We start from the raw sequence: 143811 nt of genomic DNA, 5'->3' as shown, positions 1-143811 counted from the left end.
GTTGATTGATTTGCGAATGTTGAACCAGCCCTGCATCCCAGGAATGAATCCCACTTGATCATGGTGAATAATTCTTTTTATATGCTGTTGAATTCGATTTGCTAGTATCTTATTGAGAATTTTTGCATCCATATTCATCAGGGATATTGGCCTGTAGTTCTCTTTTTTTGCTGGGTCTCTGTCTGGTTTAGGAACCAAAGTAATACTGGCTTCATAGAATGAGTCTGGAAGTTTTCCTTCCCTTTCTATTTCTTGGAATAGCTTGAGAAGGATAGGTATTATCTCTGCTTTAAATGTCTGGTAGAACTCCCCTGGGAAGCCATCTGGTCCTGGACTCTTATTTGTTGGGAGATTTTTGATAACCAATTCAATTTCTTCGCTGGTTGTGGGTCTGTTCAAGCTTTCTATTTCCTCCTGATTGAGACATTCCCTGCTCATGGATTGGAAGAATAAATATTGTCAAAATGTCAATATTACCCAAAGCTATCTACACATTCAATGCAATCCCAATCAAAATTGCACCAGCATTCTTCTCGAAACTAGAACAAGCAATCCTAAAATTCATATGGAACCACAAGAGGCCCCGAATAGCCAAAGTAATTTTGAAGAAGAAGACCAAAGCAGGAGGCATCACAATCCCAGACTTTAGCCTCTACTACAAAGCTGTAATCATCAAGACAGCATGGTATTGGCACAAAAACAGACACATAGACCAATGGAATAGAATAGAAACCCCAGAACTAGACCCACAAACGTATGGCCAACTCATCTTTGACAAAGCAGGAAAGAACATCCAATGGAAAAAAGACAGTCTCTTTAACAAATGGTGCTGGGAGAACTGGACAGCAACATGCAGAAGGTTGAAACTAGACCACTTTCTCACACCATTCACAAAAATAAACTCAAAATGGATAAAGGACCTGAATGTGAGACAGGAAATCATCAAAACCCTAGAGGAGAAAGCAGGAAAAGACCTCTCTGACCTCAGCCGTAGCAATCTCTTACTCGAAACATCCCCAAAAGGCAAGGGAATTAAAAGCAAAAATGAATTACTGGGACCCTATGAAGATAAAAAGCTTCTGCACAGCAAAGGAAACAACCAACAAAACTAAAAGGCAACCAACGGAATGGGAAAAGATATTTGCAAATGACATATCGGACCAAGGGGTAGTATCCAAAATCTATAAAGAGCTCACCAGACTCCACACCCGAAAAACAAAGAACCCAGTGAAGAAATGGGCAGAAAACATGAATAGACACTTCTCTAAAGAAGACATCCGGATGGCCAACAGGCACATGAAAAGATGTTCAACGTCGCTCCTTATCAGGGAAATACAAATCAAAACCACACTCAGATACCACCTCATGCCAGTCAGAGTGGCCAAAATGAACAAATCAGGAGACTATAGATGCTGGCGAGGATGTGGAGAAACGGGAACCCTCTTGCACTGTTGGTGGGAATGCAAATTGGTGCAGCCGCTCTGGAAAGCAGTGTGGAGGTTCCTCAGAAAATTAAAAATAGACCTACCCTATGACCCAGCAATAGCACTGCTAGGAATTTATCCAAGGGATACAGGAGTACTGATGGATAGGAGCACTTGTACCCCAATGTTTATAGCAGCACTCTCAACAATAGCCAAATTATGGAAAGAGCCTAAACGTCCATCAACTGATGAATGGATAAAGAAATTGTGGTTTATATACACAATGGAATACTACGTGGCAATGAGAAATAATGAAATATGGCCTTTTGTAGCAACGTGGATGGAACTGGAGAGTGTGATGCTAAGTGAAATAAGCCATACAGAGAAAGACAGATACCATATGGTTTCACTCTTATGTGGATCCTGAGAAACGTAACAGAACCCATGGGGGAGGGGAAGGAAAAAAAAAAAAGAGGTTAGAGTGGGAGAGAGCCAAAGCATAAGAGACTGTTAAAAACTGAGAACAAACTGAGGGTTGATGGGGGGTGGGAGGGAGGGGGGGGTGGGGGATGGGTATTGAGGAGGGCACCTTTTGGGATGAGCACTGGGTGTTGTATGGAAACCAATTTGACAATAAATTTCATATATTGGAAAAAAAAAAAAAAGATCTTGTCAAATAACACAAGGATCCTGTGGGAGGCATTTGCATAAGCTTCCTGAAACCTAACTTGTAAACAGCAGCAACAGCTGATCACGGCAGAGGCAGGGGGACCCTTCTCTTTACAGCCACTCGAATGGGTTGTCTACGGGAAGTTCAGTTCTCCCTGCTTTCACTGAGATGTGTCCTGGTGGAGACTTGTACCCAGCCACTCTGCAAAACAGATGTGTCCTAAGCATGATTTAAATATGACCTTCTAGGGGCACCTGGGCGGCTCAGTCAGTTAAGCGTCCAACTTCGGCTCAGGTCATGATCTCGTGGTTCATAAGTTCAAGCCCCGCGTCGGGCTCTGTGCTGACAGCTCAGAGCCTGGAGCCTGCTTCAGATTCTGTGTCTCCCTCTCTCTCTGCCCCTCCCCTGCTCACGCTGTCTCTCTCTCTCTCTCTCTCTCTCAAAAATAAACTAACATTAAAAAATGTTTAAAAATAAAATAAATATAACCTTCTAAACACACTATAGTCATTATCTTCAATTTGTGAGAGAATTGAAGTTGTTCCCACTCTTCGGAAGTGAAAGCAACCTGAAAACATGGCAGCCATTAGAACAGCTGGACGCTGAGCTTCCTGGGCACGATGGCTCTCTCTCAACAGCTGAGGATTTCCCGCCCTTAGAGAAGCGGGGCCTTAAGTGTACGCAACCCAGCATCTCAGCTGCCTCACCTTAGCCCTCCCTCACACCCTTCCTTTCCAAGAATGACTCCTCTCACCCGACTCTAGCCTCCATCTCCTCCTTTGCGGCCCACACTGGTCCCGAAGCCCACCCCTCTGGGCTCATCACCTTTCCATTTCCATCAACACTTGGTGAAGGCTTTGTGTCGAGTTATGTGACATTCATCCAATGAACCTAGGAGCACCCAAATTTGTGTGCCACTTAGCCAACCTTTCCTTGTGGTGTCCTGAGAAATACAGGCAGCAGAAAATAAGTACTGGACACTTTTTCTTACTATTTCAGCATCGTCCGCAACTAGGGTGACCAATTGTCACCAGGTTTGTCCCGGACTCAGGACGCTTCTGGGACAAGGAACGTTCAGCTTTGAAACCAGGAGAGTCTCCGACAAATTGAGGCAAATTGGTGACTGTTATCGATTCAGTTGCACCCCACCCCCCAAAAAATGTTGGAGCCCTAACTCCTAGTAAAAGGCAAAAGATTTATTCGATCTGAAGAGAAACCAGAGTATGGAGCCCTAACTCCTAGTACCTGAGAAAGTGACTTTATTTGGAAACAGGACCATTGCAACTGTGCTTAGTTAATTAATAATCAGATGACGTCATTCTGGAGTATGTTGAGCCCCGAATCCAATGTGACTGATGTCCTTATAAAAGGGGGAAATTTGGAGACAGGAATGCACACCAGAAGAGTACCATGTAAAGATGAAAGCAGAGACCAGGGTGATTACAGCAGAAGCCAAGAACCTAAACATCACCAGCAATCCACCAGGAGCAAGAAGAAAGTTCTGGAAGATTCTCCCTCACAGACCTCAGAAGGAACCGACACTGCCAGCATGTTGCTCGTTTACAAAAGTCTGGGCTCACAGAGAAATCATGCTAGATGGTTGCAGACAAGGGAAGGGGTGGGTGAAATTTAAGCAGTTGGGGGATGGTGAAGCCACAGAGGGAATGAAGTCACTTAGAGCTTCACCGGGCTCTACGAGGAGCTGGGGGCTTTTGAGGATTGCATGGGTAAGAGCAACCCAAGTCCTGTTCCCAGCTGGAGCACTGGGATTGGGGCTGTGGGTGGGGCTTTGGCAGAACTTCCCATGGGATTGAGTCAGGAATGAGCCTCCCCACTCCAGCAAATGTCTACATGCGATGCCTGCCGAGGAAGCTACCAATTTCCAGGGCATCCCATTGCACTCTTTGAATAAGGAATATGAGCCAAAGACCAGAGGAGCGTTTGCTGAATGTTCTGGACTCTGCCGTATCTTCAAGGCCTGGGTACAACTCAGAGGAAGGGAAAAGGGGTTCCGATTCCATAACCAAGACTGAATTTCCTGCCACTTTGGCTGGGGGGAGCTCAGAGCCGATTAAAGTTGATTTAGAAAAATAAGAACACTGTGACATTTCTTATGTGCACAGATGTAGAGGAATATTCATATCCGACGCACATTCATGGTGCTTGTGATAGGATGTGCTTTCAATTTCTGCAAGCTGAGGCCCGACTGGCTGATGTCCCAGGGCCCCTTCCTCCTCTCAGCTTCCTTGCCTCAGCTGAGCAGCGGGTCCTGTGGAGACAGACACTTCTCCCCATAAACCCCAAACAGAAGTCAGTTTAGAGGGACTCCTACAGTGCTACAGCTGCTCTCTGAACTTGAAGGAGAGGGTAGCCTGCGATGGGGGAGAGGGGCTGCGGGTAAAAAGGAGACAAGAGTTGCCTGGAGAATGGGAGGCTAGAGGAAGAAGACTGATTTGCAAGCCCGCCCTCCAGAATCCTCCGGGGCCTCTCTAGCGCCCCTAGAGGCCACCTCAACTCCAAGGTTCGCATTTCCGCCCCAGCTATTTCTGGCCTCCACTCACAGACCAGGGTGCCCATCAGATTGGATTACAGCGCACAGCTCACTGCACTGCCACATCTGCCATCTGCAAACAGAAGGGAGTGTATTTCATTGGCGGGGGCGGGGGGGTGGAAGGAAGGACTTAGGGTCTGTGGCAAGGAAAAATGGAACGCGGTGAAGGAGAAAACTCTGTTACAAACTCTCCAATGAGCCAGGATCATCCACCTTCCTCTTCTGGTTGTCTTTAATCTTTTATTTTTGGGGGAGAGCTCACGTCTTTTCATAAGGCCTCACCCCTAAGTTGTAGCCTCTGTATGTTTCACTAGTATGTTCCGTCTGCCAGGCCACCCTTCCGTCGTTAGTCTCCGCACGGCCAGACGCCTTAGACCTCTCTACTGTCTGAGTATCTCCTAAAACCCATGAGCTTTAGCCAGGGATTTGATTTTGAGTTCGGAAGAGAAATCAAGAAAAACCATCCTAAGAACAAAACTAGTGATGGTGTTTTGGTGTCTCTGTTCATTTCCCCAGAGACGGGGCACTGTGGACGGGAGCCCCTCTCTCAGGCAGGGTGCCCAGCACACGGGTGAGTCGTGGTGGATTGTGAGATGGCTCACAGGCTACTACCGCTACTAACTAACGTCTCAGGATGCACGTCTTTTAAGAGAATAGGGCGTATCCAAGGTTATTCATATAATGAAATTACTTTCACTCACTCACACTCTGATAAAGTCTCGTGAGTGCAAGAAAGGGGGGTAAAGTGCAGACGGCACACCCAGAAGATTTTGACCACCTTGGATTCTTCCACGGCTCAGGATGCACCTTTATTGGTATCCCGTTAACAATTATGGTGGCTTGACAGGGGTGAAGTCTAGTTATACCCATGGGGGTATATTAAGAATGTGACATCACATGACTCCTGTCTTATAACAGAAACAGTCCCTGGGCTTGAATGCCTTAGAAACACAGACCCTAGATCTATCAACCTGCTTTGCTCCCCAGAGGCACCAGCTTCTCCATGTCTCAGTTGACACTTCTTAACAATGAGGGGCTACTGGGTGGCTCAGTTGGTTAAGTGTCCGATGTCTGCTCAGGCCATGATTTTACAGTTCTTGAGTTCGAGCCCCACTTCGGGCTCTGTGCTGACAGCTCAGAGCCTGGAGCCTGCTTCAGATTCTGTGTCTCCCTCTCTCTCTGCCCCTCCCCTGCTTGCACCCTGTGTGTGTCTCTCTCTCAAAAAAATAAATAAATAAATAAATAAACATTAAAAATTAAAAAAAAAAGTAAAGAGAAAAACTGACCATGATACATGACCTCCCTCACGGGTTGCTTGCCAAGGTAAAATGAACTACAGGAGATCCTCAACTTGCCAAAGTTCCAATGATGAGCTCTTAGAAATAGCATGAAAACTAGCTGTCGAGAAAGTCTTTTCAGCTCTGCCTGATACCAACAGATGGAGCTAGCTAGGTATCACTTGTGTGGAGGACAGAGGAACCCAGGAACAGCCTTTGGGAATCTGAGGTGTCCATATGGCTCTCGCAAGAAAAACGTGCCTTGAAGTTGGAAGGGTTTGAAGTCATTGCCAAGATTTACATGGCAGGCTTTCATCTTTACCACTGCACTAGCCTCTGCCATGAGCATGTGTTTGCCAGTGAACTCAACCTGGGTTGTTCATCCAGGTTTAGGCTTGTTCTCGTGGAATCATGTCTCCGTTTGCAGTCAGCGTCTGGTTTGTACGATAAAATATCTGGTCTCCCTACCCAGTGGGACCCTTGAGAAGCCATTCATTTCAGAGCTGGCACCCAGGGGCTGGTACGAAGACCGTAATTTGCATCCCTGGCAAATAACACACTGCATCAAGAGGGAGAAAATGGTATGATTTTTTCCCGTTTTGACTTAGAATCCAGTGGTAGCTTATGTAGCACGGGGGTTCTCAGCCTCGGCACTGTTGATATTTGGGGCTGGATAATTCTTTGTTGTGGGGCTGTCCTGTGTGCCGTGAGATGTTTAGCAGCATCCCTGGCCTCTACCTGATAGATGTGATAGATGCTGGTAGACCTCCTCTTCCCCGCCCCCGTTTGTGACAGCCAAACATATCTGTGGACATTGTTGGATATCTTCTGGAAGGTAAAACCGACCCTCTTTGAGGAGCACCAAGGTAGTACGTCTTACAGTAAAATTTGATGTACACATCTGAGTGGGTTCAGCCTCAGACAGTCATGGTACCTGAAATAGCACCCAAAGTCAGGAAATTTGAAGCCTTTCCCTTTGGGTCTGGAAGAATATACTGGTGGTCATGAGCTCCAGATTTAGAGTCAGACTGATTTGAATGTGGCTTTGCCACATACTAACTATGTTACCTTATAAGTTATTCAACCTTTCTGAGCTTGTGTTCTCATGTGTATGTGGGTAAAAAATATCCCTCTCTCCCAAGGCAGTTACAAAGACTAGAAGGGACATGACATGTAAAGCATTTAATGCATTTGAGACATGCAATAAACAGCAGTAATAGGGCATCAATGATGATGAGCGATGCTATTGTTACTAGGCCTTGGACAGAGGCATGTGATGGTTGAATAGGCGGCTGTATTTGGAAGGCACTGAAGGCAAGTCAGGTTTCTTGGGAATGGACCCTTTAAAAGAAAAATACATAGACTTTGCCTATAAATATTTGGAGGTGCCGTGTAGTTCTACTGGAAGCCTGCCTCTTTGGTACCTGATTTGATAATCAAAAAGGTACATGTTGATCATATTAAAAGATTCTTGAAACTCATGACATAGGGAGTTTCCAAAATAACACATAGCAAGCTATGTGTGACCTCTCTGACACAACCCCATCTTTCCCCAAATCTAACCTAAGCCGCAACCGGGGACATGGGTACTGCATAGCCCATGAGCCCAGGACTAGAATGTGTGAACCCTTGGTCAGACGTGATGGCCCATGCTCCAGCTGATGGTCCCTCTGTGTCAAAATCTTCTCCAGACAGTGATATGCTAAGAGAACATGAGCCATTCCTGGTCCTGGAATGTTCCCTGAAACCCAGTCCTGGGCTTTGCCTCTACCCCTGACTGTGCTTATAAATCTTTACTTCACTCTTTCTGAACGTCAACATCCTCACCTGTAAGATAGAAACAAAAATAATGCCTACTTCTTATTGACTACAAATATTGAATAAACTAATTAGTGTGCTCAGCATAGTTCCAGGACACCGTAAAAGGCCCTACACATATTTATGTCTGACCACCTTTCAGACACTCGTGCAAATTAAATGAAGCCATGCTTGGCAGCTTGCCCACCACGTCCCAATAAGCTCACACACCCCCTTCCGCGCCTTCCCACTTCTGCCGTAATTTGGTCCTTCTTCCTCTGATAACCTCAGCGAGGACTTTGCTGGGGAGTGCAGGGTGCCTGCACTGAGCTTTCTAATGGTTTCCTCCATCAGCACAGGGGAGCCAGACCCTGTACTGTCTCCTTGCTGGGAACAGAAGACGCACGGCAGACGGAGACTCACCATGGCCCCAGCCTGCGTGTATGCGGGCACTGAGCACCAAGAAGTCACTCTGTGAGGGAGGTCTCAGTATTGGGAGCCCCTCTTCACTGATGGGAGATCCGACCTCACTCGGACACGAAGCAGGATGAAAAGAACATATTGTTTTAACAGCAGGGTCAACTTAGGCAGCAGGAACCACAGGACTGGCACCCAGGGCCCAGGATACTTTTTGGGGACCCATGAACAAGTTTTATTTCTCTTCAGATCAGATTTTTTTTTAATAAATAGAACCCAGCTGGAATTATATTTTTCTTATACCAATGCGGTCATAAATATAACCTTTTATATATATATATATATATATATATATATGTATATATATATATATATAATATTTATATTTATATTTATAATTTATATATTTATATATTTATTTATTTATATATATTTATATATATATTTATTTTATATATATATTTTTATATATATATATTTTATAAATATATATAATATATATATATTTATATATTTATATATAATATTTATATTTATATTTATAATTTATATTTATATATATATATTTATGGAGGAAGTGGCCCAGGAAGATAAAGTGCATGGGGCCCACCAAAGTCATGATGTGACCCTGCCCGACAGCTATGCGGTGTGTGGGTCTTTGGAAGGGAACTGCTGTTGGGGCAAACAGGAAGATGCTCTTCGGGGAAGAACATGGGACCCTGAGGTCAGGTGCCTGAGGAACAAAATGGGAGGTAAGCTTTTCTTCAAGAGCAGCTGAATTAGTCTCTTTGGGCTCTGTGGGGAGGGGCAGGGGATGCCGAGGAACCGAAGGCGGAGAGAGAGACAGGGAGAGGAGTGTGCGTAGGGAGAGTAGTCAGTGGGTGGCATGGGGCTGCCCCAAGTGAAAGGAAAACCTGAGGAGTCTCGGAGAATGGTGGTGGCCGTGGTGAGAGCAGGGAAGGTTGTTGTTCATTTTGGAGCTGTGTGTATCTTCCCTCCCTTATCTCCCCCAACTCAGCTTCTCAGTCAAGTCGATTCTACTGGTCAGTTTTGTGCAAATGGAGTTTAAGCAGAAACAAAAGTCAAAGAGGAGGCAAGTTCTATGTCGATGCAAACGGTATGCAATCTGCACGCCCAGAAGCAGGAGCCTCGTCACAGGGGACCCTGAGCCCATCAGTGATTTCCCTTTTTGTGGGAAAGGCTTTGAATCGGGGGGATTCAATGACAATCTTGCATAGACCACAGGGGGTGGCAATGTCCCAGTCATCGTGGGAGCCCACAGGTCACAGCCGCTCCGTCGCCTTCCACCTCTTGGAAGGTGTCACTTCTGTTTTGAACCCGGGGCAGCCAGGGCCCCGATGCCGGCTGCAGAGTCTGGTGGGCACAGAGCACGGGGAGTGACGGCTAGTGAGTTTCTTTTCGGGACGACGGACACTTTCTGGAATGGGTGGCAATGGTTATGCAACCTTGCAATGATCTTTGAAAACAAAAGTGAAGTAAAAAACAAGAACAAGAGTGGGACGAATCCAGCACAGGCCTCGGGAGTGGCTGGATGCAGGGCCTCACAGATCATCTGGCCCATCTCTCTCCACCCGCAGTTCTGCCTGGCTTTGGGTGGCCCCAGCCTCCAGTTGCCTCCTGCGGCTCCCCGCTTACCTCCTCTCGGCTTTGGGGAGCGCAGAGGGAAGTTCTCCTTTCTTAACATTGCATGGAAGTTTCCAGTTTGACTGTCCGTGGTCATCCCTGAACCGGACATTGTGGTCAGGGGCGTGGAATGTGCTGATTGGCCTAGACCCGTGTCCCTTGGTGGGGGGATGGGGCACAGGGAGTTAGCAAACCTCGAGCAAATCGTGTGCTCGAGAGTGGGGGGATGGGGAGGCGGCTCCCCAAGGATAAATGGAGTCCTGTGGCCAGAAGCAGGTGTGGGTATTGACTGGACAAAAATAACAGAGGTTGAGTAACTGACTCTGTTTTTTTTTTTTTAAGTCTCTGTGCCTTAGTTTCCTCATCTGTAAAAATGAGAATAATGGTAATACCTGTCTACCCAGGTGGTTGTAAGGATTAAATGAGTTAATCATTTCTATCATTTCAACTTCTGTATCATCTAATCATTTCAGCTTCTACAATCAGGTTATGTACTTCCTCAATAGACTGGGTCTTTCTTTAGTTATCAGCGATTTTTGAATGTGCTTTAGCAATACTCAGTCTGCTCTTATTTTTCTGCATAAAATAGCTATAAACAGTTGGCAAATTTCTACCGAAGATTGCAGTAATAATAATAACAGCCCCAGGAATCGCAGTAAGATTAGTAGGGGAGAGCTCTAATCCTGGCCAGCCTTTCTCCTAAATCTCAATTGCAGACATTCTTCATTTTCAAGCGGCCCGACAATCAGAATCCAGAACCACACCAAAGAGAATGTTCTAGATCAGGAATCTAAGTGCCTTGACAAAGAGAATGCACAGCCTGGCCATTCCTGCAGTTCCCTGGAGAGTCACGCAGTCTGTCTGAGAAAAGTGGCCCTTCGTGATTCTCAGTGATACCAGAGCCTCTCTCCCCCACTGGGTGCTCATGCCAGAGGGACGAGGCAGAGCTCCAGGGCTGTACGTGTCACATCGCATTAGTGCTTATTTCTGGAGACAAAAGGCTCCCTTAAACACTAGGAAAGCCTTCTTATACTTGGACAACCAGCTGAAAACATATAAATTGAATTCCACACTCACAGCACAAATCCATCTTTATAATACAGTCCCCGAAAGTACTTCAAATGACTTTGTGCGAAGAGTTTCTGAGATATGATTATAAGATATGATTGCTTTGGGGGAGGGGGAAAGAGGGAGGATAATTTCATTAGCTTTGTCAGCTTTGGCACAAGGTGACGTTATGAAGGGAATTAGCAACCCTGGAGACTATTAAGGGAATAAATAAATACTTTAATATAATTTGTAAGCCACTGTAATAAGGCCCAGCATGGACAACCCACTACTGTCATTGTGATGTGCTTATGGTTGAAAGTCAAATACCTAAAAAAATAATAATAGTCCCAGGGCACCTGGGTGGCTCAGTCGGTTGAGCGTCCGACTTCGGCTCAGGTCATGATCTCGCAGTCTGTAAGTTCGAGCCCTGCGTGGGGCTCTGTGCTGCCAGCTCAGAGCCTGGAGCCTGCTTCAGATTCTGTGTCTCCCTCTCTGTCTCTGCCCCTCCCCCGGCCATGCTCTGTCTCTGTCTCTCTCTGTCTCTCTCTCTGAAAAAGTATGTCCTGGTTATTATCAAAGAGAAAAAAAATACATATAACTTTCCAAACTATGGTTTGTATAGGTGCTGCTGACCTCAAGGTCCAGGCAATGTGGTGGGCTTGGTTAGAGTCGTCTCAGGCCGATTCCATGGTCTAGGGCTGATGGTGGCTTCCAGATTCCTGGGCAAGGGATGAGGAAATCTGAGTTTTTATCTCCTGGACGAGCCTGCTGTCTTTCCTGGTGGGGCAGGTAGGAAAGACAGGGGGCAATTACTCCTAATCTGTAAATATCCCCCAGAGATAAAGTAGGAATCTATCCCAGGGGTGGCAGAAAGGAGTCTGTTTTCGCCACATCGGGGCCGAGAAGATTCTCAGTCACCTCCATCCATTCCCACACTTTACACACAGCGGGGTCCACAGAGAGGGTCTCTAACCTGGTGTCTGCCAGCAAGCACTACCCCTTCCCCACTGGGAGACCTTAGGCAAGTTACCTTGTTTTACCGATCCTCACTTTCCGCATCTGTAAAATGGGGAGGCCTAGGCATGGGTGCTCTGAAGATCCAATGACACGAGGTACCTGAAGCACGGAGAACAGTGCATGCCTCCTGACAGTTGTCCCGCCGCCCTCTCCTGCCTTCTAACATAGACGAAGGAGGGAATTCTCAATTCCTTTTTAAACAGCACCAACAATCTACCGCACACTGTTGCGGGTTTATGAGAAGCTGAGAAGTATGATTCTTTTGAAGAGAACCACACTCAATGCTTCTTGCCTCTGATTTTCTCTGTGACTTTTGAGAAGGCTCCTGGTTGGTCTGACCCCTGGTTACCCGGACGACTTCATCCTCACAGTGACTTCCAGCTCTGTTGTTGGAAGATTCCGATCCTCTTAGGTGGCTGGGGCCCTGTAGAGTGGCGGACCTTTCAGGGATTTTTGATGGAATGCCTTCTATTTCCAGAAATGCGTCCCAGGGGTGCCTGGACGGCTCAGTAGGTTGAATGTCCAACTCTCGGTTCTGGCTCAAGTCATGATCTCGTGGTCGTGGGATCGAGCCCCGTGTTGGGCTCGGCACTGAGCATGGAGCCCACTTGATTCTCGTTCTCCCTCTCCCTCTGCCCTTTCCCTGCTTGCTCTCTTTATTTCAAAATAAATAAACTTTTTTTAAAAAATGTGCCCTCCTCTACATAGCTATACAGCATTTTTTGTTACTACGCAGCCTAGCTTCCCTGGGCCCGAAGTGGCTCTAACAGGCACCTGACCAAAGTGGGTGAATCAGTGTTCTTCTCCATGAGTTGTTCTGGAATTGGGGAACAGCAATGAGAAGCAATGAAATACAGCTCAAAATCTGTTGACAACCATCTTGTCAGCCATTTGGTGGAAAACAGGCCACAATGAGAGAAAAAAGCCAACACACAGAGGGAAGCAGAGAACAAAGACCCAGGGAGAGTCCAGTCTAGTCAGTACCTGACTTTCTTATTCCAATGTCGTAGATGCCCCCTGCTCCCCTCTCCTTCCTACCATTTGGATATTTCCTTCCTTGGATTCTTTCAGCCAAAGAATTCTCTTTTTGTCACTTACAACTAAAAACCCTCACTTGGAGCGTTTTTTTTTTATTTGATCCAAATACTCTTCATGCTTATTTGGGATGGCATGGTCATCTTTATTTTGTTTGATTTAATTATTGTAAGAACATCTAACATGAGATCTACCTTGTTAGAAAATCTTCACGCATGCAGTACAGTATTGTTAACTACGGGCACAGTGTTGTACAGAAGAACTTTTGAACTATTCATCTTGTACAACTAAAATGTATGCCCATTGACCGGCAGCTCCCCGTTTCCCCATACGGAGGCCCCAGCAACCACCATTTTATTCTTTGACTCCCTTGGTTTGACTACTTTAGATACTTCGTATAAGTGGACTCACGAAGGATTTGTCCTCCTGTGGATTCTATAGTTGCAGGATATAAAAGCAGCACATAAAAATTACTTCTGTTTCTCTATAGTAACAATGAACCACCTGAAAAGGAAATTAGGAAAATATTTCTGTTTAAAATAGCACCAAAAAGAATACAATACTCAGGAATGAATTTAACTGAAGACATGAAAGGTGTGTATACTGCAGACTACAAAACATTGCTGAAAGAAGTTAAAGACACAAACAAATGGAAAGGCATCCTCTGTTCGTGGATGGGGAGAATTAATATCGTTGAAATGTCCATACCACTCAAAGTGATTTATAGACTCAGTGCAATCCCTTTTAAAACCCCTATGGCTTTTTTTTTTCAGAAATAGAAATTCTAAAATCCATATGAAACCACAAAAGACCCCGAAAAGCCAAATCTGTCTCGAGAAAGAAGAACAAAGTTGGAGGTATCACCTTTCCTGATTTCAAAGTATATTACAAATCTACAGTAAGTAAAAACAGTATGACGCTGGCATAAAGACAGACACATCTGCCAGTGGAACAGAACAAAGAGCCCAGAAATCAATCCATGCATAAATGACCAACCAATCTTTGACGAGGGTGCTAAGCGTGCACAACGGGGAAAAGAGTCTCTTCAATAAATAGTTTCGGGAAAACTGGATATTCCCTTTTGCAAAGAATGAAACTGGACACTTATCCTACACCATACATAAAACTCAATTCAAAATTGGTTAAAGACTTGAGACAACAGGAAGGGGCTAAGATGGCAGAACAGCATGGAAGTTTTTTTGCGTCTCTGGTCCCTAAAACGCAGCCAGATCAACACCAAACCATCTTGCACACCAACATTCATTAAAGACTTAAACATAAGGCCTGAAACTATAAAATTCCTGGAAGAAAACGGGGTATAATCCTCATGACACTGGTCTTGTCAACGATCTCATGGATATGACACCAAAGCAAAAATAGTCTCACTCGGGACTACATTGAACTAAAAAGCTTCTGCACAGCAAAGGAAACAACCAACAGAGTGCAAAGTCTACCAACAGGATGGCAGGAAATATTTGTAAACCAACTATCTGATAAGTGTTTAGTTCCCAAAATATGAGGAAGTCCTACAACTCAGTAACAACAACAACAAAAAAAACCCCTAATAACTCAATTTTTAAAATGGGCTAAGGACTTGAACAGACATTTCTCCAAACAGGACTTAGAAATGGCCAGCAAGTACATGAAAAGATGCTCAATGTCACTAATCATCAGGGAATTGCAAATCAAAACCACAATGAGTTATCATTCTCACACTTGTTACGATGGCTATTCTCAAAAGAAAAAAAAGACAGCAAATATTGGTGAAAGTGTAGAGAATTAGAATCCTTGTACACTGTTGGGTGGCATGGTTTTTAGTATTTTATTAAACCTACTGTTATGTTACCCTTGGAATTCACTTTTGTTGCAATATGCGGTTACCCTCAGAAAAACTGGGAGTCCCTCAGGGGTACATAATCCTAACATCTCTGGGTGAAAAGACACCCTCTCTGTGCAGGTCTGAAAAAGAAGAATATTAGAGAGAAGGTCACCAACAGCCCAGCAGGTGGAGAGTCCCAACTGTCTGGAATTTCTTAGAATTTGCTGCTTTCAGTTATTGTAAGTGCAGGATTTATTACAAAGTGGACCTAACTTTGTAAGAAAAGAGTATGAATTTCTCCTTCAGCTAGTTTGAAAACATTTGGGCAGAGTTCAAAGTCAACAATGACTCTTGGCTCTGGAGTTCTGCATTCTAGCATGGGTGGGCAGGGTTTCCCTGGTTGCTCAGCTCTTAGATTAGATTAAGTTGAGTGTTTTGTGAAGCATCAAAGACCCAACGTTTCTCAAAAAATGCCAAGAAGACTCTTGTTTCCCAGGCAACAGCTGTTGCTGTCCTTTAGCTGGTTCCCCACAAATTAATCATGAATATAAATGAAAGTGTTTCTCAACGAAAGTGACTGCCACCCCGCTCTGCCTGTTGAGATAGCACTGGAAAAAGAAAAAAATAGAACAAGGTCTTAAAAAATATCAATGGTGCAACTCAAACCTAAGTGTCCACAGTATAGCCGAGTGGCTATAACACTGGTCAGGAGAGGGTCTGCCAAACCCAAATACTATAGAAGCACACACTGCCTTCACAGGAGCCGGATGCTTCCAGGTAGGAGGCAGTGTGCTTTCTGCATTTCATGCCATTCTAGCAGAGTGTGGACTGCTCATTGGCTCTTTTCAAAGAATGCTTTCAGGAGCTGCTTGTACCAGTATTTTATGCTATAGTTTAACTTTTGAAGTGTGTCTTCTTTCCAAGGTCAAACACATGTCAATTTGAGTGCATTAGGCTGCAGTAACAGAAAATCAACTCAAACTGGATTAAACTAGAGATCTATTGTTTACGTGAGAGGAAATCCAAAGATGGGTGGGCTTTGGGTGGGTTGACGTAATCAGGCTCATAATATAATTGAGACCCAGGCTCTCTCTGTGATTCTGCTCTGCTGTTTATAGTCAACTGCGTCCTAAAGCTGGCTTTCCTCCTCATGATAAGGCGGCTTCTAGCAACAACCAGGCTATGTTCTCCCTGTTCATATCCACAGGACAAAGAGAGAGCAGCTTCTGGAAGCCTTGCAGAGGAGCTCCTTTCAGAGGAGCAAAGAAGAATGTTACCAGAAATTTCCAGCAAAAAAATTATCGTATTTCATTAACCAGAAGCATATCACATGCTCCTTCCTAACTACCTCCTGGTGAAGAGGAAGGAACCCCACTTGGACCAATCAGGCACATGCCTAGACCCAAAGGTGGTAAAGGCAGTTTATCCTGACTTATTAGGATTATTTGGGAAGGGGTAGATAGCTGAATCAAGTCTGAGTGCTATTAGAAAAGAACACAGGAAAAATACATAGCTAGGCAGTCATATATTTAGCTAATGATAACCAGCCAGAAGTTCAAATAACTAATTTTCCTTTCTAGGTTGACATTTCAGTGCAAATATCTTTCTTTTTCAATTCTTCAAGTCCCACCTCTCTGTCTGTTGTGGATGGAATGTTTGTGCTTCTCCAAAATTCTTATATTGAAATCTTAACCTCCAGTGTGATGGTATTAGGGGGCGGAACCTTTGGGAGGTGCTTAGGTCATGAGGGTGGAATGCCCTAGAAGACACATGGGAGAGTTTGCCCTTTCTCTCTCTTATTGCTTCTAAAGATTTTTTTTTTTAATACAGGTATCAGAAAGTATGCAGGATAATACAACAAGCACTCACATACCACCATTTAGAATTTTCTAAGTACTAGTTCAGATCTTTTCCTTTGATCAGAAAAATAAATGGTGATGGATAACATTGAGGCTTCCTTTCCCATTCCTTCTTCCCAGACCGAGTACGACTGTGAATTTGGTGAGTATAATTCCAGTCCATTGTTTGGGATCCATATACAGAGTTGGGTTTTTTTTTTTTTTAATCATTTTTTGAAGCCCACTTAAGTTTGTGTCTTGTTTCCTCAGCCAGGCTTTTAGGCCTTTGAGCAGTGGGAAAACAACATTATTGAAAGCTTACAACATGCCCGACACCGTCCTAAATACTTCACATACATCATCCCCTTTAATCTTCATGGTAGCCCTATTCTTTGGGCACTATCATTATTTCATTTCTATAGATGAGGAATCAGAGGCACAGATGGGCCCAAGGTCACGCACCTAATCAGTGACTGAGGAAGCCCATGAGCATGCTCACTGTGTGGACTGCCTCCCCTCCCTTTTACTTCCTTCCTGTTGACACAGCTGTAACAAAATACCAGAGACCAGGTGGCTTATAAACAACAGAATTTATTCCTCCAGTTCTGGGTGGGAACTCTGAGGTCAGGGTGCCAGCTTGGTGAGGTGAGTTGAAGGCCTTCTTCTGAGTTGTAGATTTCTTGCTGTGTGTTCAACATGGCAGAGGGGGGGAGCTAGCTCTCTGAGGTCTTTTTTATAAGGTACAATCCCACTGATGAAGCGTCCACCCTCATGACCAGATCACCTCCCAAGGGACCCACCTACTACTAATACCATCACATTGGGGGTTAAGTTTCCAACATATGGATGAGGGGGGCACATAAGCAAACAGACCATAGCACTGCCCCTCACCTTGAGCCCTTGCATCAGTATCCTGTCATGCTAACCTCAGGCTGTAATGTTATCCCGGCTCATCCTCTCGGCCTCAGAGGTCTTGACACACTAGGTTGATTCTTTTTTCCTCAGACAGAGTGAACTAGAAAAGAAAATCTGAAGGGGATGCTTGTTACTTAGAGCGTCCTTTGTGGAATCTTCCTCATCAACAAGGACCACACAGTGGGGATCCCATGCTAGGCTTTGAGGGTGAGGGGTCCTAGAGGCGCTATAGGTCCTCCTGACTCCTGGCTCCACACCAGGCTGGCCGTCATTGGGTGCTTCTATCTACGTGTCAAAATGCGTGAGGCAGAAAATGGATTAATTTTAGGTATATCCCATGAGAGTAACATCAACTAACATGTCATTTTGATAATGTTGAAACCGTATTATAATTAATATATACAGTATGTATAATAAGTAGAACATCTAACACTTTTATGGAGCTTTCCATATGCCACATGTTCTAAGCAGGTATGAACCCATTCAGTCTTCACAACAATCTTAAGAGGAAGCTGATCCCTATTTACAGATAAGAGAACTGAAGTGCAGGGCAATTAAGAAATATATGTTTATAAAGGTACTCACGTAATGAGTTCAACAAATCATCGGTGCCCACTGGAGGCTGAAGATCGAAAGATGCATAAGGCTGGTTTCTGTCCTTACAATTTTATTCATTCATCCACCCGCAAAGAGTTATGCATTATGTCTGTCACTGATCTAGTCCTTGAAGAAATTAAGAGATAGATTCCCTTACAACTGGGTGGGAAGGCACTCAATAAAGATAGGAACAATAAAAACGATGAACATGCGCTATGGTGTCAGTAGTGATGGGAGCTCTGGAGGGAACATGGCAGGTAGGGGAGTCAAACATGAAGGGCTCATCTTCTCGGTGCTGGGAGGGGTCTCTGAGGAGCAGAACTTTCTAGGTAGCTAGAGCAGACTGTCAAACCTAGGTCTTCCAGGCTCTAAAACCCACATCCTTACCGCTCCACCATACTCCTGTTTGCAGCAAAGTATAAAGCATATTGCATTAAATCTTATACATCTCATATTCTCTCTCGCCACCCCCCCCCCCTCCTCTCCCTCTCCTACACTACTGTGGAAGTGTTTAGTTATGCCCTATGCCCAGGCTTTGTTGGTCAGCATTATGAGGGGCCATAGTGATTTACTAGGCACAGCCTTTACGTAAAAGATGCTCAGAAGTTATCTCTAAGGGACTGAGAGTTGGTGTCAGTGCAGGTAGAGGGGGGGTTGAATTGTGTCGAATTTTCTGAAAGCTGACTTGAATTTTGTGGGCTGTGCTTACCATATGCTGCAAATGAGCACCATGAGGTCGGCAGTGTCCTCCAACCAGGCTGGTAGAAACAATTCTATTTTAGATTCAGAGTGTCTTAGATCATGCCGGGAAGACCTGGACCGAGAGCAAACTTGACAGGTGCCCTCCGCCTTATATTCCTAGTTGTTCTGAACTGTGCAAAGATTAGTCAAGAAATAACTGAGTGGTACACATTTGAACAACTTTGTGTGTCTGCCACTTGCCGGTTTGGGTTGAGGTTTTAGGGTAGAGATTATACACATCTCTTTGGGAAGGAAGGCTCTTTTCAAGAACTAGGGATCATGTTCATAAAACCCTAGTATAAGGGCCCCCGCCTGTGACTCCAGCTCAGCAGAAACCCCGTGTGCTTTCTCTTCTTCCTGAGCCCCAGGCTTTGCAACTTGCTACTCTGTTTTGCCCTGTGGAATCTCCGAAACCTGAGGACGGCCCACATCTCCTCCCTCTGGGAAAAAACTGTCTTTTCTTGGAGTCGGGCTACTTTTAAACGTCTGTTCAGCCCTGGAAGGGATCTGAGATGTTGGGCAACCTATGGGCCTCGGACTAGGTCACTGTTGGGTCTCCAGCACAGCTCAACATCGGCCTCATCCTGCTTCTGCTCACCCCTTTACACAGGTGTTGATCTCTGATAAATACCTCGTTGGCCAAACTCTGTCACGGCGTCTGCTTTAGGAAGACCCGATGTGCAACAGACATCAATGAAGGCTTCCAGGAGAAGTGTCTCTTCTGGTTAAGTGCGGAAGGACTGATAGAACTAGGCAGAAGAATGAGGGAAGGAGGCAACAGCATGTGAGAGTTCATACAAGTTCAGTTCTGGTATCTTCTAGGCCTCCTCTTGCTCTGTGTTGAAGGCTGTATTGCTAGCATATGGGAGAAAATGCAGTTGACTCAATCAGTTAATGAATATTGAGATGGCATCACAGGAGTATTGGAGAGAGATATATGGGTAGACATCTACGACTGGACCCGGAATATGAGAATATTTGTGCCTCATCAAAAGTTACCCTCTGTGACAGAGGCTCTTGGAGGTAGAGGGAGGTAGTGGGGAAAGGGCCCTAAGGATGTCAGCTGACTTCCTTCCTCAGCCAGCCCAGAGCCTGCTCGTGAAGCAGAGGCTCTGTTTGGGCTCAATAACATGAACTTCCTCTCTCTGGTGTTGACCGTGACACCGCTGGTGCCGCCGGCACAATCTGATATCAGCAGTAACCAAACCTAAAAAGCCACTAGGGGATAACAAGCCGGCAGTAGGTTAACTACGCCAGGTTCGTTCCATCATGGAAGAGCAGAGCTTTTCCCTCCCTGGAACAGGCCTCTTGCTGAACTTGGAGTTGCTCTCCTGGCCCAGCAGGCTTCTGCCAGTGCCAAACTCCATGTCTTACCAGATGCATTTTGGCAGCCCACGCGGCATAACTTGTGCTCAGGGAGCTTCCTTCTTGGTGAGAGAAGTGCCCTTGGGAGATACCAGTCTTAGGGGCCATTGTCCCATCTGCAACCCAGGGTTCTGCTAGTTTGGAGAAATGGGAGCTGAGTATAATGTCAGTGTGAACCACAAGAAAATAATCAGATGCGACCATTTGTTGATCAAGAAGAATGGCAGTTTCATATGATTCAGTCCAGAAACTGGTGGGATTTGGATGAACCCTCCCTGTGGGTGGGCGCTGTTCTACTTGGAGTTATGACAGGGAGTGGACCCACTTGCCAGGAGCCATTATTCGTAAGCGTAAGTAGAGGAGGAAGTGTGCATGGGCACCCAGCATCACCAAGCAGGGTGCGTCAGTCAGAGAATGTCCTTCGTGGTGGTTGCTGTGGACCAGAGTCCACCGTGCAGAGGGTGTGGCAGAGAGAGAGATGTCTAGAGCTGGTGGCACCAGCAGTGGCGTGGGGCCAGCTGGGGAGCAGTGCAGTCCTGGGCAGATTGCTGGCATGCTTTGGGGTAAGCTGCTCCTCCTCACATTCCTAGTCAAACCTGGTTTTCCTGTTTTCTAGCGAGTGTACTAGTTTTCCGATACTCTTGGAACAGTCTCTTTTCTGGTAAGCCACTCGGTCGGTTTTGTTCCTTGCAAGTCAACATGTTAACAAATCTACCTCTTGGGCCATATGTTTTGCAAATGGCTTCTAGATAATGGATTTTATCAATGTCTTGACTGTATAAGAACTCACCTGTCAAGTAGCCCAGGTCAGCAGTGGGCTCTAAAGAAGAGGCCTCACTTCTTTGATTCATTTCTTCTTATTTATCTTTTCTGATTTAGAAAAGAAATTTACTATGGTATCAATGCGTGTTTTTCAGAACTATCCATTTAATTTAGCCTTTCAAGTTATTTATATATATATATATGGTACTTAAATTTTTTTAAATATTTCCATACCTACAATTCAGTCCTGTTCTTCTATTATTTGTATTTTTTCTTCACTGTTTTGTCTTCAAGATTTGCCAAAGAGTAATCCATATACTTTTTTTTTTCAAAAGAAGATTGCTTTGATTTATTAATTATACTTTTTTTTCTACTCTATTTCTCTTTTGTCTTTATTATATCCTTCTGTTTGGTGGAAAGAATTTATGTTTCTTTCCTAATGCCCCAAATAGAATGCTTAATTTGCTCACTTCTCTCTCTCTCTCTCTCTCTCTCTCTCTCTCTCTCTCTCTCTCTTTTGTAGCAATAAGAGGTGAATGAATCTGGATCCACTCAATAAGCATGTATTGAGAGCTGCTATGTGACGGGCAGAGAGCTAGGTAGAAAAAGGCATAATATGAATAAGACATGAATATGTGTCCCCAAGAGGTCAGGGGAAGGGAACAGGCATATTAAAAGAAACTTTTAAAATGATATGAATATTATCATTAGATGCGATTAATAGAAACTTTTGTCTCTTGTATACGTGTTTGTATTTACCAATATTTCAATGATACATTTTAAAAATTTACCAATATTTCACTCATGAACACATGCTACTTATATAATGAGAAGAACATAGGAAATACCCTTCTTTAAAAGAAAAAATACGACAGTGTGAAAATGGTGAATCTGGAGATTCCAGAAAGACCTCCCCGAGAGGAAGATACCAGATCTGATTTTTCAAGAGAGGAGGAAGAGCCAGTCAAAGAAAGACGACTCGGTGTCTCAGACAGAAGGAACAGGGTAAGCGAAGACCCAGCAGTGGGAGACAAGAGACATGACCTTGGTTGACAGGGAGGTCCATGAGGCACCTCACTGCTGTAGCCCCAGCAATGATGGACAAGTAAGATGGCCACCAGCTGGCCCCGTAGCACCGACCCTGGCAAATGCTTTGTGAACACGTGTGACATTGAATGAGGATGGATGAGGGAGGGAAGGGGGAGAAGGGCAGTGGTCAAGGGAGAGCATTGCCCTGGAGGATAGACTTGATGGAGGTGAGCATCGGGATACAGTTTTCAGAGCATAAGGGAAATGTTTTACACTACCGGAAGCACTGTTTTAGAAGAAAAGGTACTATTCAGGGATGGAGAATTTCCCCTACGGTTTAAAATCTGATGTTGTGTTATCATCACTTCCTTGAATCATTAAATTTCATAGTAAAGCACCTACTACCTCCTGTTGTAGATTAATGAGCCCTAATGCAAATTCTGCAATGGCAGTATAACCCCGACACGAACATATTACCATGTAAAGACTGTTCTTATGGGCTAACTAAAGCAGGGAAGCGATGGAGTCCTCAATCATAGACACCATAAACGTCTTCGATAATGGTTGCTCTATTCACCTCTCTGTTCGGGCTCTCAGCAGTAACTCACATCCCCCACTTCCAGAGCCCCCAGAGAGCGCTCAGCTAGGAAAGGCAAGACTTAAAATGAGAACATTTTAATATCACTGCCATTTACCACATGGCAAGTTATGGTCGGAGCTAAAACATTTTATATATATTTTTTATATTTGTGATTTTATACATATACATATACATATATATATAACATATCTAATCAGAAGCACGAATTTCCATTTACCAAACTGCTTCTCAATAAACCGCATTATTTAGCTCATCAAGCTTTATAGAATGCTCCTTTCTACAATTATCCAAGAATCCTAGTGGTTCTCCCTTTTAAAAATGTTTTAAGTGAAATTTCAGCCCGATCCTGCAGAGAATTGACTTTTATAACTGCTACTACATTCTGCCATGAGAAGATTAATGACCGTCTTCCTTCTCTACTGTCTGTTGAAACCCTTCATGCAAATGAGACAGATGTGACACATAGCGAAGTCAGATGTGACTTTCCTTGGCTGGAAACCCCTGAGCATTAACTTGGCCCTCAAGAGAGCATCCTTCAGAGGAAGGCGCCACGTTGTCATTAATTGGCTTGTTTGGCAAGCACCCAGCTAGGTGCGTCTTGAGGCAGATATGTGGGTCTGGTGGCTGTCCCTTGCTACCTGAACCAGTCTCCCAGCTGTGGGGCTGAATGACTGACATCTAGGTGAGGCTGTGAAGCCCAGGCTCCCTGCAGGGTCCGTGTAGACAGTGAGTGCAGACTCTGGGATTCAGCTCCTACTATACCAAAGCCCTCTTGGGAACTTGAGCAGACCACTGAGAGAAGCAAGGTGAGAGGGGAGGAGGGCTGGCACCTCCCAGGGCTGGCACCTGGCTCATCACCTGAGGACTTCAAAAATGGCTCCTTTTCATTAGCTTCTGTGACTGACATCAGGCCTAGACACAGCGATGCCGCGACCGATCTAGAACACCGCGTTGTCAAATGGAAATGGGGCAGTCAAGCAATGAAAGACATGCTTTTATCATATGAGAAGGGCATACAGTGGGCAGCACATTCTATTCCATTAAAAACTGTTAAATTTCTGTATTATAAAAAAAATCACAAAATAAAGGGCAGATTAAATTAGGAAAACATTTGCAAATGATCGTATCTGGTTACTGAGGGGAAAATATTTACAAATGATTGTATCTTGTTATTGAGTGGGAAAGAGAAGAGTAAAAATATCACCTATAGTATGATCTCAATTTTCTGAAAAATAAAACGTATGCATTTTAAAAGGAAGACATAGTCACTTACAAGAAGCCAATCCTACCAGTGACCATATACTTAATTTTTTTTGTCTTTATGCTTTTCTGAAACTTCCATGCTTTCTACAATAAGCATTTATTTGTTGTATGATTTAGAAATTTTTAGTAAAACGAAGATAGTTATACTCACTCCTGCGAATAATAGAATTAAAACCAACTGTAAGCATAAAGATATTTACTGTAGTTTTTTATCTTCATTATTTAAAAAATTGGAAATAGGGGGCTCAGTCAGTTGAGCATCCGACTTCGGCTCAGGTCATGATCTCGCAGTTCGTGAGTTCGAGCCCCACGTTGGGCTCTGTGCTGTCCGTGCAGAGCCTGCTTCAGATTCTCTGTCCCCCTCTCTCTCTGCCCCTCCCTCCTCTCAAAAATAAACATTTTAACAAAATGGAAATAACTTACGTATCAGGCAAGGAAGGGTAGACTAGTTAAATAAATCCACTCTACCAAATATTGTGAAATCGTTCAAATGATAATGATGACTACATAAATATTATAAATATAATTTTGATAGAATGTTCAAAGGAAAAGATTGACAAGATGTATGTGTATTATACAACTATGTAAAATACATCTTCATTTGAACAACTGGGAGAAAATGTGTAAATAAAAATAAAAACATTAGCAAATGAAAGTTACAGATACATTTCTAAAAATTATATTGTTCTTCATATTTCAAAAGAGTAAAACAAGATAGTTCTGAACAAACACTTTTGGTACAGGTCTGAGTGCTGTGAGGCCCCTTGGTTTTCTGCTGTCATCTCAGCCTCTTGATTCAGCCTGTCCACACTCAAGCTTCATTACAGGGTAGATTTGAATTATAAGTCATTCATCTGCCCTGGGCAGAAACACAAGCATAACACTCAGAGATTCAAAGTTCACAGAAGAAAACTGGCATTTATTTTTAATTGCAACAATTAGTAGATTCTGTGAAAGACCAGACGACATCAAAAAGACCTTAAACCTGTCAGAGCATCTCACACTCCACTTCCACCAAAGTTCAAGCTCGTTAAGAGAAGAAATCAATAGAATCATTCCCCCCCCCCCCCCCCCCCCAGAAATCATGGTCATATACCAGATACAATCTTGTTAGGTTAATCTAGTTTATGAAATGCTGTTCTATGACCACATTGTTAAAGGCACTGTTTACTTGGACTGATAAAATTGATGAAGAAATCAAATAAGAAAGCCCTTTCTAGTTTATTCTTCCTTTCAAAAAACAGCCAATAACTGGATGAACACACACTGACAGAACCCAAGCGGCCTCAGAATGAGATATGCTGGCAGGTCAATTACGGAGACCAGCTGGAAAGAGATAAAGGGCCAGAATGGGCCACTGAGAGGCAAAGGGCGACAAGGGTCCTCATCCTTAATAGCCAGGACAGCCATTATTACATTGGAGAATCTTACATGCAGTATTTTTATGCCCTAAAATCACCCACAGTCACAGGGCTCAGGGTGGCAGGGCCAGACCAGAACTCTCGCCTGCCTGACTGTCTAACTGTAAAGCACTCCTGATCTGAGCATCCAACCACCCCTCCTGTGCTGACCGTGTAAGAGAAGCACATCCCTCACATGACCTACCTGGAAGAAATCCATTTCATCAGGACTGCGCTTCTCAGAAACATCCTTTAGTCAAGTAAACCTCAAATAAACTGTCAGGGTGGAGCCCGGCATGGGGCTTGAAGTCAGGAACCATGAGATCATGACCTGAGCTGAAACCAAGAGTCAGAAGCTTAACCAACTGAGCCACCCAAGCTCCCCGTACCTGTAGTATGTATACATGAAAGGAGATCAGTAAGGACAGTAGCCAAATAATCAGATTGATGATCCTTCTCAACAAAGTAAGGGGTGGGCAGAAGGTGTTTAAGGAAAAATCTGAGGAAAGTTGAATAGATACCAAGTCTAGGCTATCAGCCCGGAATTCCCTCCCATTTGGCCAGTCACCCACTCCCCTTCTGACTTTGCCCACATAACTGGGTGCCTTTCTTTTCAAATGTTTTGACTGTGCTAAGGCCTCATTCCATCCCCTGGAGAATTTCACAACCATCCCTACATTTGATGTGGAGCAGCTCTGTATCCTGGAAGATGCCAGGGTTTGGAGTGAGAAGACCTGGTGGAGGTTCCCCTATGCCATTGGCCGGAAGTGTGATCTTGGGTAAGTCACTGATCCTGTTTGAGGCCAAGTTCCTTCATCTAGAACATGGGGTTGGTGATACCCACCACTAACAAAACAGGTTTAGTTTGGAATTCAAGTGCTTTTGTTTAAATAATAAAGAAATGATCAAGTTAGAATATCAATGTTCTAGAGGCACCTGGGTGCCTCTGTTGGTTAAGCATCCAACTTTGGCTCAGGTAATGATCTCATGGTTCATGAGTTTGAGCCCCACATCGAGCTTCGTGTTGACAGTGTGGAACATGCTTGGAATTCTCTCTCTCTCTCTCTCTCTCTCTTGCTCTCTCTCGCTTTCTCTCTCGCTCTTGCTCTCTGCCCCTCCCCCAACTCTCTGTCTCTCAAAATAAATAAACTTTAAAATACCAATGTTATAAGGAAAATAACAAAACAAGTGCAGTAAAAGTCTTGGCACATATTGGTGCCATAGTTGGTGGGGGGCTGAGCAACCAATGTCCAGAGAAGGTTTTGAGTGAGGACACAGCCTGAGAACGGCACTCAAGGGATCTAGGCCTGGAAGAGACACTAGGTAACATCATTCTGAAAGGCATTCAGGCTGTAGACCCCCCTCATTTAGAAGCCAATCCCTGGTGGGGCGGGGGGCTGGGTGGTTCAGTGGGCTAAGTGTCTGACTCTTGATTTTGGCTCAGGTCATGATCTCACAGTTCATGGATCCAAGTCCTGCATCAGGCTCTGCACTGACAGCTCAGAGCCTGCTTGGGATTCTGTCTCCCTCTCTCTCTGCCCCTCCCCTGCTCGCTCTCTCTCGCTCTCTCTCTCTCAAAATAAGTAAATAGATGTTAAGAAAAAATAAATAATAAAGCCAATACCTGTGACCACCAGAGGTGAGACCCAAGCAGTATTTGGTGCAGTAGGCAGGATGTGGTTTACAGGACTGCTGTCCCTACCTATGGCTCCTGGTGGGGAGCACAGGTCAGGGCTTGCCTGACAGCTCAAACAGCCTGTGTCTTTGGCTGTGTCAGGACACCCTCACCTTTTAGAAAGTGTTGATTTGGCCCCTGTAGCCAACTTCAGCATGGTCTGTCCAGAGCTGTGATTTCCAAACACTGTCTGATGTGTTCACTGTGGGGACCCGGTAAGGCTTTGTTTAAAGCTGGCCACTGTGGTTTTGGTGTCCTGATGACTGACAGCAAATTCAACTCCACTTTCATCCAAATTCTTATCGCTACTTCTCTTGCCAGGTGCACCTTAAAGAGGGAAGAGCTTTCTTCAAATGCAAGGTGTTACAGCTTCGATGGGCCAGTGCCGTCAATGAAAACAGGAGGCCTAGATTTATTCCCCAAACTCTGTGAGGTGCTTAGGAATCTAAGTGTTATGTTGGGCTTTTAAAATATGTCGTCTAAGGTAATGCTTTTAATCATCTAAGAACAGTTACTCCTCTCCCTGTAAATAATAGAAGGAAAAAAAAGGAAGCTTAATGAGGTCAAGTAATCTGTCCAGGGTCACAGCAAAGGCCCTTCTATTACTGATGATAACTGTCCAGGACTCTCCCAGGAGAGGAGGGCCAGGAGAAGAAAATCCAGCATGAGAATTAAAGAACGGAAAAGGCTTAGCTAACATGGAAAGTCCTCAGCTCACTGTCTAACATGTGGTTCAAACCTCAACAAATGGGACCCGGTATTCGTACTGGAAAGGCATTAAAAAAGATCTGCAAAGGATTACATTCGGGGCATGGTTTCCACAGACTTGTAGACACAGAAGTGCTAGAAGGCATTTGGCCAAGTGTGAAGGTCAGGAATTGAGCAGGACCGCCAACAGTGTTCCTGAAGTTGTTCATTATCCTGCCATTTTGAGTGGGATGAGTGAAAACAAAAACGCAAGTTACAGCTGCACAAATGGTGAAATATAAAAGGAGAAAAAAAGGAAATAAAAAACGATCCACAAATTTTCCCTTCAGTTAATTTCATTATTCCTGGAAGTGTATCGTGTTCTTACACACATTGTTTTAGCAACCAGAATTATGTTCCTTTCCCTTTTTCCACAATTATGCCAGAACCAGGCCACCACTATCTTTCTTAGTTTTGGAAATAAGATCTTGGCGACAGTCCTTAAACTTATTGGCAATATTTGCTCAACCAAGTGGCTCAGAGTCTATGTTGTCACCTACAGGACATAGAACAGGAGAATTTTTTTTTCAAGTCTAATAAGAGACTGTGTCTAGTGTATATAAGAACTTTTATAACTCAGTAGTAAAAAGACAAATAACCAAATTTAAAACTGAGCAAAGGATGGGAAAAGACATTTCTCCAAAGACCATGCATAAACAGCCAATAAGCACATAAAAAGGTGCTCAACAGCGTTAACCATTAGGGAAATACCAATCAAAACCACCTCACATCTACTAGAATGACTATAATAATTTAAAAAAAAAGACAGAGATAACTAATGTTGGTAGAGATGATGAGAAATTGGAATTTTTATACTGCTGATGAGAATGTTTCCTCTTTGGGAAACAGTCATTCGGTTCCTCAAGAAGTTAAACATAGAGTTACGACATGAGTCAGCAACTCCACTCCTCAGTATACACACGAGAGAAATGAAGACACGTTCACACAAAAAAGCGTACAGGAATGTTCATAGCAGCTGGAAAGTGGAAACAACACAACTGGTCATCAACAGATGAATGGATAAATAAAAAGTGGTACATTGGAACTATGAAATGTTTTTCGAGAATGCAAAGGAATAAAGTACTGACACATGCTTCAACCTAAACAAATCCTGGAAACATGATGCCAAGAGGAAGAAGTCAGGTACAAATGGCCACGTGGTATATGATCCCATTTATATGAAATGTCCAGAAGAGACATGCTTATGGAGACATGTGGTGGCCTAGGGATGGGAAGGGGGGCAGGCAGGTTGGGGAAATATGGGGAGTGACTGTTAGCGGGTACAAGTTTCCTTTATGAGGCGATGAAAACATCCTGAAACTAATTGTGGTGATGGTTGCAAAGCTCTGGGAACATCGGCAAATTGTGCAAGTTAAAGAAATGAATTCTAGGGTATATGCATTCTATCTGTATAAATCTGTGTTGTTGTTGCTTAATCCGGTGCTTCCCAGGCAGCTAGAATTCGTTGCACCTGGGCTGTGGAGTGGGTTGTGGCATGGGGGGGTGGGGTGGGGGGGCAGCATGGTACCGCCAGTAGTCAGAAGCTTGAGTTTTGGAATCAGACTCACCTGGGCTCCAATGCTGGCTCTGCTTTCTGTTGGCCGTGTAACTTCAAATCACTCTGTGAGTCTTAATTTTGTCATCCATAGGATGCTGGTGATCATAATCTTGTGACTTTGAGATGATTAAGTGAGATTATACAGGTAAAAGGTAGATCATCGTATCTGACACGTTATGAGTGTCAGCAGTAAGGTATTGGCTTCATCGTCAACATCTCCATCCATGCTCAGATCTATTTACTCAGTGCTCTTTCTTTTTCTTTTTCTTTCTTTCAAAAAAGTTACTTTAAAAGTTTATTTATTTATTTTGAAAGGGGGGCAGAGGGAGGAGAGAGAGAGAGAGAGAGAGAGAGAGAGAGAGAGAGAGAGAGAATCCCAAGCAGGCCCCTCGCTGTTAGCGCGGAGCCCGATGCGGGGCTTGAACTCGCGAACTGTGAGATCATGACCTGAGCCGAAGTCACAAGTTGGATGCTTACCTGACTGAGGCACCCGGGTGCCACCGCAGTGCTCTTTCTGATGTGACTTTGGAAAGTTCATGAGGTAAGTGTTCAGTTATCTATGATTTCCATCTTCATCACTTTTCTCTGCTTCCCCTGACCGGAGGGGAATAGCTATCAGAGATATCAGCAATATACACTTGACCCTTGAACAATGAGGGGCTTGGGGGCCAACCCCCTGTGCAGTTGAAAAGCTGCATATAAGTTTTGGATCCCCCAAACTTCACTGCTAATTGCCCACTGTTGACCAGAAGCCTTACCAATAACATAAACAGTTGATTAATACAAATGTGTGTATTTGTATGAATTCTATACTGTATTCTTACAATAAAGTAAGCCAGAGAAAAGAAAATAATTTAAAAAATAATAATTAGTTTATTATTATTATTATTGTTGTTGTTATTATTATTTTGAGAGCAAGAGAGCACGAGCAGGGGAGAGGGGCAGAGGGAGAGAGAGACCATCTTTTTTTAAATTTTTTTTTGACATTTCATGTATTTTTGAGAGAGAGAGAGACACACACAGAGCACAGTGGAGGAGGGGCAGAAAAAGAGGGAGACACAGAATCCGAAGCAGGCTCCAGGCTCTGAGCGGTCAGCACAGAGCCCGATGCAGGGCTCGAACCCATGAACCATGAGATCATGACCTGAGCCGAAGTCAGACCCTTAACCGACTGAGCCACTTAGGTGCCCTGAGAAAGACAATCTTAAGCAGGCTCCATGCTCAGCCTGGAGCCTGACATGGGGCTCGATCCCAGGACCCTCGGATCATGACCTGAGCTGAAATCAAGAGTAGGACACTCAACCGACTGAACCACTCAGGTGCCCCAAGAAAAGAAAATATTAAGAAAATCATGAGGAAGAGAAAATACATTTATAGTACTATATCTGCTGGAAAAAAAAAAATCTGCATCAAACTTGTGTTGTTCAAGGGTCATCTGTACTCTTATCTCCACCAGCTTTAAAAGAAAGAGAGAAAAATTGTTCTAGTTCAGGGATGCAAATGATATAGCAGTGGAAGGGTGCTCTGGGCCCTATTACCACGCTTTGGAGCTGATGTCTTCTGGCATGGGCATGGGGTGAAATTAGTTTTTCAGGCATGGGAGAGGAGCACAGGTTCTGTCCTATTGAAGAGATCAATAGTCCAGTGTGTCCAATATTCTGTCGCCACACTGGCCAAGACAGATGCTTCAGAGAAGGCCATAGAAACCCATTAACATATTTAATTCACACTTTGTACCATGGGAGACGTATTGCTATCCCAGCCCCGGCTGGTCATCCATCCTTGCCCTGAATATTTAACATTCATGTCCTCAAGGTAGCTTACAGATTTAAACTAGTGAATCCCTCTTCCTCCAAGAGGGTCACTTGCTGCACCTCTCTGTCTGTGAGTGCCATCACTGACTCCTCATTGTCACCTGAAACCTGATTGGCCTTATGCTTATGGCCACTTAAAGCTCCTGCTCCCTTAGTCATTTATTGAGGACCAACTGCATGCCTGAGAAGTGTTTGGCATTGGAGAGAAAGAAAGATTGGAATTTGGTCCCTTTCTCAAAGGAGTTCTAAGTCTACGAGGACGAATTTATTCCCCTGTATTACAGTTGCCTAAAAACGTGTTACTTTCCCTGTTAGACAGAAGCGTACAGGGATGAAAATCACGTGGAGTATATATATTGAAATAACACAGAAGAGTGGTTTCTCAGAGGTCACTACACAATACGTTGACTTACATCACATTGGCCAGAATTTAGCCTCATGGCTGGATCTAGTTGTCAGGGAAGCTGGGATATATATTCATTGAATGGCGTGAAAATGTGCTCAGATGCAAATTGTGGTTCTGTTTCTATGAAAGAACAGGAGAATGAATTTTGGGAGCCAAGTAGCAATCTCTGTCATAGGAAACATCAAAGATGTGCAATAAGGGGGTGATAAATGTAGACCTATGGGTATTGGCACCTCTGGATGCCCCCCAAAGCATCAGTAGGGAAGGATGTGGGGCGGGAAGGGAAGCAGCAACACTTGCCAGAGAGCAACTAGAAGGAAAAAGGAGTTCATTGGCTTTAACAGCTGAGATGGTATTGGAGGTGATCTTTGAGAACATTGTTTTCTAAGAGCAATAAGATGGACACAAAAATTACCAATTGTTTTGTACCTTGTGTTGAATGCATTGGGGAAAAAAGAGACATCGACAAAAATTATTCCTGGAAAGAAATCATGTTGAATCTTACAGTAAAGGGCATGGCAAAGACTCAAAATAAAGTCAGGGCTGTTAAGAGAGTCGCTCTGAACAGAGTGGCAAAGGTCGTGGAATGGAAGTGGTAAGACCTGGGCACCTCTCCTGTTTGAATCCTCAGAATACCAGGAACTTTTGACTTTTGTCAGTTGCAACTTCATCACCTCCGGGAATACATCCTTCTATTTTGAGCCAAAATAAAAAGAATGCAACACTTGTTAGCTACATAGCCGATCGTGTATCAGATGATCAGTGTAAACTCTGCCAGCACCAATTTTAATTCTTTCAAAACAAGCTATGGAACCTTGCTGTTTTCCCCTTTATAAGAGTGCACTCCGGCTCCCTGGCAATTTAGAGCATATTTTTGATTTGAGTGGATCCTATGTCCCATGGATTACAATCCCTAAAACCCCAAATAAATGCTTTAGTTGCTTTACAAACCTCTTCTTACTGATCAACAGTGCAGATGATGTGCTGAGCACAGAGGAGAGAGAGAGAGAGAGAGAGAGAGAGAGAGAGAGAGAGAGATGGAGTTTGATTTAAAGGAGAGCCGCAGAGGAAAAACTGCACAATGAAAGCCACCCCAACAAGCCCGCAAATTGACAGGTGGCCTCAGGGGTAATGCATTGTTTCAAATATTTTCAAGACCAGACACGCAGTGTTCTCCATATTTAGAAATTGTGTATATCAGAGCCATTCATCTCATCCATTCTTTTTTTATTTTTATTAAAAAAAAAATTTTTTTAACGTTTATTCATTTTTGAGAGACAGAGAGAGACAGAGCATGACTAGGGAAGGGGCAGAGAGAGAAGGAGACACAGAAAATCCGAAGCAGGCCCCAGGTTCTGAGCTGTCAACACAGAGCCCCACGCGAGGCTTGAACTCACAAACCGCGAGATCATGACCTGAGCCGATTGAGCCACCCAGGCGCCCCTCATCTCATCCATTGTATCCATTTTGTATTCCTATATCCCAGTCCTATTCCTATGTTTGTCCTATAAACTTCTTGAGAGCGGGGACGGTTTCTTCTTGGCTACACTGCAGATGCCTAGGACAGGGCTTGGCATTTGGTAGCTGTCCTAAATCAACAGATCAAAGTCAGAAAGGCTAAGTGGGGCTTTCAGCCCTTGCTTTTCACGATTTCCAGCAGGGCACAGAGGCCAATGCTGCCCCCACGGCAAAGCAAACAGACGTCATGGAAAGCAGCCCCGCCCCCACAGGGACAGGCAGCCCGGACCTGGGCGGCCGGACCCTGAAGGAGGCTGAACCGCGGAATCCAAGGTGGTGGGACCTTGCATCCGACGGAACCAAACGGCGGCGCTCAAGGAGCCACCCGGACTCTGCTTGGAACGGAAGCGCAGCGGCCGCCGCTTCCGGGTTGCCGGTGGGCGCCGAGGGCCGGGGTTGCGCCGAGGCGATGTTGCCCTTCACGGTGAACTTCAAGGTGTCTGCGCGCACCCTCACCGGGGCCCTCAATGCTCACAACAAGGCGGCGGTGGACTGGTGAGGGCGCCGCGCTCCGAGGCGGCCGGGCTCGGCCAGGAGTGTGTAGGGGAAGGGGAAAGAACGAGAGATTTCACCCCCCTGGTTAATTTGGCCTCGCCAAGCCGGGGGGGCTGCCTTCACGCTAGAGACTTTCTTTTCATGCTGGGTTTTTGTTGTTCCTATAAAAGGAGTAAATGCCCCACGGGCGAGCCCTCCCTGTGCAAACAGAGTTGCCCCGTTTCTCCCAAATTCTTGCTTTTTGCTCTTTCGCCCCGCACCTTCGCCCCCATCCCCTTCTCGTTTCTTTCCCTCGCCGCCGACCTCCAGCTGGTCTCCCTCCGCCATCAATTCCCCTGCCCACTTTCTCTTCCCCAATTTGTGTCTTCCTTCTGTGTCTTATACCTGTTTCTTACCTGTAGCTATTCAACAGCTTTGCCAGACGAGGCGCCTGTTTCCTTACCTGTCATCTCACCTTTACCTTTCCACTGTAAACCAGCACCGCAACTCCGACCGTGAACCCTGAGGCATAAAGCAAAATTCTGTACGGCACGGCACGTTAGCCAGAGGACTGAAACCTCCTGTCTGTCCAGTGTTGCCTTATACATGCTTACGGCTGTATACGCATGTCTCTTAGAAACTTTTTTTTATCCAAGTGCAAAACAAATGTCAACATTTTCAAGCTAGCTAGACGTTTTATTTAAATGAGATAAGGTAAAATACTGACCTTTATGCTTAAATAATAATTTTGTTAATGGTAGTATATATTAGATTTGCGATTTATTTTAGCACGTCTCTTGGCAAGAGAGAACTTAAGTCTTTGTTTTGTACTTAAGTTTTCATGTCACTGTTTTGTTAGGGGCTGGCAAGGTTTAATTGCTTATGGATGTCACTCGCTTGTAGTAGTGATCGATTCCAATACTGCTCAAACTCTTCAAGTTTTAGAAAAACATAAAGCTGATGTGGTCAAGGTAAGTCAAATTCCACTTTCACCCTATAACGTATTGTCTATTCAGAAGTTTTAAATACCACTAGATTCTCATCAAGTCATATATAAATGTTGTATGTATAACAGTATAAATGTTGAATAGCTTTTAAATATGATAATTTATCGGGGTATAAATGGCAATCCTAGATGAGCTTTTAGATACTAGCTCTTAGGTGATTTTGAAGCTAACAGTCGACACCAATTCTACCATTTACCAGAATACTTAGTATATGCCAAGATTTGAGCACTTAGCATATGCTAAGCATTTACAGATGAAAGCCCTCAAGCAATTCATTGTCTAATGAGGAACAATGAAAACACAAATACAGTTTGATAAGTGAACTCTGTGGAAAGACAAAGGAGCTACCTATCACCTAGTTTTGGGATCTGGGGAGAGTCACAAGTCTTTCCAGTTTAGGGACTGGTCAGCCGTCATTAGCAAGTGAGGAATTGGGGAAGAGGCACCCCAGGAAAAAGGAAGGATAGGCACAAAGGTAAGTAGGTGTGTAAAGATGGCTAAAAGTGGGGATACGCTTAAAGGGGTGATCGAAGAGGAGGCAGCCAGAGAAATTCATCCGTCCCGCAAGTGTTTCAAGGTTCTCACGGAATTAGGATTTTTAAGTAGTCAGTTGATAAGGTCCTATTGGCATCTTGGGAAAACTTACTCTGGCAGCAGTGCAGGATTTCTTGGAGAAAAGGCAGGATGGGGCAGGGAGATCGTTTAGGAGAGTTTTGCCATAATTTTAGCAGGAAATTCGAAGGGCCTAAGATTAAGCCAAGGCATGAAGGAGTCCTATTCAGGAGCCGCTTAAGAAGTAAACTTGATAGGGGTGCCTGGGTGGCTCAGTCGGTTTGAGTCTGACTCTTTTTTTTTTTTTTTTTTTTATTTTTGGGACAGAGAGAGACAGAGCATGAACGGGGGAGGGGCAGAGAGAGAGGGAGACACAGAATCGGAAACAGGCTCCAGGCTCCGAGCCATCAGCCCAGAGCCTGACGCGGGGCTCGAACTCACGGACCGCGAGATCGTGACCTGGCTGAAGTCGGACGCTTAACCGACTGCGCCACCCAGGCGCCCCAAGAGTCTGACTCTTGATTTCAGCTCAGGTTATGATCTCAGGGTCGTGGGATTGAGCCCCGCGTGGGACTCTACATGAACGTGGAGCCTGCTTGGGATTTTCTTCCTCAAAAAAAAAAAACAACAAAAAACTTGATAGCCTTTATAGTAGTCAGTTTAAGGAGAGTCGAAGCTATAGAATGATTCCAAGTTCTCTCTGAATAAGGGAATGATGTTGCTATGACCAGGTGAGTAGGTATGAAATCAGTGAGTTAAATTTTCAGCATGCAAAGTCTCAGATGCCTGGTGCACTTGACTTTTGAATTCTAGTGACCTGAAATTTTGAGGGAGAGGATTAGAGCTAGAGGTTTGGGGGTTTGGGTTTGTTTGGTAATAGCTTTATTGAGATACTCCTACCATAAAATTCACCCATTTATGGTGTACAATATCCATGGTCTTTAATATGTTCATAGAATTGTGTAGCCATCGCTGCAGTTTCATCACTGAATAGAAACCCAGTACCTATTAGTGGCTGCCTCTGATCTTTCGTTTCCTCATCCCTAGGCATCCAGTAAAATAGTTTCTGTAGATTTGCCTATTCTAGACATTTCATATAAATGAAGGAATAACAATATGTGGACTTTTGTGCCTAGCTTCTTTCACCTCTCACTCAAGGTTCATCCATGTTTTAGCACGTTTCAGTGCTCCGTTCCTTTTTATTGCTGAAGAATATTCCACTCTGAGTATACCACATGTATTGATGGACATATGGGTATTTCCCACTTTTTAGGTATTAGGAATAATGCTGCTATGAACCTGTATGTACAAGTTTTCATGCAAACATGTGTTTTCATTTCTCTTGGGTGCATACTGGGGAGTGGAATTGCTGACTCATATGGTAGCTCTGTGTTTAACTTGTTGAGGAACTTCCAGACTATTTCTAAAGAGGCTGCACCATTTTACATTCCTATTAGCAGTATATGAGGATTCCAATTTCTCTACATCCTCAGCGATGTTGGTTTTTCTCTGTCCTTTTGATTGTAGCCATCCTCCTGGGTATGAAGTGGTTCTCATTGTGGTTTTGGTGTGCATTGCCCTAGTGACTAATGATGTTGGACATCTTTTCATCTTTTCGTGTGTTAATTGGCCATTTGTATATCTTCTTTGAGAAGTGTCTATTTTAGTCCTTTGCCCATTTTAAAACTGTATTATCTTCTTATGGAGTTATTAGAATTCTTTATATATTCTACATAGAAGTCTCTTAGGAGATATATGGTTAGTAAATATTTTCTCTCATTCTGTAAGTTGTCTTTCACTTTCTTGATAGTGTCCCATAAAACATGAAAGTTTTTTTTTATTATTATTTTTTTAACGTTTATTCATTTTTGAGAGACGGAGAATGAGCAGGGAAGGGGCAAAGAGAGGGAGACACAGAATCTGAAGCAGGCTCCAGGCTCTAAGCTGTCAGCACAGAGCCCAGTGCAGGGCTTGAACTCATGAACAAACTGGATCATGACCTGAACCGAAGTTGGACACTCAACCGATTGAGCCACCCAGATGCCCCAAACATGAAAGTTTTTAATTTTGATGTCCAATATGTCCATTTTTTCTTGTTTTTTCTGTTGTTAAAATTTACACCTTTGTTTTCCTCTAAGAAATTCTAAAGTTTTAGCTCTTAGATATAGATTCATAATCCATTTTGAATTAGTTTTTATATATAATGTGAAGTAGGGAAAAATTCAGATGCCTTGTATCCTGCGATCTTGTTATTAAACTCTTTAGACCTAGTAGCTCTGGGGACACTTTTTACATAGTCATGTTATCTGCAGATAACAGTTTAGTTTTTTCATTGATAATCTATTATGTCTTCTATTTTTTTCTTGTCGTATTCATATTGCATTGGCTAGGACCTCTACTATAATGAATAGGAATGGTGAGAAAATACTCTTGTTCCTGAGCCCAGGGGGAGAGCATTCAGTCTTTCACCGTTAAGTCTGAGGTTAGGTACAGGGTTTTATTTTGAGAAAAATAGGTTCTCTCTCTTACCTACTCCCCAATCTTTTTGGCATTTCTGGAGTTTTCACTTCTTTGTGTGGATCCATGTTTCAGTCTGGTATTATACTCCCTTTGCTTGAAGAAATTCCTTCAAGTTCTTGAGGTATATGTCTAATATAGGATGATTCTCTTGGCTTTTATTTGTCTATAAAGGTATTTCATCAGTTTTTTTCTCTTATGATGCTTTAAAGATATTCCACTGTATGTGCAAACTCAAACACACAGCATTGCATAACTTCTGAGAGAAACTCTTATCTTTATTTCTCTACATGCAATGTATGTTTTCTCATTTGGCTGCCTTCAAGATTTTCTCCTTATCCTTAGTTTTAGCAGTTAGATTAGGATATATCTAGGTGATTTTAAACACACACACACACACACACACACACACACACACACACTGCTTGGCATTTACATAAATGGAATTCAAGCACTTAAATACATGCATACGGTCAATTCTTATCTATGATAGTTTTATTCTGTAAAGTTGATGCAAACGCTGACATTGGTGAATACTGAAATGTTGATTACTTCTAGAGGAAATACAGGTTAGGTTCCTGTGAGCCTCCTGTCATAACATTTTCATCTACTGATCAGTATATAACCTTGTTTCATATGTGTTTTTGTTGATTCATTAACATTGAGCGCACAGCCAGCAGCACTAAAGCTCATGCCTGAACAGAGCTTATCTCGTGTTTTTTCCAGAAGGCACATCACAGCTTCTTGGGCTTGGGACCACAAGATAGCACTTGGGCACTGTGCTTGGGGACCATTTTGAATTTGAACAGTGAAATCCTCAAGAAAAAGCACAAAACGTAAAAGACTCTTAACTATAGAGAACAAACAGAGGGTTGAAGGAGGGGTGGTGGGAGGGGGGATGGGCTAAATGGGTAAGGGGCATTAGGGAAGACACTTGCTGGGATGAGCACTGGGTGTTATACAGAGGGGATGAATCCCTGGAATCTACTCCTGAAATCATTATATCACATATGCTAACTAACTTGGATGTAAATTAAAAAGTAAATAAGTTTAAAAAAAAAAACCGCTTGTTTGCGTTATGAGAGCTGAAACAAGCACATTTTGTTTTATGTGGGAATTTTCACCCCTGTGCATGTGTCTGTGAATGACAGTGAAAGCCCTGCAAATACTGATTTTTTTAAATAAAAGCATCAATTTCAGTGAGGAGGCAAACTCAGCATCTGCAAATAATGAGTCCTGACTGTATCCACACAAAAATATACACATAAATGCACATTCAAACATGTATGCTTTTACACATTTATACACATACGTTTTATTAAAAAAAATTCTGGTCTGAGGAAAAGATGTATTACAATAGAATTTTAAGCCTTCTCAACACTAAAGTTCAGGAAATGTTTTGTTGCCATCTTTTTCATGAATGCTGTAGGAATTGGTTTCATACTTCCCTGCCTTAGCATTAGGCATAAACGTGTGTTTACGTATATATACGCACAAGTATCTATATGCATATGTTTATGTATGTATATATTGGAAGATTCTGTGGCATTTGGGTTCATTTATTAAACACATAACTTGCTGAGCACTAACTTTGGCCGTGTGTTAAGGTCTGGCCCTGTGTTAAGATAGCAATATGACTGAGCCCTGTGTGATCCTGCCCAGTGGAGCTTACAATTCATGGGTTGGTGATATAGGTCAGAACAGGGTAAATAAAGCAATTACCAATTGTTGTTTGGAAAATCCTTTGAAGAAAACAAGCTGGATGCTGAGCTAGGACAGTGGAGAGATTGTGGCCTTGGAAGGCCATGGCTTCGGGCAAAATGAAGACCATATGTTTTATTCCTGTCTCTAACCATCGGTATTTAATGCTCAGGATTAACCTGATTTGTGCCAGAATTCTTGTGGTTTTTATTTTAAAAATTCTTCTCTTACGATGTTGCTTGAGGTATGAAGCATTCCTTTTTTTTTTTTTTTCAAAGAGGAAAAATTAACATTTTTTTCCCCAATTTTAGGAAAAAGACAGAGGTTTTTTGCTTGCTTTTATTTTTTCCTATTTTTTTCCTCTGCAAGGCTTTGGTCTTTCTAAGTTGTCTCCTTTTAATTAGGAGAGGAGAATATGGAAAACCATTCTACTTAGCAGTTTAGGATTTCAGATGTCTTGTCATGATTAGATCTTATGATTGTAATGCAACTTAAAAAGCATCACAAATAATAAGTCTGATTTTTGAGACAGAAACCAGTTTCCTGTTTATGCTTTCTAAATATTTTTGTAACATAAGTGCAGACTGTAGTTGGGGTTCTGGTTGATGTTCTATGAAAATTGTGTTTAGTTTCATCCAGTACAAGTATTTACTTGATTTGATTTCTTCTTGGTACTAGGTTAAATGGGCCAGGGAAAATTATCACCATAACATTGGCTCACCATATTCCTTGCGCTTAGCTTCTGCTGATGTCAATGGAAAGATCATCGTTTGGGATGTAGCAGCGGGAGTAGCTCAGTGTGAGATCCAAGAGCATGCCAAACCTATTCAGGGTGAGGAAAGTCTGTGCTCCGCTAAGTGTTTGTGTTAATACACTTACTCTTAGAATGGTTTTTCCCCCTTTAATTTCATCACTTCCCAGTTAACGCTTGATTGTGTTTAGCCTGTTCTATTGACCTGAATCTAGCTTTCTTTTCCTTATCAGTGTATTTCTGTACGTTTCCTCAAATCTCAGCTGATCTGTGCTTCTGTAAATTGTGCTGGTTTTAACATTGACTTCAGTCAAGCATGATGAGAAAAATGAAGCTGCTATAAACAATATTATAATCTAAGCTATAACAGATGTAAACTTGGCTGAACTGCTGTTTTGAATTAGCCCTCAGTGCTTACTTTCTATTAATAGAGATGATCCACATTTTATTTTCATTTGCCTATAGATCATTTGTTTGTTTATGTTACTGACTTAAAACCAATATGGTATTCTTTAGATTCCAGGCTTTGACTGAGTGGCTTTCCTGACTGAATGAATTTTTTAAAAATTCATTTAAAAATGTTTTGTCGAGTGTTTTGTACTAGGTGCTGAACTAGATGTTTATTGTTTATTATTGTGAGAATAAACCTGAAACTCTGCAAAGTTCTGTTAAGTAATTCCACAAAAATGTTAGGAGAATATGACCTTGATCATGGCCAGCACAGTCTAAGACACAAAGTTTTAAGTAATGACTAGTGAAAACTGTCTTGTATTTTCTTTGAAGTAATTTGAAAATGTTGACCTTGAGGTTCTACTGTCCAGACAGCTCATTTGTATATAAAATTGCACTTTTTCTGTTCATTCTTCGCATAAATACCCATACATGCAACATAGGGAGAAGGGAAGTTGGGATTTTAAGGATTATGAAAAACAAAACAAAGTAAATGTCAAGAATACATTAGCCAAGAGTTCTGAAGTGATTTCTGAATTTTGCCTTTATCCGGTCTTTACAGATGTTCAGTGGTTGTGGAATCAAGATGCTTCCCGAGACTTACTACTTGCTATCCATCCACCAAATTATATTGTGCTTTGGAACGCAGATACCGGCACCAAACTGTGGAAGAAGAGCTATGCAGATAACATTCTTTCTTTTTCTTTTGACCCTTTTGATCCCTCACATTTAACTTGTGAGTAATAGTCTCTGGTGGAAAATGAGTTCTTCATAATATAGTTAATACTATATACATAAAATAGGCACAACCCGCATTGTACATCTATAAAGTGAAAACAACTGAGCCAAGCGGAGAAGTCCATATATCTGCAGCTCCTAATACAGACACTAAATCATAATCCCGTATCATTTGCAAGTATTTTGATGGTTAGAAATTTAAATCAGCAAGCTGTACCTTCACTGTGTTGAATTCGTAAATAGAATTAGATTAGCCAGGGAGAGGGAGTTGCTGGGCTATGCTAATTCAGGCTTAATTAAATTTGTTTTTCTAGGAACATTTAAAGAACCTGAGTCAAGAGTTTCATTTAGTATGTGGCCAAATTCAGTTCCTCTTTTAAAAAAACCGTTTAAATTCATGCCGTGTGTCTTGAGTGCCATAAACAGACGCGTGTGAGGAACAGAATAAGCCCAAGGGGATTTTTTCTTGCAGAGGTTGTTTTTGCCAGTGCGCTTTTGATAATGCACTGAGCTGCTGATCTAAAAACTAGAGTTGTTGTCAGACATGTATTTTTGTAACTAAATGATTTAGGAGAGATTCCTTATTCAGTATCTGACGGGTATTTCTTGAGCTATCACTACATGCCAGGCGTAAAGGAAATGAAGGGGAAGGGGGGGTGGGATGGGCAGGTTGTCAGATTAGACAAAGTGGTCAGAATAGACTTCATTTTGATATTTGATCAAAAACTGGAGAGGTAAGGGAATTAGCTGCGGTAAAGAATGTTTTCCCTGAATTTGAATGACTCGGAGTTGTGACTTTTATCTACCGGCGTGTGTTCTTACTGAGTGTATATTTGTGTGTTGGAGAAGGAAGAGAAGGGTGTACAAACAGAAACCAAAATGGGCAGTGTGGCCGTGGAGCTCCAGTAGTGTGTGGTTAGGCTTTGCGTGTGTCTATCTGTGTATACGATCTTGTGCCTACACGAACTCTCTGCCTGGTTTGTGTGGTGCCGTGGGGACGCAGGGGTGGGCTGCATTAGCTGGTCGACTCGGGGAGGGAGGGCATCATAAAAATGGGGAATGAATGAGACCTTGGAAAGTGAGTTCTGTCATCTGAAAAGGAGATAAGGCCTCAGGCTAACTTACTGCATCTCTGTAATTTGGTTGATAAAAGCACTGTATATTTCAAAGCTTCAGTTCACCCAACATCTTTGATTTACTCCTATTGAATGTGCTCAGGCTGTCATAACTCTTGAATACTTCTTTGCTCTCTGTGCTTAAGGCAGCCTCACTGTCTGCAGGAAGCCAGGGTAGACAACATTTCTCTGTTCAGATATCCTTGTAACGGCCCCAGTTTTGGAGGGAGATTATTTTTCAGTCATAAAAAGGCATAATTTGTGTTGGTAAATGTGGTGCTGCCTTCTTGAATACTTCTGTTTCCTGTACATTCATTTAGTAAGCCATTGTTGGCACTCTATTTTTACTCTAGACATAAAGAGAAAAAGAATACTCTTTCATATTTCCTGAGGTTCAGTCCGATGCTCCAGAAGAAAAAGGAAATATATTTAGATTGAGTAGCTCATGATAATCATAAAAAATTAATAACACATCAAATATTTGAACTTAGCTACGTGTGATATGTAGAGTCTCTTATATATGGGATTTTTTTTTCGTCTGTGAATTTTATATTCTGAAAAGTCTTTGGATTTTGAAGTTAACGGATATAATGAAGAAAGGTTTTTAATGAAAGTCCGTGCACTGAATTTATTTGGAAGAACAAACATTTGTTCTTTCTGCCGGCAACCGTCTGGTATCGTTTTAATATAAAACATTAATTTAAAACACTGAGCTTGGAGGCCTCCGATGAATTGTAATGGACCACCTGTTTGACTTCAACTTGGAGAACTTTCCAGTTATGTTATGACTACATTACACTGCCAGTTCTATATTACTAAAATTACCATTACCTTACTTTCAGACTTGTATTGGAATAAAACTCTGCGCTAAACTTGATTAAACTTTAATCAGAGTTTTGCTTCTCTCAATATAGTACTCACCAGCGAGGGTATTGTATTCATCTCAGACTTCTCTCCAGCCAAGCCTCCCTCGGGCCCTGGGAAAAAAGTTTACATATCCAGCCCACACTCCAGTCCAGCTCATAACAAGCTGGCTGCAGCCACAGGGGCCAAGAAGGCTCTTAATAAAGTAAAAATCTTAATTACTCAAGAGAAACCTAGGTAAGTTACAAGTGTAAAACTGATAACCTTCATCTATTCACCGTTTATCTGCCATCCATTCATGCAGCATCATTTTTGAAGAGGTGCTTATACTGGTTTTCTCCTTTACCTCCCCCTTTCTTATTTCTGGTTTTGAATTTACAGGAGGAGAATGTTCTGTCTCTTCCCCAAAGAGGAGATTCTGCATTAAACACGGTTCCTTCACTTCTATTCATTGTGCTAACCTCTCCCCCGCTAATTTTTACAGATCACAGTTTTTGACTTCAGTTTTTTTTATCTCTGAAAGTATAAGATGAAGATTTTAAAGTTGGCTGTTGAGTACATTAAAAATTTGGGGGGAAAAGCTGGATTTTCATTTTAAATATATTTTCCTGACTTAAATGCCGTGCAGTCTCATTAGCTGCTAAAATAGGTGTGTTTCTTGGGGCGCCTGGGTGGCTCAGTCGGTTGAGCGTCCGACTTCAGCTCAGGTCACGATCTCACGGTTCGTGAGTTCGAGCCCCGCGTCAGGCTCTGGGCTGATGGCTCAGAGCCTGGAGCCTGCTTCCGATTCTGTGTCTCCCTCTCTCTCTGCCCCTCCCCCGTTCATGCTCTGTCTCTCTCTGTCTCAAAAATAAATAAACATTAAAATACGTGTGTTTCTCTTACACATGTGAGGATGTTTCCTATACTGGTAAAGGGCCAGGATTCTAGGGAACAGTGACTCAGAAAATTCTTTAATGTTGCTCAGATTTCAGTCTCCCAATCTCTAAAACAGTGTTCTAAAGGATTTTAGATGGTCGTTGTAAGGATTAATAGATACAGTAACTTAAGTACTTAATGTAGTGGCTGATACTTAGCAAGCATTTATTTGGTAAATGCTACCTGTTGTTTATCTCAGAAATTGGAACGGAATAAAATTTTATTTTAAGTAGCTAATTTTATGCATTAGAAATAGATTTTAGTCCTTTTTTTCCCTAGAGAGCTATGATTGTTCTTATATTTTTATTGCTTTGGCAGTTTTTTGGCATTCATTTTAACAAGGCTCTTATTTTTAATGTGCTAAAATTATTCTCTCTAGATTTTATGGTTAATTACCTGAAAAAATATGTGGTAAAATACAAATAGCTCTACAAATATATTCTGAATTTATATATAAGTATCATTTTTATGTATTCAGCCATAGGCTGATTACGTTCACTAATTTATCCCCCACCCTGTGCTGAAATAATTTAAGATTGTTCCTTAAATGCCTTAAGAGAATTTTCTATTTTTTTTTTTTTTTTTGATTCTGTGTTGTAAATACATCTTTTGAAGTCTGAATTGTTTTATGTTATGATTTGGGGAAATGGATTCCTAGTCCCTTCGAATAGAACCACTCCAGGTGCATTCACATCCATCATTACATATCCAACTACAGTTCTGGGCAGCATTACGGTGCCTATTTTATAAGTGAGGAAATTGAGTTCCACATTGTTTGAAATATGTTCCTCAAGCTTGCCCAACTAGGAAATGGCAGAGCCAGGATTTTAATGCAAGCTCTGTCCCTCTTCTAGTCCTCTAGTCTAACTTTATTTTAATTTGAAACATTTTAATCATTATAGAAAAGGAAAATAGCACATAATTATATGTTTATTCCTATTTATGTTTAATATGAAAAGTTGTGATTAAATATATGCAAGTCACGACTAAAATGATTCTTGAGTCTCTTGAACAGTCTTCTGCAATCGTTATATAGTTTTATTAATTTTATTTACACAGAAGAAAATGCTGTGATAAGTGAATATGATGCCCTACTTTGTTTCAAAACAGATTTAAGACCACTTAAAAGTGAATGAAGGCAGAGGGGAAGTGACTTGCCCAAGGCCGTACAGATAGTTCATTGACTCCTGATCCAGGGGCCCTAATTGGCCGAATTATTTTTGTTTTGATGCTGAGTCTTGATTTCAGCAGTCTGTCTGGTACCTTTTTTTTTTTTTTTTTTTTTTTTTTAAATATTTGAGAGAGCACACGAGCTGGGGAGAGAGGAGAGAATCCCAAGCGGGCTTCACTCTCAGCGCGGGGCCCGACGTGGGGCCCTAGCCCATGGACCGTGAGATCATGATCTGAGCCAAAGAGTCGGATGCTTAACTGACTGAGCCACCCAGGTGCCCCTGTTTGGTACTTCTAATTGCAAAATAAAAATAAAACTACTGGGGCGGCTGGGTGGCTCAGTCGGTTGAGCATCTGACTCAATTTCGGCTCAGGTTGTGATCCCAGAGTCGTGGGATCGAGCCCTGCGTTGTGCTCCACACTGAGCATGGAGCCTGCTTGGGATTCTCTTCCCCTTCTCTGCCCCTCTCCCCTCACTCATGCTCTCTTTCTCTCTAAAGTAAACAAAATTTAAAACTTTTAAATAAGTGAATAAAACTCTCTTATGAATGCCAGTACAGTTTTGTCACCTACCGTCTTACAGACGTCGTACTTTAAATTTCTCAGAAATTTAGAAATGTCTCTAATCTATGCAATATTGTTGTCATAAATTTGGATTTTGGCACGTAGTAGAGAAATAATTTTAGATGCTAGTCCCTGTTGGTCATTTCAGGAAACAGTTGTACATTCACATTGACAGTTCTGTGGAAAGGACAAAATTCAGTATTTTATTAGCTTTTTTGATATGAATAAAGTCTTTGACTCATTTCTTGATGCCTAAAATACATTTACTTTTTTCAGTGCTGAATTTATAACTCTCAATGACTGCCTTCAGTTGGCATATCTGCCTTCCAAAAGAAATCACATGTTGTTACTCTATCCTCGAGAGATTTTAATCCTTGACCTTGAGGTGAATCAAACAGTGGGTGTGATTGCAATAGAACGAACGGGAGTTCCATTTCTGCAGGTATCTGTGATTTATAAATTACATCCCCAAAAGTTGATTATGAATGTTATAGAAAGAAAAAACATAATCGTAGAAATGTCCTTAGTTCCACCTTTTCTTTTCTGTTTATTTAGAAATTAACAATGTTGTCGTATATTCCGATTTTTCTACACTTTCAGTTGGTTTGATTTACCCTAGAAATTCTTCTGACTGGTCTGGAGCTAAGTATTGAACTATTTAAGTTACCTAGACAAAGACAAATTTTTTATGTATATAAGTGGAGTTTTTGAATGTTCATTTAGTTTAAGGCTTGGAGATTATGTGTGTATTTTTGTTTTCCTTTTATTTTTTTTTTGCCCATATTCTCTAAATATGAGTTCTGAGCTTCCCAGTATATACTCTTTATTGTGTTTTTAAAAATGATTATATTATCTATTTAAAGGTAATACCCTGCTTTCAACGAGATGGTTTATTTTGCCTACATGAAAATGGTTGCATAACTTTACGTGTTCGAAGATCTTATAACAGCATTTTTACCACTTCAAATGAGGAGCCAGGTGAGTTTATATCTCAGAATAATATTAATGTATTTTTCTTTAGAATTTCATAAACCTTCATGTGGCAGATACCAGCCAAGGCATAGAGTTAATGGTAATCCTGGCCTTGAGAAGTAGAATATGGTTGTGCTCTGGATCGGGCTCCACACTGACAACACAGAACCTGCTTGGGATTCTCTGTCTGTCTCTCTGTCTGTCTCTCTCTCTCTCTCTCTCTCTCTCTCTCTCTCTGTGCCCCTCTCCCATTCATGCTGTCTCTGTCTCTCTCGAAATAAATAAACTTAAACTTAAAAAAAAAAATAGAATATGGTCATAATATGAGGCATAAAAAAGCACAAGCCCAAGATTCATCTCTTGGTGTTACAATAGTGTTCGTCCTACACAGCAAAGAAAGTAATGATTTGTAATTCCTTCTCAATTGTATCCATGAGCCAAGTAGGTATTATCTTTGTGAATTTTTCTTCAGCACAAGTAGACCCAGTAAAATACCTTTGTTATTATACTCCCTGACTTCACCTCTGCTTTAGGAATTTCCATTGTAAAATGACATAGGTTAATAAGTCACCAGGGTACTCAGTTGTCATTTTCAGTCTTCTCCTGGAGAATGAAAGCGGTGTTTTGTAAAGTGATGTACTACATAAAGGCAAAGGTGACTTTCACATCTTTTGTAGAGAGCCATTATTTTCAGGCTCATTATATAGACCACTGTAAATTATGATGCTCTATAGTGTACTGTACATTACTTAATCATATCACTGTTGATCCTTTTTCAAAGTTATTTTCGTTTTTAAAAATATTAAAAAACAAGCCATACTGATTATAGTTTTTATTTTGGAAATTAAACTTGGCGTAGACCATCATTAAATGAATTATATTTGTATTCTGAAATTAGTAGTAATTGTAAAGGGAGAAGGCATGTGTGACAGACTCTGCCCTAGTGAAGGAATGATGTTCTTTTTAGTTGAGGTTTGATTTGAACTAAATAGTAGTGATACTGCTGCGGTTGTTTTCTGCCATTTAAAAGAAAACAATACTGTGTTAAGATCCAGATCCTGTCCAGGAACTTACCTATGATCTACGAAGCCAATGCGATGCCATCAGGGTGACAAAAACCGTGCGTCCCTTCAGTATGGTGTGTTGTCCTGTCAATGAGAATGCAGCTGCCCTCGTTGTGAGTGACGGCAGGGTCATGATATGGGAGCTGAAGTCTGCTGTTTGTAACCGAAGCTCACGGAACAGGTAAATGAATCAACGGGATCATTTTCTGGTTTGTTTCCTCTTTTTAAAAGATTACCAGAATCATATGAAAATAGCAGGGACTTTTTTTCCTTCAGAAAATATTTTTAAAGTGAGAATTCAGACTTTAGATTATCAGGGAATTGTGTAAATCTGCCAGGGAAATTTGCCTGTGGGTAAGATGAATAGGTACCGTAAAAGTGGGTAGAATGCCATGATCCGAAATTGGTAATTTGAGTTACTGAAATGTGACGTCGGTTTTAAATATGTGAAATCATGTAATTGTTATGTCTTTGCAGTAGTTCTGGTGTGTCACCTTTATATTCACCAGTGTCTTTCTGTGGAATTCCTGTAGGAGTGCTACAGAATAAACTCCCAGACCTCTCCTTAGACAACATGATTGGTAAGCTATTTTCTTTCCTCTAACGTTTAGGTTAGGTATTCTTCTTGAAGGGCAAAATTAATAGTCTCTGGTTTGCAATTATTATAAAGTCAAAGTTAATACTTGAGAAAACTAAAATGTGGAATCATTCTTCCCTCAATAAATCCGAGAGTATGAAATATTTAAGCATAAAAGCCTAGATGAGCATTACAGTTATTAGAATTAGAAAATGTTCATTCATGAGAGATTCTGATTTAAATGAAGGGGATGACATTAGGCCTCCGAATACCAGATGTAGTCTGTGCTGAGTCCTGCCCTACCTCCCCAGGGCCTTCATGCTGGCTCGTCCCTTCACTCTGAACACATACTTTCTTTCTCTCCCTTTCTGCTACTCCTGATTCAAGATTCAGCTTGAGTGTTGCTTTCTTTAGTCTCCCTAGCCTGACCTAAATGGTCTTCATTTGTGGTCCCTAACAGTGGTCAGTTGATTGTAGTGATTTTGTTTCCTCCAGTAAATTATAAACTCTGTAAGTTTGGGTCAGTGTTTGATTCCACTTTGTATCCCGAGCATTCAGCAAAGAGCCTTGTACATTCAAGATGTGCAGTATACATTTGTTGAAGGAACAAAGTGAGCAGTTTTAGAAAAAGGTTATTTCAAACATTTTGATGTACATTTTAAAATTTTCATGTTGGGGATTCTTTCAACAAATATTTAATTACAGATAACATATTGTTTCAGAGTTATTTAAGTATTATAGGGTCAGTATATACTAAAGGCAGAATGACGATTTATGATTTCAAATATTGTACAACTAGAAATTGTAAATATGCCAAAGAGTTTTGATGTCTAATTCTTTGAAAATTATGGCTCTGGCTCATAAAGGATTTTCTGTACCGTTATTCATAAAGTTGATATTGTTTAGTAGGTTTTTTTTTTTAATGCTGATGATGATTATGCTAGAAAGAACATTACCATATTAATCTTCAAAAAAAATTTTTTTTCAACATTTATTTATTTTTGAGAGAGAGAGAGGGACAGAGCACGAGCAGCGGAACCCACGGACCATCAGATCATGACCTGAGCTGGGTGTCAGATGCTTAACCAACTGAGCTACACAGGCCCTCCTCCTTTATTAATCTTTTTAATCAGAGATGACATTTGGGGCACCTGAGTGGCTCAGTTGGTTAAGCATCTGACACCCAGCTCAGGTCATGATCTCACGGTCTGTGGGTTCAAGCCCCACGTTGGGCTCTGTGCTGACAGCTGGGAGCCTGGAGCCTGCTTCGGATTTTGTGTCTCACTCTCTCTCTGCCCCTCCCCCACTTGTGCTCTGTCTCTCAAAAATGAATAAAAGTTTAAAAAAAATTTTTCTTTTTAAATCAGAGATGACATTTATTGGTGCTGTGCTAAATGCCCTGCATGTTACCTTAATAACCCTGCAAGATGGGTAATACTATTATTATTTCTATTTTATGTAAGTGGGAACTGAGACCCAGAGAAATTTAAAAAACTCGTCCCAAACCACACAGCCAGTAAGTGGAAAAGCCCCCATGTGAGCCCAGTCACCCAGTCTGGAATCTGCTCCTTGGCCGTGACCTCCAGTCCTGGCTGCTCTACTGTGATCTTAGGCAAGACCTGACTTCTCCAGGCCTTGCTTTTCTCACGATTCTTCCCACTTGCAAAATCCTTTTGCTCAATCGCACTAACGTGTATATTTAAAATTCTTTCTCCTCATCTTCCAAACATAATCCATATGAGGAAGTTTAGACACATACTTGTTTTGCAGAATTCATTTTGTCAGTAACACAGTTTGCTGAGTTAATTGACCTTGTCTTCACTTAATGTAAAATATTAAAGTGAGAAGAATTATAAACACTCACGCATAGAACTAATCAGGAATATGAAGCCCACAGGAGGCTGAAATTTCATGCTGTTTAGGTATCTAAGTGATATAAATTACATTTTTTTAAGAGACAAAAGGATACGGATTGTATACAATTCCTGACAATGTAGTTGATTTAAAAGCATTAAATAAATAAAGCTTTGTTACTTGAAAACATTTTAATTAAAACTTTTAATTAAACTTTTAATTTGAAATTCACTATGTCCTTAGTGATAATTGAAAGCAATTCATTTAAATACAGAGGCCTGATTTATATTCATTGGGTAAAGCCTGCTGCTTTTTAAGACCTAATCTGCCCTACCTTGTGAATTGCCTCTATGGGAGAAGTTTGAAGAAAAATATGGCCATTCTCAGAAGTCAACTCCAAGCTACAGAGGGTTGGTAAACATGGTACCTATATGTTGAACTTCACATTCCTTTAGACTCTGTTTTTTGTTACCAAAGGCTGATACCAATTGTATCACTGATCTTAAGGGATCATTTTATTTGGATTAAATTGATGGCCGTTTTTCCTGTACGTCTTACGAATTTTAAAGTGTCGCTTTATTAAAACGACTTTATAGCTTCAGAAAGTTATAGTCAACATTCAGAGTCCCATCATCCACTTACAGTAATTATTTACATTTTCCCCTTTCACAGTGCATGTGTGGTGTGTGCATACATATGTATATGTATGTGTCTACACACACCCACACTCATGTATCCTTTACTATGTGTTCTTGACGACTATGTCCCGATATTCAGTAGTGGTTTATAGGAAGAAAATTTGTATATTATACTCTTTTTAGTGAGTGGTCTTGATTTTGTTGTACTCTTCATATTCACGTTTTGTTAAAATGGTTTTACCGAATCTTTTTAGTTTGAGACTTAATAACCTAAGTATAAATGCTATATCTGAAAATAATGCCCATCTGTCAACCATGACAGTTTACACATTATTTATACCATATATTAACATATATTCTCATGTTTGTATGTAACATATATAACTTATTTATATATGTTATTTTATGTTTATATATGAAGTATTTAATTATAAGGCTTAAATTTTATAATTACATTGACACACTGAGATTTCCCATTAGAAATCTAGATGGGTTCTTTGAACCTGCAGTTGGCGATTACTATTTTATGTATACTTGAGCAAGTGCATCAGTTTGAAAAGCAACCCTTTAAAAAGGCAGGCGGGGGGCGCCTGGGTGGCTCAGTCGGTTGGGCGTCCGACTTCGGCTCAGGTCATGATCTCGTGGTTTGTGGGTTTGAGCCCCGCGTCGGGCTCTGTGCTGACAGCTCGGAGCCTGGAGCCTGTTTCGGATTCTGTCTCCCCCTCTCTGTGCCCCTCCCCTGCTCCTGCTCTGTCTCTGTCTCTCTCTCAAAAAATAAATAAACGTTAAAAAAAAATTTTAAAAAGGCAGGCGGTAAGGTGGGAATGTACTGCAATATCCCACTCCGTAGAAGCTGCTCTCGAACCCAGGTCCCCTCATTGGCTTTGTTTGGTGTCCTCGTACCCGGAACTCAGGCTGAAATCATGCTTCTTAGATGACAGGTCCCTGAAGTCCGGACAGCAGTGCTCCAGAGTGGTCTGTCCTCTGAGATGGTAGACGGTGTGGTTTAAGTCCCATAGCCGAGTACAGAGCCACTGTTCAGCTGTAGCCCCTCGGGTGCTGCGTGATACCCTGTAGGTCTGAAGAGCATTTCCAACGAAAAGTTTCTTTACCTTTCAGCATACGTTATAATGAATATGTTTGTATTTTTGATTACCGATCAGGACAAAGCGCCATCGCCGGGGAGGAGCATCCTAAAGGCCCCGTTCTGCAGGAAGTGCACCTCAGGTTCCTGCTGACGGGACTGCTTTCAGGGCTGCCCTCACCTCAGTTCGCCATCCGCATGTGCCCGCCGCTGACCACAAAAAACATCAAGGTGTATCAGCCACTGCTTGCTGTTGGTGCGTATTGGACCTGTTCTTTTTTTAGTCCTTCATGCCTCCTTTCGTTTGTAAGACATTTAAGTTTGCTGGTTACTGGAAAATCCTTTCTTTGAGGATAAGGAGGAAGAGGCCCAGTGAATCACGTATATACACATCTTAAAATACTTTGCTTCTTGGGGCGCCTGGGTGGCTCGGTCAGTTAAGAGTCCAACTCTTGACTTCGACTCAGGTCATGATCTCTCACTGTGTGAGTCTGAGCCCCGCATCAGGCTCTGCTGACAGCGTGGGGTCTGCTTGGGATTCTGTCTCCCTCCCTCTGTGCCCCTCCCCTGCTTGCTCTCTATCTCTTCTCAAAATAAAAATAAACTTAACATTTTTTTTCTTTTTTCTCTCCTCTTAAGCCACCCTTTTTAGTCATTTAATTTAATTTCAAAATTTTTTAAGTTTATTTATTTTGAGAGAGAGAGTGTGAGCACAGGGTAGGGGCAGAGAGAGAGAGAATCCCGAGAAGGCCCTGCGCTGTTAGTGTGGAGCCCAGTGTAGGGCTAGAACTCATGAATTGTGAGATCATGACCTGAGCCCAAGCCAAGAACGTACCAAGCCATCAGGCGCCCCTATTCATTCATTTTGATCGCAGTGTTCATTCCTCCACCTGACCCTGGGTGATAGAGCCCCTGACACAATGGGTATCTTTCTGAAATGTTAAGAGGATAATCCCTGTGTGATGCTGAATCCAGATTCCTTGTCTTCATTTGGACTACCCAAGGCTTATTCTGTGCATGTCGTTTTGTTTTGGGTTTTTGTTAATGAATAACATAATCATAGCTAGCATTTTAATGATAGCAGTGCTCTTCATCTGGTATGAATTATGTATGAAATGTTGTTTAAAGTGACTGTGGTCTCTCTAAAATAAGATTTGCCTTTTGGGTTGAAATTGCAAAGTTTTGTATTATAGATAGAAAATGGGTCTGGGTTTCAACTTGCTGTCACATTAACTTATAGTAATGTGAGTAACCTAACTTCCTTTATAGAGGAAAGCAAATTTTAATTTGCTATTAAGTATATAAGGTTAAAGTCCATTTCTCTATAATTTCAAAAAGTATATTCATTTGAAATTGTCAACATTTTTTCTTAAGAGGCTGTTGGTTGGCTTCTGGCTTTCACTCTGGGCCTCTAACACGATTTGTGATTTTTTTTTTTTTTTTTATCCTAAAACGAAAACCTGACCCACAGTTATTTTGTTGCTAGGATGTCTCAGCGTCTCAGCTAACAGTTGACTTGTGAGTACTGAAGGCTCACTGGAGTAATTCTATTTGTCAGTGTTCGGATTTTCCCATTTTTCCTGTCACTGTCTTCCAAAAGTGGTTTGCGTTTTAAGGTTTGGTAGTCTGTGTGTACATGTGTCCACATTTATGTAAATCAAATATTTAGTTTTTGCTTCAGAAACTATTAAGCCTCTTATAGAAATTTTAATTGGAATTTGTCAGTGTACATTATATGGACGTGCATGTACAGTGTCAGTATACCTAATTTGTGAAATAGGATTTGGTCAATTTCTTGGAGAAAATTCTTGGCACAGCTAAATAATAAGAGCTGAGTCGGGATCTGAGATTTCTCTCTTTTTTAAAAATTTTTTTTACAACTTCTTTTAAGTTTATTTTTATTTATTTTGGGAGAGCGAGTGAGCAAGGGGGTGGGGGGGAGAGGGCAAGGGCAGAGAGAGAGGGAGACAGAATCTCAAGCAGACGCTACACTGTCAACCACAGAGCCTGATGTGGGGCTCGAACTCACGAACCCGTAAGATCATGACCTGGGCTGAAATCAAGATTTGGATGCTTAACCGACTGAGACACCCAGGTGCCCCAGGATCTGAGGTTTCTATTGTAGAAGAAGCTCTATTGTACTGGTATGTCGTGACAGTCAAGTCATTTATTGAGTTTAATACAATCACAAAGTAAAAGGAAAAAACATAAATAAGTGCCTAAGCTTTTGTAGAGTCACTAGGGGAAAAGAGGCAGACTTCCACTGTGGAATTCTTCCTCCTATAGCACCCCTAGAAGATTAGATCATAGGTTCAGCATCATCAAAACTTGCGGAATATAGAAATCATTTGATTATTATGAAGATCTGTTAATTGAAAGATTTTAGTAATTTTTTAGATACTGTCTCAGCGCTAGAAGTGACTAATTATTGTGGAATAGATGATAAGTGCACCCAAGTATGATAGTGTGTTTTCCTAAAATAGTTTTATAAAATATTTAATGAAGCTTTATTCAGCAGGTGAGCTAAAATTGGAGCTTACCTAGCATTTTTACTTCTTCTATTATTATTATTCTATTATTTCTATATTCGATTACTTTGCATGAATCCATTCATTTTTTTAAGTCATGCGCGGCGAGAAAGTGATTGGCCAACAAGTTATACTGTTCACTTTTCTGGCTTCATTTATAAAAACATTTTAAGGACTGAAACTTTACTTTTTTAAGTATGGCCATGTCCCTTCAAATTAAATTTTAGACACACACACTACCTGAGACCATGAAAAGCATTAGGCATAATAATAACTATAAACCAAAATCACACTGATAACAGAAATAGTACTTAGTTTGTGCTAGGTACTATACTAAGTGTTTAAAATATGTCTTCTAATTTACTCTCCAACACATAGATTTTCTATGGGATTAAGAACACAGATTAGTATAGGTAGGTGATTTGTAAGACTGTAAGACAGAGCCAGAGCTTGACCTCAGGCTTGTAATCCACAGTGAACCGCCATACTTGACCATCTCTATGATTTATGTAATGTAAAAGACAAAACAAAAAAATCTTTGTAAAGAAGAATGCAAAAGTCCTGCTTGATGAGTTCTGCTAGGTTGCCTTTTTGAGGACCAGCTATATAGTAAACACTCCAAATCTCAGAAAGTATGAGTTCTCATGTATAAAAAAGCTCAGCAAAATGCTTCTTCAAATCCTGTGTGTATTGAGTTAGAGTTTTGAAGTCTTTCTGTAAAAACCTATCCCTGGATTTAGGTAAGATTCAGACCACATAAGATTTTTTGAGAAGAGAGAAGACAGAGAAATTAACTCTTTCTTCACTCATAGCTTGGGTTCCTTTTAGAAAAGGTAAATTTGTAAAATGATGAAAATCTTGAGAAAAGACTTGTTGGAAAGATCTGGAACTCCCATTAGATTAATACCCTTCTTTTACATCATTTCGATAGGTACAAGTAATGGTTCTGTCCTGGTGTACCATCTCACCAGTGGGCTGCTGCACAAAGAGTTAAGCGTCCACTCATGTGAAGTCAAGTGAGTATGTCGTTGTGACATTGACATCACAAATACAAGAATACTGGAAAAAAGTGCTGGTAGAATTTTCTATATTGAATCCTCTGCAGAGGTGATTTTTTGCCTGGAAACTTGGAACAGTGATTATTCAGGTTTAGAGTAATGGTTATGTTAATCAAGGCTGAGCACTAATTGTTTGCTTTGTGAAAGGGTATTAGGCAGTGGGAAATTTTCTTTCTACCTTTTATGGCTGCATCTTATTTCTACAGTCTAGGATATTTTCTCACTAGATATCACTGCGTTTCCTTGTTCATATTTCTATGATTTGTTTTTCATGTCTATAGAGATCCATCAGTAAGACTGTTCCTGAAAAATTTGAATCAAGGTGTTTTAATTATTAACAAATCTGATTTGTTTTTTGTTTCAACACCATGAGGAAAGGACCAAACTATATGGCATTTCTTCTTTCATTTTGAGAGGTGATGTGTTTTATGAGTTCTGTGCATTCAGAGATGTCTGAGGGAAGAAGGTTGCTTCCTGTTTTAATGTGCGCGCATTATCTGCTCTGTAGCTTTTTTTTTTAATATTTTTGGAAATGTTTATTTATTTCTGAGACAGAGACAGACAGAGCATGAGTGGGGGAGGGGCAGAGAGAGAGGAAGACACAGAATCTGAAGCAGGCTTCAGGCTCTGAGCTGTCAGCACAGACCCCGATGCAGGGCTCGAACTCACGAACCGTAAGATAGTGACCTGAGCCAAAGTCGGTCACTCAACCGACTGAGCCACCCAGGCGCCCAGATAGCTTCTTTTGTTGATGGCATGACTGCTTTTCTTTGCCCCAGCAAAGATGGATTGTGAAGTTATGCATGTATAATATAAATTTATCACATTTCTACCATTTTTGATCTTTTAACAAACATAAGAAAGGCTATTTTCTGTCCTTTGTACTTTATATAATTATAGGTCTCACGCATATGTTAAAATTCGTATGATCCCTTAGTGAACACGTTATTCTGACTAATTGTGTTTTCCGAATGGGGAAGGGTTAACCCTTTAAGTATCACAACTTCTGATTGTGATGGAAGTTCCAGAAAAGCTTACATTGCCTTCAAGTGTTGTTTGTGGTGCAGCCCAAATGACTGTTGGTTGCCACCTTATGCTGTGCCCTCCAGCAACCCCTTAAATACCTTTCCGTGGAGTCGTAATGTCTTTAGAAATCACTAGGGTGTCGGGTGCAGTGACACAGGTCTGAGTTTGGCCCATTTCAGGCTCTTGTTCGTCTTTTCTTCCGGTAGACCTTTCTGCCACTGCTAATACCTGCTCTCTCCCTTTCTTGTCTGCATTTCTTCTCTTGACATTCCCTTTCACCCTTGCCTTTGTGTAGTGTTTCCTTCTGTGGGTGACACCAGCCAGTCAGACTCTCCATGTAATCACAACGTGTTCTGAGGATTGTGTTAAGTGCTGATATTTTGCATGACCATTTCATTGTATCCCCACTACAACTTTATGTGGTAGGCACTATTTTTATTCCCATTTTACAGAAAAAACTCAGTATTGTAATGTGTGAAACAGTAGATGGAATTTAACCTGGGCGTTTCAAGCTTCAGAACTGACCTTTATTTATAGTACATGGGCTACATCTCCAGCTAAAAAAATGCATGTAGCACACATTTTGGCAACAAGATAAAAATGTTGACTGAGCTGGGATTCATATACCTGCTTCTGGAAAATCAGGTCATTTTCATTTTTTTCTGAACACTGAAATCTTTAATAAAGACTCAATAGCTAGTTTATCAGCAAGCTATTAGTTTTTTTTTTTTTATAAAGCCATGGCAAACTAATTTTATCTCATTTTATTTATTTATTTATTTATTTATTTATTATTTATTTATTTATTTTAATGTTTATTAATTTTTTTTAATATGAAATTTATTGTCAAATTGGTTTCCATACAACACCCAGTGCTCATCCCAACAGGTGCCCTCCTCAATAACCATCACCCACCCTCCCCTCCCTCCCACCCCCCATCAACCCTCAGTTCATTCTCAGTTTTTAAGAGTCTCTTATGGTTTGGCTCCCTCCCTCTCTAACATTATTTTCCCTTCCCCGCCCCCATGGTCTTCTGTTAAGTTTCTCAGGATCCACATGAGAGTGAAAACATATGGTATCTGTCTTTCTCTGTATGACTTATTTCACTGAGCATAACACTCTCCAGTTCCATCCGTGTTGCTACAAAAGGCCATATTTCATTCTTTCTCATTGCTACGTAGTATTCCATTGTGTATATAAACCACAATTTCTTTATCCATTCATCAGTTGATGGACATTTAGGCTCTTTCCATACTTTGGCTGTTGTTGAGAGTGCTGCTGTAAACATTGGGGTACAAGTGCCCCTATGCATCAGCACTCCTGTATCCCTTGGGGAAATTCCTAGCAGTGCTACTGCTGGGTCATAGAGTAGGTCTATTTTTAATTTTTTGAGGAACCTCCACACTGTTTTCCAGAGTGGCTATGCCAGTTTGCATTCCCACCAACAGTGCAAGAGGGTTCCCGTTTCTCCACATCCTTCCAGCATCTATAGTCTCCTGATTTGTTCATTTTAGCCACTCTGACCGGCGTGAGGTGGTATTTCAGTGTGGTTTTGATTCATATTTCCCTGATGAGGAGCAATGTTGAGCATCTTTTCATGTGCCTGTTGGCCATCTGGATGTTTTCTTTAGAGAAGTGTCTATTCATGTTTTCTGCCCATTTCTTCACTGGGTTATTTGTTTTTCGGGTGTGGAGTTTGGTGGGCTCTTTGTAGATTTTGGATACTAGCCCTTTGTCCAATAACTCATTTGCAAATATCTTTTCCCATTCCACTGTCTGCCTTTTAGTTTTGTTGATTGTTTCCTTTGCTGTGCAGAAGCTTTTTATCTTCATGAGGTCCCAATAGTTCATTTTTGCTTTTAATTCCCTTGCTTTTGGGGATGTGTCAAGTAAGAAATTGCTGTGGCTGAGGTCAGAGAGGTTTTTTCCTGCTTTCTCCTCTAGGGTTTTGATGGTTTCCTGTCTCACAGTCAGGTCCTTTATCCATTTTGAGTTTGTTTTGTGAATGGTGTAAGAAAGTGGTCTCGTTTCATCCTTCTGCATGTTGCTGTCCATTTCTCCCAGCACGATTTATTAAAGACACTATCTTTTTTTCCATTGGATATTCTTTCCTGCTTTGTCAAAGATTAGTTGGCCATACTTTTGTGGGTCTAGTTCTGGGGTTTCTATTCTATTCCATTGGTCTATGTGTCTGTTTTTTGTGCTAATACCATGCTGTCTTGATGATGACAGCTTTGTAGAAGAGGCTAAAGTCTGGGATTGTGATGCCTCCTGCTTTGGTCTTCTTCAAAATTACTTTGGCTATTCGGGGCCTTTTGTGGTTCCATACAAATTTTAGGATTGCTTGTTCTAGCTTGGAGAAAAATGCTGGTGCAAGTTTGATTGGGATTGCATCGAATGTGTAGATAGCTTTGGGTAGTATTGACATGTTAGCAATATTTATTCTTCCAATCCATGAGCACGGAATGTTTTTCCATTTTTTTATATCTTCTTCAATTTCCTTCAAGAGCTTTCTATAGTTTTCAGCATACAGATCTTTTACATCTTTGGTTAGGTTTATTCCTAGGTATTTTATGCTTTTTGGTGCACTTGTGAATGGGATCAGTTTCTTTATTTGTCTTTCTGTTGCTTCATTATTAGTGTATGAGAATGCAACTGATTTCTTTACATTGATTTTGTATCCTGCGACTTTGCTGAATTCATGTATCAGTTCTAGCAGACTTTTGGTGGAGTCTATCGGATTTTCCATGTATAATATCATGTCATCTGCAAAAAGTGACAGCTTAACTTCATCTTTGCCAATTTTGATGCCTTTGATTTCCTTTTGTTGTCTGATTGCTGATGTTAGAACTTGCAACACTATGTTAAACAACAGCAGTGAGAGTGAACATCCCTGTCGTGTTCCTGATCTCAGGGAGAAAGCTCTCAGTTTTTCCCTATTGAGGATGTTATTAGCTGTGGGCTTTTCTTAAATGACTTTTATGATGTTTAAGTATGTTCCTTCTACCCCGACTTTCTGGAGGGTTTTTATTAAGAAAGGATGCTGAATCTTGTCAAATGCTTTTTCTGCATCGATTGACAGGATCATATGGTTCTTATCTTTTCTTTTATTAATGTGATGTATCACACTGATTGATTTGTGAATGTTGAACCAGCCCTGCAGCGCAGGAATGAGTCCCACTTCATCATGGTGAATAATTCTTTTTATATGCTGTTGAATTTGATTTGCTAGTATCTTGAGAATTTTTGCATCCGTATTCATCAGGGATATTGGCCTGTAGTTCTCTTTTTTTTGCTGGGTCTCTGTCTGGTTTAGGAATTACAGTAATACTGGCTTCATAGAATGAGTCTGGAAGTTTTCCTTCCCTTTCTATTTTTTTGGAACAGCTTGAGAAGGATAGGTATTATCTCTGCTTTAAATGTCTGGTAGAATTCCCCTGGAAAGCCATCTGGTCCTGGACTCTTACTTGTTGGGAGATTTTTGATAACTGATTCAATTTCTTTGCTGGTTATGGGTCTGTTTAAGCTTTCTATTTCTTCCTGTGTGAGTTTTGGAAGTGTGTGGGTGTTTATGAATTTGTCCATTTCTTCCAGGTTGTCAAGTTTGTTGGCATATAGTTTTTCATAGTATTCCCAGATAATTGCTTGTATTTCTGAGGGATTGGTTGTAATAATTCCATTTTCATTCATGATTTTATCTTTTTGGGTCATCTCCCGTTTCTTTGTCAGAAGCTTGGCTAGAGGTTTATCAATTGTATTTATTTTTTCAAAAAACCAACTCTTGGTTTCATTGATCTGTTCTACAGTTTTTTTAGATTCTATATTGTTTATTTCTGCTCTGATCTTTATTATTTCTCTTCTTCTGCTGGGTTTGGGGTGTCTCTGCTGTTCTGCTTCTATTTCCTTTAGGTGTGCTGTTAGATTTTGTATTTGGGATTTTTCTTGTTTCTTGAGATAGGCCTGGATTGCAATGTATTTTCCTCTCAGGACTGCCTTTGCTGCCTCCCAAAGCGTTTGGATTGTTGTATTTTCATTTTCATTTGTCTCCATATATTTTTTAATTTCTCCTCTAATTGCCTGGTTGACCCATTCATTTTTTAGTAGGGTGTTCTTTAACCTCCATGCTTTTGGAGGTTTTCCAGACTTTTTCCTGTGGTTGATTTCAAGCTTCATAGCATTGTGGTCTGAAAGTATGCATGGTATGATCTCAATTCTTGTATACTTATGAAGGGCTGTTTTGTGACCCAGTATGTGATGTATCTTGGAGAATGTTCCATGTGCACTCGAGAAGAAAGTATATTCTGTTGCTTTGGGATGCAGAGTTCTAAATAATCTGTCAAGTCCATCTGATCCAATGTATCATTCAGGGCCCTTGTTTCTTTATTGATATTGTGTCTAGATGATCTATTTATTGTTGTAAGTGGAGTATTAAAGTCCCCTGCAATTACCACATTCTTATCAGTAGGGTTGCTTATGTTTGTGATTAACTGTTTTATATATTTGGGGCTCCCGTATTCGGCGCATAGACATTTGTAATTGTTAGCTCTTCCTGATGGATAGACCCTGTAATTATTATATAATGCCCTTCTTCATCTCTTGTTACAGCCTTTAATTGAAAGTCTATTTTGTCTGATATAAGTATCTGATATAAGCTCCTCCAGCTTTCTTTTGACTTCCAGTAGCATGATAGTTCTCCATCCCCTCACTCTCAATCTTAAGGTGCCCTCAGGTCTAAAATGAGTCTCTTGTAGACAGCAAATAGATGGGTCTTGTTTTTTTATCCATTCTGATACCCTATGTCTTTTGGTTGGAGCATTTAGTCCATTTACATTCAGTGTCATTATAGAAAGATACGGATTTAGAGTCATTGTGATATCTGTAGGTTTCATGCTTGTAGTGATGTCTCTGGTACTTTGTCTCACAGGATCCCCCTTAGGATCTCTTATAGGGCTGGTTTAGTGGTGATGAATTCCTTCAGTTTTTGTTTGTTTGGGAAGACCTTTATCTCTCCTTCTATTCTAAATGACAGACTTGCTGGATAAAGGATTCTTGGCTGCATATTTTTTCTGTTCATCACATTGAAGATTTCTTGCCATTCCTTTCTGGCATGCCAAGTTTCAGTAGATAGATCCGTCACTAGTCTCATTGGTCTCCCTTTATATGTTAGAGCATGTTTATCCCTAGCTGCTTTCAGAATTTTCTCTTTATCCTTGTATTTTGCCATTTTCACTATGATATGTCGTGCAGAAGATCGATTCAAGTCACATCTGAAGGGAGTTCTCTGTGCCTCTTGAATTTCAGTGCCTTTTTCCTTCCCAGATTAGGGAAGTTCTCAGCTATGATTTCTTCAAGTACACCTTCAGCACCTTTCTCTCTCTCTTCCTCCTCTGGAATCCCAATTATGCGTATATTATTGCGTTTTATCACATCATTTGGTTCTCTAATTCTCCCCTCATACTCCTGGATTTTTTTATCTCTCTTTTTCTCACCTTCCTCTTTTTCCATAATTTTATCTTCTAATTCACCTATTCTCTCCTCTGCCTCTTCAATCCGAGCTGTGGTCGCCTCCATTTTATTTTGCAGCTCATTTATAGCGTTTTTAGCTCCTCCTTTCTGTTTCTTAGTCCCTTGATCTCTGTAGCAATAGATTCTCTGCTGTCCTCTATACTTTTTTCAAGCCCAGTGATTAATTTTATGACTATTATTTTAAATTCATTTTCTTTTACATTGCTTAAATCGTTTTTGATCAGTTCGTTTAGCTGTCGCTACTTCCTGGAGTTTCTTTTGAGGAGAATTCTTCTGTTTCGTCATTTTGGATAGTCCCTGGAGTGGTGCGGAACTGCAGGGCTCTTCCTCTATGCTGTCTGGAGTTACTTGCGTTGGTGGGCGGGGCCGCAGTCAGACCTGATGTCTGCCCCCAGCCCACCGCTGGGGCCACAGTCCGACTGGTGTGTACCTTAGCTTCCCCTCTCCCGGAGACAGGACTCACTGTGGAGTGGCGTGGCCCCTGTCTGGGCTACTTGCACCCTGCCAGGCTTGTGGTGCTGCTTGGATGGGATCTGGCGTATCAGCCGGGGTGGATCTGCAAGGTGCACAGGGGCAGGAGGGGCAGGCTCGGCTCGCTTTGCCTTTGCTGGTCCGCTGCGGGAGGGGCCCTGCGGCACCAGGCGGGAGGCAGACCCGTCGGAGGGATCAAGCTATTAGTTTTAAATGAGATTTGTTATCCTGGATTAGTCATGTGGTATATGTCACTAAGTACATGACTTACACATGCTGTGATAATGTTTGTTATTGAGTGATGCTGAATTATAAAGTGTTACTTGCAATACCAAATAATGGATGTGCTACTCAGGCTGATTTGTGAATGATCACACAAATGTGCTCCATTTTTTTTAAGTTTATTATTGGTTTGTGCCTTTGTCCGGTAGGCTACATTTATGATAATAAAGCACAATACCATTTTCAGTGTCAAAACTTACTACAGTAGCAGTTTATATGACTTTCAGAACGTTGACTGACTATTACTTTGAGCAAATTGAGTGGTTTTTGGAAAATAAAATAATCTCTGTTTTGTCTGTAATTTGGCCCAAGTTAGTTTCTTGGCATTGTAGAAGTTCAAGGCCTTCCCGAGGTGGGTGTCCCCCACCCCCATGACCGCCAGTCACCTAAGTGTCAAGAAGTAGCCTCTGCGGCAGGCCCGGGAGAACCGCAGATACCTAATGACAGAGTCTGCGGTTACAGTTGTTCGCTGGTTAATCCCTGCAGAACCATCCTAGATTGAGTCAGAAAGTGAACTGCTCTTCTTAGGAGTTTTTAATAAAGCTCAGTGTGTAATTAAACCCAGACAGCAACTTTCTGATCCTGAGAGCAGTGCGGTGCTTGCTATTGTTTGACAAGAGTTTTCATTCTTTTCCGTTGAGAAATAATCCCTCCCTTATCTAGTTTTCTTTGAAGTCCAACTTGATTTTTATTTTCTTCAGTTGATCAGTAGGAATCAGATAGAAAAGCTGCTGCCGGACTCTGCTCAAAGGCAACAAGCTCACAGTGCTTGATTACAAGCAAGCAGCCACTCCGTGTTCTCTTCTACGCTCAGCACTGGGATGTCTTGTAAACAGCGGGGAAAACAGGCCGAATGCGTGTGGTACAGTCACAAGGAGGAACGCTGGCTTTCCTCGGATATCCTTCATTTAATCCGCCAGAACGTACTGAGTGCCTGTCACATGGAGAGGCATGGTGTGGTGCCTCCCTTCAAAGAGTACGATCCGGGGCAGTGTCTCTCAGCCAGTGGCACTATTTCCTCAAGTTGTTTCGACTTTCAGGCAGCACCCTGTTTGCCCTCTGGGTCTCGGCAGGCCCCAGAGACCAGATTCTGTGTGATTCTTACAAGCTTCTGTGGAACTCCGTCCCACTGTCTTTTGTAATAAGGAATCAAGAACACACTTATGTAATGTCTTTTTTCCCCGCTAGATCGTAAGTTCCAGAAGGCCCGACTCATGTCACAGCGGTACTCTCAGCACCTAGCACAGTCACGGGTACACACTGGGTACTTCACAGGTACCTCTGTAAAAATAATGAATGAAGAAGGGGGACCGGGATTCTTGGTATCCAGAGGTTGTGGCATCACTACTGGAACATAGGTGTTCAGATAGCCAGCAACGAGCCTTGGAGAGTGTGTCTTAGGTTTGTCGGTGAACAGATCTGCTCAAAGCTGCCAGACTTACAAAGCACCGTAAGTCCAAGATGATTTCTCACTTCTTTGTTCACTCTAAGTAGAAACTTAATGAGTACTGTGACGTGTTAGAGAAGGGAAAGAGAAGCATGAGACAATGAGGCTTTTCAGTGAATGAGTAACCAAGTTTATGTTGTATTCAGTATAGGTGTGCTTTGAGTTTAGTAAATGAGGAGGATTCACGAAGAAAATAGGGCTTGACTTTAGATCTGGAAATAAGAATAGTAATGATAATAATGGTAATTGCTACTACATGCAGCGCTTACTGTGTGCCAGGCATTCTTTATGTACACAGTGTTATTATTCCTGCAGTAATAACAGGTAAGGTGTAGAGGGAGCACAGAGCTGGAAGTGCTGAAGCCAGGATTTGAACTCAAGTAGTATTTGAAGAGGGAAGGAGAGAGGTCTTTTCAGGCCAAGCATGGACATTTTTTTAATTTTAATTTTAATTTTTTTTAACATTTACTTATTTTTGAGAGACAGAAATAAGAGAGGGACAGAGCATGAATGGGGAAGGGTCAGAGAGAGGAAGACACAGAATCCAAAGCAGGCTCCAGTCTCCGAGCTGTCAGCACAGAGCCCGATGTAGGGCTCGAATTCACGAACCGTGAGATCATGACCTGAGCCGAAATCGGATGCTTCACCAACTGAGCCACCCAGGTGCCCCATTTTTTTTTTTAATGTTTATTTTTGAGAGAGAGGGAGAAGTGTGTGCATGAGAGGGGGAGGAGCAGAGAGAGAAGGGGACAGAGGATCCAAAGCAGACTTTGTGCTGACAGCCTGACTGGGGCTCGAACTCAGAAATCATTGAAATCATGACCTGAGCCGAAGTTGGACTTTTAACCGACTGAGCCACCCAGGCGCCCTCAAGGCACGGAAGTTCTTAAGGGCACTCAGTTTTAAGCACCTGATTTGAGTGTTTCAGCACAATTGTACACTTAAAGAGTTATAATCCTTGATAACTATGGCAGTTCCTTGCTTTAACAAATATTATTTTCAGCTCCTTTGGGACCATCTTTGCCCCTCTGAGGAGGGCAAATCGGTGGATACACAGGGGTCAGTGAGGAAAGTTACTGTAGTTAAAGTAGCAGACAAGATTCAGAGGATTGAGAGATAAATTTGGTAGGATGAGCAAATGGCTGGATGGCCTCGGAAGTTACATAGGAGTTTGGATATGATGCAGGAAGCCATCATATCTTCATGCGCAAATGCGAGACCTGTTCGAAACCGCATGTAATGCTAAATCTAACAATAGCTTTCGAATTGGAGTAGATATGGATAAACTTGATCGGGGTTAGCATGCATTTTTTCTAAAGGACCAGATAGTAAATATTTTAGGCTTTGCAGGCCATAAAGTTTCTATCACAGCTAGTCAATTCTGTCATTATATCAGGAAAGCAGTCATAGATGATATGTTGTTAAACAACAATTGTCCCATAAATGCTGATGAGCAGTTGCATATAGGACAAAGGTTAGACGTCCCTCCCAGCCAGCCTCTATGACCTTGTAACCAAGGTAGGGCAGTAGTGCAAAATTTCTCCTTCTCCTTCTTATGATTCTGACCGTGCACTTGTCCTGTGGCTCCCCACATGCCCCCACCTCCATTCTCTATAAGCCATGGTGGTAGCACTCTGCAGGTGATGTCAGTGGGAGACACTGTGGATTCACCTCCTGTCAGTCCCCATAAAGGAGACTCCCAGGCCTCTGGTTGACAGGTTGCTGTCTTCTCGTTTCTTTGAGATTTTTCTTTTGTGCTTTTCTCTAATTAATAAACCATTTGGAACTGTAAGCCGCTTCCAAATCTAACAGCTAAGTTCAAATTGTTTGCTTCAGGAATTTCTGCCTCCTAGCCAACTAGGAAATTTGATGAAATTCTTCAGTGTACCCAACTTTAAAAGCAGTCTGGCTCAGAATATTTGTTTTTTTTACAATTTTTTAAAATTTTTTAAAATTTAAATCCAAGTTAGTTGACATATAGTGTAGTAATGATTTTAGGAATAGAATGTAGTGATTCATCACTTACATATAACACCCAGTGCTTGTCCCAACAAGTGTCCTCCTTAATGCCCCCTGCCCATTTAACCCATCCCCCCACCCATCACCCCGCCAGCAACCTTCAGTTTGTTCTCTGTATTTAAGAGTCTCTTATGGTTTGTCTCCCTCTCTGTTTTTATGTTATTTTTGCTTTCCTTTCCTTATGTTCATCTCTTTTTTATCTTAAACTCCACATATGAGTGAAATCATAACGATCTTTTTATTTCTTATTTTATTTTATTTTATTTTATTTTATTTTATTTTATTTTATTTTATTTTATTTTATTGTCTTATTTTATTTAGCATAATACACTCTGTTCCATCCACATAGTTGCAAATGGCAAGGTTTCATTCTCTTTGATCACCGAGTAATATTCCATTGTGTGTATATACCACATCTTCTTTATCCATTCATCAGTTGATGGACATTTGGGCTCTTTCCATACTTTGGCTATTGTCGATAGTGCTGCTATAAACATGGGGGTGCATGTGCCCCTTTGAATCAGCACACCTGTATCCTTTGGATAAATACCTAGTAGTGCAATTGCTGGGTCATAGGGTAGTTCTATTTTTAATTTTTTGAGGAACCTCCATACTGTTTTCCAGAGTGGCTGCACCAGTTTGCATTCCCACCAGTAGTGCAAAAGGGTTCCTTTTTCTCTGCATCCTTGCCAACACCTGTTTTTTCCTGAATTGTTAATTTTAGCCATTATGACGGGTGTGAGGTGGTATCTCATAGTGGTTTTGATTTGTATTTCCCTGATGGTGAGTGATGTTGAGCATTTTTTCATGTGTCTGTTAGCCATCTGGATGTCTTCTTTGGAAAACTGTCTATTCATGTGTTTTGCCCATTTCTTCACTGGATTATTTGTTTTTTAGGTATTGACTTGGTAAGTTCTTTATAGATTTTTAGATACTAACCCATTTGCAAATATATTCTCCCCTTCTGTCAATTGCCTCTTAGCTTCACTGATTGTTTCCTTTGCTGTGCAGAAGCTTTTTATCTTGGGGTCCCAGTAGTTCATTTTTGCTTTTATTTCTCTTACCTCTGGAGACATGTCAAGTAAGAAATTGCTGCAGCCGAGGTCAGAGAGATTGTTGCCTGTTTTCTCCTCTAGGATGTTGATGGCTTCTTGTCTTATGTTTAGGTCTTTCATCCATTTTGAGTTTATTTTTGTGTATGGTGTGAAAAAGTGGTCCAGTTTCATTCTTCTGCATGTCGCTGTCCAGTTTTCGCAACACCATTTACTGAAGACACTGTCCTTTTTTCCATTGGATATTCTTCCCTGCTTTGTCAGAGATTAGTTGGCCATATGTTTGTGGATCCATTTCTGGGTTCTCTGTTCTGTTCCATTGATCTATGTGTCTGTTTTTGTACCGGTACCATGCTGTCTTGATGATTACAGTGTTGTGATACAGCTTGAAGTCCGAAGTTGTGATGCCTTAGGCTTTGGTTTTCTTTTTCAGGATTGCTTTGGCTATTTGGGGTCTTTCTGATTCCATACAAATTTTAGGATTGTTTGTTCTAGCCCTGTAAAAGAATGTGGGTGTTACTTTGATAGGGATTGCTCAGAATATTTCCGTACCACTCTTTCTTAAGCAGTGGAATTCTTGCAAATTACTGTGATAAGTGACTCTCTCCTTTGCCACATTTTAATAGTCATTTTAATGCTGCTGTGAATCCTGGTAACTGAACTATCTTATCATTTCATTTGGAGATAAAGTTTTAATTGGAAATAATTTCACATATATTGGAAATGTATGGTAATTAGGCTCAAATGAAAGGTCTTGTTAATATTATTCTTTTTTATTTTTTAACGTGTATTTATTTTTGAGAGAGAGAGCGAAAGCAGGGTGGGGGGCTGGGGGAACAGGCAGAGAGAGAGGGAGACACAAAATCCGAAGCAGGCTCCAGGCTCTGAGCTGTAAGCACAGACAGAGCCTGACCTGGGGCTCAGGCTCACAAACCGTGAGGTGAACCAACTGACCTGAGATGAACCAAGTGACCCACCCAGTTTATTTCACTAAACTTTATTTAATTTCTTACTTTAGGGGTATCGAATGGACAAGTTTGACTGGTTTTCTTTCCTTTGCTACTTCAACACCGAACAATATGGGATTAGTGAGAAATGAACTTCAGCTGGTTGATCTTCCAACAGGTTTGTGTATTTAGTCTATTAAAAGATTGAAAATGGTTTGTCATACTGATCAAAGATGTTGCTATTTATAAAACATGTTCCAAAAAAGTTTCTTTCAACTTGGAGTTTTTTTCTTGTATTCTGTATTTGTATATTCATTTTGTTGTTGTTTTGTCTGTAGTAATTGCTCTAGAAAGACTGGTTTGTATGCAAATTCTGTTAACATAAATGCATGGTAAATGGCATACCATTAGCCTGAACAGACAAATTCATAATTAAATACGGTATCAGTTCTACTTTAAGTACATTGTTATAGATAACCAGAAGTACAGTTTTATTTTTTTTTTAATTTTTTTTAATGTTTTATTTATTTTTGAAGGAGAGACAGAATATGAGTGGGGGAGGGGCAGAGAGAGAGAGACAGAGAGACAGAGACAGAGACAGACAGACAGAATCTGAAGCAGGCTCCAGGCTCTGAGCTGTCGGCACAGAGCCCGACGCGGGGCTTGGACTCACAGACTGCAAGATCGTGACCTGAGCCAAAGTCGGATGCTCAACCGACTGAGCCACCCAGGCGCCCCCAGAAGTACAGTTTTAAAATAAATCTTTGTATTAGGCTTTATTAGATTCTCTTTTATAACTTTTGGCCTTTGTAGGAAAACCTTTATAAATTTGTAGGTAAGGATTCTTGTTAAGTGCTCATATTTAAAACTTTTGGTAGTCTCTGGCTGACTGAATAGGGAAATTTGGGAGTTTAAAGACTACAATAGGAAACATTCCAGTAAAGTAACTTGTTCAGAATTGTTTAAAAACCTACAACCCAGTGAATCTCAAAATGAAGAACTTGAAGAAAGAATAAGGTGAGAGTTTCAAATTATTTTATGGCACATGCATGATTTCAAATAGAATTCTTAACAAAATAGTCCTGAGTTTCTCTAAAATGGTGTGGCAACGAGAATATATATGTAGCTGGTTTAACCCTAAGATATGTATGTGTGTACGTGTGTGTGCGGTAAATCAAGTATATGGTTGTTTCCTTGTATTCTCCGTATGTATCTCCAGGGTATGGTTGTTCTTACTTATCAGAGTATGTTACTAAACCTCAGGGAATTAGCCCCACTGGAATCAGTTCAGTGTTCTGGTCTCAGTGGAAGTGGCCTGCCTAGTAAACCCTGCCCCCAGATTGGGGTTTCTCTAATTACATGGTAGCCTGGGGGTGAAATGCTGTTTTCTAGTGTCATTCATTTTTTCCCATTTATTCCCCCCGGTCAGCTCAAGTTCAAGACTGTTAGTTAACTTAAAATCTTTCTTTCACGTATTTATTTTTCATGAACAAATTTCTAAGTCATAGTTACTGACTTGCTTAAGTGGGATATTTGACTTCATAGATGATTGACTTTTTTAGTCTTGTCTTCTAAAGGAGGGCAGCAGACCAGCGGAGTCAGGAAAGGATGTGGGTGTTTGGCAAATAAGAAGAGGGAGATCTCATTTGATGGCACTGGGGAGGAGGGAGGCATGCAGGCGTTCACTTGTCTTTGATTACTTTCTCTCTTTTGTTTAATGTAAATACAAATGTGAGAAAGTTATTAAAATATATTTGTTCCCACATGAAGTAGAATTTGCATTTTTTTAATTACAGAAAGCCACTTAGCTTCTTTGGCAGTTAACTAATTCTTATCATTCCCCAATTTCAATGTGTAGAGAGCTTTTGATAGGAACATGTCAAAGTCTTTCAGTTGAGCTTTGTTCATGGGACAAGAAATCTTAAGTACCAATTTAGAAAGTGTTTTCCCCACTAGTTAGTTTCGTGAGCATGCAAATATTTATATTACTTTAAATATACCAGTAGTTTTTATAGTAGACAATTCCTTTACCATAAATGTGTTGAAACTTTAGAAATTGATTTCTTAATTTCTAAAATATAACTGTAAGAAACCACCGAAGGTATTCAAAAAACTCTACAACAAAGGAAAATATATTTGTATAAAATAGATATTTGAATACAAGTAATATATTAATTAGTCTTTAACTTGTAATACTTCTAAGAATATGTTTTAAATTTAGAGTAATTGAAATAACTTAGAAGCAAGTGGAAGAACGAATGGGAGAGTAGAGGCAGCCCAGATCAGATTCCATTGGTGTGGATAAGTTCTTGTGTCTTACATGTTTTATCTGGTTTTTTACATTTTCTTTAATATTTGCAATAAAGGTAGGAGCATTGCTTTTCGCGGTGAACGAGGCAATGATGAGTCACCCATCGAAATGATTAAAGTATCTCATTTGAAGTAAGTATGAACCAAAAAAAATGTAGTGTTATCACAATGGAATCTTAAAAATTTGTTTTAATCTTGAAGAAAGTGTACGTATAGAATTTCTTAATGATAATAAATGGTGCTATGCAGCTCTATCCAAGAAAATATTTTGATCACAAAATTAAATTGCTATTTCTTTTAATTTCTTTTTTTTTTTTTTTTTAATGTTTACCTATTTATTTTGAGAGACTGATAGAGAATCCTAAGCAGGCTCTGTGCTGTCAATGTAGAGCCCGACGCGTGTCTCTGTCCCATGAACTGTGTGAGATCATGACCTGTGCTGAAATCAAGAGTTGGACACTCAACCAACTGAGCCACTCAGGCACCCCTATTGCTTTTAATTTCTACTTAAAAAGATGAGATAACATTTCATTAGATTGGTAAAACCAGTAATCTGTTTGTTCTGCTATAGCTCTATTGTAAATACCTATCACCCACTAAGAAAATGTTATTTGTTACCTAATGAAATTCTTATGCATTTCTATCTCAGCATGGGTTTGTTGAGTGAAAGAACTGATGTTCTTTCCTTATAATTTTAATTTTAGTAAGTTTTGACTTTTTCATTCCAAGAGAAAATACATGTAAAGCAAGATTATTAAACATAGAGACTGAATGAAAACCAATCAGAAGAACAAAAAAGAAAGAGTAAGCTGTCCACAATAGTTTTCAAAATTGCTTTAGCTTGGGGCGCCTGGGTGGCTCAGTTGGTTGGGTGTCTGACTTCAGCTCAGGTCACGATCTCATGGTCCGTGAGTTCAAGCCCCGCGTCGGGCTCTGGGCTGATGGCTCAGAGCCTGGAGCCTGCTCCCAATCCTGTGTCTCCCTCTCTCTCTGCTCCTCCGCCGTTCATGCTCTGTCTCTCTCTGTCTCAAAAATGAATAAACGTTAAAAAAAAAAAATTAAAAAAAATAAAAAAACAAAACAAAACAAAATTGCTTTAGCTTTATGAGGATCTTTGCATTTCCATATAAATTTTAGAATTAGCTTATCAATTTTACCCAAAAAAGCTTCCTGGGATTTTGATTGGGATTGCATTGAATCCATAGATCAATGTGGGGAAGAATCGACATCTTAACAGGTTTTGGGATTCATGAACATGGTGTCTCCCTCCACTTATTTACAGCTTTAATATCTTTCAGTAATATTTCTAGTAGCATTTTTGTTGATTCCGTACTATTTTCTATATAGACATACTTCACTGTCGTTTGCCAGTAAAGACACTTCTATATCTCTATTTTCTGGAGTATGGGCCTTTTTCCCCCCCTTGCTTTGCTGTACTGAGTAGGACCTCCAGTACAATGTTGAATAGAAATGATGAGAACTGACATCTTTGTTCTGTTTCTGGATTTTACGGAGAAAGCGTTCAGTCTTTCAACATTAAGCAAAATGTTAGTTGTAGATGTTTTGTAGGTGCCCTTTGTTAGATTGAGGAAGTTTTCTGTTCCTAGTCTGCTGAAACTTTGTATTGAGAAGGTGATGGATTTGGTCAGATGCTTTTTCTGCATTTATGGACGTCACCATGATGGTGGTTTTTGTTTTAGGTCAGCTAATATGGTGAATTACATGGACCTCTATTTCATGTTAAACCAACTTTACATCCCTAGGATAAATTTTTCTTGGTCATGATATATTATTGCATTTGATTTGCTAATATTCTGGTATATTCCTGGGTTTGATTTGCTAATGTTTTATTAAGGATTTTTTGCATCTGTGCTCATGAAAGATACTGACCTAGTTTTCATGTACTATCCTTGTCTGGTTTTAGAATCAGGGTAATGTTGACCTTGTAAAACAAGTTGTGAAATATTTCCTCCTCTTCTTTTTTTCTGGATGAATTTGTGTAGAATTGGTATTATTCCTTACTTAAATAGGAAGATTTCACCAGGGAACCCACCTGGGCCTAGAGCTTTCTTTGTGGAAAAGCTTTTAAATACATATTCAGTTCTTTCATAAATATATAACTATTTAGGGTTTGTTTTTTTTGTTTTTCCCCAATGAACTCTGGTAGTGGCTTTCAAGAAATCTGTCCATTTCAATGAAATTGTTGAATTTATTGATTAAAACTTGTTCATGATTTTATTTTAATGTCTGTTTCACCTGAATGATGGCTCTTTCATTTCTGATATTACTGAATTACAGTGATCAGTTTTGTTGATATTTTCAAAAAACCTTGTTCAGTTTCTTTAATTTTTCTCTATGGTTTTCTAGTTTTTGTTTCATCGAATGCCATAGGTATCTTTTTTTTTTGCCTGCTTACTTTGGGCTTAATATGTTCTTTCTCTAGTTTCTTAAGATAGAACTGTATACTCTGGTTTCTCTTCAGATCGTATAAATCTTTCGCCCTTTTAAGATAGAACTGTAGATGATTGAATTAAGGTTTTTCTTTAAAATTTAATATAAGCATTTAATGTTACATAAGCACTACTTTTTCTGTACCTTACACCTTTTGATGTGATGAGTTTTCTTTTAATTCACTGTATAATAATTTTTTTAATGTCTATTTTTGAGAGACAGATTGAGCGGGGGGAGGGGCAGAGAGAGAAAGAGACACAGATTCTGAAGCAAGCCCTGAGCTGTCATGTCAGCACAGAGCCCGATGCAGGGCTGCAACTCACAAACTGCGAGATCATGACCTGAGCCGAAGTTGGACGCTTAACCAACTGAGCCACCCAGGCGCCCTTATACTTTAACATTTCTGTGGGTATTTAGAGATACATTGTTTAATTTCAAAATATTTAGGGGTTTGCCAGATATCTTTCTGTTAATTTATGATTTTGATTAGAGTCAGCATATTTTATATTATTTTAGTCCTTATAAATTTCATGTGATTATTATGTGGCCCAGAATGTGGTCTGTCTTAGTGAATGTTCCATATGCTCTTGAAAAGATTGGTTTGTAGTTATTCAAGTCTCACATTCATACAGATTTTCTGCCAGCCTTTCTCTCTATTACTGAGAGATGAGTGTTGAAATGAACTTTGTTCTGGATGTATTCTTCTTTTGAAGAACTTGAGTTCTTGCTTTAGATATTTTAAAGCTCTGCTCTTGGGTACATGCATATTTGGTATTACTGTTATGTCCTTTTGATTAATTGACTTCTTTATCATTATGAAATATCCTCTTTATTTTGGTCCTATTCTTTATTCAGAAGTAGGTCGGATTTGTCTGATTAGTATAGCCACTCCTGCTCTCTTTTGACTAAAGTTTGCATGGTGTATCTTTTTCTTCCTTTTACTTGTGTCTTACCTATGTCTTTACATTTAAAGTTGATTTCTTCTAGAAAGCATGTAGTCCGGGCTTGTTATTCTATTTGGTAATTTGTGTTTCAAATGACAGTGTTTAAATTATTCCTATTTAATGTAATCATCAATGTGACTTATGTTGAAATCTACCACTTTGCTATTTTCTATTTTTTTTACTTTAAAATGAGTTAATAAGGATAGTTTTTAATTTCTTAGATTTCATTTCTAATATGCAAAATGTCAATTGTTATAAACCACATAAAAGTTCTTTGCGGGAGGTCCTCAATAACTTTTAAAAATGTAAAGGAGTCCTGAGACTGAAAGTTTTCAGAATTGTTCAGTTAAACTATTTGGACTCCAGTCTCTCCTGTTTCCAGCCAGTCTTGACTCTATATACACCTGCTAAGTTAATACACCTAAAACGACTGATCACTTTATCCCTCCTATCCGAAAGCCTTCAGTGATCCACTATTCTCTGCAAGATAAATCTCTTTATAACCTAGTCTGACATGTTCAAGTGTTCTAAGTCTTTTGTGATGTGATCCAAAATTCACACTTTAGTCTTTCTCACCATGATTGCTGTCGCACGTTCTGCATCAGGTAGCGTGTTCCCCCGCTCTGTGTCCTTTCTTGTCTTGGCCATTTGTCACATTTGTAACTCTGCCTGGAATGCCATTGCCCGATTGTCAAAATAAATCTCTTCTTTCGTAGTGAATCTTTATAGCATTCACCAGATTTTGTCTTATATTAGTTATTTACATACAAGCCACTAGATGCCTTTATGTTAGACATAGTAAAAAGTGTAACATATTTCATTTGTATAGTCCATCGTGGTTTATAAAATTAATTCATGTGCGCTCTCCCCTCCCCTCCCCCTTTTTATTCTTAGAGCGTTCAGTGAGGGAGGTAAGACAGGTGTTATTAACACCATTACAAAGATAAGTAGACTAAAACTCCAAAAGATTACCTGGTTTGTCTGAGGCCACATAATTATCAAGTGGCACAAATTATCTTGTCCTGAGCAAGAGAACATAAGTCTTTGGATGCACTGAATGTAGGGATCTTTCTACTCTCACATTTCCTCAGTGTCAGCATGATAGAAACTTTATGAAAACCTTTACTTTTTCATTTAATTTTTACCATAATCCTCATACCAATTCATTGGGTTAGGTAGGGGTATTCTCATGTCATGTGCCAGAAAATTAAATCTTGGGAGGGTTACCATATTACCATAAACTGTTTCACCAGGATATGAACTTGTGCCTTTTTTTATTCTGTCTTCTGAGCTGGGCTCCTTACGTAAGTTTGGCTGTATGGCTCTCAAAGGTCATCTTAGGGTTTTACCTTCTTAAAACTATTAGCCATGAGAACTAAATGTTAATTTATATCATCTGTATTTAGAATGTGTCATGTGAGTTTTCTGATTTACTCAACTTTTTATATGTATTATGGTGAAAATCTTGCAATAAGGGGCTTATTTAGTAGTTTTGTTTATTTTAGGCAGTATTTGGCAGTTGTATTCAAAGATAAACCCCTGGAGTTATGGGATGTTAGGACTTGTACCATTCTGAGAGAGATGTCCAAAAACTTCCCTGCGGTGACTGCTTTGGTAAGTTCCAGCTGAAGAACTAAATGTTCTTCATGCGTGAAGGACATAGGCGTGTGTGTGTGGTGGGTATTTTTCTTTAGCTCGAATTGAAGTCATTACTGCCATGTATTTTCTTGTTAAAAATGTGTGTTCAAGAGAAGATGATCTAAATACCTGGAGATAACTCTTATTTTCTTGGTTCGGTTAAGATAATACCGTTGGTGGAATTCCAATTACAATTTTACTTAGATGTTTTGAGGAACATGATAAACATACTCCAAAAGATTTATGAAAGGAGAAAAATCATAACAGCTAACTCAGCCTTGAAAAAAGTGGAGGACAGTATTGGGAAAGTGGTCTCACTTTATGGAGAAGAATACTGGATCTCTACCTAATACTCTATTCGGAAGTGGGCTCTCCAGGATTAAAGACCTAAATGTAAAAATGTAAAGCTGTAAGATTAATATAGTCAAACAAAAAAGAATACTTTTGTGTCCTGGAAGCAGGAAAGGGCAATAGAAGCTCAAACCAAAAGGCAAAAAAAGAAAAATTCATGCATTTAATTATGTCAAGATTGAGGCTTTCTATTCAATGAAGGACACTAATGTCAAAGTTAAATATAGAACACCAGTTGGAAAAAGAAATTTACCGGTGTCTGCAACCAACAAAGGACCGACTAATCCCTGTAGGGGGTTGGGATCGTGGGAAGTCCTGCACTTATACAGTGACAGGACAGGAACCCCCGTGGAAAGATGGCCACAGGACGGGAGCGGTTGGTGGAGAAACCTAAAAGGCCAAGAAGCATATGAAGAAAGATTCAAACTCATCTGTTTTTAAAGATGGGCAAAATAAGATAACCATGGTATAACTCTTAGACTAGCAAAAACTGGGAAACCAGATGCGGGTGTGGTATGGGACACAGGAATCCTTATGCAACTATTGGTGGGAAAGCAGATCAGTGAGGCGCTCTGCAGAGCAGACTGACTGCGCCTGGGCAGACAGACATCCCCTGTGTGCCAGCTCTTCAGCCCCTGATCACAAAGGAGCTTCTGTGAGGGTACTGACTGCAGCGTTATTTGTCGTGAGAGTTTGGAGGCAGTCTGGGTATCCTTTGCTGAGAGAACAGGGAGACTAAAAATCGGCGGATGCACTCGTGGAGTATTGTGTAGCATGCAGAAGACACAGAGGTGGGACTTAGATTGTGCTAAATGAGAAGAGTTAGGAACAGGGCAGGATAGGACGCGGTCCTATTTATCTAAGGTACGAATACATGCATGGAAAATGACTACCCATGAAGAATCTGTGCACATGAAAGGATATTAGATTGAATGCATTAGAATAGGTGGGAATGCAAAAGAATAAGTAAATAAAATCAGAGCTTTGAGGTGGATCTGTGGATGACAGTGGGCCATGATTGGAGGAACACGAATCTCACCCTGTGCACCTGCAGGGGAGAGGTAGAAGTAGGGAAGAGGAAATCTCATAATTATATTTATTATTTTCATTTTGTAAGAAAAAGAAAGCACCAAAAAGTTAGACCTTTTGGAAGTTTGCCATTAAACTCTTCTACCTTAAGCTGTCATTAAAGATTAGAGGGAGAAGGAGGTAAGAGGTAGACTATTAAAATCTGCCTTAAGCACTAATTAAAATGCATTCATTCAACCTTTGTGTAAACAGATAAAACCTCAGAACAAATTGTGAATTCATGTGCAGTAATAAGAAGTGATGCCAGGCAGTGGCGAGCATGCCCAGCTGTTCTGGAAGGATTCTTTGACTGAAGTAAACTCAGCATTTCCAGGTGTGCCTGTCTTTGCTTCCCAGGAGTGGTCACCATCTCACAACTTGAAGAGCCTGAGAAAGAAACAGTTGGCCACCCGAGAGGCCATGGCCCGCCAGACTGTGGTCTCAGATACAGAGCTGAGTGTCGTCGAATCGTCCGTGATCAGGTGCGGTGTGCTGTTTCCTGCCTTGGTCATTTGGGATACCAGTGTCATGCTCGGGAACTTGACAAGTGTCACCCAAAGGCATCTCTAGCAGCAAGGTGCAGTCTGCTTTTGAACATACTTTGTTGTGCTTCGGTGCATACCTGGAAGACTGAAGTGAATTCTATTATTTCATTTCTTAGTGCGGTCAATAACGTACCCAGTAAATTCCACATGTCGGCATCCATTAGCGAATGTGTTCCATAAACTTCAGCTGCTGAAATTCAAATGAGTGCAGCATGAACATCTAGATACATCATATTTTCATTTTATGTACACCAAAGAAAATACAGAGAGAATTCTAGATTTATGGACTGTCCCCATCCCCATTCCCATCAATTTTACAAATAAAAAACTTCAGAAAGAATGATGGGTCGAGGTAAGGCCTCTCTTCTGCTGAGGAGTGTTCTGCAGCAGAAATGGTGAAGAAGTTCCTTGTGTGAGGTCTAGATGACCGCATGCCTCTGTGGGGGGTAAGTGTTCTCTCATAGTGTGACCAGTTGGGAGTCATTTGTGTTTTGTTGTTGTTCTGGGTTTTTTTTTTTTTTAAGAGAGAGTAAGCCTGTGAGTGTGGGGGAGGGGCAGAGGGAGAGGGAGAGAGAGAAGCTTAAGCAGAAAGCCCAAAGCAGGGCTCAGTCCCACAACCCTGGGATCATGACCTGAGCTGAAATCAGGAGCTACCCAGGCGCCCCTAATTTGTGTTTTCTATATTAGTAGCTGGGCAAAGATCCGTTTCAGCCTTTTGTTTTGTTTTTTTGTTTCTTGTGATTTGTTTGTTTCTTTCAAATCATTTTGGACCTCTTGTTAATGCATCTATATTTTGGGCAAGTTAATTAACTGTCACTCTAGGGAAAAGAAATACCTTTATCTTCTCTCTATTCCAAAGCTTGTTGCAGGAGGCAGAAAGTAAATCTGAACTCAGCCAGAACATCTCTGCCCGAGAACATTTTGTGTTTACTGATAATGACGGCCAAGTCTATCATCTCACGGTTGAAGGAAACTCCGTGAAAGACAGTGCTCGGATTCCACCGGATGTGAGTCCAACTCCTGGTTAAATCTTCATTGAGAGTTCTGATCAAAGATTCTGTTGATTCCATATCCAGGGGAGCCATAGTTAAGTTGTGAAACTATTTCAGAAAGTTTAATGTAAATAATGAACTTCACTATTTAAGGAGATACTATCATTGATAATAAACTTGTCCCATACTGCTAGAGAATAACATTGTAACTACTTAGCGTAAATACTTACTACGTGTTACTTACTTTTTATCCCTTTAATAATCCATGAGGAATTATTTCCATTTTATCTGTGACAAAACTGAGGGAGAACAAGTAACTTTCCCAACATTACCCAGCTTAGCGACATGGCAGTTCTAAACTCAGGTCTGTCGTCTGACTCCAGTGTCTCTCCTCTTTCCATTTCAGGCGTTACCCTGAAGGATTTGACTTACAGTCTAGCATTATTTTGGGGTAATAGTAATCAGGTTGTAAGTGCAATGGTATTAATATTTACTAACTTGTGTGTATCCTTCTATGACCTTGTGAGATCCCCAGAGGTTCTGTAGTTCACAGTTCATGTCCGCGTGCATCTCAGAGGTTGTTCTTAATGAAGAGATTAAGATGTTTTTGTTAACTAATACTATTATAATGGTTAAATGGAGGGATGAGACGATGGCATAAAATACATCTATTCATTTAAAATTGTTGTCTAACAATGTAATGTTTTAGTTGAATGCCAGCCCTCGTATTTTGCAGGTGACTCAGAGTCTCATGGGTTGTAGTCAGGATGGCGGCCAGAGTGGAAGGTCCATTTCCAGATGGCTAACTCGCAGGGCCATTGCAAAATAATGCAGGCTGTTGACGAGTGGCCTCTGTTCCTCCTCACGTGGCCCTCTCCAGAGGGTCGAGTGCCTTCCTCCAGAGCGAGAGATCCAAGAGAGAACACGGAGAAAGCTGCAGTGTTTAGGACCTTGGGCGATCACACTCCATCATTTCCTCAGTGTGCTGTTGGTTCACGGGGCAGTCCTGTTCCTCGTGGGAGGTGACTGCCAAGGGACATGAGTCCTCAAGGCCGGGTTAGTGGGACCTCTTAGAGGCTGCTGCCACATCTTCCTTGTAAACAACAGAAGAGTTGAGGCCAAACAACCTTCTCTCCTAGAAATGGAAACTAACATGTGAAAGTACTTTTCAAACCAGTTTCATTTTTACTGTTCTATAGAACAGGTCATACCTGAGACTTAGTAATGCCTATTTTGACCTTTTTCCAATTGTCACTAGTTTGAAAGGATGGAGGTGGTAATGAGAGTGTGAAAGATTGATATTTGGTAGTCCTAACAGAAAGGTAACTTACTTTAAGCGTATAGAATGAAAGACCACTAAGGGGTGCAGACGGAAGACTTGCAGTGCCCTGTGGCCGTCCCGTGGAATCTGTTTGCTGTCTTAGAAAATAGAAGGTTCCTCCTCCGGAAGCCCAGAGAAGCCCCATCTCAGCGCTTCTAGAGCCACTCGCAGGCAGTTCCGTCTGCTGCTAATCTGCTCCACGCTTGCGATGAGGATATAGAAACGATCCAGTAATTGAGATGCCAGTTCCTCCTTACCCCAGAAAAAGTTGAAAACTTTTGGACATTAGACCCAAGTTTCCCTCTTAAAAGTATTCCTTTCAGCATGATAATTGTGCCTCAGGACTTGTAAGATTCTGTCTCCTTTTGTGGAGGTCTAAAGTAAGGCTATAGCGAGTCTCCATCTGCCTGCCAGAGCCTTCTATTCCATGGCTAGAAGCCACTTTCTCATGGAATGACCAGCCTCCGGTGAAATGAGTATGTAGTTTAGAGCAGGTTAGAGCAGTTAGGGAAAGGGATTTGAGCATCTTCTCAATAATACACAAGGAATTGGCTCATCATTTTTATTCTCTGGAATTTAAATATTTTCTAGGGACTAATATAGAATTTAGGCAGGGTTTTGTTTGCTTGTCTTAATCCAATATTTATTACCTTCCTCCCAAATGTGAAGTATTAAACATTTGCTTTGAGTTGGCCCCAGAACTATAGTGTATATACAGACAGTAAAAAGAAAAGGAAAGTTTGGCATATTTTAAATTCTGGAGTGTCTGTAGTTGATTGCCTTTATTCACAAAACTGGAACAGTGGGAGAGAATGAGTGTCCCTGCTTTGTGGCCAGCCTTACTTCTGATCTTTGGAACATCATATTTTATATACAGGAACATAACAGTGTCAACTAATAATACTCTATTGAGTTTTAATCTTACATTTAGTTCTCTCAGGATTATTTGGAGCCACAAAGCAGCTTTATGCCGCATCCTCTGAAAGCACCTTGGTATTCCATGTGGCTCGTATCCCACCAACAAACTCTTAGGTAGAAAGATCTGGATTGTTTAATTATATGGTTGTATTAATATCTTCACTTATAATTCTAATTTGATTTCAGAGCTTAAATTTTAAACTTCTACGTTTTAATTTTTAGAGTTTAGGAAGTAAAGTTATAAAATGTGAAAGTTTTTAAAACTAAATAGTAAAGGCAAATTCTTTTTTTTTTTTTAAAGTTATTTATTTTTGAGAGACAGCATGGGGGAGAGGCAGAGAGAGAGAGAGAGAGAGAGAGAGAGAGAGAATCCCAAGCAGGCTCTACACTGCTACCATGGAGCCCGATGTGGGGTTCAAATTCATGAACCGTGAGATCACGACCTGAAGCTGAAATCAGGAGTTAGACACTTAATCAACTAAGATACCCAGGTGCCCCTAAAGGCAAATTCTTAATTAAAAATTGTTTAATAAGATCTTGGAGTGTTGCTTCATACTATATAGAATTCTGTTTATTTAACATACCTTTCTAAGTTTTTTATTATTGAATTCTTTGAAATACTTTTTTTTTTTTAAAGTACGCTCCATGCCCAGTATGGAGTCTAATGCAGGGCTTGAACTCACGACCCTGAGATCAAGACCTGAGCTGAGATCAAGAGCTGGATGCCTAACCGACTGATTCACCCAGGCGCCCCTAAAATAATTCATTTTTAATCCAGTCTTTTTCTTTTATTTCTTGACTACCACTAGGATTTATGCAGTATTTGACGTGTGGGCCAGTCTATTAGTAGTCAATTTGGCAAACCTTGAGCTTTCTACTTCCTACTATGGATAGCATGAGAACTAAGCATGTGGATTTTTATTTTTATTTTGTTTTATAGCTGTAAAAGCAGATTTAATAAGTGGAGAAATAAATAAGCAATAATATGGTTTAATAGTAGCATGTATTGACTGCTGTGTAGCGGTCATTGTTTTGAGCCCTTTCCTGTAGAAATTCATTAAAAGTAATAGGAACTCCTCAAGTTGCATGAGCTTAACCTACTTGATCCATAATAAATCCAAGAGGCAGGAAGATTAAGTGAATGCGCCCCAAAGCACACAACAGATTTGAGTGATAAAGCTCAGATCCAAGCCCAGGCAGCTAGAACTCCTAGGGTCTCTGTCACACTGCCTCTGTGCGTCTGTTAGAGCAGTAGGCTCCTTTCTCCCCCGCCTGGGAGTTACTACAATAGTGTTACCTTCTTATATTTGAGTTTCCATGTGTACCTTCTTTGCAAAGCTTTCTGTGAATTCAGATTGTGCAGACGCCTGTAATCTACAGTGTCTTTTTACCTTCATTATTCCTGAAGGTATCCGTGAAACTCTGGGTCCCCTTTTCAGTAGAAAAACTGCACAATCCGTTCTGAAACAGCTTTGAGTAGTTTCCTGTGGAATAGATTGGTTTATCCTTTTGCAGTGAATGATAAGTTGGAGACAAGAGCTCTCTGGAAAAGGTTTTCTTCCTTCTCTTTATTTCTTTTAATTTGCTTTCTATGAGGTATTTCTTCCTTAAAAGATATCTTTTCTCTATAAATTTAGTTCAGATAACTTAATGTCTGTCACATTGAAATCTCCTGTTTCTTCATCGTTGAAATTGATGAACTAGGTGGGTGGCACTTTTGGTGTCCGAAGTCTGTTAGTATTTGATGGCATTCATACTAAAGCAAAACCGTTTATAGTGAAGTTTTAATTAAAATACCTGTATTATTTTATCACATTAGGTAAAAATATTTCTCTGTTTTGATGGCTCTTACGTAGTGAAAACCATGTGTATTTGTTGCTGTTGTTTTCTAGGGAAGTATGGGTAGTATTACCTGCATCGCTTGGAAAGGTGACACATTAGTTCTTGGAGATATGGATGGAAATTTAAATTTTTGGGACTTGAAAGGCAGAGTATCCAGGTATGATTTAAGAATGCAATATTACTTGATTAAAAAAAAAAAAGTAGCTTCTTGTTACATTTCCTTCGGAGGCTTGTGACATGGTAAGTAGGATCCTTAAACATGACCCGGTGTCGCTTGCACCCTTGGGTCTCTTGTCACTGAACTTGGGAGGAAGGGCCTTGAGCCAAGCTCTGGGTCATTCGTCGGAGACATTTAGTGTGCAGGCAGAAGTGCTTGCTGAGACATCATTCCAGTTGTTGTGAAAAGGCAGACCCTTTCCGTCGGATGGGACCCCTGTCCCAGAAAGCAAAGTGGTTCTCGCGTCACCAGACCTTGTCAAAAACAGACCTAGAAAGAGTCGTTGGACATAGTTTCTGGTGACGAGATCTTACCCTGCTTCATACTGGCGTTTTGTTTTTGTGTGTCCTCAGAGGAATACCTACACACCGCAGCTGGGTGAGGAAGATTCGTTTTGCCCCTGGTAAAGGAAACCAAAAACTAATAGCAATGTACAGCGACGGTGCGGAAGTGTGGGACACGAAAGAGGTGGGCTCAGCCCCGGGAGGGGCCCTCCAACCAAGCTGTGTACAGGAGCTGTATTCTTCTCCCTCCCTCTGATGTAGAAATGAAGCCTGTGTAATGGGTCGAGCAAGCTTCTCAAAACCATTTTCTCGCTTTTAATGGTATCACTGTCTTTGGAATCTTTAAAATGCAACCTGCATGTGGAAAGGAGGTTGCCAAAGACTGTTCGGTTTTAACTCGCGCTGGTCTTTGCCACAGGCACCGTCTGTGACGAACATCTTCCTTTTCTTTCTGAAAATGACAACCAAATTCACTCTTGTAGGTTCAGATGGTGAGCAGTTTAAGAAGCGGAAGAAACGTGACCTTTCGGATATTGGATGTGGACTGGTGTACTTCAGATAAAGTGATCTTGGCATCAGATGACGGGTGTATCCGAGTCCTGGAGATGTCTATGAAGTCCACGTGTTTCAGAATGGATGAACAAGAGTTAACCGGTATGGGACGCCAGTGAAAGTGTGTGTGTGACACCTGTCTTTATTTCGTCCAGGCTGCTCTCTTCCAAAGACAGAGCTGCCTGTGTTTCACTTCGGTCTTGCTTTCTAACCATCTGAGTTTAAGGAAATATATTAACTTCAAGCTTGAGTGCGCTGGACTCTGTAACTGCAGATGCCAGTCATTCTCCGCCTCTGGTTTGGCAAGTGCCCCTTCTTTGACCCTTTGCAGAGTGCTTTGTCAAAAGATCAAAGATGTCTACGTAAAAATGATACACTTAGAATTCAGGAGAACTCATCAGAGGAGGTGAATCTAGTGGTTAGGTGCTGCTGGCTTTTTCCTAATGAGCTTGATCTCTTTTGCAAGCATATATCACTGGGGTCGCCTGGCTGGCTCAGTAGGTAGAACATGTGACTCTTAATCTCACAAGTTGGAGCCCATGTTGGGCAGAGAGAGACAGAGAGAGGGAGGGAGGGAGGGAGGGAGAGAGAGAGAGAGAGAGAGAGAGAGAGAGAGAGAAAGAAAAAGAAAGAAAGAAAGAAAGAAAGATAGATAGATAGATGGGAGGGAGGGAGGGAGGGAGGGAGGAGGGAAGGGAGAAAGAAGGAAGGAAGGAAGGGAGAAAACAAACCATGTTAGAAAAGAAAGGGGCGAGCATGTATCATAGAAAAGGTACTTTGGTAAGGACAGACAGTGTTCTGTCATGAATTTTGATACCTATCTTAAGATAGGTTAAATGGCCAGTCAAAATAAAATTAGATGATTGCTCTATCATACCTATTTTTAGATTGTTTTTATCAGAATGAAGAATATTTTAGTAACTATAACCTCTGTGACTTTGAAAAAAGAATGGGATTGTCGGTTTGAAAGGCAGCTTGTGTCCAATGAAATACAGCGTTCATCCTTGGAATGTGCTTTTGGAGGGAGACAGACCTTCTGATCCTAATTGGAGCGAAGCAGGAAACTTCCTGCATTAAGTATTCTCCAGGCATCCCTGCGGTGTGCACTCCAGGCTGCTGATCTGTAGAACATTTCCTAAGAGACTTGTTTGGTCACTTGCTGAGTTTCAGCCTAGAACTGGCAGCTCTGGGAACTGTCTGTACCTCTGGAAGGTCAGTCTTTGGCACATTCAGAGACAGTGTTTTGAAACCTGCCCTTGGACCTTGCGTTCCTGCTTGAGGTGCTCCCAGCGTGCTGCGGATGCTGGCCGGGCTCCCTCGAAGTTCTGTTAGGTGTGCTTTGTTTTTGTCGCTTCCCTACCCCTGCCAGTGGATTTGGTACCGTCGCTTCCTCCTGTGTGACTGTGATGGCCACCTGCTGAAGCCAGGGGTTGAGGATTGCATGCCCGCATCTGTCCTTGAGACGTTTGCCAGCTCCGCAGAGGGGCGGCCATCCCCTCCTTCCTTCCGTAACACACCTCAAGTTCTTGCGGAAATCGAGGGAACTTCAAGATGGTTTTCTTTCTAATTTAGTTACTAGTTGTAGGTTAAAGAGGTGCGCTAGTATAATCCAAATGTTTGAAAACTTTTCAGTCACAATTAATTTAAAATTCGAGTCTACCAAAGCCAAGGTAGCTCTTTCTTAAATTAAAGTGACTACAGAATCGGAGCCCATCGTTAAATCATTCCTATCCAATCTCTAGTGATGAACCCTCAGCCAGAAAGGGAAAGTCTTTAAAATAGTAATGGGGAAAGGTCAATATTGACCTTTAAACAACATTCGATACCCATTAAAGAATCAAAACTGGTGGCAGTGTAAATATGGAGTTAGCAAGAAGAGGTCTCTGTGTTTACCTCCAGATACATGCTGATATGGTCTGGGAAAATTATGTTTAATATATTCTTATTCTGGGGAATTAGACAGTTTGGGCTTCTTAATATGGGATGAAAAATCATTTTAGGTCATATGCAGTGATATACTTAATAAATTTTCTTTAATTCTCCTTAATAACAAGCAGAGAATATCCTACTGGTTCAGGTTTGTCGGTTTTCTTAGAACAGCTTAGAAAGTCCTCTCCCCCTGTCCCCCCGTTTACATTTGTCTCAGCCCTCCCCACCTCAATAAGCGAGAAGGTCTGACAAACATAGAAGACGAGGGGCCCTGTTTTTGAGTTGGAGAACCTTTGCTGCCTTATTTATCAGGGTCATAAAATGGCATTAAAAAAAAAAAATCATAAGACTTTTTTTTAGCGGCGTCAAGAAGGAATCCAAGAGTGTGGGACTTGTTTAATGACATTCCAGTTGGATGCAGTTTCCACACACCCTGAAAGGCGTCGGCGTGGTGTTAGAGACCACAGTCCGGTTCCTCCCGGCTGCTCGGGCCACTGCTGGATGACACGCTTTTCCCCGAGGGAGCACACAGAAGGAGGCTTTCTGCAGTCAGATTTATGCCCAAACCCTGCCTCTTCGTCTGCCTCTGCTTTCCAGTCATTTCCAGTGGTTTTCTTTTGGGGTATTTGGAAATGTGTCACGACTTGCGGGGGCAGGGGGGAGGTCTGGGGTTACTGAACAGCATGCAGTGCATGGAACAGTCTGGACGATGAAGAATGGTCCCGCCCAAAATGTCAGTAGTGTTTCTTGTGTCCCTTCTTCCCCCCCTCATTGCGTCATAGTGAAAAAGTCACCAGGGCAGGGTCCTCTCCTTCCCAGACCGCCTGCGTGCCTTGCCATTTGCCACCTCCGCTTGGCGGGGGAGCGATCTTCCTCCTGCTTTTCTTCTCAGCTCTTCAGTGTTTTCTGCACCGCTGTCACACAGGCAGCCAAGAGTCTGGGCGTGCTTCTGTTTGACACCCCGATAGCTATAGCCCAGACCAAGCAGAACGTGTGAGGGAGAGTATCTGTGCCGCGAGCCGCCTTTTCATTCTACACTGTCATTTCTAGACGTGAACGAGCTCTTGTAGCTGACTTTCTCTAGCTGCGAGATGGTCACCCGTTGTGTTCTCATGGCTGATCTTTGCCTTTGAGAAGAAAGGTAGGAGGGAATGGAGTTCACTTGCAATTTGTTCACCCCCATTGGGATGCCATCAGCAATGTTTCGTTTCGGAGAAATGACACATTTGTTTTTAAAAATCAGACGTTTCCCTCCGTTTGTCCTGGCTTGGTAAAGGTTGTCTTGCTCACATTATGTAAAAACTGTGGAGTGCTGCTTTTTAAGAATATTCTCTTGTGTCTTTTCATTGTCCATTGATTAAGAAACTACCACTTAACCTGGAAACTTCCTCTGTTTCCAAGCTTAATTTGTACCGTTAAGCCTTTGTGTCCTCACATGGACTATTTCCAAACATTTTGTAACCTACTGCCAGCAGCCACTACCGTCTGAAAGTGGCAGGGGCCGACTTGAGAGCTGGAGGATTACGTGGTTGTCTAGTAAGGGTGAGTAGAGAGAGAGTGTGCTAATAAGTTAACCCACGCTCGTCTCTTCCGGTGCTGGTTTTAATGGTTCTGTAGGTATGTAGGTGAGTCTCACTCTTACCAGGTACATTCCTCTCTTAATAACCTGGGTGTACAAGATAAATTTTACCGAATGGAAAAATTTTAAAAACTTCATAGCAACAGAAACTATCAGCAAAGCAAAATACAAATGATAACCTGGGAGAAGGTATTTCTAGAAGTTATTTCCAAGTCCTTAATAGACTATCCACAGAGAAGAAAATATATATATATACCAATGGCCCTTAAATATGTGAAAAGATGCTCAACTTTATTCCTAATAAGAAACATACAGATTAAAATTACACTAAGAATCTGCTTCTCAACTGTCAGATCAATAAAAATTGAGAGCTTGAAAACATGCCCTTGCAGATCTGAGGAAACCAGTAACTCGTGCAGTACTCACGGAGCACTCCCCGGAGGAGGGGATTGGGCAGTAGTTCACAAAAGCGCACGTATATTTACCTTTTTACTCAGCAGTTCCACTACTAACGATTTACCCGGACACGTCCATCCATACATGTGACCGTAGCAAAATTCTGGACAGAATAAATTTGGGAATATGTGCACAATGGGATAGTCTAGCAGTAAACTAGAATGAGGGCTGTCTCTGTGAACTGATGTGGAGTGATAGGGGATGGGTAGGTGAACAATGCCAGGGTAACGGTGTGTGCGGTCTGCTTCTGCACTTGCTTCTTTTACAGAAATAACAGCAACGCAGAATAATCCAAGATCTAAAGAACACGATTAGTAAAAGGAGTCATAGGAGGTAGATGGAAAGATGGAGAGAATCGGGATGGGTGAGACTTCAGTGAATATACTAATATCATATAGTTTCAAGTGCGGAATCACGTAAATGTTGTGCGTACTCAGAAAATACAAGTGACCCTTGAACAGCATGGGGCTTAGGGCTGTCGGCCCCTCGTGCAGTTGAAAATCCAAGTATAATTTTTCACTCCCCAGAAACTTTCCTGATAGCCTGCTGTTGCCAGAATCCTTACCAATGACCTAAACAGTCTATTAACACATACTTTGTATGTTATATGTATTATATGTGTATTCTTATAATAAAGTAAGCTAGAGAAAGGAAAATGTTATTAAGAAAATCACAGGAGATTTTCATGAAATCATAATTTTGTCAACTCATGAGAGAAAATACATTTGCAGTATGGTGCTGTATTTATTGAAAAAAATTCACCTGTAAGTGGACCCGTGTGGTTCAAACCCATGCTGTTCAGAGGTCAACCATAAAATGAAAACAAGGGTGAAAGAAAAAGCAAACTCTAGAATTGAACACAAACCATTCAACCAAACCATATGACAAATTGGTAAGAATAGTTCAAATAACTGAAAGCCAGAAGTCTCCCGGTGCACCGTAGTGGTTCATACTGGGGACAAAGAGCCGCAAAGGAATTTGCCCTGGGTGGTGGCACCAGTCCACTCGTTGACAGTGGCACTAGTCATTCTGAAACTGTTTTGTGTATATTATCAGCTGGAACAGGCCAGTAAATGCAGTTTAGGGGAACCAGGGTTCCTATTGAGGGAAAAGGGAGATACAGACACGGAATGGGGGGTGCGGAGGAAGAACCCTCCAGGAGTGGATCTGCATTGGAGATACCAGTATAAATTCGTGACTTTTTTCTTTTTTTAATGTGATTTCCTTAATTTTAATGTTATTTCCTTATTTCCTCATATCCTGGTTCTGTATACTGATCTCACACCTAGAAGCAATGACATTTAGATGGCAATGAGCGTTCCTTGCACCCAGATTTGGTTTATAAATTCCATTTCCCAACTAAAAAGAACCAGGGCTCCTTGGACAGTTTATTCCAGGACAGAGGCAAGAAAGTTACAAGATGAGTCTGGGACATTGTGTGTTGCCAGAAACTAAGGAAGGAATTGAAAGACTAATGAGAACCTGTCATAAAGATGTAAAAACTAGCATTTAGGGGCTTCCGCTCCCAAATCTGGGGCCGTCTGAACATTGCAAAGAATAACAGCTGTATTGATTTTTTTTTTTAATCCGTTATTTCCTAGTAATATTCAAAGAAAAAGAGGAACGGGTGTGGGCAAGAAGAGAAGGCTTCTATTTGTAGAAGAATGCTGGTTGATAAATGGAAACAGAATGATGGAACTAGAAAATCACCAGTTCCCCTTCCTAATGTATAGTTGGCTCAAGCCAGGGTCATCAGTGGGTGTCAGACCACTGGGTGGAAGGGAATGGGAAATTCGGTCTCACAGTATCTCCCCATGCTGCACCCCACCCGCCATGTTACCTACTAATTGTAAAGAGGAAACTGTGCCTTGACTACGACAGAGCCCATGAGTTCCCCTTAACTAGATGATCAGATTCATTGTTAACAGGAGGCCAGCTGACATGCTCCCTCCAATGGAATGTGGTGGGAAGTATGCAACATCCCTTGTATCCTTTTCTTGCCGAAAATGTTTGACCAGAGTTTGAGGCTCAGAAAACACACAAATCACAATGGAGACCAGTTCCTAAGACAATGAATGGGCCAGGACTTTTCCAAAATGAAAACATTGTGTAGGACCAAAAACAAAAAGGTGAGAAGACTGTTCTAGATTAGGGGAGACTCAGGAGACATGAGAAGCCAGTGCAGGCAGGAGCATTGGATGGATGCTGGGCTTCCAACAAGGAATATACCTGTCAGGATAAGGAAGTAACAGAGGTCCTCTGAATATGGACTGCAGTTTAAGTGATTTTAATGAGTCAATATTAAAACTCTTGGGTTTGAAAAAAAGTAGTATTACAAATATTTCTGACCAGAGGCTCCTGGGTGGCTCAGTTGGTTAAGTGTCCGACTCTTGACTTCGGCTCAGGTTGTGATCTCACAGTTGGGAATCTGAGCCCCGCGTGGGGCTCTACGCTAACAGCATGGAGCCTGCTTGGGATTCTGTCTCCCTCTCCCGCTGCCCCTCTCCCGTTTGCTCTTTATCTCTCTCTCAAAATAAATAAAAATAAACTTAAAAAATTTTTATAAAGAAATATTTCTGACCATGTTCTGACTTTGAAAAGTCCACACAAGATATTTTATCTATGATTTAATTCTTAGCTAACAACATAGAATGAAGTTTTCTAAAGCAGTACTAGTAGAAATGTAATGTGAGCCCCATATGTTAGTTTACATTTTCTGGTACCGTCTGAACATTGCAAAGAATAACAGCTGTATTGATTTTTTTTTTACTTTTTACTTTTTACTTTAACAAAAGTAAAAAGAAACAGATAAAATTAATTTTAATAAAAATTTTATTTAACCTAGCATATCCAAAATTTTTTCAGCATATAGTCAGTATTAAAAATTACTGATGAGGGGCGCCTGGGTGGCTCGGTCGGTTAAGCGTCGGACTTCGGCTCAGGTCATGATCTCGCGGTCCGTGAGTTTGAGCCCCGCGTCGGGCTCTGTGCTGACCGCTCAGAGCCTGGAGCCTGTTTCAGATTCTGTGTCTCCCTCTCTCTCTGCCCCTCCCCTGTTCATGCTCTGTCTCTCTCTGTCTCAAAAATAAATAAATGTTAGGGGCACCTGGGTGGCTTGGTCGGTTGAGCGTCCGACTTCGGCTCAGGTCATGATCTCACGGTCTGTGTGTTCGAGCCCCGCGTCAGGCTCTGTGCTGACAGCTCAGAGCCTGGAGCCTGTTTCAGATTCTGTGTCTCCCTCTCTCTCTGCCCCTCCCCTGTTCATGCTCTGTTTTCTCTCTGTCTCAAAAATAAATAAACATTTAAAAAATTAAAAAAAAAAAATAAATAAATAAATGTTAAAAAAAATTTAAAAAAAAATTACTGATGAGATATTTCACATTTTTGAGTGCTCAGTTTTCAAAATCCAGTGTGTATTTTACATTAGAACTTATCTTAATTCAGAGGACAAATTTTCAGCAGAAATACTTAAGCTGTTTTTAGATTCTATAAAACTTACAACTGAAAAAGTGGCCACAAAGCTATTCATCTTCTTCCTAATAGATTTAAAAGTTATCCGATGACTGAATCAAGTATTAGTTTTTAAATTTAAGTTAGTTGAAATTAATTAAGGTTAATTCATTAAAGTTGAAATGAAGTTCAAAGAACTGTATTTGCTCGAGTGTCCGACCCAGCAGGCTGTGTAAGTTAGCTGCCGCACAGCTGCGTAGACACCGGGCCCTGGGGCTTCTGCTTCTTTAGGCTAGAACGTGCTGAACAACAGGCAAATCTCTGTTGTGTCCTAAGTAAGCCACTGTTGCCCGTAGGGGATGCTAGGGCCCGTGGTCTAGGAAGATGATCCTTCTGTTCAAAGGCTGCTCTTACAAGTGAGACCTGAAAATGCCTTTGATCAGAGGTAGCTTTTAGTGACAGGCTCAAGGTTGATGGGCCATGTTGTCTAATAGTCTCAGAAGAGCAAAGATGGCAAATGGTATCAGATGACACCAGTAAGTACTGTTTTTAGTATTTCAAAATAATGAGCTTTCTTAATGTCGGTTGAGTTTTGTTACATTGAATCTTTTATTCACTTAAGATCAGTGTTTTCATACCATACAAGGACAGTTACCTTTTAAAAAGGGGAAAAAGAGATATTAATCATTTGAATGAAGAGAATCTCCCCACTCCTAGCCTGCTTGTCTTTAAGCAGTGATTACACTGAGTACACTCTCTCAGTTGCCACATTTCTACTTTGTTCTCTGTTGACTTCTCTGTAAACTGCTGTAGCTGAAGCTTCGTCGCAGGACTACAAAATTTTATTGAAAGAAATTTTATTATTTTATTTATTAATTATTATTTATTTTTAATTTTTATTATTATTATTTTTTTGTCTAGAGCCTGTGTGGTGCCCCTATCTCCTTATTCCAAGGGCCTCTCTTGCCTTGAAAGCTTTCTTATTACACCAGCCGTGGAACGGACAGTATTCTCTGGACATTTCTCATGTGTAAGTTTTTACCACTTGCTGTTTTCCTTTCTTAATTTTCTTGGGGTTGAAGGGCACCCTGAAAATCAGTACAGCGGGAGCCTGTAAAGACAAGCTGAGGCAGACACATTGAAACAATCCCTGATGTGCCTCTCGTCCCCACCCTCCGGGGGCGTGTGGGGGGCTGGGTACACGAGCAGCTCTCTGGTTGTGGTCCAAATGTGGAATGTGGTATGTATGATGAGTGTGAAGATGGCCAATTAGGCCAAGAGGAATTTGAAGCCAGGCTTCAAATCCATTTTAAAAGCAGCAAGAATGGGCTTACTGCAGAGGTATTGTATGTTTTATGAATGTCCCCGCCTGCCTCACTGCAAAAACATACGGTGACTAGTAGTATGGTTATTAGTTAAATCTGCGAGTGTTATTGGACTTCTGCCATGTCGAGTGCACAGGTAGGCAGGGGTTAGGGGAATAAAAAAAAAAAAAAAAAATAGTGTGATGGGTATCTATTCTCCAAGAAGTATCTCCTTGGAGAAATGAATGTCCATTTTGCAGAGCAGAAAGAACAAATTCCTTTAGTCATTGCTAGGTTCCTTATTAACGTGAATCTAAAATGATTGTTTTTAGAGCCAACTGATAAATTTTCTGGTTTCTTGAAAGCCAATGAGACTTTCTTTACTCATTTTTGTTTGTTTGTTTTAACTAAAACTAAAAGCAGTCACGAAAGGTGGTTGATAGGTTCTTGAGTAGTTGCTGTTTGGTCTGTAACCAGCTTTTTAAACCAGCTATTGCAAAGGGTATTTATTGGCACAACTTTTTTTCTGGTGAAGAAATACATGGTTGTATTACATGTGTAAGAGCATGAGCTGACTCACAATCTTTTCTGTACAGTGATTATCCAGAAAATGAAGAAATAAAGAATCTCCTTCAAGAACAGCTGAATTCATTGTCAAAGTAAGCACTCCGGCTACGTTTTTGAAAAGATAAGACTAGGAGAAGGAAAATATTATAATTTAGGCTTTTTGAAGTTAAAGTAAGTTGTGTTTAGAAAATATTAGTAGCCCCAAGGCGAGACCGTTCTGTTCACAGAGGTTTATCTCCCTTGAGGATCTTTGTTTTGCAGAAACATAGCTAGTCAATAGTTACAAGGACAACATCTACCTTCGCCAAGTCCATAAGCATCAGGTTGCTGTGGTCTCAGGTCAGGGCAGGGTGGAGGCTGTGGCTTGAGCACCTCTGTGGCTCCGCCCACCTCCACCTGCAGTGCCCGGCGAAGCCTCGTGCTAGAGGCCACGCACAGGGTGGTTCTTGTGTGGCAGCTGCCTTTTCTAAAATAAGTTCTCTGTGTCCAGTGCTGCGCGTGTACAACTCTGAGAAACTAATGTGCTCCCTGGAGGGAGGGCATTTAGAAGTACCCTCTAATTGGCATTGGGAATAACATTGCAAAGGAAGTGGAAAAGTATGGGTCCGCCAGGAGTTCTTGGTAAAACATGATGCATTTTTGCAATCTTAGAATCTGTCACATGTAATAAATTTACCATGTTTTATTGACGCCAGATTCAAAGTAATTACTGTTTTCTGCATCCAAAAGTTAACATTTGTGTTTCAGTGGACAAGAAAAGATTTAAAGAACCTCTTTTCCTCCCCTGATTTATGAATATTCTATATATGGCTATTTTAGAAAAACCAACTTACAAAAACCTGGCTTTTTTTCCTTATGTATTTTTTGGGAACAGTTTCTGAATGTATCTTTCCTAAAGTGTATATTGTTTCTGATGATTAGCAAATCATTTTATCAACAGTGACCTTGTTCCTATTGTTAGACATCTGTTCTTGTTTTCAAAACCATGAGTTGACCTGTTGCCAGGGTGTAAGCCAGAGTCAGAGATCACGCCCTTGTGGTGGTTGACAGGTTCTAGTTCTCTAAGCCTAGACACACTCTGTGCCTTCTAAAGCATTTGTAACTTCAGTGTCATGGCAAAGCAACTTCCTTCTAGGCATACTACCTAGTTCAAAAAGAACAAAAAATTTAAGGAATAACAAAACTTTAAGTAGATTAACAATACTGAGTGTATTTCCCCTTTCAAGAGTATAGTGATTTATCTCCTTTATTGTTTGATTCAAAAATTTTGCCTTGCCTTTGTCTGGATTTTTGTTTGCAGTGACATAAAGAAACTCTTGCTCGATCCGGAATTCACTCTATTGCAGAGATGCCTGCTTGTTTCAAGGTAACACTGAAACGCTCTGTGTAAGAGACAAGAGTATTTCAGATTAACTCATTTGTCTTATGAAGGGTTTTTATTTAAGACCAAACCTTTTCAGACTTTAAAACGGCATATCAGTTCATCCTTTAGATTTGATTTACAATTAACTTTGAAACAAGTAATACAAATAGGAAAAACAATTACATTTTTAACATGAGATCTAGGCCTTCTCTACTGAAAAGATTGCCTCCTATGGACAGCTTTTTAAAATACATGTTTTAGGGGCACCTGGGTGGCTCACTCGGTTAAGCGTCCGGCTTTGGCTCAGGTCATGATCTCGTGGTTCATGAGTTCAAGCCCCGTGTCCGGCTCTGTGCTGACAGCTCGGAGCCTGGAGCCTGCTTTCAGATTCTGTGTCTCCCTCTCTCTCTGCCCCTCCCCTGCTCGCGCTCTGTCTCTCTTTCTCAAAAATAAATAAAAAACATTAAAAAATTTTTAAAAAATACATGTTTTAAAGTATCAGGCACAAAGGGTATGTCCTCAAATACGCTGAAAAACTGTATTTAGAAGCAGTAACCTGTAACTTCCTCACTGTACAACAGAGTTGTCACTTGCACAAAAATACCCTTCCGTCCACTCCCCAGAGAATAAATTGCAACTATTTCCATACCTTATTTAGCCAGTTTTCCCAGAGGAATTTCTTTAATGTGAAGCTCCGGTCCAGATTAAAACGTGTGCTTATGGCAAACCGGGTGAACCATTGCCCAGGCTTCGGAACCACGGCGCCGATCTTCCCGCGGCACAGCGGGAGGTTGGGGCACGGAGGGGCCGTGTGCTCAGGCACCTGCATTGTGGGAGGCCCAGTGACGGGGCTGGACACGGCGCTGCTTCCTCTTTCCCCCTGCCCGGCCCAGGCCGGTGTCCCGGATGGTTTGTCACGTGACGGCGCCAGGCTCCTGGCTCCTCAGGCTACTGGGGGAGCCCCTGGCCGCACCCATGTCTGCCGTGTGGGCTCAGCGCGGCTTCGGTGTCCCCCTTGTCAGGCTGTACGGCGACGAGTCGGAGCTGCACTTCTGGACCGTCGCCGCACACTACCTGCACAGCTCGTCCCCGCGCAGCCCAGCCGTTGGAGAGGCCGCCCCTCGGGACAAAGTGAACAACCCGCTGGATATATGTTATGACATCCTCTGTGAAAATGCCTATTTCCAGGTATTCCATTTCGTATGTGAAACTCTGTGACGCCCTCATCTTGACCACTTATGTCTTTGCGACTATCTTGAACTCGAGAAACGTGCCAGCTAAGTTGAAATCGTGTAACAGAAATGTGTCCGTTGACACCCCTGCCTAAAAAAGGCCTGACTCCAGCCTGGAAAAGCTCGTAGATGCTTACTGAGTCTTTAAATACACATTAGAATTTTATTATTAAGCCTTTGTTTTCTTAAAATTGTTCACTTAGAAGACTCTTTTTAATTCCTCTCATTTTATTTTCTATAAATAACAAATATTTCTTTCACTTGACTTGAATTTGCCGTGTTGTGTATAAAAAGGTGGTTTCATAATGTTTTCACTGCAGTAGAGTACTTCGGTACTCAGTACTTCAGAGGGCTTTCACCCAGCTGCACCTGACGCCCGGTTTCTGTAAATGGGCAAACTTGCACACAAATGAGAATTCATGTCAACAATTTTCCTAATCAAATTCTTATTAAATGGTTGGATTTCTATGAAGTTGATTATCTAATAATGTCAGAAGTCAAAATAGGGTTTATAAAATGATTTTTTTAAGTATAGTAAAATTTAATTCAAGTCTTATAATCCAGGCTCAATTTTCTTTCTTTTTTTTTTCTACTCTAGAAATTTCAGCTGGAAAGGGTTAATCTCCAGGAAGTAAAGCGGTCAACTTATGATCATACAAGGAAATGTACAGACCAGCTACTTCTCTTGGGTCAGGTACGTCAACTTTTATAACTCTTTCGTGTTTCAAGGAGCTGCTCTTTGATTAGTATTTCAGAGTATTACGTTAGATCACACGCACACACACAAATGGGTAGATAGATCAGAGTATTCCTCTGAAAGTATACATGTAAATTTAGGCTGTCTTTCAAAATAAGACCAACAAAACCTGTGAGAAAGCAAAAATCTGTAGTTGACCAGCTTGGAATGTTGACTTCTATAAATGTCCGATGAGACCTAACTGTTTGGGTGTGGTCTGGTTTTGTGTCTCAGAATTGACAGATGCAAAGCTAAAGTAAGCAGTTTCTTGAGCATTTGCATAAGCCAGACTGTGGTTTTGCCTTTATTTCAAAGAAGCAGTGGGAGACTTTGTTGTTTTTGTGCATAAACACAGCATTGACCAGCCAGTTTTGAAAATAAAAGTCTTCTTTAAGCTGTAAACTTTAGTGTTCCAGATTATAAATTCGGGAAGATGCTGTTGGAAGAAAACAGTCTCATAGTTACACGAACGGTTTCTCTCATTAGACAGACAGAGCTGTGCAGTTGCTATTGGAGACAAGTGCGGACAACCAGCACTATTACTGTGACTCACTGAAAGCCTGCTTGGTCACAACTGTCACCTCGTCAGGCCCCTCCCAGAGCACCATTAAGCTGGTGGCGACCAACATGATTGCCAACGGCAAGTTGGCAGGTAAGGCACACCGTGGGGGTGTGGTGGTCAGTTCCCGAAAATCCAGCCTGTTTCCAGCAGAGCATTGGATTCTGAAGGCAGTTTTTGCTTTTTGATATATGCTGGAGAAAAATAGGCAGTGATCGCTAGCTCTTTATACGATGACCGTGTCACGTAATCATCTGAACCGGAACACGTCTTAGGTGGGAAAGGGGCACCGCTAACGCTTCCCGGGACAGCGGGCCAGCCGCCACAGGGGAGGCGAGGGCGGGAGCCCCGCGCTCTCCCCGTTTGCTTCCTGCACTGTGTTGGCACTGGCCGCCCCCCCATCCTCGCATGGTAACGTTGTAAAACTCTCCGTTAGCATTTTGCGTTGAAATGTGAGTGAAGAACGTCTGCAGTGGGTATAAAATGCGTGAGACCAGATGAGGTCCAGTGGTGGCTTGTCGGGGACGGGCCGCCGGCTCACCGGGGCGGCTGCCGTTCTGTCTTCCAGAGGGCGTGCAGCTGCTCTGCCTGATCGACAAGGCCGCGGACGCCTGCCGCTACCTGCAGACTTACGGCGAGTGGAACCGGGCCGCCTGGCTTGCAAAAGTAGGTCACCCCAGGAGGTGCGTTGAGCGTTTGGGATAGAAAGTTCGGCCTTGTCATTTAGAAGTGGTTTTTGGCTGCAGAGCCGCTGTGCGAATGTTTTCTTGCAACTCCCGTGCTCCTATTTAGGAGGATGAATTCCGTGGCTTCTTAATGAAAAATGGATCGCTGTGGTAGCAGTTAAGCGAAAGCAGCTGGCCCCTTTCCCCGCCGGGTGCGAGCCCAGCCCCCAGCCCCGGGGCCTTGCCGGGCCCTCCGCTCCTCAGGCTGGGCTTCCCACCGCTGTCGATGGCGAGCGGCAGCGTCAGGGCAGCGTGCTGGCAGAGCCGGGCCTCGCGTTTGCTTCCTAAAACAGATCCCCTTTTGATCACGTGACAGTTTTCTCTACGTAGCGCAGGATGTCTTTGTTTTTCATGTGGGCCTCTTTCTCAGGTCCGTTTAAATTCCGAAGAGTGTGCCGATGTTTTAAAGAGGTGGGTGGACCACCTTTGCTCTCCACAAGTCAACCAGAAGTCAAAGGCCCTCCTGGTCCTCCTCTCCCTGGGCTGCTTCTCCAGCGTGGCCGAGACCCTTCACAGGTACACCCAGAGTGCTTCGTGGCGAGTCGGGGTGACTGATTGCTTCGTGCTCTTTTGAGGCTCTGTGGTGTGGGTGGAGCACTCGCCGTGCGGGGTGAAAGGAGAAGCTTACGGGTTAGGTTTATGAACCCCTGCAGGAATGGAACGGTCCATGCTTACCCGTCTTCAGTGGGCCTGGGAGCTCTGGGCTCCCGCCAGTATAGTAGCCAGACCTAACAGGTACCGTGTATTTAAAAACAACATAAAAGGGGCGCCTGGGTGGCTCAGTCCGTTAAGCGTCCAACTCCTGATTTCAGCTCAGGTCATGATCTCACGATTCGTGGGTTCGAGTCCCAAGTCGGGCTTTGTGCTGACAGAGCGGAGCCTGCTTGGGATTCAGTCTCTCCTTTCTCTCTGCCGCCACCCACTCATGCATGCGCTTTCTCTCTCAAAATAAATAAATAAAACGAAAAAAAAAAAGTAAAACAATACAAAAGAAGTCTTCAGAGAATTCAGCTTTGAATAGTGTAACTAAAATGAAGGCCAGAGAGCAGCAGGAAGGGTGTCAGCGTTGTGGGTGGGAGATGTCCCAAAATAATATCCGAAAATAATATGTATCCCTTCCAGGACATTTAAAATTAAGGGAGGCTGAGGCAAATATGGCCAAAAATTCCTTGTTAAATCTGGTCAGTGGATATGTGGATGCTTGTCTTATCTCTGTAGATTCGTGTGTATTTCAACTATTTCACAGTTTTTGTAAATGTTAATTAAAAAGAGCCTGGGGGTGGGGACACGAGTATTGTCCCCTGCTTTCCTCTATGAGCCAGAGATTGGAAGGTGCTAGTATAACCTACTGGCACTTAGGTTTCCAGGGAGAACGGGCACAACAAGTCTTTGTACGGAAATACACCCTTGGGTGGGTCTGCCCCCAACTGCCGTAAATCCCAAAGCTTGAACTCACTTTGGTCTCTTGAGCAGCATGAGATACTTCGATAGAGCTGCCCTGTTTGTGGAAGCCTGTCTCAAGTATGGTGTGATCCAAGTCACCGAGGACACGGATATCCTTCACTGGGTGGATTATGCCAAGGGGAGGCAAGTGGCTGAGTGGGCTTCTCGAAGGTCCGTACTCAGATCCACCGAAGTCAGGAAGGAGGGAGGATGGGAGGGAAGGGTCAGGAAGAAGGTGGCTGCGTCGCTGGCATCAGCTGTCAGATGGACGGGGAGGCAGGAAGGACTGGAAAGGGACGGGACTCCGCATTCTGTGAAGGCTTGTTTGAACTTAAAGGAAATACTTGAGGACAAGTCCAGGAGCCGTGGTGCTACTTTAAAGTAGTGCTGTTGAAAAGAGTGCACTCCGTGGAATAAAACGTGTATATTTACCTGGGAATATATATTCTGGAATAGGTAAAAAAGATACTGTTACCCAAAGCGACAGTCTAACGGGAAACCATGATACCATGATGGCACTTCAGAGATGTGCGTCATGCAGGCAAGTCACGGTGGCCCACGTATTAGCAGGAACTTTGACTTCTCACCTCACATGAGTCACTTGTTTTTCTTTGAAAAGATTGGGCTTGAGCTCGTGTTGGCTGAGCCCTGCTTGCTCTCATCACACCTCCTCTTGAGTTACTACATTGTGGCCTCATTTCTGCCAGATACTTGGTCTTCTGTGTATATATAGTGTATGTTTTTTTTTACAGACAATGAAACTGAACTTGAACTTATTCACTATCCTATCTCCAGGCACTGGTGAACTTGGCTCTAGTTGGAAGGGGCCATTTGGAATGTCAGAGCGCAATGAAACAGGGCTGTCTGAACGCCCCCCTTCCTCCCGCCCACCCCCCGCCCCAGGTAGCCAGAGCTCCTGCCTCAGGGCGGGCTTTATCATCAGAACCTCTCTCCTAAGCTGGATCTGCCCCCAAACCACCCACCTCTGGGCCTTTCAGATGCCACAGGGTGTACACTTACATCTTCCCTTTCTTTTTCTAGTCTTTGGCTGCGTTAGGCTTTGAGGGAGTCTAGGAGGATTTAGCTGGATCTTCCTTAGAAGGAATAGCTTTGTACTCAGACCTCGCCTCCCCCAGGCAGGTGTCTGCACTTGCGCCCTCCCGAGGGCACCCTCGTCCCTTCTGAGCAGCCCCCCACGGAGCTGGTCTTTCTTTCCTGCCCATGGGAGCTTGGTGGAATATAATCACAGCCTTTTCTGCCCTTCTTTTCCTTAACTGTGGTTTACAGAAACTCATCTCTGCTATATATGCAGATTATGCCCGAAGTTTGAAGAACCTCGGTTTCAAACAGGGAGCGGTTCTTTTTGCTTCAAAAGCTGGAGCGGCTGGCAGCGATTTACTGAAGGAGCTGGAATCCCCCAAGCTAGAACGGACTGAAGAGTGACAAGTCCATCTGTGCTGGGGAACCTGACCTCGTAAGCAGGGCGGGGCAGGAGGTTGGTCTGGCCGTGCTCACGGTCACGATCCAGACTGCGGAGGACCCCGTCCCTGCCAGGGTCCCCGGGAGCTGCTCACGTGCACAGCAGCAAATGAGCATGTGTGTTGTCAGGGGCCACTTCCACGTCCCGTGTTGATCTCAGTAAAAGATGCGAACGCTTCAGATTTTGAAAGGGTATATAACATTTTATACTTTTGGAGACAGCCTTAAGAGTCCCTGGAAATACTTTTAATTTTTTTAAACTTAAAATTCAAGTGACTGAATTGCTTTTCTCATTGACTAAATGTAAAGATGTTTGGAAAATCTAATAGTGAGAGAAGTTTGTGAGACTTAATTCTCAAATATGTGCTGTGCCTGTGTTTATACACAGTCATTCAAGGGACAGAGCGGAAATATTTAAACAGTAAAGATGACTTTACCAAAGCATTCCTTGTTTCTTACCTTGAGAACATAGAACGGTTGATTCTCTGCTTTAGGCAGTTGCTAAATTTTGTAATTTTAGGCTAATAGGCTCACAGGGAAATTTTAAGCTTTATGTTTTATTCTAGGATGTGGAATCTTGGGTATTTTGAATTTTAACTCCTTCTCTGATGCATGACACTAACCTCCTTTTTGAAGTATCTGTGCTTGAATTTTCTGTCTTTGTGTTTGTCCAATAACTGACATACGTGAGATGTGACAATTGTAAATTATTGCTGTCTGTGACTTACAGAAATGATAAATAAAAAAGAGATTGCAGCCAGGCGTTTGTGTTCCCCAAGCTGCGGTGCACGAGGCCAGGGGCTGTGCTGGGTTCTCGGGCGTCAGTCCAGATGCTTACCCTGCAGAGTCCAGGCTGCGGGCCGAGTCCAGAGAAACTGGAGTAGGAAATCTGGGAGTGTGGTGCAGGGTTGGACCAAGCCCTTGCCCCCTGGGCAGATCTGCTCTGATTTCCGGAGGGAGCAGGGCTCGGCGTGCAGCTCTCGGTGAGGTGAGGAGAGGGGGTGGCATTCCTGTCATCCCTCCTGGATGTCCGCATATGGTTTTTAGATAGAATCATGGCCTCTGCCCTTAGAGGTCAATCTGAGCCCCTCTGACAAGGAACTGGAATCCATGGGGAGGACGGGCCTGTCAAAAGGAATGCTTGTTCTGAGACTGGCAGTTTGGCTGAAGGTTCTAGAGGAAATACAGGATCCATCCATTTGTCCTGTAGGCAGGTTACATCTGAATACCTAAAGGCCATGGGCAAACACCACTCTCTGTATATTATTAGTTAAATGATTGCCCCCATATATTGTGTTTATTCGGCCATCAGCTAGCTAAAGGGAAAAAGAATGCTGGCCTTACTAAGCCAAGAGGAAAAATAAGAAGTCGTACTCCAGAGTGGGGCATTTTGAAAATTAAATATGCTTTGGATTCGAGGCCAGTGACTAAGTAATGGGGCGCTGCCGGCCTGTGGGGATGGAGGAGAGGACGGCCAGGCACAGCAGCGCGGGGAGAACCCGTTAATCAGGGACGGCGAGGGCCCGAGGTCTGTCACAGTCCAGCTGGGTAGAATGGCAGTCGTTACTCCTCACAAGACGGAGACCAGGTCTGTCAAGATCCACCTGAAAGTCCCATTCCAGACAGAACCTGGGCTCCCCTTTCCCTGGTGACCCTGTGGGCTGGAAGCTGGCCCTTAGCTACACTCACCTTTGCTGCGTGTTCAGGGTCAAGAGCTGATGAGGAGGAATCACCTTCATAGGCAGCCTGCACTTCTGCTTATCTTTTCACGAAGGATCTTCAGGAGCATGGTGTTACTAGGGCCTTACGAGGGAGGCTTCCCAGGATGAAACCCGCAGCCGGAATTGGGACGAGAGCAACAGTGGCTTCGGGGCTGCAGGCGCCTCCCTTTCCCGTGCCCACAGGAGCACCGTCTGGGCCTTGGCCCTTCCCTCGGCCGCCAGGCTGGCGGAGGCGGGAGGAAGGCCCCTGGGTGACCCCTGCCTCCCGGCTGGCCCCTGCAGAGCCCTTGCCTGCCGCTCACCCTTCCCTTCTTCCTGCTCCGTGGCTGATGTTCTGCCGCCCGTGGCATGCTGTAGGCCTCCCCGCAGCCTTGGTGCAGGTACGTCCATTGCTTTGCAAGTGGTAGCAGGACATTTCGCTCTTCTGAAATCGACACCGGAGTGGCATCTGTACGAGCCTCCCGTCCCTCACTGCCGTTCCTGGTCAGAAATCCACAGAACAGACGCTGGTATGAAACCAGTTCCCCTCCCGGCTGGTTACTGCCCGGAGACGCCACCTCTCGTGAGGACAGTGTCCTGTTTCGGGGACTCCTGGGCTCTGTGGTCATCCGTGATAGCTCGTTCTCCTCAGTGGCGGTACGTGACCCACGTCAGGCTGAGGCGCGAACTTGTCACCGTGCAGCAGAAGGGGTCCTGCAGGGCAGAGGCACGGCCGGGAGAGGCCTCCAGCCAGCAGGACTCTGGGTCACATTCTTGTAACTGATTTGGTGGACTCCAGACGGTTTGTGAGTGAAAGAACTCAGTAAAATGAAACGGCACTTGAGATTGAGGACCCTTGAAGGTGTTACTGTTTGTTTGTTTGAATGTTTACTTTTGAGAGAGAGACAGAGACAGAACGTGAACGGAGGAGAGGCAGAGAGAGAGGGAGACACAGAATCCGAACAAAGCAGGCTCCAGGCTCTGACCTGTCAACACAGAGCCTGACGCGGGGCTCGAACTCACGAGCCGTGAGATCATGACCTGAGCTGAAGTCGGCCGCTTAACTGACTGAGCCACCCGGATGTCCCCGAGGTGTTGCTGTTTTAAAAGAAGGGGAGCGAAGAAGCTGAGTCTTGGGAACGCGCTTCTGAGAGCTGCTGGCAGCTAAGTAGCCAGGCAGGTCTGGAGGACACGTTGGGGAGCAGATTGTCCGCTGTCTTTCCTGTCCTTAGAGGGTCCTTCGGTTTGTTTGCTTTTCAGCCATGCAGGACCCACTGAAAATAACCCCATGAAAGCCTGACTTTTGTCTCACTCAGGATTTCCAGTGGTTCTGAAGCTCTCACAGGAGTCCCTTCTGGCACTTTGAAGCATTTACCTTCAGCATTTGGCTCTCTTGCCTGAAAAGGCCAAATAAACACCATCGCAGCCCCCTTCTTTTTTTTAAGGGATATTGAGAAATAAAGACCTAGTCAGACAGATAAGATAACGGTTCTAAATGTCAGGGAAGGAAAGACATTCTGCATTTTTCAGGTAATTTGGGTTGATTTTTAGCTTTCCTGGCTTCCATATTTATATTTAGCACAGCCAAGTGCAGTTAGGGAAGAGGGCTCTTCAAAACCCTGTGATGTACTGCTTCAGAAAGACGGGCTTCAACTGATAGTGGAGAATTAAGATCGGACAAAAAGACCTTCCTCAGTCACTACCTTCAAAATGTAGCTCAGGTCAGTTTTCTCTTTGCAGTTAACGGTATTCTTAACCCTGCAGGAAAGTGGGCTGATGGTGGAGGCTGGGGGAGGAGGCAGGGTCATCCGGAAAGGGCCTCTCCCTGGAACTGTTCCTCTAGGTTAGGGGTCTGCAGACCAGCCTGCTCACTGCCTGCTTTGTAAATAAAGTTTTATCGGAACACAGTCCTGCCCATCTGTTGTCTGTGGCTGTTTTCATTCAGTGGAGTTGGGTAGATGCTACAGAGACCATATGGCCTGAAAAGCCTAAAATATTTAAATATCTGGCACTTCATGGGCAAAAGTTTGCCCATGCCTACTCAAGGACCCAAGTGCTTCCTTGTGATGAAATTTCAGGTGTCCTACTGCCTTGTTGGGCACGGATCAGTATGAAGCCCTTTGCGATTTTTCTGTGACCGGGTGCACGAGAACCAACCTCTTTACAGAAAGCTGTTTGGGCTCCCTCCCATCTGGCTCCTCTACGGGCCCAGATCTCCATGGTGGTGGATCTGGGAAACTACATACGACATGTACCACCTGGGGTGACCTTAGTTTTACTCCTGACAATTCTGAGACTAAAGGCATCTGTAGATATAAAAGTTTAAATCCAAGAGCCGTTTCCTATCAGCATTTTATTTTTTTTTTATTTTTATTTTTAAAATTTTTTTTAACGTTTATTTATTTTTGAGACAGAGAGCATGAATGGGGGAGGGTCAGAGAGAAGGAGACACAGAATCTGAAACAGGCTCCAGGCTCTGAGCTATCAGCACAGAGCCCAATGCAGGGCTCGAACTTACGATCTGCGAGATCATGACCTGAGCCGAAGTAGGCCGCTTAACTGACTGAGCCACCCAGGCGCCCTGACCTATCAGCATTTCAAAGCAAATCGCAGTTTTACTCCAGATACCTCCCAACGTGTCCTTCCCTAGGAAGACCCTCACTTCACTCTAGTCTTTTGACATTCACCATCATTTTTTAGCCAGAATACTTGAGGCAGGGTAGAAGATGAAACATACTCTGTCCTAAGCCAGTGGTAGGTACTGCTGTTGCTGATGTGAATTCATAGGGTGCACACATTTATGAAGATCGTCCTGGGTCAGGGGAGTCGCAGTGACTGATGGCTAGGGCTTGCCATCCACGTGGACGAACCGGGAAGTGGGACAGTAACCAGAAGTGGAAAATGGACGAGTCTGCAATATAATCAAGTGGAAAAGCTCAGGAGGGAATCGGCAAATCGGAATTTGCACAGACACGTTATGGAAGGGAGGGAGGCCCAAGAAATGAGATTTCTCAGGCTGATTTGTGGGGAATGACGGGGAGCTTTCTTGGTAACTACCTGTCCAACAACAACATTCAGTTCTACAGATCGTTTGCTTCCTAGCGGTCTTCCAGCGTGTGTGTCAGTGGGGAATTTAATCGAACAACAGGCCCTTCCTCGTCTTAAGTGGCCGGTCTTTGCCAAGAGCAGGTCAAGGACAATGGACTGTGTCCTGTCAAGCAGCTAGGAAGCCGTCCCAGAGGGTAATGTCCTAGCAAGACTCCAAAGTAGGTTAGTTCAGGTGATGGTAAGAATCTAAGTTTGTGCTTTGAGAAATACCGACACGTTTCAGAGGGCCTGCTGGAGCCACACTCTGGCCGGCAGAGGAACTCCGCCGAACCTCTTTGCCTCTGAACCCACTCGGTGATCGTGCCCAGCACCTGAATGTGGGGGCAAAGGGGGGAGTGGAGCTTGGGACAGCGTGTTCTGCCGTGTAGCTGCCTGACCTCGCTGAGGATGGATGGCGTGGCTCGCTTTCCCTCACCGTCCGGAGCCCCGCTGCCTGGGCGGGAGCTGGGATTCAGACGGAAAGAAGGAAGGCTGGATTCCTGACTTAGCTCTGCCTTTACCCACTCTGGCGTTGTGGAAAACTCGTGGAAAGAACTTCATGTGGCACCTGCTGGGTTGCCTTCTGTCTCTTGAGGTGTCTCTAGAAACCTCTGCCAGCTTCTAGCAGTTGTGAAAATCCACACGCAACAGGTCTGCCTGAGACTCCAAAGCCTCTTCCTACGTCCCCATCCTCTGTTGCTGCCCCTGCCCTGTCCCTCCCCATGGGAACCGCCACCCTCTGAGTACTGGCACAGCCACCACCGGATACTTCTGGAAAACTAGGTAGGCTGGGCTGGAGGGGGCAGAGAGGTGAAGGGCAGCACTGGGCAGCAGGGCAAGTTCACCCTCACCAGGGAGGGGCTGGACAGAATCCACGGGGAGTGACCATGAAAGGGCACGATGCCGCAACGGAAGACAGAGCAGGGGCGGTGCGCTGCGGGTGCAGAGGACCCAGGGGTGACGGGGAGCAGGCCGACTCCCTGGAAGCTCCCATGAGGTGGTATCAGCACGGCCCTGAACGGTGGGCAGAATTAGGACCAGCAAGCACGAGCCGGGAGTGCCCAGGCACATAAAACAGCACAGGAAAAGGTGTGGTCGTGAAAATGGCCCTGGAACCAGCACAAGCAGCTGGTTCCATTTTTCAGGAGTGCTGGAACGGGTCCCCCAGGCTGGATGGGCGGAGTCGGGGCCCAGGGAGCGCTGTGGGCATCACTAGCCAGGGACAGAGGGAAAGACGGGCCAGGAGGAAGGGGCAGGACCTCCTGAGCCTGCTGGGGTCCTCAGACCGCGGTAGTGGGACCCAGCCAACTGCACGTGAGAAGGAAGTTCAGGTGTGGAGGCGGGGGACTCAGCAGCCTTGCCGGCTCCCTGCTTCACCGGTAGCCCCGCTTTCTGTTCACAAAGCAGCTAGTGACCTTCTGGACACGTATTCTCAGCATTTACAGCCCTGGCCACATCTCTCCAGGGGCTTCCGCTACCCTTGGGGTGAAATCCAAAGTCCTTACCAGGGCCTGACTCTAAAAGGCGCTGCCTGATCTAGCCCCTGGCTTCCTACCTCTCTGTCCACATCTCTGACCTTGACCGTGCCAATCGGGAATCATGGCCCCACCTCATCACTTTTGTGCCTTTGTGGTTGCTGTGCCCTTGGCCCAGAGCTGTCTTCCCCAGGCATTTGCATGGCTCTCTGTCTCCTCCTTCCTCTCTCTACTCAAATCACCTCATTATGAGAAAGGCCGACCCTGAGCCAGGTCCTGTAACTAGCACCCCATCTCTCTCTATTCCCTAACCTGCTTCATTTATCTCCAGAAACCCCAGCATTGTGTGCGTTTGACCCGGCTTGCTCACTGGATTGCAGGCTCAATGAGGGCAAGGCTGGGTTACTCTTGTTCTTTCCTGAGTCCCTAGATCCCAGAAGAGGGTCTAGCACATAGAGAACCATTGATAAATAAATGTTGAATGAATGGATGCATAATACAGGGGGCCTGGCAGGGAGGTAGAGGAAAAGGAGGTGCTCCTTCGTCCTAGCAGGAGCTGACAGCGTGTGTCTTCTCCTCCCTGTCTAAGGGGCTCTTTGGGTGCCTGCCCTGTGTCCCCTACTCAGGATCCTGTGCTTAGTGGCACCGCATGCCGGGGTCGTAGGGCCTCAGACCAGGAGGGGCCATGTGAGGTCTGCGATCTGCCTCTGCCCATCTGAGTAGGAGCCCTGCCCCCCTTCCTGGGCACGAGGCACTCAGGACCGGGACTGGCCTGCCCTGTCCTCCAGACGAAACCAGGCAGAGGAGCAGGGCCCAGGAGCGGGGGACTGCCACCCCTTGTCGGGATTCTGCCCCTTCTCCAAGCGCTCACTCCGACACTCTTTCTCAGGTGAGTGAGCCTTTAATGAGCATGACAGTATGCTGGGGCCCCACATCCGTCATCCCAGAGAGGACAGATGCAGAGGCTTCCTGGCCCAAGTGCCCAGCGAGCCCGCAAGGGGGACAGGAAGTTCCGAACGCCTGAGGGGATGAGCCCAGGAGCTGCTCTTCCATCACGGCAGCAACAGGAAGTTGGTCTGGAGGGCTCATTTCCAGCAGTCCCTGCCTCGGGGCAGGGCCAAGCCGTGGGCTGCTGACAGATGTCACTCCATATCACTCTCACGTGCTGCTGGGCACCGCAGGCCCACTCACCCTGCCTTTGTCTAGTGACCACAGGCCCATGTCACCCTGCCTGTGACGTCATCCAGCTGCCCTGGGAGAAGACACATGAAACAGCTTTTTCTCAGAAATGCCACAGCCTGTGCAATCGGCCCTGACCCCATGACCTCACGAATCTAAAATTAGGAAATCCACTGGATGCTCCATGTGACTGGCTTTTTGGGAAAAGCCAGAGAGGGGACTGCATTGAAGTCCAAGCTGGTGCCAGGCGGAGACAGCCCATGTGATGGGGGGACAGACACACACTTAGGTCCCCAAGGAAGGGTCTGGCCCAGGGAGGACGCAGCCCTACCCGGCTGTGGAGCCGTGGGCCCCAGGAGGGCTCAGGGCAGCCTTCCAGAGCCTCCCCACCTGACCGTGTCCTCGGGCAGCCCCCTAGACTCTGCAGAGTGTTCTAGAAGGGTTACCGGCAGGTGTGGAGTAATCACATTCCGGAACTTTCCCTGTTTCCCGGCACATGCAGCAGGGCTCCTTTTTCTCATCACATTTCATGTCCTTTAGCAAATGCACATGGTGTTTTAATTAAACGCAATTCCCTGAAAACTGACTAACTGGAGTGTTTAGTCTGACGACATCCTCTGGTCAATGAATACAAAACAGAAGCGCTTTCGAGAAAGGAAAATGATGTGTCATTGTTTTGTATTTTCTGAAATCTGTAGGTACCAAGAGGCCACCTCTGTCCTGAAAAGCCAATATTTCAGTTTCTACAGGAACAGGGGGACGGCCTGAACTCTGTCACCTGCCACCTGGGTCTGCCCTGCCCCCTCTCGGCAGCACCCGGCCCACTCGCCCCCAAGCCCACCCCAGCTCTGAATCCCAGCTCTGCCATTAGCCAGTCGTGTGACCCCTAAACACGTTAATCTAGCCTTCCCATGCCTCAGTTTCATCATCAGCGCAGTGAGCACCGTGACAGCACTTCCCTTGTTGGCACAGAGCTCGGCACGGCAAATGTTGGGTCTCGTTATTGGGTCACGTGGGTCAGGGATGGTAAATGTCTGGGCAGCCCTGGTGGGTCGGCTTTGGAGAATGAACGCCTTCCCGGGAGCCCCTGCCTCTCAGCTTCCGGAAGCCAAGTTCCCACCTGCACGCGCGAGCCAAGCCATGCTCCGTCCGAGTCTACGGCTTCACGGTAGACAGTCTCGTCCCATTTCACGGAAGGGCAAACTACGAATCAGAGATGTTGAGGACAACTGGGGTGGCCCTCTGTCTTGGACTGTTCCCCAGTGGGGAATTTTCTGAGACACTGGATTTTGGATGCTAAAGCCAGCATGGTGCAGAATGGGACAGTTTGGTGACCCGACTAGTGAGCGACAGAGCTGGGATGTAAGACACAGGCCTGTCTGCTGCCTCAGGCTGCACTGCATGCGCTGGGCCAGCCGAGTGAATGAGGGGATCTTAGAGGGTTCCATCCGCAGCTGAGCCGGAATCCTGTACGCACTCCTCATCCGGGGTCAGGCTGGGTTCAGTTAGCAAACCCGGCAGAGACAGTGCGAGCCAGGGAGGGGCAGAGAGACAGAGGGAGGGAGAGAGAATCCCAAGCAGTCCCCACACCGTTAGCACGGAGCCCCACACGGGACTCGATCACACGATCTGTAAGATATGACCTGAGCCGAAACCAAGAGTCAGACGCTTAACCGACTGAGCCCCCCCAGGCGCCCCTGTGCTAACTCGATTGTAATAGAGCGGTTGGGATGGAGGGAAATGGAGGGGCCACGTTTGGGAGGTGAGCGGCCCGTGGCTCTTTGCAAAGTAGTTGCCATGCCTGGAGCATGGGCAGCCGGCCCCTGGACTCCCAGACCTTCAGACTGATTGAACCCAATGGATCCCAGCAGAGAGAGAGCCTGCGGCCATCCTCCCGCGCCCGAGCCACACACACAGCCTGCTGGTGGGACCGCCAGCCCTCCTGCAGAGGCTCAATGGTGTCTCCCAAAATTCATGCCTACCTGGAACCTCAGAATGTATCCTTTTTTGGGAACAGGACTTTGTAGTCCTTGGTGATTAGATCATCACTCCATGACTGGTGTCTCTGGGAGGGGAGAGGAGGGGGGGAGAGGAGAGGACACAGAAACACAGAGACAGAGACGATGGCCCTGGGAAGAGACTGGACAGACGCAGCTGCCAGTGGAGGGACACCAAGGAGTGCCGGAAGCCACCAGAAGCCAGGGAGCCTCCAGAACTGTGAGAAAACACAATTCTGCTTTCAGCCACCAAGCGTGTGGTGACTTGTTACGGTGGCCCTAGGACACGACTACACTGCCTTCGACCAAGACCGAGGACCCAGAATTCCTCAGGGACTTCACGTCACAGGGCCGGCACACCCTCCTCCCTAGAAAAGTAGGAATTCTGACTCGAGTCTCCTGGCGGAGGGTCTGGAGCTTGCGTGTTTCTCTCGGCGTCTGCTTTCTAAAAAGAAAAGCAATGGCTTTCAGTTGCACCTCTGGACCTAGAAATTTTGTTTTCAACCAGATCTGCACGGCCAGGCTCTCTGCCTTCTGCGTCCGCCCCCTTGTCTGCAGCAGCTCCCGCCACATGTTGCTGGCTTTTTCTGCTGCCCGCTGCTGATCACAAGGATTCGGGCACCAGCGATTCCAAAACCCACAGCCCGGGAAAGTCTGCTTGGCAGTCAAAGCCATCCAGACCCGCGATTGTGGCTTGGGGAAGATTCCAGAGGTAGGAATCTCTGTGGTGTTAGCTTTCCAGGCTTCTGGAGTCAAGATTTTTTTTTTTTTTTTGGTCAATATGTCCCAGTCTGTGTTTTTTTGGAACTGTGATGTCCTGCAAAATATTAATAAACATTTTTAAAAGCATCAGAATGAAATAAGTTTGGGAGATGCCAAAATGAATATGGTTAAATAAGTTCTTTTTATTGCAGACCTTCTCAGGATCTTCAATATGCCAGCTACAAGTTGTGCTCCTCTAGGCAAAGGATATGGACTTTGGGATTCCGAATCCTATTTGATCACAGGTTCTTTCCGTGTTCTGCCTGCTGCTAGCTGATTGTGCTCTCCTGCATTTCAGCAGTGAGGACGTCCCTCCCTTCCTTCTTTCCTGCCAGCGCTTTCTCTTCCAAGTTTAAAAAAAAAAACACTCCGCCCCTCTCGTCTTCCCCGTAAATCAGTGTACTATGCTGATTTCCAGCCCAGAACCCTTCACCAGGTCTCTCTCCACAGACTGGTCACTTTCAGATGACATGAAAGGTCCTCCCTAACCCAGGCCCAGGCCACCTCTCCTCTCCAGGGCAGGGCCACTCGGCACCTGCCACCTGCACCCAATGACACATTCAACCAGCCTGACGTACTGGTGGCTTCTGACCGTGCGACGCCATCATGGCGTCACTCTTGCTGTCTCACACGCCTTTCCTGCCTCGCCCGTCTACCTGTCCTGACAGCCGAGGGCCCCCCGCCCCATCTCACACCTCTGAGCTCACCACAAGGCCTGCCACTCTCCCCCGTATCACCCCATTCCTCAGTCTGTCTCCTCCACTGGGCCGTAGGCCCTGGGAAGGCGGGGCGGGTCTCACCCACTCCAGCGTCTCCGGCATTTTCTTCAGCACCAGGCATGTCCAGGTTTCCATACGCCTGCTTCTTCATGATGAGTCAGGGTCTGGGACAGGCACAAACCACGTTTCACTAGAGGGTGAGGTTACCGCCATGACAGGCTGTCGGGTGCATAGCCACTGGGTCTTCGCTCACCGCTTCTTGCCTCACGGTCCTCCGGGCTTGCTGTTGGCACAACTACGTTGTTTTTCCTTCCCTGGGCCTGTACTGTTTGATGTTTAGCCTTCTGTGCCTCTACATACACCGGGCATCCCTTCTAAGTACCATGGAGTTGGGTTTTTTCTTTTTTTAAATGTTTATTTATTCTTGAGAGAGAGAATGAGAGAGAGAGAGAGAGAGAGCGTGCGTGTGCATATGAGCAGAGGAGGGGCAGAGAGAGAGGGAGACACAGAATCCGAAGCAGGCTCCAGGCTCCGAGCTGTCAGCACAGAGCCCGACGCGGGGCTCGAACTCACGAACCGCGAGATCATGACCTGAGCCGAAGTCAATGCTTAACTAACGGAGCCACCCAGGCGCCCTGGGCTTTGGTTTTTATTTACTCTTTCAGTTGGAGTGTTAGACCACTTACATATCACCCGTTCCTTAATGCAATGCAGTTTAAATCTGTTATCTTGACTCTTTGTTTTCTCCTTTCCCCTACTTGTTTTATATCCTTTCCCCCTCCTCCCTGCTCTTTCGGATTAGTATTTCTTTAATATTCCATTTCCCCACTCGTTACTTATATATTCTCTTCTTCTCATTTCATTATTATCCGGGGGATTACAGCATTCATCGTGACTCATTATTAAAGTCTAACATAAATTAATGCTTTTACCACCTTCCGGACAGTGAAAAGGACCTTAGAACATTCTAATTCCGTTTATCCCTCTTCCGGCTTGTGAGCTATTGTTGGCATGTAGTTTAATTCTATGTATATTTCAAACCTCCTCACGACATAATTATTATTTTATGTGGTCAATATCCATTCAGACTTGCCCACATCGTTCTCGCTCCTTCTGTATTGCCAGCTGCCATCTGGGATCCTTCTCCCTCTGCCTGAAGAACACTTTCCACTATTATCTTTAGTATGTGTCTAATGGTAAGGCAGTCTCTCAGCTTTTGTTTATCTTCATTGTCTTTCATTTTGCTTCCATTTCTTTTCTGGAGAATGTCAAGCCTCCAGAAGTAGAGAAAACAATGAAATAAACCTCTGTGTACCCATAACCCAGCTTAAACAATCATTGCTCAGCTCCATCATTTTAAGGATATTTTTACCGCGGAGGCTAGCCTGGCGATGATTTTCTGTCAACACTTTGAACATACTCCATCGTCTTCCGGCATCCACTATTTCTACAGAGGAACCAGTCGTCAGTCTTACTGATGCGCCTTTGAATATGCCTGATCATTTTTGGATAGTTTTTTTTTAAAGTTTATTTACTTATTTTGAGAGAGAGAGAGAGAGCAGGGGAGGGGGAGAGAGAGAGAGAGAGAGAGAGAGAGAGAATCCCAACCAGGCTCTGCAATGACAGCGCAGAGCCTGACGCAGGGCTCAAACTCACGAACCGTGAGATCATGACGTGAGCCAAAATCAAGAGTTGGACGCTTAACCCACTGGGCCATCCAGGCGCCCCTGCCTGATAATTTTTGATTGTCAGACATTGTATATAAAAAAACTTCGGTATAACTTGGAGCTGTGGATGGGGCTGTCTTCCCCTGGGGGTTGGTTACTTTTTGCTTTTTGCAGGCAGTCAGGTGAGACGCGCCAGCCAGATTACCTGAACTTAATCCAGTTGGGAAATGAGGTGACCCCAAACCGGGCTTTGAACCTTGGGAGGCCAAGTCTACTTCTGGTTGACTCTTATTTTTAGAGTGTAGTGAGCCTTTCAGGACCCCCACTCTGTCCACTGAAACCTCCACTTGGGTTCACAGCCTCTCTGTCGCCCCTTTTAAACACAGAAAAAAATCCATTTTGGCCACTTCTTGGAAAGGACGGTAAGACTCCGGTGGCCCTGGTGCCTCCACAGACTGGGCTGCAGGCCACCACGAGCTTGGGCGTAACTGCCAGATAAGGCGCCTTCCTCCTCATTCAGCAAAGAAGCCACGTCCTGGTCAGATCTCCCCTCCGTTCCGTCAATGCTCACCTTCCGCTCCTGAGCAAAGGGACGGGTACGGTGTCTAACAGGGCGCTCAGAAATGACCAATAGTGTTGTGATCCACAACTTTTTCCCTAGAGTTGCTTGTGGTTGTCGTATTTGCAAGATGAAAACGTATAGCGTCGCTGACTCAGGGGCTAGAATCAGATGCACGAAGAGCCCCTGAACAACTTGATTTATGTTGCTTGATTTTAATACGGAGGAAGTCCAGAGGCACCAAAACATTTTTATTTTACGGGTGACGGGGACCCACAGGCTCTAGAACAAGTCAGAAAGTCAAACGCTGCCCAGGCGGGGCGGTCATGAGTGCGAGGGAGACAGACGGGGTGCAGCGCTCGAGCCCACCCTGTGTGCGGGGGGTGCTGGGGCCACAGGCTCCAGAAAGAAAATCAGTAGCAGCCGCTGACGCCAGCTGACTGTTGGTACAGAAGAACCCCAGCCCTGAGCGTCAGATCTGATCTTTCAGAAGAAGCTGAAAGGCCAAACACTTCATAGAATATCCAGATTTTTAAGTGTTGGCTTGATTAAAAAAAAAAAAAAAATCCAAGCCAGACAAAATACAACCCCGGGCCAAAATCAACTCTTGTGCCGACAGTTTTTGACTTTTGTAATCATAAAACCAAGAAAGAACCAGCACCGTGCTTTATTTTGTAGTTTCGCTATGTTCGTAAGCAAAGACGCTCAACTCTTAGAACCACCTTGGTCTCACTGCACGACCTGTGGCCCCACCTGGGCACATGTGGGCCGCCAGCATGCGCCCCAGGTGTTTCTGCCTCATTCCTGGTCGCCTGAAGTGTATGAGCAAATTGAAAACTAGGCACGAACACACAGCGTCGTGCAGCCGGAGGACCGAGGGGGCGCCTGAGCACGTGAGCTGTGCCCAGAGCCCCAAGCCATTTCCCTGTGCGGTCGGGATCGAGCTTACTTTCCTTATCCGTCTCCTATCCCTCCGTTGGAGTGACGGTGGCTGAGAGCCGATGCGCCTGTGACGGCCCCTCCGTACCCCAGCGGCCCTGACGGCCGAGAACGGGCCATCTTGCCACCGTAGGGGTGCATCCGCCCCTCCACGGCCTTCTCGGCCCGTTCTCCAGACCCATCACAGGGACAGGGCAAGAGCATGAGATGTGGCATCAGGTGCCCCGAGCGGTGTCCTTCTTGCCCCGCGTTGCCCGGATCCAGCAATTTGCCCCGAGATCTGCATCTCCCCGCGTTCACCAGGCCGGGGAGGCTGCTGCTGGCGACATGCGAATTTCCACAAGCAGCTGGTAGGCCGCGGAGTGAGGTGCACACCCCCAGGCGGGCTTTCTGAGTTTCCTCCTGCCCCCAGACCTTTCTGTGTTTCCTCGCTCTGGCTCCCCAGCAAATGCTCCCGCGTGGCTTCCAACAGGCCCTTCCTCGCTCCTGCCCTGCTGTCACCAGAGCCTTGGGGGGAGGCCGTGTCTGGGCCAGGGCGCAGGGCTGGCACGTGGCTTCACTGATGACGGGCACAGCCTGCAGAAAGGAGGTTTTGGTCCTTATTACCAATGACGCCTTAAATGCCCCTCACGGAGGCGACTGGGCCTTGAACGCCGAAACCACCTCTCGGCTCCCCTCCCAGGCTCCAGGCAGCTCTGGTTCTCCCAGTGTGACCCCGTCTCCCTGTCCCTCCTCGCCTGGTCTCTGCCCTCCTAGGTCCCAAGTCTGCGCTCTCCTGGCCCTCGGGGCATCGTTATCTCTGAAAGTTACCTCTGAAAGTTAAGGATCACGTTCACACAAAAGCCCCAGAACAGGGCCACCGTCTTCTTAAAGTGACTTTTCAGTAAGAAAAGCCCCTTCAGTTCAGGGTATGCTTGGGAGCCGTGGGAGGACGACCTGACAGGTGTCACAGTGAAATGAGCCTTGGAGGCACCTTGCCTGGCCACGTGCTACAGCGTGGTAGTCACAGGTGGACGGAGGGCAGAAAGGAAGAACGCCAGGCCACACTGGCCATTTGAAAAGCGAATTACTGGGGCGCCTGGGTGGCTCAGCTGGTTACGCGTCCGACTTCGGCCCAGGTCATGATCTCACGGTTCGTGGGGTTCGAGCCCCAAGTTGGGCTCTGAGCTAACAGTGCAGAGCCTGCTTGGGGTTTTCTCTCTCTCCCTCTCTCTCGCTGCCCCTCCCCCCTCACACTTTCCTCCTCCCTCAAAAAAAAAAAAAAAAAAAAGTGAAGTACCAAACAATATACAGCATGATGGCTAGTATAATTAATATAATGCAGTGTAATATCACATATGTTTACATAAATAAAGTCAAGCTGGGGCACATGGGTGGCTCAGTGGGTTAAGCATCCGACTCCATCTTGGCTCAGGTCACGATTCCAGTTTGTGGGATCGAGCCCCGCAATGGGCTCTCCACTGACAGTGTGGAGCCTGCTTAGGATTCTCTTGTCTTTCTGGCCCTCCTCCACTGGCTCTCTCTCTCTCTCACTCTCTCTCTCTCAAAAGAAATAAACTTTAAAAAAACGCCTCTACAACAAACTCTTATCAGTGGTTATGTCTGCATGATGGGATCATTGGTGGTTTAAAATGTTCACCTTCTCAGGGCGCCTGGTGGGTCAGTCCATTGAGCGACCGACTTTGGCTCAGGTCATGATCTCACGGTCATGAGTTTGGGCCCCACGTCGGGCTCTGTGCTGACAGCTCAGAGCCTGGAGCCTGATTTGGATTCTGTGTCTCCCCCTCTCTGACCCTCCCCCGTTCATGCTCTGTCTCCGTCTCAAAAATAAACATTGAAAAAAATAAATAAAATGTTCACCTTCTCTGTATGATCCACGTTTTCTAAAGTTTTTAAACAATACAAATTGTCCCATAATGACTAATAATTAATTCTGATGGGGTAGAAAGATTCAGGCCTCCAACCCCCAGCCTCTGCGACGTCTTTTCTCGGGGCACCCCCTGCAGCCCACAGAGGGAAAGGTGGAGGCTGAGGTGTCCTAGGTTCCCTCACAGCCCTGGGGCCACCTCCCTCTGAAAATCCCACTGCCTTATAATTCTCCCTGTCACTAGGCGGCGCCCTCGGACTGTCTCCATCACAGTGCTTATAGCTGTGACCAATTAATTTCAGCGACTTCATTCTTATGCGCTAGTTCTGGTCTTCCCCATGGGACTACGTCAACAAGGGCAGGAATCAATGCCACACGGCTGGCTCGGTCTTTAGAATCCATGGTTAGTGCTCAATAGTCACTAAACGAGGGAATGAATGCATTCAAATCAGGACTGTCTCTGAAAGTCCATATCCCTGCCGCTGATGATGTCGGCCATCAGATGGGTCTTGCTGAGACCCAGAAATCCTGCTGGACAGCAGAGGCTCTCCGTCACTCACTGCAGTGGCACATGCATCACCCAGATTAGAGAAAACTTCCTACATGCTTGTCCCCCAGGAGTCTCATTCTCTGCAAAAGCTCAGACTGAGCCCGCCTGTGTGATGGGATCCTAATGTTCTCACAGCACTGACCTACCCAAATACGAAATAAAAACAAACTAGTCAAGCTACATTTTCATGTCTCATTTTAATTTTGAAGATGCACGATATGGGTACAAAATACATGTAAATATAAATAAATTCATATATACATATACACCCATTTCTCCTTTGGGCTTCTGTTTCCAAAGAGAAGCGAAGCTTCTCCTTTAGCGTGTACATCAGAATCACCCAGAGGAATTTACCAGAATGCTGAGTGCTGAGTCCCGTCCACACTTTCTGATACACAGGGTCTCGGGGGACCCCTGAAAAGCGTTTCTAGCCAGTGGCCAGGTGGTGCTGCAGCCACTGCTGGTCCCGGCACCACCTGCGAAGCCTCCGTGAGCCAGAGGACTCTGCCCAGCTGATGGGGAGGCAGCAGCCCTGGAGGACACCGCTGTCCCTTCCAAGAACCCCTTGGAATGTGGCTCCAGGCTGCCTTGTCAGCATGTCCTAGCCAGCGCTGGACAGCAGAGGGCGGCAGAGATCCGGAAATGGCGTTATTTGGGCGGCTCATCCCCTCCACGGAACTCTGGAGTGCCTTCTGTTTGATCAGATCTGTCTGGCCCCTCAGCCCTCCAAAAGCCATTGGCCAAAGAAACCAAAAATGTCCCAATCTATGTGTGCTCGCTTTCGTGACTAGGACCAGTAAATTGATGCCTTACATGGCAGTTTATTTATTCAAGTCAGATGATATCAAACTGCCTTTATAGTCCTGCACGCAGGGAAACTGAGGCCTGGAGAGGGAGAAAGGGCCACACGTTGTGGCAGGCTCAGGATAACGCACAGGCCTATCACTCCATCCCATTGTGAGTTTTACATTCCCTCCTAGAAAAGAACCAGGCCAGGTGGCCTGAGGGCCGGCTTCCTGTCACGGGTCTCTGGGGGGTCCCCAAACATCTATTTGAGACAGCAGATGATCCCAGTCTGGGGTCAGACCCCTCCGGCTGGTCTTCAGAGAGCCCCATGCTCCTTTTCCAAGTGTGCATCTGCCGGTGTGGGCCCATGAGGGGCGGTGGCTCTCCCATCCCCAGAGACTTTGAGTCACCAGACCCCATTCATTCATCAGGTCTGGGCGTGGGGCGGGGGGGGGGGGGGGGGGGGGCGGCGGGGGGCAGGTGGCCCTGGAATCTGCGTGTTAAACAGGCCCCCACGAGACTCAGGCTGGTCTTCCCCAGCCACACCGGGAGAATCGCTGCGGTGAAACCAGGGTGCAGAGAAGAAAAGAGGCCTGACCAACACTGGTAGTTTCCTGTCTCTGTTCTCAGAATCACCCAGCCTCCATGAGGAGCATTCCTTGGTTCTGGCAACTTCCTCCAACTGTCTCTGAGCTCCCTGACGTTTGAGATGCCCAGGACAAGAGCAAAAGTGGAGGCCCAGTGCCCTGTGCCTATTACTGACAGGTTATTAGTCAAAATAAGCTGTTAGGTAAGACATGTGTTATTCTTCTACCTTGATAAATGAATCTTCTTCCTCATCTGGAAGGCCAGGTTTGACTTTAGGAATCTAAGGGCCCCCAGGTGGCTCAGTCGGTTAAGCTTCCAACTTCGGCTCAGGTCATGGTCTCGTGGTTCGTGACTTCAAGCCCCACGTCGGGCTCTGTGCTGACAGCTCAGAGCCTGGAGCCTGCTTCGGATTCTCCCTCTCTCTGCCCCTCCCCCACTCATGCTCTGTATCTCTCTGTCAAAAATAAATAAATGTGAAAAAAAATTTTTTTAAAAGAATAAACATTTAAAAAATTAAAAAAAAGAGAATTCTCAAGAGTTGCCTATCAGAACATGCAGGGCAGAGAGCTGGGCTTCAGCCCAACCCCAGCTCTTTGTCTCGCGTGTGAGATGCACGTCCCACATGTCCAAGCCCTGTCTGTGCCCACATCCCCACCACCCACACATCCTGGCTCTGTTACCCACGGGAGAATGAACCCAGGGAGAGAGGGCCACACAGACCCGGGGTTGGCTCAGGGCGCCAGGTACCCAAGATGAACTCTGGAAGGTCAGGACGAAGGTCCCATCTTGGCCCTGGGGCTCCTTGTCCAGTAGACAGGGGCCTGGCTCCAGAGCAGGTCCCAGCCGCAACCCCCGCCCCCCCCACCCGGGGCCTCAGGCCAAGACAGCCTCAGGGGTGGCAATGCGGGCTCCTCCTCCCTGGATGACCCAGTGCTCAGCGGTGATCACGCCCCACTCCTCAAAGGCCCGGCCTCTCTCCTGCACTCCCAGGGGCCCCTCAGCGTGGCCGTGTCCTCATCAGGCCCTGGGCTCCCGTCTGCTACCGAAGCTCATTCCCACAGGTGGGATCCTCAGCTCTTTCTGAGAAAAAAATGGATGTGGGGCCCAGGAGGCTCTGGGGACCCTCTGGGGGCTTTAGGGCGTCTCTAGGAGCGGTGACAGTTGGGCAGGACAATTGAGTGTCTGCCCCCCACCCTAGGAGGCTTCAGAGGCCCCTTAAAGAGGCCAGATCTGCTATGAGCCTTGGGTGTGCTCAGGGGTCTTGGCCTCGCTAACAGTGGGACACGGGCCTCACCCCGGGCCGGGCCTGGGTACTGTGGGCAGGGTGGGAGGTGAAGGCCCTGGGTTATCAAAAGCTCCCGGGACAGGCCTGCTGAAGCTACGCTGGTTGGTTTGGGGCACCCACAGCCGTGCAAGGGCTTTCTCGAATTTCAGGGAGCCTGACGGGACAGAGATGGCAGCAATCCAGGGCTGAGCAGGGGAGGGGGCCGAGGAGGGACTGCAGCTCAGGCCGAAGGCGTGGGCTGTGCCATGGCCACCGGCTGGGCGGGGAGCAGAGCCTCTGGGCAGGCCGGGACCTGCGGCAGCCCTCATCCATCTCCCCGGCCGGGGTGCACAGGAGGGGAGGGCCGTTGAGGTGCAGCTTCCTGGGCCCCACACCACCGTTTCTGAATTGGTGGGGCTGGAAATCTGAATTTTAACAAGTCTTCCAGAAGATTCAAATGTACGCTAAAAGTGTGAGAAGCACAACTTGGAAATATTTTTTCATTCATCCAACCGTCAGGTATTGATTGACAAAGCGTAAATAGGAGACTCTTGTCTCCTGTGGCTGAAAAACAACCAGCTCTCCCCAGCCAGATTCCCTCCCTCCTGGAGCCTCCACTGCAATTTCACTTCCTCAAGGGCGCCCTTCCCAAAATGGCTGCCACCTCCAAGCCCTCTCCACCGCATCCCGTCATTTAGCTCCTTCTTGGCCTTTACCACAGGCAGCAACCAGCTCATTTGTGTATTTTACTCATTGCTGTATCTCCCTCTCAGGAATATAAGGCCCCCACCCCCAAGGCGAGGGCCTGATGTATCAAGATCACCCCTCTCTCCCCAGCGATGCTGGCATTTAACGGGTTCGATGAATATTTGTGGAATGATGAATGAGGCCACCACGACTCGGTGATTCATTGTCGCTTCCCGTAATGAGACAATGGGACGGGTGCCCGCTGGAGAAAGACGGCATTTGAAACAAGGAGAGGTGGAGATGGCAGAAGCCTCGCGTCCTCAAGACCCAGCATGGCTGGCTGCCAGAGCCGCTCTCTGGGGACACGCGGTCATGAAAGGCAGAGAGGAGGAGAGGCCGAGAGAGCTCACAAACAGGGCGTCCCCCCTCGTGAGGAAGGATTCAGGGCTCAACACGCTTCCTGGGGTCGGGTCTGTACAGGTAGGAGGAAGAGGCCCCAGTCAGCTCCCAGGCTGGGCCAGCCCAAGGCCTGGCAGGAACCTTCCCTTCAGAGCCTGCCTGTATGTACTTGCTCCTCTGGCACGCCTTGAATTATTTTTTGGCTGCCTTGTTAGAAGATTAAGCTTTCTTTTAAAAAGACGGAAAACAAGAGAGAGAGAGAGAGAGAGAAGAAAAAACCTCCAGCAAAGGCTTGACTAGAGTTGACCCCTGAGGAGGGGGCGGCAGTAACTGATGGCGCTACATTTGTCTAATTAATCTTCTTGTCAACAAAGTTGTTCTTTGCTGGTGCCAGCCCCTGACATCACCCCGCAAGCCTGCCACACTGGTTCGTAACCAACTACAAAGGCCGCCTCTGACCCGGCCCCAAGCTCACCAACCACTCCCCAAGACACCATCTGGCCTGGCCCCCGAGGACGAGAACAGAGGTTCCGTACCCGCGAGCTGAGGGGGTTTAGGAATCACAAACCCGGAAGGCTCGGGGGACCTCCAGGCCTTAAGGAGCCTGGTTCCCAAATACAACTCAGATCCTGAGCTTTTTCTTCAAGGTTCAGTTCTGAGGGGTTCAATTCCACAGGGCAGATCACTGTTGTCTCACGGCTGGGTTGCCCCGGGGGGCAAAGTTGCAAAATCAAGTGCCTTCAGGGCCCAGGCAGGGGTGCGAGTATGACCAGGCTTTAGGAACTGGGGGGCGGGGGTGCAGTGCACTGTGGGCAAAGGTTGGAGACGAGCCCTGCAGGCAAGAGTCAAGTTTGCGGAATGCGCGGGTTATGGGTTAAAGTGCGCCCCCTGGTGGCCATCTCCTGCCTCTATAAGAGCCTCTTCACAGATGTCTTCTCCCGTGCTTCCGGGACCATTGCATGTGACATGCACCCACTCCCCCACCTCAGTTTTGTGGCCAGAATCCCCCTCTTGATTTCCTGCAAAGGATTCAGCACCATCCACACTCACCCTGTTTATTTACCTATTATCTGCTCACCCGCCAGCTTCTTAACCAAAAGCTGCACATGGGTAAAATCCAGGGGCTCCGGGAACTCGGATGAGGAAGCATTTACATCTCTGTTTTCAACTTAACATTTCTTCAATTATGAATACAGGCAATATGTCCCAGCGTATTAGCAGTGCTGGTGACTTTGTCACTAACGGGAATCACAGCTATTTTCCCATCACGTTACAGTTGGTGCAATTGACTTGAAATGTCACTTGTGCTCCTCACTATATGAAATGACGGCCGTTAGCACTCTGGTCTGTAGACCTTGTTACATCATATATTAACAAAGAACACGACTATTTCACAATTAAAAAAAATACTTTGGTGACTGTGTTTTAGGATAATTGGTTGCTTTGTGATTCTGTGTATCTTTCCTTATGTGTTCTCAAATGTTTTGAGAAGGAGCCCAGGGGCCTCCGCTGACCGGTAAAGGGCCCGCCACATTGTAAGCCAACCCTGGGGTCCTCTTTTGTACCATCGGCATGCACCTTGGGTCCTGGCACATGGGAAGTGCTCACTACATTTTTGCTGGCTGACGTAATGAACCGTAAAACGAATGAATGAATAGTGGTGTGGGCCTTAATACGACCTTGCCCGTTTCGAAGAGCCACATATCCTTGAAAGAGCAGAAGGTTCTCAGGAGCCGTTGCTATCCATGCTCCTTTTTTCAGAAGGAAGAAATCCATTGCCCCACTAGGAGAGGTGGGGGTGCCTTGCTCCCCCCCCACTGAAGGCTTTGGGACCGACCACAGCGTCTCCGCTGAGCAAGACCCCACCGGGCCGTTCCCCCTGCTGTTACAGCCACACAAGCCGCCAGAGCCCACAGCTGCAGACTAGGGGAGGTTCCCAAAAGGATGAAGTGGTCCTTCCCCATCCTGAATCACCCGACTAACTCATCCTGGTCCTGGAGGTTTGAGCGGGAGGTTCTAGCTGCGCTACCGACTCTGGCCACGCGATGGCGCTGTGCGCCCGGCCGCGGAACATCGTGCTTCAAGGTCCCCGTGCTTGCTGCGGACTCCGACCAAGGATTCCAGGGTAGGGCCTCACGGTTAGGTGTCCGCCTCTGAGCAGCCAAGCCCGTAGACCTCCGGGTCTGGAAAGGGTGCTCGCCGAAACCCCTGCTGAGGTTAATCAGCAGCCGGTCAGTTATGCATCAGTTACCCATCAGTTGCTCATCAGATCAGTTACCATCAGTTCCGTGGGGCTGGAGGTCATCCCCGGGGTAGGAGGCGTGGGAACTCAGGGCAGCAGGCACTGGCCTGGCAGGAGGGGCGAGAGGGGCCTGGTTCTCACTGCCCTCTGGGGTGAAGCCCCAGGAGCTGGGCTTAGAGAGCCTCTAAGTTGCCGTGCACACCCCGGGTCCTCAGAGAGGACCGTCTCGTAGAGGCCTTGGCCCGGTCGTGGGAGCCGGGTGGACTTGAGTTCCAGTTCAGTCCCCCCTCCCCTTTGTCTCCCCTTTCTCTTTTGCAAAGTGAGGGTAATAAGGTCCCCACCAGTTGGCAGGACGTGGGAGGCAATGCTAGGAAAGGCTTACTGGGCAGAGTGCCCTGTGCTCGAGTACAAGGGGGACTGATACCATCATCCCTTTGTGGCCTCGGTGTCATCATTCCAAAGAGGTAGAGCCTCCCTGGGTTGTCGAACTGAGTGAAATGCGTGCGGAGAGCTCACACAGTGGTAATAGGACAGTTAACCCTTACACTGTTCAAGAAAGAGTACCGTGCGTGGATACGCGGACGTCAAGGCGGCCAAGATGTCCCCTCTGATGACACAGTCCCCAGGGGCTTAGAAGTCTATGCCAGGGGGATGGGTCCCAGACTGTACCAGGCTCTCTGACTTCTAGCGAGTGCTGGGGCAGTGAGAAAGGAAAACTCAAGAGGGTGGTGACCGTTCATTCCCCAGATCTTTATCAACAGGGAGATTTGTTCTTGGAAAACTGGTTTCTAGCGAGAGGCTCAGCACAAACCCAAGGTGTTTCAGGAAAGTAGTGAGACGGCCTTGCCCCTGCGGCCGGGACCGGTCCTGAGGCCCGTTTCCCTGGGCCGTGTCCCCGGCACACAAGTCCTCTGGGTCTGTCCCTGTGTGTGTAGTCACTGGGGCGTGCAGGCTTGAGCCCGGCCCTCTCTGAGTCAGCCGGGGCCCAGGGTGTCCATAATTAAGAGACACACGTCAAGAATGTAAATTCCTGTGGTTCCCAGCCTCGAAAGGGTTCATTTGGTGCCTCAGGACAATTACAGGCTGAGAGGGTCTGAAAGAGCCAGTGTTACTGTTTAAAGTGTTATCAGTTTAATGAACTGCTTATGAAGTGTTAATGCATGCAAGCGTAAACACAGCATCTGGGCTTGTATTTTATTTGTAGACTTCAAACCTGGTGCTTGGTGTTTTGAAAATGCCAATTAATGGCATAGAATCGGAATTTCTAACAGGGAGGAAGGAGATTCTTTCGTGATATCTCCCGAAACGATCTCAAAATCTATGTCACACACAACACACACTCAGCCACTCACACCCAAGCAGTACGGACACAAAGAACAAAAAGCTTCCTTTTTTTTGTGTAACTGAAGAAGCGGGCATTTGCCAGTCTGTCGCATGTTGTCGCAGGATTTGGGGTAGTCTCGCTGGAGGAAAGAGCGAAGCATTTTAAGATCAGAAGTACCGGCGGGGGCGCCTGGGTGGCTTAGGCGGTGAAGCGTCGACTTCGGCTCAGGTCACGAGCTCACGGTCTGCGAGTTCGAGCCCTGCGTTAGGCTCTGTGCCCACAGCTCGGAGCCTGTTTCGGATTCTGTGTCTCCCTCCCTCTCTGGCCCTCCCCCGTTCGCGTCTGTCTGTCTCTTGTCTCGAAAAAATAAATAAACGTTAAAAAAAGTTTTTTAAATCAGAAGTACCATCAACACAAATTTCCCAGAAGTTGTTCTAGGAAATCTGTCATTTCTACCCCTTTCTTCCGGGCCAGTAAATAGGATGGTCTGCAGTAATATTTACTGCACTTTCATGCGAAGAATTTCCAAACTACCCCTTGAAGCAATGAAGCTGGATTCGGAGCAAATGGAAACATTTTGAAATTGCTTATTTTCTTCCAAAATCTGTATTTTGCTTCCTTATTTCCTGTGAAATCAGTGCCACTCATTAGCCACCATATTTTTACATTCTGCACTGAGCAGAATTTTCTCTCCATGACTGTATTCCAAATTAAACTTGTACGTTTCCAGGAAAAGTGTAACAAATGTTTGAGTCGGTCAGAAGTTACCCTGATGAGAGCGAGCGAGAGGGAGAAAACATACACGCAACTTTCTTCTTCTCCGGCATAGCTGTTGCTTTTTATCTGCTTCCCGCTTTGGGGGCGCTTTTACTCCTTGGGTCTTGAAAGGGCCTGTTCACAAAGTCAGAAGGCTCAGGAAAAATGTGAAGATGTCTGAACTCAGAGCTTGCGGAACGTTCTGACAGATGCGGGCTTCAGGGAAACAAAGGCGGCGAGGTTTGGATGCAGTCGCCTCCAACCGGTTGCGCCGCGTTAGAGCTGGAAGGGAGTCCAGTTGGGAACCCTCGTGTTACAGATGGTGTGGCAGAATTCCAGAGCGTGGCAGCGGCGTGCCCAAGATAATTTACTGATAGACATGCAGGTGGAACCCATGCTTCAAAGTTTTATATTGTTGAGGGGAAAGAAGAAAACCAAAGATATTCTAAAGCTTCAATGGCCGAATCAAACCATCGGCAGATGATGGGGATAACAGAGCGTCTCACACGCAGACCCGAATAGAGACACTTGTAGATAAAAAATCAGCATATAGTTAAGATCCGTGGGGAAAGGGAGGTTCGCCACAAATGATGTTCGGACCAACCATGTGGAAAAAATGAGAGATGATCCCTAGCTCTCCCCATATTTCATTAGAGTAATCTTTTCATGTTTGTTTTTGAGAGACAGAGAGACAGCATGAGCTGGGGAGGGGCAGAGAGAGAGGGAGACACAGAATGCGAAGCAGGCTCCGGGCTCCCAGTTTTCAGCACGGAGCCTGATGCGGGGCTCGAACCCACGAACCGTGAGATCATGACCTGAGCCGAAGTCGGACGCCCAACCGACTGAGCCACTCAGGCGCTCCTCTCCCTATATTTCAAAATAAAGTCCACATGCATTCAAGAGTTATATGCAAGGACAACGTAAGCCTGGAAGACGTAGGTACACTTTGGATCTTGAGGGAGGGACTTTGGAGATACAAAAGCTGAGATGGAAGTTAAAAAGTAGGAGGTGATTGTGTTTGACCACAGAAACACGAACTCATGTGGCTGTCAGTTAACCCAGTGCAGAGGTGTGTGCTAAATATCACACAGGATTGTACTTTTACGTGAAACGCTATTGCAAAACATGACCCAAGTGTTAAGAGGAAAAAAAACACCCGTAAACGGCAAAAATACACACGGTCGACAATCATGCCAAGTGTCTCCCAGCGGTCATCAAAAATGGAAACGAAGCCAATAATGCAAATTCATGCAAACAATGCCGCGTGTTCAGCGGGGAGAGTGGGGGACCGGGCACCATGTTAATGTTCTCCTTTCATGTGTTTTTTCCCCCAAACTACAAGAGATTAATTTAAGATCGAAAACAAGTTGTTGAAAATAGCAAGACCTTCCGCGTCTGACCCCCTCATGCAGACTCTGGTGTTGGCCGGGGGGGTGGGTATTTTCCCAGGTAGGGGTGGGGGGCCGTGTTCTCACAAAGCGGGCCCAGCCCCCTCACAGCTTGTTCCTCGCTAGCCACATCCTTCAGGGTGGATTTTCCCAGCCCCCTTAGGGGGGGCAGGGCCTTCAAAACCCCAAACAGGGGGTGGCCTAACTCCCTACCGGCATCTGCATATCTACCCTGGGATCTGATCGTCACCACATTCTTCTGTCTCAGGGGAAAGATACTGTCACTTAGGGGTCCATTTGGGCTGCTCAGAGGTTTCTGTTCTGTTTGTCCACCGTGAACCCAGAGACTCTCATTCTCTATCTTGGCCAGAGGCAAGCGCAGACAAACCTCCACAAATGTCAGTCTTCCTGGTTCTGGCTCCCATCCCATAAATGGGAAGGAACTTTAAACTCGTTTGGGGCGTCTGCGTGGCTCAGTCCGGTAAGCGTCTGACTCTTGATTTCCGCTCAGATCGTGATCTCACAGTTTGTGGGTTCGAGCCCGCGTCCGGCTCTGCACTGAAAACATGGAGCCTGCTTGGGATTCTCTCTCTCTCTCTCTCTCTCTCTCTTCCTTTCTCTCTGCCCCTCTCTCACTCGCACTCTCTCTCGAAATAAATACACTTTGAAAAAATTTTAAAAATCAATAAAAATGAAACCCATTCAGCAGCACCTGTTGGCCCTGCAGAGCTGACCTGATTCAGGGTCTGCTCCAGCTCTACGGCCAGCACGCCCGCGGTGGGCATCTCTTTTCAACTCTGTATTCACCACTTTGGTAGCTTGAGGTTGGCCATTCTGGGACTATTGACACCACAGAAATGGTCGAGCGCTTACATGGCGATTCCGGGCTCCCGCGAGGGTGTTCGACTCAACGTGGCAGAGCCGAAGTGCCTTCTATGGCCTCACGCTGACGTCAGAGAGTATCACGTCTCTGCATTCTGTTGGTTACAAGTGAGTCAAAAACTCATCTGGTTTTTAGGGGGACAGAGAGTAGACTCCACCTCCTGGTGGGTGAGTAAATCTCTTGAAAGGTATACAGAATGAGAAATGGGATGAGAGATACTGCTTTTGGGAAAATGTAACTCGCCATAGAGTTTTAAAACATTAATTTTTTAATGTTTATTTATTTTTGAGAGAGAGGGAGAGAGAGAGCGCGAGAGCAAGCACGCATGAGCAGGGGAGGGGCAGAGAGAGAGGGAGACACAGAATCCAAAGCAGGCTCCAGGCTCTGAGCCGTCAGCACAGAGCCCGACGTGAGGCTCGAACTCACGAACTGTGAGATCGTGACCTGAGCCGGAGTCGGAGGCTTAACTGACTGAGCCACCCAGGCGCCCCTGCCATGGAGTTTTAAAATGTGATTAGGGATTTGCCTGCAGAGGCTACAGCACATTTTTCTAGATATTCTATTGGCACGGTTACCCTTCCTCTGTTGAGCCACATATTTGATTTCTGAGGATACACAAAAGGTATTGAAAGCCGACTCTAGTAAACTACCTAGTAGATAACTCTGCTGGATAACAATAGTACCAGAAAAGGAGACGTTACAGTGGTAATGGGGTCAGCTTTCATATGCGTCCTTCCCCGGGGCCTGAAGACAGCTCCGAAAGAGGACACCATGACCTGCTCTCAGTCGTAGGCGTGCAAACTTCTAAAAGGACTCGTGTGAAGGGCGAGTTCTTCTGGGCTATTTGTACACATTACAAAAGTGGCATGTTTTACTACAAAACCCGTCTTATTGCCTTGTAGCACACTCTCCTTTCCTTTTGCAACCATCAAAATATTAGTAGGCATTGTACCAGACCCATGGTAGGGTCAAAGTAAATATCTGGTTGATTCGTGATCCAGAGCCAAAACAAGCCCGCCCCTGGTTCAGCTAGGGCCTTAGGTACCAGCGGTAGTGAGCCAGCCGTAAAAAAGAGAAGCTGACCATTCCTCTTCAGACCTCTAAATATCCTTTAATGTGTTTGGGGCGCCTAGGTGGCTCAGTCAGTGAAGCATCTGACTTTGGCTCACGTCATGACCTCCTGATTCATGGGTTCGAGCCCCGCGTCGGGTTCTGTGCTGAAAGCTCAGAGCCTGGAACCTGCTTTGGATTCTGTGTCTCCCTCTCTGCCCCTCCCCTGCTCGCGCTCTGTCTCTCTCTCTCTCTCTCTCTCAAAAATAAATAAAACTTGGGGCGCCTGGGTGGCTCAGTCGGTTGGGCGGCCGACTTCGGCTCAGGTCACGATCTCGCGGTCCGTGAGTTCGAGCCCCGCGTCGGGCTCTGGGCTGACGGCTCGGAGCCTGGAGCCTGCTTCCGATTCTGTGTCTCCCTCTCTCTCTGCCCCTCCCCCATTCATGCTCTGTCTCTCTCGGTCTCAAAAATAAATAAAACGTTAAAAAAAAAAATTAAAAATAAATAAATAAATAAATAAATAAAACTTAAAAAAACATCTAATGTGTTTAGTCCTGGAGGACTCAGGATATAAATAATAACGTACGTTTCTCTTGCTTCATATTCTTGATTTATCTCTTTCCGAAGTCCATAAATCTGTGTCTGTATTTCTTCCCATCCTTACTGGAGGACCGTAGTGGGTAGAAGAGTGGGTGAGCACCACAGGTAGTGCTCCAGGCTTCCTCATGGCCTGTAAGACAGAGCCAGATGGACCAGTTGACTTCTCTCTCCTCGGGCCACGAAGTATCCTGTTTTAATTCTCAGGCGCCACTTGTCAATTGCTCTTTAACCATCAGATAGTAAAATCCTAACGTGTTCTGTCACTAAGGCAGAGAAGCCCATGGAAGTCCTTACGCATCTGCGCTGTCTCATTATTTGGAGCTTAGCCTGTTTCACCTGTGCCCCCCAAAGACTAAGGAAAGAACCCAGAATATGTTTTTAGTAGGACTCAGGATTGTGGACATGTTGATGCTTACATGGGATGGCAGAGACCTTTCCAGCGCCTCATGTATCTATCGTGTTCCCTCCTCCAGCCCCGTTGTACAGAGGTCAGGTCACGTGACTAGTTCTGCCCAATGGGTTGTGAGAGGAAGTGGCCTGTTACTTCTGGGTTGGAGCATGAAACTGAGGGGGCCGGATATGCAAGTGGTCTCTTCCCCTTCCATGGTAATCGTGGAGGTCAGATGTTCCAGAGAGTATAGCTGTAGGATGCAGGGGGCCACCATTAGCCTGGGTCTTTACATGACTATGTGGAGTGCTACCACCCTTGAATATTTCCTGGTCTCTGGCCACCCCGCACTGGGAACAGACTAAACCTTTGTTATGTTAAGGCGCTCAACTTTTAGGGTTAATTAATTGTCGTAGTATAGCCTAACCTAACGAATAGGACTGGGAGCTAGCCACGTTCTCATGAAAGGTTAGCTGAGTGGTCCTTTCTAAGCAGAGCACCGCATGGCGTGGGGACAGGGGTACAAGACTGCTCTGCTGGTGGGAAGAATGCCACCTAACTTTTGATTTAGGGAAAATCAGCATGGGACTGCCAGTGGCCTCTAAAGGATGTTTCCTTTGGACACAATAGAAGTACAGCAAATATAGTTTATACTTGACCAGGATATATATCTGGGCTCAGGATCATAAGTGTGTAGAGAGTCTAAAAGCCAATGTCTGATGAGCTAGGTGGACACCTGGCTTTTCGCCCCGCAATGGGTATGTATCCTCAGTAGTGCTTGGATGTGCGTGTGTGCGTGTGTGTGTGTGTGTGCACGTGTGCCTATACACCTGTAAGTTCACAGGAGAGTGGAGCATATAATCGTTAGAGGTATCATTTCTTCATGTTGTAGCTGGCAACCCAGTGGCTCTACTCCAGAAGCTAGTATCAAACAGTAACAGATATTTGTAAACACTAAATGAAGGAAGTCGGAAAACCAACCCCAAAAGGAAGAAGGCCAGTCATTGAGTGAACTATTGGGGAGCCAAGTAGAGTTGCTAAAGCACCAGATTGGAACTCTGACTGCCTGGGCTTTCATTTCCTCCCTCATCCAGCATATGGCCTGGGGTTAGTTATACAATCTCTATCTGCCTCAGTTGGAAAATGGTGATGTCGTACTGTTGTCATAAGGATTACAAGTAATGGCTCTTAGATGTCTGTATTAGGATTGTGTTGAACTGTCACAGAAAATGGTGGCTTAAAACAAAAGAAAGATCGTTATTTCCTTCCATAGGGGCTGGCGCAGGGGGCGGCATGGGCGCCCTGGGAAGCGAGGCAGACCAGGCTGGCATATTGCCCAGTGTCAGGGACACAGGTCCTTCTAACTTGTTGCTCTACCTTCTTCAAAAAGTGGCTTCCACTCCACAACCCGAGATGGTCCACTGGTGCTTCAGAGCCTCACTGCAGCTAGCAGGAAGGAGGAAGAGAGGCAAAGGGCACACTCTGTGCATCTCATGAACCAAAACTTAGTCCTGTGGCCACACCCGGATGCAAGGGAGGCTTGCAGATGTTGTCTCTAAACTGGGAAGCCTTGTGCCTCACTTAAAACCATGGCTTCTAGAATTAAAGGAAAGGGGAAGAGCAGTGTCAAGGTGCACAGCCTGCGGTCTCGAGTGTCTCCAGGGCTCCAACCAGTTCCATGGTGCTTCGTGAGCGGGCGGGAAATGCAGACTAATACTCTTACCAGAGTGCCGCCATATTGGAAGAAGCTGGTCATGCTTCAAGCACGTGATAGATCGCACCTTCGTGCTCGGAACCCTTTTGTGCTCAGGTTCAGTATAGGGACTATTCTGTTTTTGCAGAGGAGTGACAACAGTTTAAAAGGGAGAAAAGCAAAAGCAAGCACGGGAAGAGACCGAATCTTGTGTTCCTCGTGAGAGGAAATAGCTGCACCCAAAGGGTGTCGAAGGCGCTGGCACAGTGGGTGGTGTGGGTGCCCTGGGAAGTGATTTGAGGTGCAGGCTCCAGGGAAGTGATTCCTCCGGCTAACAGAAGGGTCTCAGACAGACATGTCTGTGGGAAATGCAAATGAGAACTGCCCCGGTCCTTCCCAATGCCACCCAGGGTGACACTGCACCTCACTTCTCTTCCCGCAGCTCCTGGAGAGGGTAGAGGAAGGAGAGGGAATGGGAAGGAAGACAGAGGAGGCTCGTGGAAGGGAGGGGCCAAGGGAGGAGGAACTGCCATCTCTGAAGCCACCCCTCCTTCTCCCATGGCTTTGGCTGCTGGACTGCAAGTAAGCGGCTGGTCGTCTCCCAGCTTTGCAGGATGGAAAGAGGATGGGTTGTCCTAACCTTTTCCGTGTCTGAGACTCTGATTATCTATCTGGAAGCGGGGGCAAAGGGGTCGTCTTTGCTCCACGTCAGTCAGTCCTCTCCTAGAGGCTTCACCCTGCGACTATTATCATATATATGCCCTTGTGTTTCTAAACCAGCAGTTCTCAAAGTGTGGCCTGGGAACCCCTGGGGTTCCCCAAGAAACATTCCAAGGATCCACTATGTCAAAACTATTTTCATAGTAATGCTAAGATGTTATTTGTCTTTTTCGCCCTCACGGTGGAGTTTTCCAGAGGCTATGTGTAATATTGCAGTGGAGTGAACACAGAAGCAATAGATGAGACTCTACCTGTCTTCTCTTAACCCAGATTTTTAAAGAGATTTGCCAATACGTAAAAACTCTGCCACTCTTCTCAGCAGACATTTTTGTTTTGAAAAACATAGTTGTTTGTTCATAAAAATGTTAGGCATGTTAATATGTAATGGGGTTATGGTGTTATTGTGAGTTCATGAATTTTTTTAATGTTTCATAGGTTTACTTTCAAATATGGCAAATATTAACACATACAACCCACATTAATCCAAACTTCTTTTAGGTCTTCAGTGATTTTCAAGATTAAAAAGGGTTCTGAGGCCAAGTAATTGGAGAGCAAATCAACCAAAGAGTTTTTGCACCACTGGTGACTGTGTGCACACACATATAGACTTCAGAGTACGTTGTGACCAAATATCCTTTCCTACCTGCAGGCCAGAAGTTGGAAAACTTTCCTGTAAGGGCCAGAGAGTAAATATTTTAGGCTTTGCGAGCTGCCCCTTCTCTGTAGCAACTACTCCACTCCGCCGTAATATACCAGAATCCGCCATAGATGATGGGTAACAAATGGGCGTGGCTACGTTCCAATAAAATTATTTATGGACACTGAAATTTGAACTCTGTATAATCTTCATGTGTCACAAAATATTATTCTTCTGCAAATGTTTTTCTTCTTCCACATAAATAGATTTATAAATCAGAAAACACCCTTGTTTCCCACTCTTTTGTTGGGAAAATATGATTATCCGTGCTACATCACCACTTTTTTCAAGGCCATTGGTGGCCTTCAGATTTAATGAGTGGTGAAAGATCAAGGGTGAGATCTGGAGTTTGCTTTTTTGTGAGGGATGCTTGTGCTTCAGAGAAGTGCCTGTTAAGAACCAGCTAAAGGCAGGACAGGGAGAGATACTGGTTAAAAAAAGAAAAAATAGAAAATACAGTGTCCTGGGGCACTTGGATGACTCAGTTAAGCGTCCAACTTTGGCTTCGGTCATGATCTCACAGTTTGTGAGTTCGAGCCCTGCGTCAAGCTCTGTGCTGACAGCTCAGAGCCTAGAGCCTGCTTCAGACTCTGTGTCTCCCTCTCTCTGCCCCTACCCTACTCACACTCTGTCCCTCTATCTCTCAAAAATAAATAAATGTTAAAAGAGAAGAAAGAAGAAAGAAAGAAAGAAAGAAGAAAGAAAGAAAGAAAGAAAGAAAGAAAGAAAAAAGAAAGAAAGAAAGAAAGAAAGAAAGAAAGAAAGAAAGAAAGAAAAAGAAAATACAGTATCCTGACCTGGGGTCCAAATTGTATAACCACCTCTGACTTTTTTCCCACTCATTCAACACGCACTGTCTTTAGAGAGTGCTTGCAATGTACGAGGTGTATTGCAAGTTAAAAGATAAAAAACAATTGAATTGTATTTTCTGTAGAGACTTTCTGGAACAATTCTTGTGAAGTCGCAAACATGGAATCCATGAATAGCGAGGATGGACGCGTGTCGATGTATTGGTGACGCCTGAAAAGATGTTAGGAAGAAAACTGGGGTCTCGTTCTGGAGGGGAGGCCCACGTGTCCCTAAAATCTAACTCTGAGAGTTCATCTTCTGGGAATTATCTAGAGAAAACCATCAGGCAGGTGGGGGAAGGATGCAAGGATGCTTATCGGAGAGCTGTTATGGTGTAACAGGATACCCTGCAGATGTGAAGAATAATGAATTAGGCGACTACTGTTACCATGAAAAGAAGTTCATGAAATGCTGTAAAGTGAAAACACAGTCAAACAACACATAGGCCACGGCCCCACTTGTGTGAATAGATATATCCCGTTTATGATGTGTGAGATCGACATAACCAGTTTATATTATAGACATACTGAGTTTATGGGTAGAAAAAATTCTGGAAGGATATAGATATATATCCACCAGGTGCCATGTCTGAGAGTTTGGGTTATAGATGCATTTAATTATGTTCTTTGTTCTTCTCGGCGTTTTACAAATTTGTTTATTTGCTAATTCAGAGCTACCCTTATAACCAGAAAGGTATTATTTTTATAATGACTATTTTGGGGGTGCTTACTCTATGCCAGGCACCGGGCTGAGTTCCTCAACTCTTAAATTTTTATTAAAATTTTATGAAGAAAGCAGTTGTTTGTATTTTATGATTTGTAATAAAAATAGAAAAAAAGTCTCAAGATTCCCTAGCTTCGTTCCACACATTTGGAAGGCTCTGGAGGCCCGGCTCCCGCCGATATGCCTTGCTGCCACTCTGGGAACCAGAATCATGGGAGGAGACTCTGGGCCAAGTCCCCACCGCTCGGAAAAGTGCTGAGGCCTGAGTCTTCCCGGCCAGGGCAGAATTCCTGGGGCTTGGCCGCAGGGGCAGGGTGAACGGATTCAAGCAGGAATTTTGCCTGTCTCCCTGTTTTTAAAAGAAATGGCCACGGCCTAAACTGGGTTGAGCCCAGTATTATCTGGTTTTCTTCAAAGGCTGAGCACGGACGAGCTGCCGCTAGTTAGTTATGTGGGACTGTCTGGGGAACGAGGTTTCTGGGAGAGGGTGTGCTCAGCCCAGACCCAAGTCCATTGTCAGCCGGGCCCATCGACCCACGGGGATGTGCTTAACAGATGCAAGCTCGCGGGCGTGAGCATTTCTGCTTGTAATTTATCCTTTGGAGCGAGGCTACGGTCCCCAACCTGGATTTTTCTAACAGTCGACAAATCAAGAAATGACCAAAGGTGATAATGCGAACCCAGTTCGGGCTCCAGTTTTGTGCGTGGCACCCCTGCTCAGTACCGGCCTCTGGAATAGGACGCTTGACAAGTCCTCAGCTTTTTTTTCTTTTTCCTCCATTTCTTATGAACTGCAGCGTCTGTTAGATCCGAAGCGACTTAGATGCAAGTCCTACTCTGCCACATTCTGCCTATGTGACCTACAGTGAAGTCCCCGGTTCTTTCTGGCCCTCAGTTTGCCCACTTGAAAAATTAGATCTAAATATTAGGTCATGTTTTGGTCTGTTGACTGTTTTAAAAAAGTATAGGTTGGGGATATAGCGATGAGGTCCCGTCTTCCCTTCCTACTGAGGTACAGCCTCCAATAAGGCAAGCACAATGTTTGGATTTTTTTTTTTTTTTTTTTTGGGGGGGGCCATGTTGAAAGCACCAGAATTAAAGAGCTACGCGATTTTCAGCACCAGTGCATTTAGCTGGGGTATTTCCGCAGGCAGGAGCAAGGGAGGGGGGCTTCCGAAATCATATGACACAGGGGTCCCCCGACCTACATAAAACAAGTCAGTACCCCCTGGGGCCAGCCGGTTGGAGCTCCTCAGATCACGTGGCAGAATTAGGCACAGTTTATGGTTCTTTTCAGGGAGCAGATTCTCCAAGAACGGTGTAAATGTCAGTTTCGTGAAAATCCATTCTAAAAGCCCCGATGAACTTCTCAATCATCTGCTCCCCGTTCCCCCCCCCCCCACCCCCACAGCTCTCCCAGAGCTCCCGAGGCGCTTCTGAGATCAGAGAGCATAATTACAAATGCACTGGGGCTCTGGGGATGGTTTACAGCTTAATTAGCTCCCGTCCCTGCACCGTCTCTGATTCTCGGCCTCACGCTTGGTGCAGGAGTCCCGACTGCCAAAGAATTCAGAGCAGGAGCCTCCTGGCTGGTTAACACGCTCTCCCCGGTCCCTCCTGATGCTCACATCCAGGTTGCAATTAGGCCCAGCCTAGAGGAGAGGGAGAGGCCTCTGTCTGGGCATCCGGAGCTGGGGGTGGGGGGAGCGGCTTGTCTGAGCCAGCCCGGAGGTGAGGCACCGCGGAATGTGGAGCGGCGCAGGCTGCAGGAACATGCACCTGCCCGGCCCAGCCCAGGTCAGGAGGCTGCAGGCTGCAGGTGTGTTTCCTGGGGCGTCTGGCAGGGGCCGGGCATCGAAGACACCTGGGGTTAGAGGGGCTCCTACCCTTGGGGCGAGGTGGGGGAGGGGCGGCCCCTGAGCGTGAGCACCCTGGACAGCACAGGCCTCTGGAGAGGGCTTCGGGCTTTGCGACACCAAGAAGCCTCTGTACCATCACCTCCGGAGAGCCCCTCTCAAAGCAAAGTGCACACCGTAAGTTGAATTTCTTGGTCCTCATGACTCCCCGGTGGCCGTCACCGAATTCCTGGCTTCAACTACATTACTCTACCCGAAAGAGACCTTCTCTTCCCTCCCGGAGAGGAGGGAGCTTGGAGGAAGAATCCAGCTTGGAGGCAGAAAAGACATTAGCTGGGCCCTGATGCCTGTCCAAGACGACAGAAGAAAATAGTGTTGCCTCCCTGCCCACACCCCCCCACCCCCGGGCCCCTCAGCCGGGCGTGTCTGCAGAGGCTCTCTTGGCATGGGGCTGACTTAGGACCCAGACCCTCTGAAAGGGTTTAAGCCACACCCCTCCTTCAAAGAGAGGGAGTGAAATACAAAACTGAAATGAATACATCTTGAATTTAATGCCTACGAAGCATCCTGTCAGGTCTAGAATTCACCATCCCTCTACTTCGGTATTTATGTACATACATGTTCGAGTATCGGCAGAGATGTGTTTAACCTGTTTGATATTACAGGTGAGGGTCTGACCTCGCTTCTGGGGATACACCTCATGGTCAAGGGATCCTCTGAGCTCACAGGTGTCCGCACACCTGCCAGGTATGCCGGGCCTGTGCCGCAGACTTGGGACTTTCTCTTTCAGGAAAAAGGGACTTAGGGGGAGTGTTGGGGTGACCGAAAGAGCTCTATACCCATTTCCTTTCCTCTCAGGGCAGTGAATTCTCTTCCCTGCTTGCTCCCCTGAACTGAGAATGCCCTTTGTGTGTTCTCCAGCGCTGAGCCGGGCTGCACTTCCCTATCTGGTGAGGGAAAGAGGTCTCCGCACAGCCGGAAGCCAGAGTGACTAGATGCACTATTTATAAACAGGCATTGACTGCATGCCGGCCATATGCCTGGCGGGTGCTACTTCTGAGGTGTTCAGAGGCTGGCAGGGGAGATAGCTGCAGCACCCCAAGGAAAGCTCCAGAGCGGGTGGGCGTACGAAGTGTCCCAGAGCCTGGAGAACGTGGGAATAATTCCGGCCGAAAGCGGGGAGACCACACAGGGGAGGTGACTGCCGCTGGGGCTCGAGGATGACGGCGTGTCCCTGGGCTCGGGCCTGAGAGAGAGTGGACTGCAGGCCAGGGGCTGAGGCCGGAGAGGTGGACTGTGACCTCAGTGGGGGGGGGGCCCTGCATGTCACTCCAGCAACTGGGAGGGGATTGCCTAGTGCACAGGAGCTACAGACGGAGCCAACAAGGGAACGGTGTTTGGTGACCAGGCTGCAGAGTGGAGGCTGGAAGGGAGGGGAGGGTGAAGGGAGGGTCACCTCCACTGACCACTTGGCAGCAACATCATGGCGACCTGTTGGCCACAGCTATGAGTGGTCACACCGCTGTGCATCCTTCCACCGAGCCCTTGGGCTCCCTTTCTTTGTACCTTTCTGCCTATAAAATAGAGATCTTCCCACAGAAGCTCTAGCTGGGTTTGGACCTAGACCCAGAGCCAGCTGGAACCCAGCCCCCCCAGAACTTGCTACCCAAGGCGTGGTCCAGGAGTCAGCAGTATCAGCATCCCCAGAGAGCTTATTAGAAACGCAGAACCTCGGGCCTGCCCCACACCCACCGCATCGGATTTCTCTGGCTCACCGGAGCCATGTGACTTCCCGAGGGGTTTCTGGGCCAACAGTGGCCACTGCCTGGGGGCAATGTGACCTCGAGGACGGACTCTCCCACTCCCAAGCTCAGGCCACGCAGGGCAGGGCAGGGGCCAAACCCCGCATTCTCTCCAGGTGCTAAGCGAGGCTGCAGCTTAGGTTTTCCAATACTCCAGGCAGGAGGCCAGCCGGAAAAAGGGGGCTCGGTCACTCCCAGGCACACGGCGTCAGGCGCCCAGTCAAAACACATAACACCCTGGGAATGCAGGTGAGCTCATGCCGCCATAGAGCAGCAGGACTTCGTGCTGCAACAAGTTATGTGCGTTTCACCGGGGAGGCGGCCTGTACAGGTGGAGTCATGCGCCTGTACCTGTCAGCGCTCACATTATCCACGATTATCTGGATTTTCTTTCCATTTGGCCCCAGAGGAGGAGCCGCCACACAACGAGTTTAGCAGAGTGAAGTCACTGACTTCGCACTGGATAGAACAGTATCCGCGGATGCAAAGAATAAGCAGTCGAGTGTGTGTGTGCACGGGGGCTTGCGCGTGTGTGCAAGGGGGCGGGGCTGCCGACACAGGACACACCTTGTTGCAGAGGAACGCTGCTTTTCTGCAGGTCACAGCACGAGAGAAGCTTCTCACCACTTTTAGGGCCTTGGGCACTTGAAAATAAGAAAAAGGAAAAGTTTTGAATTAAAATTTATGGTTGAGCCTGCCCGTCTGGGAGGAGCAGGCTGCGGAGGCTGGGAGAAATTGGAGCCCAGCGTCCCTGTGAATGAGAGAGACGACTCTCCCGCAGACCGTGAGGTGGCCCCTCTTGGCCAGCCACTCCCAGCTCTAGCTGCGGATTGGACGCTCCTGGGGGAGTGTTTCAAAAATGCTGATGGCCGGGCCACACCACAGACCAAGCTCTGAGTTACAGCTTCGCCAGGTGATTTTCATGTGGCAACAGGGTTGAGAACCACTGGCTGAGGCCAAGGTCCCCAGAGCGGGAGGAGAGGGGACAGGCTCCTTGTTTCTGACCCGTGACCTTCCCCTCTGCCAGGGGTGATGGCACATGCCTGGTGGGTACAGGAGGGGAGATTTTGAACACCTAGGTCTTTGAGAGTTTTATCCACCCACAGAGGGACCCAAATAGGTCGGGTGGGTGGGTCTGACAGATTCCCCTGCAGGGATGTGATATCAAGTCGGTCACCGTCCACACCCCTCCCGACCTCTGAGCACTTCCGATTTCCATCTAGAGAGCATTTTCCAAAGGACTCGGACATCCTTGATCTTTTAACCCGTGTATTAGTTTTCTATTCATGATGCGGCAAATCACCACAAATGTCGTGGCCTGACCCAACACCAACCCATCTTACAGTTCTGTGGGTGAGAAGTCCAACACGGCCGTCTCGGGCTAAACTCAAGGTGTTGCAGGGTGGTGCTCCTTCTGGAATCTCCAGGGGAGAACGCTTGGAGGCCTCAGTTCTTCCTTCCACCCGCCACACCCCTGAAAAGGAGAGGGCTGTTTTGTTATGAATGGAGCCCTCACCCAGGGCTCAGAAAATTCTACCTTCCCGTCACTTCCCAGGAGAACGTAGGTCCCTCCCTCCGTCTTCATCCGTAGGTCCGAAGATGCCCAATTCAATCGTTAGGCTATCCTAGCAAAACGAAAACAAGCAATTACTCTCTTTCCTGCTTTTGCTCGTGTATTTTTGGATTTTAAGATCAAATAATAGCGTGCCAAGCCAAATCTTTGGATGTGTGTTGGAATGGTCTGAGCCCCGTTGGCTGCTACTACGGGCCAACTGGAGCCAACGGACAGGAAGAAGCCCACACATGGAGGGGTTCCGGCTCTTCCGGAGGCCGTCACCACCATCGCTGGTGTTGGGGGCAGGTTTTCTGGCTGGTCTCTGTTTACCTCTGAGGTGGTGGGTAGGGGTAGGATCGCCATCATCTGCAGAGAGTTTGAAATACAGGAACAAGACTTGCTTCTTTCCTCAGAACCTTGGAAGTTTATTTACAAAGCCCTCCAGTTCCTGGGTCAAAGGCACTCACCGCAAGACCTAAGGTGTCCTCAAAACGATCCAGGCCCCAGTCAACATTTATAACCCGGGGCTTTGGCACAAGTGGCTTCGCGAGTCTGCTTGAGCTCCACTTAACTTCTGGACGTTGATCATCCGCGGGAGACCTTTTGCCCGCTGGCCCCTCTCTCTTTATTATACTGCGCAATGGGGAATACACTTGACTTTCAAAGGCTCAACTTGTGCCATTCAAAGGAAAAATGCCCACCTCATTTTTAAGCCCTATCTTGTTCCTCGTCAGTCTGAATAAACATTACTCAACAGCCCAAGTTACTTAAGCATCAATCATTTCCACTTCAAGGAGAAGGTAAAGGGAACAAAGAGGTGACAGCACAAAAAAGATTGAAATTTAACCACCGCTGGGTGCTTTCCAAGCTTGTTCAGATTAGTTCTTCAAAAAGAAGGCCCAGAGAACGGGCTACCTCAAGTTCACTGAAATTCTCTTTCAAGGTTTACGCGTGGGTTCACATCCTGGAAGCCCCAGGCAGGTGGCAAACTTGACCAGGGTGTATTTGTGCTCTCTCTCCTCCGGAGAAATTGCCACACGCCTTTGACATCCCTTTGCCCTTTGCCGTGCCCTCCCTTGGATGCATCTCTGACGTGCCTTCCACTGCCTCTCCCTCCAACACGTGACCCAGTCCTTGAGCTTCTGTGTCTCTTTCTCCTTCCCCTCTACCCATCCACTCGCTCAGACGTCGCTGACTAATGCCCACGTTTAGCTCTGGGACGCAGAAGTCCGACCTGTGCTCTGCCCTTGACCGGTGGCATGATTTTTTTTTTTTAACCGCTTTCTTGAGATATAATATGCATATCATGCAATTAATTTGCCCATATACTTTGTACCTACAATTCATTGGATTTCAGTATATTCACAGAGTTGTGCAGTCACCATAACAATCAATCTGAGAACATTTTTCTTACCCCAAGTAAAAAAAAAACAAACCTGTGTCCATTAGCAGTCATTCTCCATTTCCTGACCCTTAACCCCCGACCCCTAAGCAGCCGCTAATCTGTCTTCTGTCTCTATGGATTTGTCTGTGCTAGGTATTTCCTATCGGAGGGCCATTCGTGTCTGGGTTCTTTCACTTAGCCTAACGTTTTCAAGGTTTATCTGTGCTGTAGTGTGTCAGGACCTCATTCTTTTTCATGGCCGAGTAATATTCCATCGTGTGGACATACTATCTTTTATTTATCCATTTATTTGTTGATGGGCATTTGGGTGGTTTCCATTTTTTTGGCTGTTATGAATAAGGGTGCTGAAGACATTTGTGCACCACATTTTCGCACGGACGCGTGCTTACGTATCTCTTGGCTACGCACGTGGGAGTGGACTCACTGGGTCGTGTGGTAACTCTCCACATACACCATTCGGAGAAACTGCCAGATTGTGGAAGCCCCCCGTTCACATTCCCAGCAATCGTGCAGTTTCTCTACAGCTCTCCCAGTACACGTTTTGTCCATCTTTTTTTTTTTTTAATTGTTATTAAAACCATCCTACTCGGTGTGAAGAGTCCTCTCAATGGTTTCGATTTGCCTGTCTCTAAAGGACAATGACACTGAGCATCTTCTCAGGCACTTGTTGGCCATTTGTGCGTCTTCTTTGCAGTAGCTGCGTGATCTGGAAAGGTAGGTAATCCCGAGGTTTGGTTTCCTTGCCGGCAAAACAGACACAGTCACGAGGTGACTAAATGAGGTCACGGAGATGGGGTCCGTGACGTACATATTAACCTAGCTAGGCTGAACCGTGCTTCCCAGAATTCCCTTCCCTGTACAGCCCTAGGTTCAGACTGACCGCAGGAGACCTCTGTGGGAAATCTGGAGGGCATAAGCGGTGCGTGGCCATTTTATCCTCTTCAAGGTCGGTACGGGGCACTTTGTTGGCCTGGGACAGCTTCTTCAGTGCCCCCTGGATCTCCTCCTTCGCTGTCTCCGTGTCCTGGCCTAGGTGCCTGTGACTTCTGTGGCTCAGGGCACAGTTCCTGTGGTAGGTGACTCATGCTGTCAAAGTTGCATGGGGGACAGGTTTGGGGACCCCTGCTGTCCCGCACTTCACGTCAGCTTTCCTTCCTCACTGCCGGCCTGGTGTTCTAATCAGCGTCAGACTCAACACTAGAGGCAACAGCCTTCCAGCGAATTTTCCACCAGCTTCCAGGATTGTGTAAGGCCCATTTCCTATAATGAACCCCCGATTCTCTATCCCTCAGAGGACATCTATTTTCTGAGCGAATCCTGTGAGCTACAATCACCAAGAGCACTTATGGTGCCCCTACCCCCCCTAGGAAGCAGGGGCCAGGACTCATGAAATGCGGTCTTCCCAGAGAGACTGAATGTGTCACCTGCAGTGTTTCCAGCACTGGTTACCTCAGGTCCTCCCCAGAGGGGAACACCACCTGTCTCCTGTGTTGGTTTGTTATTACTGCTATAAGAACTTACTACAAACTAAACGGCTTAAATCAACACAAACTTATTATCTTACAGTTCTAGAGGTCAGAAGTCCAGAGTGGGTCTCATCGGGTTAAAATTATGGAGTCCTCAGGGCCACGTTCTTCCTAGAGGCTCTCGGGGAGAATCTGTTTCCTTGCCTTTTTTAGCTTCTAGAGGCCACCCACATTCTATGTTTCATGGTGTTCTTCTCCATCTAAAAAGCAGTAGCATCTTCAAACTCTCACAATGACCTTCTTGCCTCCCCCTTATAAGGATTTTTGTGATTATATTATGCCAACCTGTATAATCCAGGATAATCTGCCCATCTCAAGATCCTTGACCACATCTGCAATGTATTCATAGGTTCTGAGGATTAGGACCAGAAGATATTTGGGGGCTATTATCCTGCTGACCACACCCCCAGATTTACACCCCTCACTTCCTCTAAGCTGTTCAGTGCCCCGGGGAGACTGACCCGTAGGGATCGCATCTAGTCACTCCCTTGTCCTCTCGCTTCTGGGGGGATCAATGAATGGAGGCATCAGCAAAGATCAGAAAACAGAGATCCCCCAGTTTTTCCCCGTGGTGGGCTGGCACCTGCTAGTCAGTCCCTTCCCCCCTCCACGCAGCTGCAAACTCCACTCAGCCCGTTCCTCTCTCTCTCTTCTGCCCCCAGGCTTAGGAATGGTGACAGCGCCCCTGCCTGCCTCGCCCGAAAGTCCTGCACCATTTCTTGTTGGTGTCCTTTAACTCTGTACACACCTCTGGAAAAAGTTCCTGTCAGTCATAAATACAACTGCTAAAATTATAAAACTCTTAGAACATAACATAAGGGTAAGTCTTCATGACCTTGGATGTATCAGTAGATTCTTAGATATGATCCCCCCCCCCCAAAAAAAGCACAATCAACAAAAGAAAAGAATTGATAAGTTGGATTTCATCAAAATTAAAAACTTTGGTTCATATCAAAGAACACTCTCAGGAAAGTGAAAAGACAACTCAGGGGGTCGGAGACAGCGTGTGCAAATCAGATATCTGATAAGAGCCTAAAATCCAGAATATACCAAGAGCTGTTAGGATGCAATAATAAAAAGACAAAGGACCCAATTAATAAATGGGCAAAAGATCTGAGTAGGCGTATCTCCAAAGAAACTACCCAAATGGCCAGCAGGCACGTGAAACGATGCTTCACACCTTTACCGCCTCCTTTGATGTGAATCAAAACACGGTGTGATACCACATCACACACACTAGGATGGAAACAAAAGAAAAATACCAAGTATGGGTGAGGATGGAGAGAGAGTGGAACCCTCATCCCTTGCTGGTGGGGCTGTCAAATGGAAGAGCCACTGTGCAGAACGCTTTAGTGGTTCCTGAAACAATTAAACACAGATTTGCCGTAGGACCCAGCAATTCTATTCCTAGGTCTATGCCGAGAAGAATGAAAAACATGCAAATAAAACTTGTGTGAATGTTCACCGGTAGCATTATCCACAGTAACCAAAAGGTAGAAGCAACTCAAATGTCCCCCCATGGATAAATGGATGGATAAAATGAGGTATATCTATACAAGGGATATTATTCGGCACTAA

The 143811-nt window shown here is 44.6% G+C and overlaps 1 protein-coding gene and 2 long non-coding RNA genes across 4 annotated transcripts in view; 1 reads left to right on the top strand and 2 right to left on the bottom strand.

Annotated features, from left to right (window-relative positions):
• Positions 1-12203, bottom strand: part of LOC132684562 (uncharacterized) — a 23106-nt gene extending 10903 nt beyond the window's left edge. The window contains exons 1-2 of the long non-coding RNA XR_009612723.3: positions 11861-12203; positions 11464-11607 (exon numbers count right to left, since the gene is read on the bottom strand). This is a non-coding gene — a long non-coding RNA (uncharacterized LOC132684562). The remainder of the gene's footprint in view (positions 1-11463; positions 11608-11860) is intronic.
• Positions 12204-33277: 21074 nt separating this feature from the next.
• Positions 33278-101314, top strand: WDR11 (WD repeat domain 11). Of its 2 annotated transcripts, XM_081790456.1 has the most exons (29): positions 33279-33425; positions 34264-34375; positions 39860-40013; positions 40945-41118; positions 43150-43336; positions 46028-46193; positions 46615-46729; positions 47773-47968; positions 48265-48368; positions 52020-52196; positions 55400-55484; positions 68368-68474; positions 70663-70738; positions 75507-75615; positions 77416-77540; positions 78463-78610; positions 82727-82833; positions 83247-83361; positions 83660-83831; positions 92065-92173; positions 93044-93106; positions 94315-94380; positions 95400-95565; positions 96208-96303; positions 96832-96997; positions 97473-97570; positions 98000-98145; positions 99103-99183; positions 100359-101314. In XM_081790456.1, the coding sequence occupies exons 1-29, from the start codon at positions 33340-33342 to the stop codon at positions 100513-100515; spliced, it is 3663 nt and encodes a 1220-aa protein (XP_081646582.1). In that variant the 5' UTR covers positions 33279-33339; the 3' UTR covers positions 100516-101314. The 2 variants fall into 2 exon arrangements, 1 of the variants encoding a protein (XP_081646582.1); XR_009612812.3 differs by lacking the exons at positions 98000-98145; positions 99103-99183; positions 100359-101314 and having other exon boundaries at positions 33278-33425; positions 96836-96997.
• Positions 101315-107694: 6380 nt separating this feature from the next.
• Positions 107695-109888, bottom strand: LOC132684823 (uncharacterized). The gene is made up of 2 exons (XR_009612811.3): positions 108324-109888; positions 107695-108065 (listed from the first exon to the last, which is right to left on the bottom strand). It is a non-coding gene; the product is annotated as an uncharacterized LOC132684823 (long non-coding RNA).
• Positions 109889-143811: the final 33923 nt, after the last annotated feature.

Source organism: Panthera onca, chromosome D2, assembly GCF_046562875.1.
Source record: "Panthera onca isolate mPanOnc1 chromosome D2, mPanOnc1 haplotype 2, whole genome shotgun sequence".
Lineage (NCBI taxonomy): Eukaryota > Metazoa > Chordata > Mammalia > Carnivora > Felidae > Panthera > Panthera onca.
The sequence above is the reverse complement of the archived record's forward strand: the minus strand, read 5'-3'. Positions and strand labels throughout refer to the sequence as shown.

What these genes read in the sequence shown, in the direction of transcription:
- WDR11 (XM_081790456.1), top strand. Translation starts at nt 33,340, where the DNA reads ATGTTGCCCTTCACGGTGAACTTCAAGGTGTCTGCGCGCACCCTCACC. An exon ending in GCATGCCAAACCTATTCAGG is followed by an intron (nt 40,014 to 40,944) that starts GTGAGGAAAGTC and finishes CGGTCTTTACAG; the next exon opens with ATGTTCAGTGGTTGTGGAAT. An exon ending in GGGCCGCCTGGCTTGCAAAA is followed by an intron (nt 97,571 to 97,999) that starts GTAGGTCACCCC and finishes CCTCTTTCTCAG; the next exon opens with GTCCGTTTAAATTCCGAAGA.